Below are 144,179 nucleotides of genomic sequence, written 5' to 3' on the forward strand. Positions count from 1 at the left end.
TGCTCTGCGACTCCCAGGCCTTCAGGACTGTCTCTGCTGTCAAACACCTCACTGGCAAATGCACTGTGCCCCACTGAAGCCACTGCCTCCCCACCTGCTCCAAACTGCCCTGACCCCATTGCTCCATCAGCTGCCATGACAGGGCCTGAATGTCACCGTGGGCCCTCCCTCTCCTGGTGCCAGGTGCCCTTGGACTTTCTCCTGAACCCCTCCCAGATGTGCTTCTCCTGTCCGGCTCTCACCTGGAGACCAGACAGCAACTCCTCCCAAGCCTTCTTCCCCGGGACTGTGCCAAAGCCCCAACAGTGATTCCAGCACTTAGGAGCTGACAGAAAAATGCAGATTCCAGGAACCACCTGAACCTCAGGCCTGGAACTGTATCCGGACAAGCTCCAGGCAATGAGGATGAGGAATCAGGATGCGGCCTTTCCCCACTGTCTCAGCTCCAGGCACCTCCTCCATGGCACCTCCCCAGCCCCCTGGACCACCAGCTGTGTCCCCTTCATTGCTGCCCCATGTTCCCACCTGCCTGATGTTTAGTTGCATGCTTCTTGTCACCTCTCCTGGGGAGCCTGACAACCCCAAGACTGCTCAGTTTAGTGACACCTTCCTAGGGCGCAGCCCAGGCCTGTACCGCTCAGCAGCACATGCACAGGTGTGGAAGGATGTGCACCACATGCAGTGCCCCATGATTCCTGCATGCGGGTTGGCACAGTCTCAGACGTGTCTGAGATTTGGGACAGGTGGAAGGGACTTGTCCCATCAGGAAGATAAGCACTTTTTCCTCAAGGAGCCACTACAGAGTGGTAAGAGACAACATGCCTGGGATCTGCATAGGCCTGAGCCTGGTTCCTGCCTGCGAGAGGATCCTAAGGGACAGTGAGGAGGGAATCAGATGACAGCCCACCCTCACTCCTTACTCCGCCCTCACCTGTGCTAGCCTCAGACCAAGCTCATATCTCAACTAGTTCTCACAACCTGATGGAAAGATGCTGTAATTATTCGCATTTTACTGTCAAGCAGCAGGCTTAAGCAACTTGTCCATGCCACACAGGTAGAAGGCGGCAGAGCTGGGATCTGCATGCCTGTAGAGCCCACAGGGAGGATTCTGAACACAGACTTCCAAGATGGTCTTTGGGCCCAGCTCTCCCCATCCCCACTTAGGGACAGGCCGGCCCAGGATGGGGCAGAGGGGACCCTGGTGGCAACCTGGGCTGGCTCCACATCAGGAGGGTTTTAACTGGCACCTTCTACGGCAAAGAAAGCCTAGCCAGTGATCAGTTGTGGGCTGTCTCTTCCAAAAATGTGCTGATGCAGGGAGAGCAAGCAACGAGAGGAACTGTTTCTCTGACTTAACCCTGACCAAAAAAAAGGACACGGACGGGGATTTTAGACGTGACCACTCCCCTCCGGGGGCATGGGAACAAGAGGCCAGCAAGCTAGGCAGGGTCGCTGTGCACCAGCCTTCAGAAAAGTGGTTCCAAGAAGTCCAAAGATAGAGAAGGCTAACAGAGCCTGTGACAAGAGGTTCTAAGAGGAGGAGCTCAGTGACAGTCACGTTTCGGAAGCACTTGCTCATACCTTGCTAATCTTCAAGACAGGATGGAAACCTGCACATCAGTGTACCAATTCTGTGAAACACATTATATATGTCATAGAAAAAAAACACACTGGAAGGAAATGCATCAAAATATCATCAGTGGTTGCCTTTGGTTAACAGAACATTTCTACTTTTTCTTTAAAGGTTTCTGTGTTTTCAATTTTTTCTATTTCAGACATTTACAATTGGCAAATTTATATTTAAAAAAGACACACTTTGATGACAGAAAAATAAACGTCTGGACATTACAAATGCTCCTCTCTATCTAAAGAAAGAGGTGTCGATACAAGTGACATCTCCATGAGGTCAGATTCCAGAGTGCCTTAGGACAGCCAAGGGACTGTGGTCACAGAGATGTGACATGAGAGGCGAGAGCACAACCCAGGCTCTCACGTGTGACTGGTGGATTGACATGGCTTTACAGGAGAAGAATCTGGCAAAAGCCATCAAAATACCTACCCAAGCCCATCCTTTGATTCACAACTCACTACTGGAAATATACCTACTGAAACATCAAAGGGAGCGTTCACTGAGGCATGGTGTGTGGTAGCAAAGCATCCGAAGCACCTGAGTTTTCCTTAACAGGAGAATGATTGAATAACTGTGGCAAAGTTATTGTTGGCACAAGTTGTTGTTGTATGGCAAAGTTCTTCTTCCTTCCTACACAAAGGAATATCACAGAAGGCATAAAAAGGACACATTAGAGCTGCGTGGACCCACAGGCCTGGAGGGCACTCCATGATTGCGAAGGGGCAAAAGCAAGTCGCAGTGGAATCGCTTTTGTAACAACCAAGGCTCAGAGTCCCGACCAGCCAGCATGCATGTTGAAATGTGTGCAGGCGCATGGGGAGGTGGGAGGAACATGACTGTTTACCAGGATGGAGGATGGAAAAAAGATTGTCGCAGATTGGGAAAAGAGCTGCTATGTATCTACTTACTGAAACTGCACAATAGTCTATAAAATTGCTGCAAATAAGTAAAATTTAGAACACGTACAGAAACAAGGACTCAATGGCATGGATAAATTCAGAAACACTCGCTTTTTTAGAAGTTAGGAATGAAGGAAACTTTCATCTTGGACTTTTTTTAGTATACTTTTCTCAGGCATGCAAAAAAAAGATATCATTCAAAGTTTCAAGCAGCAGGGGAGGAGAGCCCTGTGTTTTATTAAAATTTTGAGCTCGGTTAGAGCCTGAGCTGTGGTCCACCTTGCCGAGGGTCGTGTCATCCCCGCCCCCACCCTGCCCCCACAACTCCCGGCCTTGCGGCCAATTCCTGCCAGCTTGGTGCAGTAGGAGGTGCTGTCATCTATTGTGCAGTTGGCCCCAGGGGACTCTGCGGGGAAGGGGCTGCGCCTGAGGGAGGGGCAGCTGGAGTCCAAGTGGCTGCAGGCCCTCCAGCCAGCAGGGCAGGGACCCAAGGCTGTGGCTTCCCCGCCCAGCGCTCCCTGTTCTAGGACCTTTGTCCCCTCTCAGAGGACCAGGTTTCTCCTGTTTCACCCAACCTTCTGCTGGCTGAGCTTCTGCAGGTTACTCTCCAGGGCTTTTGTGCTGAACCTGGGCCTCAGTAGCCACCCAGAGCTAGCATAAGGATCCGGATTTCCTCCCAGGCAGGGGAAGGGTGGGAATTCTTCCTTCTCTGCTAGGACCAGCCCCCTCAGGCTTGCTATGGTTGGATCAAATGTTGCAGTTCTCCAGCAGCAGCCTGACCTCAGCTCTCCAGGGAGTGGTGTAATTTCAGATCTAATCGCTCCCCAGGAATCTGCTGGGCTCTGTCTGTGCAGCTCCTGTAATTTTGTGGAGGGGCAGCAGGGCCTGACCTAACTGTGCCCTGTGGAGAAACACAGCCAGAGGGAGCACCAGAGGGAGCAGAGTGCACACACATTTATTCCCAAAAGTCCTGGTTACACATGATGTAACTTTTTACATACAATAGTTTCAACAGAGCTATTTTATGTATTTTTTTCTACCAGAAGGTAAAGAAAAAAATTTAATAAACTAATCATTTTTGCTATTTTTATACAAAGTGACGAGTCATGCACTTTTTTTGGTGAGTTTTTAAATCTTTTGATAAGTGCAAATACTAGATTCCTCTTTCTGGGTTTAAGGAAGGTGGCATGGGGCTGTCGCTGGGTAGCCTCTGGCTCCAGAGAGAGGGAAGGGGCTGGCTGCCCCTGGGACTCCTGCTGTGTCCCTTGGACAGGGGCTGATCCCCACTGGCACCACTGGGACAGAGATCCTCTCAAGGAGCCTGGGGTCCAGGTCCTGCCTCAGGGTCATTGAGACGCCTTGAGGGTCATTTCACAGACCCGCGGGGACTCGTGCTTGAGTCAGAACTCTCAGCAATGACCTTCGATGACTATGCTATGTCTGCAGTCCTGTGAGCCACCCCACAGTCTGGCTGGAGGAGGAAATTGAGAAATCAGGCACCCCAGGTTCAGAAATGCAGGAGCGGTTCCCTAGCAGCCACATGCGGCTAGAAACAGCCAGAACACATCTTGAAGGATAAGCCTTTGGTTTGGCCTTGAAGGGAACCATCACTCTGGTCTTTTCCCTCCCATGCCAGGGGGACATTTGAATGCCAGGTTCTAGGGGACTCACTGGATGGCAGTGTCAGGGGCACACCACCCGCCTGGGGTCTGTCCTTGCAGCTGCCCCAGGCCCTCCATGGAGTGGCACACCCTGGCCATGAGATGGCTCTCTGCTATCTCATCTGAGAGGGCCAAGAGGGAAGAGGAGAGAGACCCCTGAGTGGTCACCGTGGTGGTAGCCTGGGATTCTGGACTTGAGGGGCACGGTCCACAGCCTCTCCACCCTGAGCGATGCTCCCAGGCCCACGGACATTGCCCTGCCACCTCTTTGCTTGAACCAACCATGAGCCTTTGTGAGGCGCTGGCCCCCCAGAGCAAGGCGTGAGGGACAGCAGGGCCCTGAACCCCTCAACTACAGACACGGCTGTGGCTCCGAGCAGCAGGGCGCCTCCCTCTAGGTGGCCTCAGTGGAAACAGGTGGCAGGACTTGGCCTTCACAACATGGTTCAGATCGCTCAGATCTCTCCAAGCCGCACAATCTGTGACTCCAGCTTTACTATTATGGATCAGACTGCTGTAGTAAGGAAGGCCTACGTGATTTTTAACTGAGATACTTCTGTTATCTGCTAGGGGGAGGGGATGGAGGCAAACATGTCCCTTTGTCTCTTTCTGCAAGGACTTGAGTGACAGAACAGAGATGGGCTGCTTTGTGGCCAGGGCCACTGCACCGCCGCTAGGTTGGCAGAGCTCTTCAGGAAAAGGGTTTGGCTGCCCCCTTATCTCTGGCCCAGCGAGCACCAGACCACTCCTGTTACAGGCACCCAGAGGGCACTGGCCTGCCAGTCACTCTTCAACGGACAGTGGCCCTTCCCAGGAAGGAGTGGGAAGAAAGCCAGGCTGTCCTCTGGAGAGCCAAGTCCGTCATCCTTACTCAGAAGGCATAGGCAGAGCCATCAGCCTTGGGGGAAAAGGGAGCATCTATCCAACCCCACCCCACACAGGCTGGGGGCTCCAGGAGGGGTGGGGCTCCAGGCTGTCAGAAACAATGCCCCTGCTGGGGGCCAAAGTGCGCAGGCAGGCTGTGCTCCAGTGGCACGTGGATGGGGGTAAAGCCCTAGTTGACCTGCACGGTGGGCAGAGGGGGCATGTAGGGGCCACGGGGGGAAGGGCGGGTGCACAAAAGCGTAGTGGGGGACCTGAAGCTGGTGCAGGCTCTGTGGGACGGGCCTCAGCATGGCTTTGATCCTCCGGACTTTCTCTGGAAGCCTCTCCAAGGGGCCCAATGCATTTGAAGGTGTTCTCTGAAAAGGAGATAGGATTTAGCAGAGAAAACAGCTAAACCCAACTGTGCATGGATCTGGTTTCGGAGCAGGGCTGCACATCCTGACCCTGGCCCCACCGGCCGGAGCTGGGGGCCTGAGATCCTGGAGCACGAGGCGAGGCCAGGCACCTCTGACCTTCAGCATCACTCTTACCTGTGGCCACAGGGTGGGTGACCAGGCCACAATAGGCTGATTAAAGCACAAAATGCAGCACACGTGTACCTGCACACACACACACGCACACACACACACACACACCAGCTGTCACCAAGGACAAAACCACACTTCTGAACGTGTTAACACTCCACTGTGATCACCTTGGAAGGCAGTGTATTTATCCACCTCAGAATAGGTGGAGCTTGTGTGAGACTTACCTTTAGAGCCAGGGCCTGGATGGCCGTGCACAGAAGCTCCAGTTCATTCCCTGTAACCTCTGAAGGGTCAGGGTGGGCCTACCATCTTTTCAGTCTGGTTTGGCTTCTGTTTGCTTCCTAACTTCAAACACACCCCTTAAGACCTCCTCACCACCAAGGAGACGCTGAAACTGTATTTAAGCTTTTCCGGCATTGCCCACAGGGAGCTGGATGTGCAGGTGGAGTGTATCTGCAGCCACCTGAGGGACAGCACTCCCTGGGTCGTCCTTGGGTGGATGGAAAACCAGGATCCCCAGGGAGGGCCAGCAGTGGGGTCCCCTCCTCCCCTGAGCACATAAAGGGCCCAAGGCCTGGGCTCGGGGAGCACTTGCCTCTGTTCTTTCTTTTCTGTTCCTCTTTGGCCTCTTTCTGGATTTCCTCCATCAGCCTCTCATCTTCCTAGAAGAAAAGCAGCAAGACAATGAGCTTGCTCCCAACCAGCTCCACGTGGTGCTGAGGCCCTGCTGGGACAGAGGGGAAGCCGGCTTGCTGCTGGTCAGCACACCATCATTCTCGGTCCCCTGAGAGTCTTCCTCCTTCATCACTGGATGGTGTTCCCATGAGGAAGCCCATCTGAAAGGCTGGGACCCAGGAGGGGGGTCTGTGCATGGCAGGTGGCTGTTGGGGGGCTGGGCTGAGAGCCTGTGTTGCTCACTCAGCTGTAGGGGAAGCAGAGGGAGAACTTCCGCAGCTCGAGGTGGGGCTGGGGGAAGATTGATAAGCCAAGGGTTTTGGAAGGGGGTGAGTCTGGGGCAGGTAGGGCCTGAGGAGTTTCAGATCCTGCGTCTACAAGCTCTGAGCACAGCACCCCTTTATTGTAGAGTCCAGTGGAGTCTTGCTGACTCCCTTAACTGAGCTGAACAAATGTCCCCTCAGGCCTGGTGAGCCCTCAAGCTGGTCTTTAGCTCTTGGACAGCTGGTGGCCTGTGGAAGGAGCAGCATCCTGCCTGCACAACGGTAGCCTGGGTCAGGTCTCCAGTACAAGAGGAAGGGCACAGCAATTTAAGGACAAGCCCCTACAGACATTGCTGTCTCCCCTTCCCAAACTCAACACTTGGTAGGCCTGATATACTCACTGGCAATTCAAATTTGGATGATCTCAGCCTGGGAACAGGAGCCAAAGACGCACTCTGGGCACAGGCAGCTGTGTGGGCTTCACCAAGGAAGCTCTGGGGGCCGCTCTGGGCAAGCAGGGGGCCGGGTCTGTGCCACATGCAGCTCCCACATCTCCACCTGCCCCAGGCACCGTGGTGGGAGAAGTGGGCTGCTGCCCTAGGACAGACCACGCCAACCATGGCTGCCTTGTGTAATGTGCTGGAGTTTGACCGTCTCCTCAGCAGCCCTGCAAAGAGGCTTCCCAATTTATCTGGGGACTGCAAGGATTGCAGGGACACTCACTGTCTTGAAAAAACCCACCAAGATGGTGCACGTCTTTGATGGTGCACAGGGCTGCTGACCAGCTGCTGACCAGTGTGGCCGTGACGGTCCATAGGACTTAGAGTCCACCTGAAGGGCTTAGGCTCACTGAAGAGCAGAGTGGGATACTACAGCCACAATCTGACCGCACTGACTACATTGATTCAAACTCAGTGACAGGCAGGCGTGGTCTGTTTCCTGGGGCGTCCCAGGTGCTTCTCCAGGAGTTAGGAGCAGTCAGGCTGGGAAGAATTGTGGAGATGGCAGGAGGGCACGAGCAGGTTTCAGTGCTACAAGAAGCCTCCTGGAAACATGAATTTCCCCTGACGAGACATCAGAGCCAACCCATGTGGCCAGGGGTGTTCGGGGCTGGAACAATATCAGTGATAACTCTGGATTTTTCATACTCCTCTGAGGCTCTGACTGGCTGATGACACCCATGGAACTTGTACAATGTGGATGGAGGGCCACAGAGGGGAGCACATGAGCTGGAAAGAACATCCGGAAATCCTTGGACCAGAGGAGAGCGTGGCAGCCCCATTGTGGGGCCGAGCAATGGACAGTTTGCATATTTACTTAGCATGTTATTAATGTCACAGCCAAGATGGTAACTAATGACTTCACCACACAGTTATAAACCCTCAATGACTCTGGACTCATGGATTTCATCCCATCAGTGTGTATTGGACACCTACTCTGTGCTAGACACTGTTCTAAGTTTATTGGTTAAACTTTTGATCAACAATAAACCGAGAAGTCATACTGATGGAATGAGTAAATACCTATGTGATATATTCCCTTTATTCGATGGATAAAAATATTTTAGGACACAGTCCCTGTGTTACCGGTTACATCCCAGGTTTTTTACCCACCACACAACAGGGGCCAAATAAAAACCGGAACACCAGGCTTACGGCAAGGAAAGCGTTTTTATTTTGGGTGATGTCAGCCATGAAACAAGAGCTCTCAAATTTGTCCCATCTCCCCGAAAGTTGGGAGGCAAGGGGTTTTAAAGGTTATGAGGAACGTGGCTGCTTGTAGGGAGGGGGAGCCTGTGGCCTTGTTGGTTGGCGCTTTCCCATCAGCCTGCATTTGTCCTTGTGAGGCTGCTGGCAGAGAGGAGGGTGGTGAGATAAGGGAATCGTAGGTGGGTGTCCGCGGTGGATGGTGGATTCCGGCGCCAGGAAGCCAAAGAGTTGAGGCCTGAGAAGCTTTAGCTTCTTGATATCAGTTTCCCTGTAACAAACCTCAAGAACTGGTTATTAGCCAAAACATCAGTGTGAGCCCAGTCTGAGGCGACCTGGTCTTTTAACAATTTGTAACCTCTATCGGCCTTGTGAAGTTCAGGGATACAAAGGTTTAAAAAACCCATATTTACGTATGAATGTAACTTAGAGAAACAGGGATAGAGGGTGAGTGCTTTTGGTTTTAACCCCGTATACTCTGGGTCTAATGTAGGGGAAGTGATATCAGGACCGGTATCACGTGGAGACTGTGGGCTCCATGGGCAATGGTGGGAGGCCCTATTAAATTCGCCTACATTCTCCAGGCCTCAGATGTCAAATGACAGTCTGGACTCAATCATCTCAAGGCTTCTTTCCACCTCTGACATTTGGAAATTCTTATCAAACACCCAAGTCTTTTTCAGCCTCACCTGGCCAGGTATTCTGAGCAAGGCAAGGGGAAGAGGAAAGCAGACAAAGGTTAAGTTCCCATCAGAGAATCACACATCTGGGAGGAATCCTGGTGGGCATCATGTCCACCTCCCAGGTGATGCATACAAATTCTCTATAACAACCCCAAGACGTGGTCATCTAGCCTCTTTGCGAACACTCCAAATGAGGGACTTATTACTCTACCAAATGATCACTAAGCCAACCAACATAAAGGGCCCTAATAACTCAGTAGTGTTTGGTGGACACGGTCTGAAGTCTCCATGTGATTGTCAAGATAAATTCTACCAATTATCTAGAGTAGGAGGTGGCAAACCTCTTCATTTGAGTCCCAGTGGCAGGCCTAGGAAAAAAGATTTAAAAAAAAGGAAAGTGATCAAGAAAACTGGAAAGTGGGAGAGCAGTGGCTCTACATCCCTCACTGGCACCTGGGGCAAGTTCCTGAACATCTAAGTCTCAGCACTTCATCTGTAAAATGGGTTGCTGTAAGGACTGAAAGAGCTGACGTGTGTAAAGGACTCAGCACAAAGTAAGCACTCATTGTTAAAGCAGGAAAGTCATGAAAAATGGCAGGAATAAAGATTTTAGAAAGATGAGAAGTTTCAAGAAAAAGTGGTATTCATTGGGAGATATCCCCAACATTTCTCTCAGTGGTATGAGGGACAGGTTTCCTGACTCTGGTCATTTATTAATTATAACTATTAGCAGTATATCACCACCACCTCCACTGCCAGCACCACCACCTCCTCCATACCATCCATCACCACCACCACCTTCATATGTAGCTTGACATAGACAAAGGTGGTTTCAAATGGAAATACTTAGATACGTGAGTATATACAAGGGTCAGTATACACACCTATCTCTCTGTGCTTTTTCACCTGAGAGGGCCTAGAAGCAACAATACTCTAGTAGCAACAAGCAGACCAAGTGCCCAGATATTGGTTTCTAATACTGTTCTCCACCAGAAGAAGCCAGAGCTCCTTGGAGAAGTGGCCAATTTGAGGTCTGGGATAGGAAATACACAAGATGATCCTAGAGCATCTTGTAGAGAAAGTAAGTGCTAAAAGCAAACAAACATACAAAAAAGAATAATGGAGTATGTCAGAGGAGTTTAAACAGGAGCCAACTAAAAGAGCTCCCAATGTTCAAAGCTGGAACGATATGAGCAATAACATAAATAAAGCAGTATTAGATTTTATCCTAAAGCATAAAATAAATACCCAAGAGTCCATATTAATGTAAACAGATGATTGAGTAAACTGAAAAATAGGGGAGAAGGGAGAAATCTCCCATTCGGAAGAATTTCAAATCATTGATGTAAATACTTCACCCTTAACAGGACAGAGTATAACACCTCATTCCTTAAGTGTGGGCTGCACAAAGTGATTCTCCCACATAGCAGAGGATGGGAGGGTGAGGGAAAAGAGGAACTTGACAGTAGAGACCCAATGAGTACTACCTTAGGCCAGGTGATCAAGGTTGACATCAATATGGTGACTCCCGTAGGTAGTACCCTTGATAAGCAGTGCTGAGAATGACACTTTACGTCACTGTGGTCTTCCTCTAGAAAACTATAACTCAGTCTAATCATGAGAAAAACATCAGACAAATGCCAACAGAGGGACATTCTACAAAATATCTGACCAGTACTCTTCAAAACTGTCAAGGTCGTCCAAAACACAGAAAGTCTGTGAAACTGTCACAACCAAGAGGAGACTAAGGAGACATGAAGACTAAATGTCTTGTGGTGTCCTGGATGTAATCTTGGGACAGAAAAAGACTTTAGGAGAAAACAGAACATTTGAATAAAGTATGGACTTTAGTTTATAGTAATATATCGATATTGGTTCATTAATTGTGACTAATGTACCATACTAATGTTAGATGTTGATAACAGGGGAACCTGGATGTGGAGTATATGGGAATTCTAGCACTATCTTCAAAATAATTCTGTAGATCTAAAAGTGCTCTAAACTAAAAAGTATACTTAAAAAAATAAATGAATTGACACAAAAACTTCAGTTATGAGTGAAAAAAATGTTTACTGATATTTTGTTTTGTTTTCAAACATGATTTCTAGCTTAATTATACTGTGATTAAATAATTTACGCTAAATAATTTCAAGTTTAGTTTACACTTTGTTCAGAGTTCATATTTCATTATTTAAATCATCAGAAGTTTGTTGAAACTTCCTTATGGCCCAATATGTTTAATTTTTAGCAAATGTTCCATGTGGACTCGAAAACAATAAATATATTCTTAATTATTCAGTTAAAGTTTCATCTATTTTCTTTAGAAAAAGGTAGATAATTGTGATGCTCAAATTCTCTGTTTACAGATGTTTCTTCAAATCTTTTTGAGTTATGAAGACAGTTGCGTTAAAATCTCCCCAAGGATTATGGATGTTTCTATTTTTCTTTTTAGTTCTTTGCATTTTTGCTTTATTTTATGTGAGATAATATCATATATATTATGTATGATAAATTTAACGATATATGCAAATTATATACATATATATGTTTGCATTTAGATTTGGCATTTAGGGGGCTGGCCCAGTGGCTTAGCAGTTAAGTGCGCGCGCTCCGCTACTCACGGCTGGGGTTCGGATCCCAGGCGTGCACCGATGTACCGTTTCTCCGGCCATGCTGAGGCCGTGTCCCACATACAGCAACTAGAAGGATGTGCAATTATGACATGCAACTATCTACTGGGGCTTTGGGGAAAAAAAGGAGGAGGATTGGCAATGGGTGTTAGCTCAGAGCCGGTCTTCCTCAGCAAAAAGAGGAGGATTGGCATGGATGTTAGCTCAGAGCTGATCTTCCTCACCAACAAACAAACAAACAAACAAAAAATGAAAAATAGATTTGGCATTTAGACTTGTTACAGTTCTTGGTAGACCCATACTTTCTCTACTGTACAACATCCCTAAAGTCAGTCTTGGTCGGATATGAACGTAGCAACAGTTTTCTGTGGTTAGCGTTTGCATGGGCTATCTTTTTCTGTTTTTTTCTTAAAAGTTTTTACCTATAGGTACCTTGTATTTAAATGTGACTGTCTAAGAGCCTATAGTTGTTTAGTTTTAATCAATTTAACAACTTTTTTATTTAACTGAAGTAATTAATCTATTCATAATAATTGGGATACAATTGAGTTTGAATCTTTATTTTACCACTACTCTTTATTTGTACCAATTATTTTTCCTGCCTTCTCTTTCACTGATCAGTTTTTGTTATAACATTTGCTTTTCTATTATCATGGCACTTATACATTTTTTGCTGTTACGTTATTGATTATCCAAGAGGTCATAACATGCATCCTTGCTTTATTAATAAATGCAAGGTTTTATGACATTTCAACTCCATTTTTTCCCTTTCCTGACTTATATACTATTTTTGTCATGTATCTTAATTCTATATCCATTTTAATATCCAGAACATATTATTATTATTGCTTTTAGTCAATATTAATTTGTTTACCCCTATATTTAACTTTTCTATGATTTTTCATTCTTGCCTGCATCTCCAGGCTTCCATATAAGCTCTTTTGAAGACTGTCTCTAGAAGGTAGGCATGCCTACCTGATGGAAATAAGAACCTAGAGAGAGCCTTGAATCTTGTTTCCTTTCCATGAAGCAAATATTGTCACTGACTAGGTGCCTCCGAGAAACTAAGAGGTGGGTTTGGAAGCAATTAACTGTTTTTCCAAGTTGTTTCTTTTCCTTTTGTATGTTAAGGAGAGGTAACCACCAGCCATCCTGAAACTGACCAAGCCTCACCACAAGAGCTATGCCTGTGACCTTTGCCTTATTTTTAATGCAAAGATCTCTCCAGGAGGAGCTTAGGCCTCATTATGTGGAAGCATGTTCTCCAACTGAGCCTGTGCAAGCAAATAGCCTCCTCTCCCTTTTGAATATTCATTCCCCAACCAAGTAAAAGTTCCTGCTTTCCTTTGTTCAGGGACACCATGATTTTGGAAATGATTCCTCATGGCCTCCTATTTGCTGCAAATACACTTTACTTTGTGAGACAATTTCCACTGGTGTAGAGTTTTGTTTAACTCACCAGGAGGTGAGCCCACTTGGTTCAGTAACAAAGGGAGGATGTTGGGGGTAGTGGTTTAGGACTTCAAAAGGGAGGAAGGCAATTCACATGGTGATGGAAAAGGAAATGTTTGTAGACAACTGTTTACTGCGCCACCTATAGAGAATGTGGCCTGAGAGACAGAATTTCAATAAGATGGGCTTGTTGGTGCATTTCTTATCACACCCGCTTTACATTATACTATAGTTATCTCATGGTATTAGCTCCTTTCTGGAACAGGCCTTCTATCTTAAATTCTTTTAGGCAGTTGGGGGAAGGCCAAAGTTTCTTTCAGAGCCTTTTGTTCTTAAAAATAATCAAGGAAAAGAGACATATTTTGGGGTGGCCGATTCTGATCCCCTACACTTCCCAATTTAGTCAAACATACACATTTTTATAATGTCCATATAGTTAATAATGTAGGTAAAGATAAAAAGTGATCTGTCCCTAAGTATTTCATACAATTCAAAAAAATATATGTAGTGCTCCTAAGAAATCAGGTTAGATCTGAAATTCAGCTGAGAATATAAAAAGTAAATACTTTTCTGTGCCTTTTGATTGGACAAGAGAAGTAGCCCATCGTGAACAAATATGTCAGAGGACAAGGTGTGTTCATGTTAAGAACACCACCATCACCACACAGGAAAGACTGATTGTACTGAAGTGAAAGAAAAAATGTCTATGATGTACCTTAGGTAATTGTTAGTACATTGGAAAAAGGTAATTGTTGACAAAAAAAATGTCATTTTTATGTACAGATATTATACAGTAGTGACTGTGGCAGGTGTACAAAGTGGTAGAAGCCATTATTCCTCCACTGAATATGATTGTTACCACACAAAGGGCACGATCTGCTCACCGCTAGACAAAAGCCAATCGTCAAGAGGCAAGACGGTGGAAAAGAAAGGGCAGTTTATTACAGCTTGCTAGCAAGGGAGAAGATGGCCAACTAATGTCTCAAAGACCCATCTTAAGGTGGCACAAAATCTTACAGCAGTTATATTGGCCATTGGGTTACAGGTGAGCGGGTTGGGAATGTTGACCTTCTGGTGTTACAGACTGGGAGTGCCACACCAGATCTTTCAGTTTCATTGATGATGGCTATCAGCATAGACTCTCTGTTCAGGGGGTCATCACATTCTTAAGGAACTCAAAAGAATGAAGTTATCATCTTATCACAGCTGGGAGGTACATGTACAAGCAGGGGTCGTAAACTCTACAGAGCAGTTAGATCTCCTGGAGGGTGCATATCCAGCTGGGTTAGTTTGTCAGAGGTCATTCAATAGGGTTTCTTTTCTACAATGCCTTCCCTCATGTCAACCTTGTCTTGAGCTGGTATCATGATTATGCCAAATTTGTGCCTTGTTCAGCTCATAATCTTAATGGACAAAATTTCTGCTCCTATGAACTAAAATATGATAACCTTTAAAATATTTTACAAGGGATAAAATTGTTTTGTGAATTCAGTGAGCAAATGGGATATTTTCATGTCTGTTCTAAAAAGTACTTTAACATATAAGAATACTCAATGGTCATCAAGATCAAACGCAATCAGCCACTGTCCCATGCAAATTAATGACAAATACTAATATATGTGTGCACATTTATATAAAACAATATTAGTATACAATATATAACATAAAATAAAATACTATATATTAATATTTAATATTAAATTACATTAGGAAACACACCATGCTTAAATCAGAAGCATCTTGGTGCAAATAGATTACAAACTTTTTGTGCAGTTATTGTGATGGGATACTGTCAACCAAGTGGAAGTTGTTAAGAAAGCTCTCAACAAGAAATCCTGACTATATGTAATGATGCATGCTTATTAGAAGGCCTCTCCCCTTGCTTACAATCAAAGTGAAAATTAATGAGACTAGTATTGTTAAAAATAATAAATCCAGGCCACTACCAAATTTTTTATGAGAATGTGATAAGAAAATATCGTGAATCAGTTTTATAGGATCCAAACACAAGGGTGATTTTTAAAATACCAACCTTTACATGCTGCTTAAGACCGGTCATTTAAGATGAAATATATTAGAACTTAAAGCTTCAGAATATTAAAGAGCCAAGACAGCGGCTGCTTTTTGTAAATTAGATACATTCATTGTAAATAGATTCTATCCTATTTAAATGCAAAATCTGAAGGCATTTAGGTTAATTTTGTATATCTCCATTCAAAAGGTGAAATTAAGATATCTATAATCTTTTTTTATGATAAGCCTCTTTCTTATAAGAGTTGATATTTTCATCCATAGATTCTGTATTGTCCATCTCTTTACTTTTTATTGTTGTTTATTTTCTACATCAGAAAGTATATTCCTATGTCTTGTTAAAGGTTTACATTCCTCTAACATATTTCAAAGGTACTTTCTCACGTGTTGATTTTCCTCCAATCAGAGACTCAGGGACCCGGCTACCTTCAGTTTGTGGATTTGCCATCATCAACACGTGGCTTTGTGGGAGATCAAGATTTGGCCACCCTGAAATCTATCTCTTTACCTTGGTTGTTTTCTCTGAGGACATTTGACCTCCCCCACTAACTGCCTAAAGAATTTGACATGGTGGCTCCTTCCTGGAACAGATCTATCATGATGGCTGTAAAGGTAACGTAGGGTAAATGTTACAATAGGAAAGGCACCAACAAGCCCCTCTTATCAGAAGTTCTGTCTCTCTGGCCACATTCTCTGGATGACCCTGCGAAGAGTTGCCAGACAATCATTTACATTTATAAGGGAAATCTCCATTTGTAAAGGTGTCTCCCTCTCTGTTTGGAGAAGAGAGGGGGATGAGCTCATTTCTAGTGACTTATCAATGTGGAAGGTGAGGCCTTGAGCTACATAATAAACCTTACTCTAGTTTACTGTGCTTTAGTGGTAATCTCCTGTAACTGACTCCCCCCACCGCCAAAATCCTCCTTTGTCAGATATTTAAGACGAGAATTTCTGCTCTTGTGTGGAGAAATGCAGTGCCCCTGCTTTCTCCCATGTATACATGTTATTAAACTTGGTATTATTTTCTCCTGCTAACCTGTCTTGTTGATTATTTGGCCAGCCAGAAGAACCTTAAGGGAAAGGGCAGAGGGAGATTCTCCCCCTTCCCCCCTACAGCTTCAACTCTGGGTATGTTCCTGGGGTTTCTTCCACTCAGTTGTAGAGGGGAAATGTGTGGCACATCATGGGGCATGTTTTCATGGCCTGAGCCCATGCGTGGCAAATATCACACCCACCCCCATTTTCTTGCTGAGGACCACACTGCCGGTCACACTCTGAATAGCAAAGAGGCTGGGAAAGGAAATCTTATTGTGGTGCTAGTGGAAAAGGAGAGAATTTGGTGAACAAGACCTCTTTTGTTTTTTAAAGATGTGCACAAATGCTATTTTTAGAACAATTAATTTTCTGGCTTGCACACATTTTATTCAGTAAAAAATGTGACACAAAATCTGATTGCACAAATTAATCCCAGGGAACAAACTTATGAAAGAGAACAAGGACATCGCTCACTCAAGTTCACAGCACCACTGGCTCCTTGAAAAGCTGATTCACGGTGACTATCAAAAGGCGGTTGTTTTCTCAACTATAAGAAAACACACTACTAACAGTTGTAGAAGTGGGTGTGGACTGATGTGAACCCCATTGCTCGGTCACAATGAGACACTCTCACGCATCCAGGACGGTGGACGTCGCTATTCACTCAGCACACACAGAGCTGGCAGGGGAGCTCACTCCCCCCTGGGCTGTGAGCACTCTGCACTGCCCCGTGATTTATACGTTAGTGTCACATGGACACACAGGTTATATTCTCTAGTTTGAAATAAATTAATCCTTATAAAATGCATAAGTGGCTGAAAAATATTCCTGAGAAAAAAAATTAATCAGGTTAATTCCAAGATATGATACGGAGCAAAGATATCCTTAAGGATTGAAAAGAAAGCCAAACAAAACCGAAACCACAACAAAGGCTGATGGAGATGAGCTAAAAGTAGGAGAATTCATCACCAGACAACTTGCTATAAAATATTATGTGAAGGGAACTTCTTCAGGCTGAGGCAAAACAACAAAGAGAACAGCCCGCACCATCAGGAACAAGGAAGAGCATCAGAAACGGCCACCTCTGGATAAACGTGAGGGCCTATTTTTCTCCTCTTAAATTATTTAATATACATATGACTTTTGAAGGAGAAAAGTACACCACAGGCTCAGAGGGTGGCGTTCAAGTCATATAAAGGTGACATATATGACAACTACAACAGAGTGGAAGGTAGAAGAATCTATATGGCTATAAGGCTCCTACATTTTGTTTAACTGGTAAAATGTTAAGTCTAATTAAACTGCGAAACAATTTGTACACATAGTGTTATTCCCAGGACAACTAAAAATCATTACAAACTCATTCAAGAAAAATTGGACAACCCCAATAGTCCTATATGAAGAAATTTGAATAAGGCAGCAAAAACATTCCCCACACACAGGTTTTTGTGAGAACATAAGTTGTGATTTCTCTTGCTTTACTGCCTAGGAGTGGGCTTGTGGGGTCCTATGTTAAGCATGTCCCACCCCAGGTCCTCGCCAAGTCCTCTGCACAGGCACTCTTCCCTCCCTCCAGAATCCTCGTGTGAGCCCTTTCTTCCCTCACAGTTTCCAAAGCTGCATCCTGGCAACAGGCCACATGGTGCACACTCTGCCACCGGCGCAGCTGGCAGCTGAAGGAGAACCTCAGAGCCCAGCTCTCCATTGAAGTTCAGACCTCCCCCAAGTGCTCTATGGGCTGTTCCCTGGGCAGGCTGTGCCCCTCACACCACCCTGGGCACCGGGGGGCCAACACCTGCCAGGAAGGCAAGGCTACCTCCAGCCCGCTCACCGCACCCACTGACTTCCCTTGGCCAGCTGGGCTCACCCAGCTGTCCCTGCCCCTCGGTCAACTCCCAGGCCACCCGAGAGGTATCCAGTGACTTTGCACCAATGCTTTCTCATAGCATCTCCAAAAGGATATTTCATGATCCTGCAGACCCTTTGCTCCTTTCTGGGGGTCCTGATCTCCATCCGCAGGCCTGGCCATCAGAGGAAGGCCATGCTGTCTGCTCACACCTCTGAGATGTCCTGCAGCTCACCGTCTGCTGTGGGCAAAGTCACTCCCTGTCTGGTCCAGGAGCAGGGAGTCACCCTGATGCTGCCCACAACACCCAGGTGTGCCCAGGACACCTGCACAGAGAAGACTGTGTTGTAGGCCCTTGGAAAGAGTGGGAAAGAGATGGCCAAGCAGGAGGAAGACCGCCCAGTCACAGAGAGGCAGGACGATCAGGGAAGGGGCCCTGATGGCACTGGGGGTGCACAGCCTGCTTTCAGGCCCCTGGGGGTCCAGGGAGGCCTCTGTTACTCCATGCCCAGGCCCGGGTCTCTGCAGAGAAACCTCTACACCACGAGCTCAGAAGACAGATCCAACCAAAAATCCCAGACCTCACATGTGAACTCTAGCCCCAAAGGATATGCCATCACGAGCTCATACAGCTCCACCTGAGGGTTCCCGCCAGTTCAGAGGAGGAGGGGTCTGGCCACATCCCAAGCCCAGCGGCCCCAGAGGTCCTCAAAGAAAGTGAGTGAGGAGGGCCCTGGTCTCCCTCTGCAGCTTCAGTGCTTTCCCAGAGGAAGAGCCAGCATGGGAAGGATGCAGGGGCAACAACAGGGCAGAAACAAACTTGGAGGAACACCCCACCCAGACCTGACAGTTCCAGGCCCCAAAAACACAAGATTCCTCTGCTCCCACACAGACAAGGGGACCTTCTGAGGCTGCCAGCACCCCGCGTTGGGTTTCCAAGTCACCACTGAAGACCTAGATTCAGAGAAGGAAGCAGCGCTCTAGCACATCAACAGTGCATTGCGGAGTGAGACCGAGGCATTCTGGGACTGCGGTGCCATGCACCCTTCCTGTTCTGTCCCCCTGCCTGCTGAGAGACTGCTCCTCCACCAGCTGCCCCTCCAGCCCCCTGCATGAAGCCACAGCTGGAGAAATGCAGGAACATCCAGGACTCCCTGGGCCCTGTGGCCATCCTACACTTTGCTGGAGTGGCCTCCTCTGTGCATCCTTTGTCTCGAGGAAGCACAGTTCACCAGGCCCCCTCTTCTCCCTGTCAGAGCCCCTTCCAGGCATGTCTTCATACTCATTGCCCTCAGCCCCGTGCACCTTGCTGACCCCTGCTTCCTCCTCAGGATCAGGCAGGACTGACCTGTCTGCTAGGCCCCAAACCCCTCCACCCTTGCTCCCTCACCTGCACCAGGCATGGAGTGTGCAATCAGAAGCCCAGCTTCTCCCTGGCCTGTGCATGCAGCTGCTGCAGCATCCCCTCCTCCCTTCATGTTGAAGCCCATCTGGGGGGCCCCTCTGAATGGGGGGGAGGAGGCCATTTGCAACCCAAGGCCTCAGTCAGGGCTGATGCCAGTTCTGCCTTCACTGTAGCTCTCAGCACCTCCAGAATGGAGTCCCCCACACTCATGTGCATAGACTCTCCTGTCTTCACCCCACAGAGCACCCCTCCCATCACTGATCCTAGTGCCAGTCCCTCCCACCAGCCTACTGATCACTCCTGCTCTCAGTTCCAGCCCCTCGACGAGCACATCTGCAGGCTTGGCTCCCCAGCCAGCTTCTGACACTAAGGTCACCCTCATGGACACCACTCCACCTCCCCAACCTCTCCTTTCGGGGTCTCCCCTTGGCTCCAGTGGGAGCCTCTTCCCATCTGCCCAGGTGCTTCAGACACCCCCCAGTGACAGCATGGCCTCAGTTACAATCACCTGCCTGCACAGAGGTTCTGCAGCCCCACGCCAACTCTGAAACTTCTCGTTAACCCTGGAGCCACCGCCCAGCCCATATCTTGGGCCCCTGATGGATAGCAGCTCAGAGCGACCACCACTCACAGCTCTCCCCAGTATGGAAAACTGGCACCTCCAGCCCCGGCCTGGGCCCCAGCCTCTGCTCCAGGCCAGCCAGCCTTGGGCAGCACCACATGGGCAGGTTTTGGAGGTTCATCACCCACACCTTCCACCTTGGGCACCCATACCAGCACCTGGCCAGCCTTTGCTGCCACCCCAGTTGTATTCCCCTCTGGCACAGCCACTACCTCTAGCTTTGCAGCTGCCACCTACATGCCCAGTGCTGTGACCAATGGTGCGCTCAACATCAGGCAGCAACAATCAACATCTGGCAGCACTGATCGACATTTAACAGCACGAGCCCAGCCCCCTTCAGGTTGCAGGTTTTGGCAGCACCTAAGGGCTTTGGGAACAGAGAGGCCATCTCAGATCTGATCTGTTCCTTTGGGGCACTCAGCATTACAGCACAAACAAGTGGGGCCCCAGGCACCACAACTGCTATGGGGGAATCGTAGACCTGAACACCTGGGGTCCCCCTCACTAGAGCACCCCCATGGTGACCACAGGACCCAGCACTAAGGAGAACCCTAGGTTTGGAGGCACAACTGCCCCCTCCTTAAGTCACATCCCCCTGGGGGCCTGCCCAGGCAGAGGTTGGGGCAGGTGCTGGTATGGGTGCTTATTTCCAACTGAAGGCCCAGCACCACTGCCACAAAGGCTGCCTTTAGGGGTGTTTCCACCCTGGCCTCTACTCCTAGCAGCCCTGCCTCTGCAGCAGGCACAGCAAGGAGCAGCCTTGCCACTTGGGCCCCTTCTTCTGTCCCAGGCTTGGCTAACAGAAAACTGTTGGGCCATCAACCAGGTCATTTTCCTCCAGAACAGGATCCACTCGCTTGGGGTCTAAGAGGCAAATGCTGGCCTGAGATCACTGTTTCCTCCAGAAGTAGCCAGTGTCCACCTTCCTCCCAGGCTGGACCGTGTGTGCCATGTGAAATGCAGGTCTAGACCTGACCTCCGTGATCCTGGATCAAACTGGGCACCAGAGACACAGCATTCCATTCCCACTCCTGCCCTGCAGTTTTCCCCAAAGGTGGGTGGTTTGGGGCAGTTGTCCATCCCAGTGGTCAGAGTCCTCAGGACAGCAGAGAGAGGTGTGTAGCAGGTTTACCTCCAGTCCTGGAGCATGGAGGAAGCCCCCTGCTGCCTACAGTTGACCATTCCCCTCTCCCTGTTTTCCTCCCAGAACCCTCGTGTCTTCTCCATAACTTACAATAAAGCCTTCTTCTTCCTTTGCATAATTCTCCTGTGTCTGTGCTCTGGAGATCAAGTGTGCAAGAGTATTGACCTGTGTGAGTGGTGACATGGGAGGCCAGACCTAACTGTTTAAAGGTTCCTGTGGCCCAGCTAATGGGGTGTAGAGAGGACACAACTTGAGGGCTACAAGAAGTGACACCTGAATATTAAAGGAGTGTTTTGAGTTGAAGTGATGCAGCCCAGGATAAAATGGGCCCAAGGGAGGGATCGACAGGGAGACTCATCCTTGAGTTTAGAACTGCTGATCCCCCCAACCTCTCTGACCCGGAGCAGCTGGTCATCCCTAGTGGACACCAGGAGTCCACACTCTCCACATTTATTCTTTTCTAATGGAGCAATTTCTTTTTTGACTTTTTACTTTTAAAGTTCTAGGCAAGTCACCTACATACATATCTCATCTACCGAGTAGAGGCCTGAAATCAAAGCTTCTGGGCTGGGGCAAACAAGGAAAGCTTTAATTCTAGAATGCGACATATCCCTGAGCAATTTGTGATGCCTTGCTTTAAAAAAAGCAGAAGAACTCCCTAATACATCTCTTCCCTTTTCCAAAAATTGGGGTGAAAGAGAACTATTTGCAAAGGAAACAGGTTAAAAGTTCATAGTAATTATAAAAGACTAAAAGTTTGTGGTCCAATATGTATGGAGCTTAGAGATCATCACTCCTGTTGTCACAAAAAAAGGAAAAGCTGAACAAACTGAAAATCAACAATTCTTCTTAAATCCATCAGAGAATTGAGGTCACAGGGCAAACAGTCACCAAAAAACCAGAGAGACAGGTGAATACAAAGAATCACAGCTTAACGGAGCAGGCCTCTGCTGGAGCCAGGGTCTGGGCAGCAACACAAACTGTAATTGATGAAGCTCTGGAGGCTCAGTGTGGACAGGCTTGAGAGTTAAAAACTGAAGGAAGTCTTATGGGGGCCTCCACACTTTCATGAGTTTTACCTCCAGTAGTCCACCCCATTCCCAGGGTGAAGATCCAAGAAAACTCCTTCTTGCTTCTGGCAGGGAGAGCAGAAAAGCAACCATTTGAAACACACCCAGCACAGTCTGTTCTCCTTAAGAAAGTCTTCCCTCAAGGGAAACGGTTTTACCAGAGCAACCACCTTGGCTTCTACCAGAGCATCACTGGCCTGGGGAAAGGAAATACCCAAATTTAGTCCCCTCTAGCTTTCCATGTGTAGGAAGGCAAATACCCAACTCCAGCACCCTCGAGCATCCTCTCACCTAACAGAATAAAAGTCTGAGAAGCACTTGTAAAGGTCAAATCCAAGGGACAGCCTCACTAAAAGAATGAGATCCAATCATAGAACTGTACAACACTTCTCCTTCCCCCACACCTTACCACTGCATTAATATGGTTCTTGGATCAAAATGGGATTTCAATGGAAAGAACTTCAAGTCTCAGATCTTGCTGAAGAAGAAGTATCAAGGGAAACCCAAAGAGAACAGGGCAGACAAAATAAACAATAAAAAACCTTGCAAAAAACAAAGGACCCCAGAGGAAACCGAGCTTCTGACACCTGTCGCAAGCAGCAAACAGTAAACATGGTTTAACTCCTAGAACGTTAAAAACTCACATTAAAGGCCCATTTACCTCAGTTGCTTTTACCCAACATGTCTACCAGGCAGAGCTCCCCATATGGATTGTGTTGAGGGACAGTTCGTTTTGGCTGGGCCCCTTCTGTATATACAATTTGAGTCACCCCAGCTCAGCACATCAGCATTTTGGTATCTAATCTCATGCAATCCAGCAAAGAAATACCCTGCTGAGCCAGCAGTACTGGTCCACTGACTAGGCCACCTCAAGGAACTGGGGTTGGCCACAATGCCCTGGGGTGACATGATAGGTGCAAACCTTGGAACTCCTCTGGGTATTTGGTTGGGATGTGGGGGAATGGCTTGGCGTATGCCCTGAACAGGGGAAATGGGGTTGGAACCCCATTCTGACCAGGCACTGGAAGCCACGCCAAGACAGTGCTGGGAACCCTACTAAGATGATACTGCTGCCCTGATGGGTCCAATCATGGGAGAAACTTAGCCGTTGAAAGTGCATCAGGGCCCTCTGCAGCAGGATACCACTTGTCTGAGTTTAAGGGTGTTACCATTACCAGATATCCAACTCTATTATAAAACTCTTGTGATTCAAACAGTGAGTTATTGGTAGAACGATAGAGAAAGAGACCACTGGAGCACAAAAGGTAGCCCGGAAAACAAAACTACACATACACCTAGATTTGCAATATGACAGTGGCACTGCAGGTCAGAGTGAAAAACGGACCAACACAGCAAGTCCACGTAGTGTGCGTCTCTGAGATCCTCTTATGTAAGCACACTGGGGATCTTGAGAAAAAAGTCCACGAGTATTGTCGTCTCTGTGAGGGCAGGAAATCCTATCTATTTAGTTTAGTGATATATTACTGGTACACAGAACCATGCCTAGCACAGAAAATATTATGTAAATAGCTTCATTTTTGATTAGCAAAACCACAAAAATATATACCATCCCCAATAGCAGAACGGATAAATACATTTTTATATATACACACTGTAGAATACTTTGTATTGTTAAAAATAAATGAACTAGAGAAACAACCATAAAAATTTCAAAAGGCATAATATTAACCTATAAAGGGAAGTCACAGAAGAATACACCGTACAACATTTAATTTAAATAAGCGTAAAATAGAGATAGAATTAAATATGATACTCTTGAGTACTATAAACTAAAGCAAGGTAACAGTTAACATAAAATTCAAAATAGTGGTAAATAGAGAAAATGGAGATTGCAAAGTGAACAGTCATTTTGTATGACTCAAAGTGGGTACTGGGACCTTAGCACTGATTCTTTAAACTGTTTAAATACACACACAGGAGACTATAAAGATAAGTCTTTTTCTATTTCTTTATCTGGATGTGAGAACATGAGAGCCCTTTTTAATTTCTTTCTTTAAACCACACACACACATTTAAAACAAGAAGAAGAAAGACTCTTTAAGTTTCTGTCTGGGGCAAGTTGATGATCTGTTGGTTACTGTCGTGAAGACTAGTTTAAGAGGGGTTGGACACGATGAGAAACAGGGTGACACATCCAACGTTGTCTTTGAATCATGACCTATACTGGGTAGCAAATGTGAAAAAATAGATCATGGATTTTATTTCACTTTTCTTTAAACTTACCACGTAAGTTTTTCTGACACATACGAAGTGCTTAACGAATGTTCTTTGAACAAATTACTTACTGTGATAACATTTAAATGTTTAACTTTCATAACATCCCGTCCTTACAGAGCTGATGAATAGCGGACTTCACACCCAGGCATTTGGCACGATGCGGCTCCCTCTCCACCACTGTGTCATAATATGTGGCGAAAGGGTGGAAGGCTATGTAAACTCAGACGTGAATGCCTGCCACAATGACCAAAGCCACAGGGGAAGGGTTACAAGCGGTTTTTGTTCTCCCTTTCATGTCCCACGTGGCTTTTGACTTTAGCACAATAAGAATGCATTGATTTTATAAATTGGGTACTGCTGTTATTAAACAAGATGTAAAATATAGAAATGAGGAGAAAAGATTAAAAATCTCTAGAACATTTTATTTCAGTGTACACTCTTTTATTTTTTCTGACATTAATTTTTACAATTTATTTTTCATTTTGTTTGAATTAATTCAAAATTTAAAAACTTAACCGTTAAACACAGATAGTACTCACTCCCAGTCTTGTGCCCATCTTCCCATCGGCCGATCTTGACGTACGCTGGGTGAGACTTTGTTTTTACCTAACACATCCTGAATGTATATCATATCTGGACATAGCAGCATAGTACTCCATCAGGCGTATAGATCACAGATAAAATGTCACAATTTTTTTTACGTTATCCTTACTACTTCTAGAGTGGCAATAATTTTATCAGATTTTTAAAAACCTTCTAAGTGTTCTAGTAATCTTATGAAAAGACAGCTGTCACCTCATGACAGCCTTTCATGCAGGACCTCGAAGTTAACCAATTGATCCATGCGGGTCAAGGAACCAAATTTCTATTCTGAGGTTTTCCAACCCAGACCAAGTTTTAAGTTTCATTGGTTAGTTCAATGGGTGTTCAAGTTCATGACTTTCACACAGATTTAAAGCTTTAAACTTAATGTATTTTGGGGAAATGATATACACATTGACTTTCACACAACCAACGCTGCCAAACTCACTACTCCGTCATTATGACACATGGATCTTGCCTCTCAGTCTTACTGGATGTTTCTTTTCACCTAATTAGAATCTCTTGATAATTAATATGGTATCTGGATGTTTCTCTGCATGGACAAGAGGGATTGAACCCATGCGGTTGATCTGATTCTTAGAAACGTGGTTAATTTATCATTTTGGCATACATATTCAAACTTTTAAAAATTGCTTATTGTGATGATTGATGCTGTTGATTACACCTTCATATTTTTGTTAAGTCTATTAATACTGATTTGGTTAATCTGATACACACACACTGACGTGCATTATAAACCATCTGAGAGGCTTGCAGCATGAACACAGGGGAAGGGCTGATAGGGTCACCATAGGCCTCAGTTGGGACTAGAAGGCGGGTGGTGGGGTGAGGGGAGACCCTCCAGGTATGTGTCCTCAGGACCCCCAGACCTGTCGGAGGGGAAGAGCAGGAAGAAGTCGGGCCCAAGGGAGCCCCGCGGATCCCGGGAAGCTGAGTGAGGACAGGAGGAGCCCATGGCCGGGGAGACAGAAGGGGGCTGGGCGGACCGGACTGGCCTGAGCCCCCGCGCTGGGGATGTCCTGGGCCCCCTGGGGGCAGACAGAGGCCCCGGGCCCTGAGTCCGGCCTCGGGGCTCTGGCTCTTCATCTCGGCCCCGCCCGGCTCGGCCTCCATCACCTCCAACACCAGACTGTGACTCTGTTCCTCCACCCCGGGACGGCAGAGCGCGACTTTTCTTCCTTTGGCTCATTTCTTGTATCTCATTTTCCCTTTGTACTAGGAGCACCCCATCGCCCAATTGGACCTGAGGCTGAGTGTTGGGAACAGACAGCGGGTGAAAGATGCAGATCCGGACAGACTTGATTCAGCGCCCACTACACGCCAGCCGCTGTCAAATTTCCAGAACCCGCCGCCTCCTGTCCCCTGTGCATTTGTCGGGGACAAATTTGCCCCCCACCCCCGAAATGCCTAGTGGAAACGTCTGAAACCTTGAAAGAATTCATTATGATCTCAAAGCAACAAACGTTAATGATAATATCAAAGTTTGGAGGATTTCTCATATTTTGTCAATGTGTGCGTGCATTATGAATTTAAAGTCTATTCCTAAGTTACAGATTGAACTGTACTGTGAAGCCACAAAAGTGTATAGCACTTGTGTTCATCTAAAACTAAATATGTATCATTTTTAAACCAAGCAAATAGTGATATAGTGCTGTCATAGGAAAAATGAATATTAGAAATAACCTTAAAACCAACTTATCAATTTTATTTTCCCCAATCATTTTTTAGGGATAATCTATTTCATTTTAATAACAAGACTGTCAGTTTTGGGGAAATTAGAATTTCCTTCTATTTTTCATTTATTTTTAAAGTATTTAGAAGATGTTCATCTTCAAGAGTAATGATATTCTAGAAGGGACCTGGACATCCTCTAGCCGAGAACACTTTTGATGCTAGTAAATTTTGAATTATATTTTACTGATGAGTCACATCCTTAACTGAAGTTAATAAAAGATTTGTTACAATAAAGTAAAATGCTCATTATTAAATACTCTCTTCAAAAAAGATAAATTGTTTATTTTACTAATCTGGTATTTTTGTTTATGGAATATTTGAATTTTGATCTTAAAAAAATAAATGTCCTGAATTTAATCTTTTAAATAAACTGCTCCTATGTATTTTTTTTTTTTTTTTTTTTTTTGCTGAGGAAGATGCCACCTGTGCTAACATCTGCTGCCAGTCTTCCTCTTTTCGTATGGGAGCCACCACCACAGCATGGCCACTCACAGATGAGTGGTGTAGGTCAGTGCCTGGGAATTGGGCCCAATCCACCAAAGCAGAACATGCCAAACTCAACTACTGGGCCACTGGGCTGGCCCACTCTTATGTTTTAAAAAGATAAAATAAACCATCTGCCAAAACCATGTAACCACCTATGTATATTTTACTTTCTTATTAATATCCACAAATATTAAGCCTAAGCAACCACATTTACTTTTATTTGGTATGAAATTACTACTTGATACTCTTACTTTACCTTGGAACTTTTGGCGTATTATTCTGAGCTAAGGGACTTGCCCAAACATTTTTCACTGGAAATTACTACTACTACTTCCACTAATAACAAACTCCAATTGCTTGCTTCCATTCTCATAAACATACTGGAATTGGGGACAAAAGTAGATGTTCCAGACACATCTTGCTTTTTGCTAACTAAAAATATGACTCAGCACAACTTCATGGAGTCTTGATTCCACTTAGTGGGGGCTTCGTAAGAGAATAAATTCACAGTAGTGTTCATGAAAGTTACTGGTGGACTCAATGTTTTCAGTGGTGCCCGTAGACTACATTTAGGAAAAGAACAGGAAATTTTTTTTTTTTTTTTTTTTTGCTGAGGAAGATTCACCCTGAGCTAACATCTGTTGCCAATCTACCTCTTTTTGTATGTGAGCCACCACCACAGCGTGGCTGCCAATGAGTCGTGTAGGCCCACGCCCAGGAACCGAACCTGGGCCACCGAAGCGCAGCAGGTCACACTTAACCACTAGGCCACGGAGGCTGACCCTAGGAAAAATTTGTTTAAAGTCCTAACTTATACTAATTACTTAATTATTTGATTGATTACCACATTATAAAATATTTTACCTTTGAGGTTTCTGCTTTTCCTGAGATGGATGAACGTTTGATATACCACTGCTCCAGCAGTGGACAACTAAGTAAGACGGAACACTCACAGTACACAAACATGTAGCAGCCTGAATGAACTAAGACAGCTGGCAAGCCCTGTCAGTCCTATCTCCAAAAAATATATATGGAGAATCTATTCACTTCCTTCCATTTCCACTACCATCTATTTCCAGGTGACCATCATCTCTTACCCAGAAGAGCCCAGTAACCTCCAAACTGGGCTCCATAGAACCACTCACTGATCCCTTCTTCACAAATGTAAACAACCATTCCACTCCACTCTGCTTAAACCGCCCCCATGGCTTTTTTTGATGCTAAAATGAAATCCCAAATCCTCAGCTCCAATGTCCTGCATGACCTGGCCCCAGATTGCTGCCCCCTCCCCATGTCTCATGCCACTCTCCCACTCACTCACTACATTACAGTCCAGACACACCAACCTTTCAAGTTTTTCTCCCTCCAGGCTTTGAAACTGCTCTTCTCTCTACCTGGAAGGTAGAGGTGATCCACAAAATGAAAAACCACCTGCTACTCCATTCTGGAGTCTCATATATCTTTTTACCTTAACCAAGAAATAGTATATACATTGAGCATCCACTCCTCAAAACTAAAGGATGGTAGGTAAAAAAGAAAAATGAGGGAAGTTATGGAGACAGAACTATATCACAGAATCATAAGGAGCATGTATTTAGTATTGGCTGGGCAAGATGAGGAAGAAGACAACATGTCCCTACCCCTCCAGCCTCCTATTTTCACCCCTTGTGAGAGCCATGGACAGCAAGGAATTTCTCTCTGGACTAAAGTGCTAGCCAGTACATGACTGTGCTCCCTTATTTACAAACTTAGATGTTTTAGAGCTGTCATATTTAATGTCACTTTCCTGCTAATATCAAGAATTAGACTATTGGTATAATTGCAATGATTCTAGATGGAGCAGGAAAACTGAATTAGGCATGAATGGGTTTCTTCACAAGCATCCACCCTCCTTAGAAATGTTTCATGAAACTGAGTTACTTAACTCTAATTATTGGATCTTTATAAGTCTGACAGCTTTCAAAACAGTAGTTCTCTAGCTTCATATTCAAAAACAAAATCTGCATTATTTACTTTCTACAGCTGCTTTATTCTTCATTGAAGTCAAAAGAATGACCATGCAAGCAGGGAGCATGGAAACAAGAGGGCACACTCTTGGCCTGGCCTGCTCAATATCTGAGTTCCAACTGACTGTAATTGAAGCAAGTACCACCAGGATTCTGACTAAATTCTAAATTTTCAGTATATATTAGCATTTTCCATAGAAACAGAACCAGCTGGAGAAGATAAATGGATAGATAGATAGATAGGTAGATAGATAGGTAGATAGATAGATGAGAGAAAGAGAGCTTACACATGAGGGAGATTTATTATGAGGAATTGGCTCATGTGATTGTGGAATATAAGGAAACAACGGAATATAAGGAAAAATTAATATGCACCCACTGTAGATATTCAGTATTCATTCACTCATGTAGTAAGTATTCACTGAACACTTACCATATGCAAGACAAATGTGTCAGTGAATAAGACAAGACAATGCTGCACTCATCAAAATTCTATTAAAAAAGATATTTAAAAGGTATAATAGCTAACAGTTCTTTGCCACTGATTATGTCAGACCCTATGCTACATGTTTTATTCACATGCATTTCTCATTTACTCCTCACAAATCTCATATTTTAAAAATTACATGTGAAGGAAATGTGGTTTGCTGAATAATGGCTTCCCAAAGATGTCCGTATCCTAATCCACAGAATCTGTGAATATGTTAATTTACACGGTAAAATGGAATCTTAGGGATGTGACTCAATTAAGGATGGTAGATTCTGGGTTCCAGGTGGTCCCAATATAATCAGAAGAGTCCTTATAAGAGGGAGTTGGGGGATCAGAGTCATTGGTAGATGTGAAGGCAGACGCAGAGGTTGGAGTGATTTGAGAAGGGACAATGAGCCAAGAAATGCAGGCAAACTCTAGAGGATGAAAAAGGCAGGAAAACGACCCTTCCCTAGAGGTTCCAGAAGGAACACAGGCCTGCTGACACTCTTGACTTTAGGCCGGTGAAACTGATTTTAGACTTCTGATCTCTAGAACTGTAACATAATAAATTTGTGTTGTCATATAGACAACTGTGTCATATAGAGTATTTTCACTGCCCTAAAGATCCTCTGTGCTCCATCTATTCATCCTTCCTCCCTCCCCCAGCCTCTGGCAACTACTGATCTTTTACTGTTTCCATAGTTTAGCCATGTCGTGTAGTTGGAATCTTATGGTATGTAGCCTTTGCAGATTGGCTTCTTCTTAATATGCATTTAAGGATCCTCTATGTCTTTTTATGGCTTGATAGCTTACTTCATTTTAGCACTAAATAAGATTCTGTTGTCTGGGTCTAGCACAGTTTGTTCACTCACGCACTGAAGGACATCTTGCTTGCTTCCAAGCTTTAGAAATTATGAATAAAATCGCTATAAACATTCTTGTGTAGGTTTCTGTACGGACATAAGTTTTTAACTCCTTTGGGTAAATACCAAGGAGCACAATTGCTGAATCATATGGTAAGAGTATGTTTAGTTTTGTAAGAAACTGTCAAACTGTCTTCCAAAGTGGCTGTAACATTTTGCATTCCCACCAGCAAGGAATGAGGGTTCCTGTTGCTCCACATCCTCGCCATCATTTGGTGATGTCAGTGTTCTGGGTTTTGGCCATTTTGCTAGGTAATAGTGGTATCTCATTGTTGTTTTAATATAGGCACTTTTCATTGGGTTTAGGGTCCGCCTAGTGAATGCAGAATGATGTCCTCTCGAAGTCTTTAACTTAATTCCATCTGCAAAGACTGTTTTCCCAAATACAGTCACATTCACAGGTACCAGGGGTCAGGACTTGGACATAGCTTTTTGGGGGCTACAATTCAACCCACTACAGATGCTGTTATAAAGTGTCAGTAAAGATAGAATACAAGCTAATACAGACTTTTCAATAGTGGGAATGCAAAGAAAGTAATGTCTGAAAAATATTAGAAGTAGAATCACTAGTATTTGAGACAGGTGAAACTTGTCCATTTCCCCACACTTTGATGACAGGTTATAATAAAAACAAGTCTCAGACCAAATTCTACCATTTCTACAGACATTTATTAGACATGTATTTGTGAGCAAGCACAAAGCAGTTCATACTACACGATAAAGAACCCAGTTCTTTGTCCTCTTAAGTGTTCTAATGACCTTTGTGTAAAAGTCCACTTGAAGCTGACTCAAAAATATTCCAGGAGTGACGTCAGCATCATGGCGGAGTGAGCTTTCCCGTGAACTCTTCCCCTGACAAGATACAACAAAAGGAACAGTCACAGACCAACAACGGAATCCCAGACAGCGAAAAGCTAGAGCGGAAAGATCCATACTGCCGCACATCTGAGAGTGGAACGTGCTGGGCCCCCGGAGGAAGTGGGGAGAGGCAAGGAGAACTCCTCTCCCTCCCCATCAGATCAGCGATCCCGGTCCATGCAGCTCCCAGAGAAGGGGGAGGGGCGGCCCTCGGCGGGGAAACCGTAGCTCTTCGGGCTATCTCAGGCAGTGGGAAACTCCCGCACAGAGGACTCAGAAGAGCCACAGGGCTGCTATCAACATCTGAGCACCCCAGAGAGCGGATAAAGAGGGGCAAACGAGAAGCCTCCCACGTCAGGGACCCAGAGGGCAAAAGAGAGCTCCCTCCTCCCCGCAAACCGGACCCTGCAGCTCAACCGACCAGACCAGACCTAGCGATTCACGGCAGACCAGACCAAGAGATCTGCGACAGACCAGACCAAGTGATCCGCGGCAGACCTGATCAAACGACCGGACCCGTGGATCGCAGCGGGAAAAAAACAAAAAACAAAAAACAAAACTGCTGATCGCAGCAGAAAAACTGGGGCAGAGCACAGGGGGCTTAGACTACACAGCCCTTTACCACCAGACAGTGGTGGCAGGTGGAAATTACAACCAGAGATTTCCAGAATGAGGAAAAACAAAACCAACACAGGAACCACAATGCAAAAATATATGAAATCACCAGACCAGAAACAAAATGACAAGCACCCAGAAATCAACCCCGAAGACACAGAAATCCATAAACTAAATGACAGAGATTTCAAAATAGCTATCATAAAAACACTCAACTAAATACGAGACAACACAGACAAATAATTCAATGAGATTAGGAGTTTCTTCACAAAAGAGATTGAAATCATAAAGAAAAACCAATCAGTGCTGATGGAGATGAAGAACACAATGGAGGAGATAAAGGAGAATCTGGAATCTTTAAAGAACAGAGCTGACAATACGGAGGAAAGAATTAGCACTTTAGAGGATAGGAATACAGATATACTCCAGATGGAAGAGGAGAGAGAACTAAGACTAAAAAGAAATGAAGAAAGACTCCGAGAAATATCTGACTCTATTAGAAAATGTAACATAAGAATTACAGGTATTTCTGAGGGAGAAGAGAGGGAAAGAGGAACAGAGAGCCTATTCAAGGAAATAATAGCTGAGAATTTCCCAAATCTGGGGAAGGAGCAGGAAATACCAGTAAGCGAAGCCAACAGGACACCTATATATATTAACAGAAAAAGGCTTTCACCACGACACCTAGTGGTAAGGCTAGCCAGGGTCAACGACAAAGAAACCATATTAAGGGCAGCTAGACAAAAACAAAAAAATCACGTACAAAGGAACTCCCATCAGGCTCTCAGCGGATTTCTCAACAGAAACTTTACAGGCTAGAAGAGACTGGAATGATATATTCAAAATACTGAAAGACAAAAACTTTCAGCCAAGAATACTCTATCCAGCAAAAATATCCTTCAAATGTGATGGAGAAATAGTAACTCTCCCAGATAAAGAAAAGCTAAGGGAGTTCATGGCCACGAGACCCCCACTACAAGAAATACTCAACAAGGCCCTCAGGCCTGAAAAAAGAAGATAAAGGGAACACAAAGCTTGGAGGAAGGAGAAAAGTAGGTAGACAAACTCAGAAAAATAGTAGATCTTTACCGGAATAGGTTAACAACCACATGAATACTAAATTCAAAGATCAAAGGAAGAAACTCACCAATAATAAATTTAACCTCATCACTGTAAACACACAGCCACAACACAAGATAGAATAAGGTATAACAAGAACAACTTAGAAGGGGAAGAGGAAAGTGATTGAATTGACTTAGTATAAGGAAATAGGAGGCCATCAGATAATGGACTATCTCATACACAAGATTTTTTGCCCAAACCTCAAGGTAATCACTAAACAAATAATCAAAACAAAACCACATATGATAAACAAAGAGAAAACTAGAAGAGTCATAAGACAGAACAACCAAACTGAATTGGCAGTCCAAAACAAATGGGACAAGAAACAAAGGAAATGCAAAAGAACCAGAAAATAAGTGACAAAACAGCAACATTAAGCCCTCATATATTAATAATTACCCTAAATGTAAATGGATTGAACTCTCCAATCAAAAGATACAGAGTGGCAGGATGGATTAAAAAGCAAGACCCAACAATATGCTGCCTTCAGGAAACACATGTTAGCACTAAAGACAAGCACAGGCTCAGAGTGAAAGGATGGAAGACAATACTCCAAGCTAATGGCAAACAAAAGAAAGCAGGTGTTGCTATACTCATATCAGACAAAGTAGATTTCAAGATAAAACAGGTTAAGAAAGACAAAGAAGGGAAGTATATAATGATAAAAGGGACACTCCATCAAGAAGACATATCACTTATAAATATATATACACCCAACATAGGAGCACCAATGTACATAAAGCAACTATTAACAAACCTAAAAGGAGAAGTCAACAACAACACAATAATAGTAGGGGATCTTAACACCCCACTTACAACAATGGATAAATCATCCAGACAAAAAGTCAATAAAGAAATAGTAGACTTAAATGAAAAACTGGACGAGTTGGACCTAGTAGACATATACAGAGCACTCCATCCAAAAACAGCTGACTACACATTCTTCTCAAGCCCGCATGGAACATTCTCTAGGATAGACCATATGTTGGGAAACAAAGCAAGCCTCAATAAATTTAAGAAGATTGAAATCATAACAAGCATCTTTTCAGACCATAAGGCTATGAAACTGTAAATGAACCATGAAAAAAAAACTGGGAAAGTGACAAAAATGTGGAGAATAAACAACATGCTACTGAACAACCAATGGATCATTGATGAAATTAAAGGAGAAATCAAAAACTATCTGGAAACAAACGAAAATGATAATATGCCATATCAAACCATATGGGATGCAGCAAAAGCGGTCCTGAGAGGGAAACTCATAGCGATACAAGCCCACCTTAACAAACAAGAAAAAGCCCAAATAGGCAACCTTAAATTACACCTAACAGAACTAGAAAAAGAAGAACAAACAAAGCCCAAAGTCAGCAGAAGGAGAGAAATAATAAAAATCAGAGCAGAAATAAATGAAATTGAGACCAAAAAAACAGTAGAAAGGATTAATGAAACAAAGAGTTGGTTCTTCTAGAAGATAAACAAAATCGACAAACCCTTAGCCAGGCTTACTAAGAAAAAAAGAGAAAAGGCTCAAGTAAATAAAATTAGAAATGAAAGAGGAGAAATTACAACCGATACCATGGAAATACAGAGGATTATAAGAGAATACTATGAGAAATTATATGCCAACAAATTGGACAATCTAGAAGAAATGGATAAATTCTTAGACTTATACAACCTCCCAAAATTGAACCAAGAAGAAATGGAGAATCTGAATAGATCAATAACAAGTAAAGAGATTGAAATAGTAATCAAAACCCTCCCAAAAAATAAAAGTCCAGGACCAGATGGCTTCTCCAGTGAATTTTACCAAACATTCAAAGAAGATTTAATACCCATCCTTCTCAAACTATTCCAAAAAATAGAGGAAGATGGAACACTTCCTAAATCATTCTACGAGGCCAACATCACCCCGATACCAAAACCAGACAAAGACAATACAAAGAAAGAAAATTACAGACCAATATCGCTGATGAACATTGATGCAAAAATCCTCAACAAAATATTGGCAAATCGAATACAACAATACATTAAAAAGATCATACACCATGATCAAGTGGGATTTATACCAGGGACGCGGGGATGGTTCAACATCCGCAAATCAATCAACGTGATACATCACATCAACAAAACAAAGAATAAAAACCACATGATCGTCTCAATAGACGCAGAGAAGGCATTTGACAAGATACAACATCCATTTATGATAAAAACTCTCAATAAAATGGGAATATAAGGAAAGTACCTCAACATAATAAAGGCCATATATGACAAACCCACAGCTAACATCATACTCAACGGGGAAAGACTGAAAGCCATTCCTCTGAGAACAGGAACGAGGCAGGGCTGCCCACTCTCCCACTCCTGTTCAACATAGTACTGGAGGTTTTGGCCAGAGCAATTAGGCAAGAAAAAGGAATAAAAGGAATGCAAATAGGTAACAAAAAAGTGAAACTCTCACTATTTGCAGATGACATGATTGTATATATAGAAAACCCTAAAGAATCTGTTGGAAAACTATTAGAAACAATCAACAACTACAGCAAAGTTGCAGGGTACAAAATCAATCTACAAAAATCAGTTGCATTTCTGTATGCTAATAATGAACTAACAGAAAGAGAGCTCAAAAAGATAATACCATTTACAATTGCATCAAAAAGAATAAAATACCTAGGAATAAATCTTACCAAGGAGGTGAAGGACCTATACAATGAGAACTACAAGACATTATTGAAAGAAATCCATGATGACATAAAGAAATGGAAAGATATTCCATGCACGTGGATTGGAAGAATAAACATAGTTAAAATGTCTATATTACCTAAAGCAATCTACAGATTCAATGCAATCCCAATCAGAATCCCAATGACATTCTTCACGGAAATAGAAAAAAGAATACTAAAATTTATATGGGGCAACAAAAGACCCCGAATAGCTAAAGAAATCCTAAGAAAAAAGAACAAAGCAGGAGGCATCACAATCCCTGACTTCAAAACATACTACAAAGCAATAGTAATCAAAACAGCATGGTACTGGTACAAAAACAGACACACAGATCAATGGAACAGAATTGAAAGCCCAGAAATAAAACCACACATATACGGACAGCTAATTTTCGACAAAGGTGCTAAGAACATGCAATGGAGAAAGGAAAGTCTCTTCAATAAATGGTGTTGGGAAAACTGGACAGCCACATGCAAAAGAATGAAAGTGGACCATGTGCTATCGCCATTCACAAAAATTAACACAAAATGGATCAAAGACCTGAAGGTGAGACCTGAAACTATAAAACTCATAGAAGAAAATATAGGCAACACACTATTTGACATTGGTTTTAAAGGAATCTTTTCGGATGACATGCCTACCCAGACTAGGGAAACTAAAGAAAAAATAAACAAGTGGGACTTTATCAGATTAAAGAGCTTTTATAAGACTAATGAAACCAGAATCAAGATGAACAGACAACCAACCAGCTGGGAGAGAATATTTGCAAAACATACATCTGACAAGGGGTTGATCTCCATATATATAAAGAACTCACACAACTGAACAACAACAAAACAAACAACCTGATCAAAAAATGGGCAGAGGAAATGAAGAGACACTTCTCCAAGGAAGATATACAGATGGCCAATAGGCACATGAAAAGATGCTCAACATCACTAATCATCAGGGAAATGCAAATCAAAACAACACTGAGATACCACCTCACACCTGTTAGAATGGCTATAATCACCAAGACAAAAAACAACATATGTTGGAGAGGATGTGGAGAAACAGGAACCCTCATACACAGCTGGTGGGAATGCAAATTGGTGCAGCCTCTGTGGAAAACGGTATGGAGATCCCTCAAAGAATTAAAAATAGAGATGCCCTATGATCCAGCCATCCTACTACTGGGAATCTATCCAACGCACCTGAAATCAACAATCCAAAGAGGCTTATGCACCCCTATGTTCATTGCAGCATTATTCACCATAGCCAAGAAGTGGAAGCAACCTAAGTGTCCCTCGACTGACGAGTGGACTAGGAAAATGTGGTGTATATATACAACGGAATACTACTCAGCCATAAAAAAAGACAAAATCGTCCCATTTGTAACAACATGGATGGGCCTGGAGCATATTATGTTAAGTGAAATAAGCCAGAAAGAGAAAGACAAACACTGTATGATCTCACTCATATGTGGAATATAAACCAACACATGGACAGAGAAAACTGGACTGTGGTTACCAGGGGCAGTGGGGGTGGGGGGTGGGCGCAAGGGGTAAAGGGAGTCATATATATGGTGATGGACAAACAAAAATGTACAACCCAAAAATTTCACAATGTTAGAAACCATTAAAACATCAATAAAAAAAAAAATATTCCAGAGGCAGATTCTATTAACCTCATAGCTGGCGTCAGAAATCCAATAGACGGACACACGACCGTTTGAGGATCAAGCTTGAGGTACTAAGTTTGAGAAGCATTTCTGATATATTTCAGCTAATCATATATCTTGAACACCACTAATTATCCCAGTGATATCTGGTTAATGAGTATGATGAACAGGTCATTAATTTTACTAATGAAAATATATTTCTGGTATTTGCTTTGCTAGTTAGCAGGGCATCTGGGCTTGGTATCCACATCTGGTGAGACACAGAAGGCAGGAGCACTTGGTGAAACTGAGGCACAGAAAGAGTAAGTGATTCCCCTAAAGTCACATAGCTCGCGAGAGGCCTGGCTCATTATTCTGCATCCCACAATGATGAGCCCGTGCTCTTCCTCTTAATCTCTCTGGACTACTTGTATTGGTAAATACTCTAGAAGCAGCTTGACTCTACTGTTTTGAGGGTAGAACTGAAAAGAACAAGCTGTAATTGAAGACGTAGAAGAGATTAAAGAAAATCTGTGATACAAGACACCCATGTCAAACTTTTCCCCAGTCACTGTGATCTAACAAAAAGAACCTTCAGGGTTGTGTGTGGCCAAATAGTTTAAGGTCCATTCACAACAGCAGTTACTTTGAGTGAAATACTTGTTTGAAATAAAGTATAAGCAATTAGTTCCTAGTTTCGTAAGTGCTAATATAAAAGATTCTGTTTAGTACCCCCAAATAATACTAATTTTATTTTATTTTTCTTTGTTTTGTTTTTTGTGAGGAAGACTGGCCCTGAACTAACATCTGTTGCCAATCCTCTTTTTTTTTTGCTTGAGGAAGATTGGCCCTGAGCTAACATCTGTGCCAATCTTTCTCTGTTTTTTGTATATGGGTCACTGCCACAGCATGGCTGATGAGTGGTGTAGGTCTGTGCCCAGGATCCGAATCCAAGAACCCTGGGCCACTGAAGCAGAGCTCACTGAACTTAACCACTATGCCACCAGGTGGCCCCAATACTAATTTTAGATGGGGAGCCAATATTTGCTGCTATTGTATTTTTAAGGGACTTTACTTGCCAGCAATTTAAATATATTATTTGTGATCACAGTTCCTCCATGATCAAATTGTGGTCAAATTGTCCTCCGTAGGAGGAAGAAAGTTCAAAGAACTTTGAAAAATTAAAAAATAAAAAACTCTTATTTTTCCCCACTGGAAATCAATTAAACTCTTGGGATATTTTTTGTATAGCTCTAATTTTGCAATAGTGTGCCAGGAGAAAGGTGATCTCTAAAGCAAGTTTACACAGCTTTGGAGCAGATCAAGGTCTATCTATCTATCTATCTATCTATCTATCTATCTATCTATCTATCTTTCTATTTATATATCTTATCTAATTGAGTGAAACTTCAAATGTAATTACCTTCAAATTTATGGCTTGCTTTTATAGATCACAAAAAATACTTTGTTAAATGTCCCAGAAGGTAAATATCTTGAAATTGAGAAAATGGGACATTATTTATCAACTCTTTGTCAATCTAGGAAGGTAACATTGTGCTAGAATTTTCATTAGCTTCAAAGCCGACATATTATAGCATAGATATCTGTATTTCATCCAGAAGTAGCTGGGTGAAAATTCACAATGCAAATGTTATTTAGTGCCTATCTCCTTCTGGGTAATAAAGGAAAACCACTATCATCCTCTCAGTAATCAAAGAAAACTCCTGAGATTTCTCACTGCAGTTTTCTCTCTTTCAGTGAGACCTAATAGCTGGGGCAAGATCTACCCTCAATCTGTAGATTCCACACAGCCTGTGACTGAGACCACACCCGCCTGCAGACCTCAGCCACCAGCGAGAGCTTAGGGAGCTGGCACAACCTTGCATAGCCAACAAGGACATGGTGCCTCTTCTGGTTCCTGCAAGCTTTGGGGCTGTTCCTCCTCTGTGATCATTGGTAGTTAAGTTTTCCAGGATGCCGGGATTTTCCTCTTGCATTGCAGCAGCAAGCTCCCAGTAGCTGTCTTAATCCACCCTGTCTTTGTGCCAGCAGTTGGCACCAAAGTCCTTTGCATTTCTTTCCTTGTTTCTTCTACTATAAGAACCATGAACCAAGAAGGCTTCTGCCTGGATTTTCAGGCAGGGCTGAGCTATTTTTTCACATTTTTTCTCCAAAGCAATGAAGTCTTCCTCATCCATTCAACGTTTCTAAGCCCCAACCCCAACCCAGGCCTTATGTTCTGAAAATTCCATTTTGAAAGAGAGACAGTTGACTGATAGGAGACTTTAGCTACTCAAAATGTGCGATAGTTAGAAGAAAATGTTTACTAACCATTTAGCATGGTGGTTTACTAACATTTCATTTAGTATCACAACAATCCTCTGCAGTGTCCCCATTTCACAGTTGAGAACTCTGAGATCTGGGATAAGCAACTTGCCCAGGTTTCTACAGGTGGTATTTGGTAGAGTAGATAAAGCCCATTCAGTCTTCTATAGCATTTATTTATTTAACATACTCTCCGTCTCTCTCGCCCTTCCTCCCTCCCTCTCTCCCTCCTCTGGCCCCCCATCTCCTTTTCAAGATCAAAGTTCAAAATAATTAAAACAGTGGATAATTAGCTCATGAACAGACACAGGACTTATCTCCATTGTACTATCAGCACCTGATTGATATCTATTTGTTTATTATGTGCTGCCACAGTCAAGCTCCACAGGGTTAAGAAACATGTTTTATTCATTGTTGTCTATAGCACCTGGAAGAATGTCTGGCATGAAGGTAAGTATAAGGCTCCCTATACACATTTGTTGAATGAATGGACAAGCAGATGAATGGAATAGAAAGTCTAGAAATAGATCCAAATATATAAGGGAATGCAAAGGATAGAGGTGGCATTTTAAAACAGTAGAAAAGATGGATTGTTCAATTAATGGTGCTGGGAAGAATGGTGAGTCCGCTGGGGGAAAAATGTATCATTATGCTAAAATAAGTGTCAGAGAGATTAAAGATCTATACATAAAAAAATGAATCTATAAAAATTCTAATGTAAACCATTAGAGAAATTTTCTGTGGTTGCAGATTGGGGAACTCCTGTCTATTTCCATAAACCACTGCAGTTCTTTGCCAGTTAATAAAATGGCATTACACTCTGTTGTTGGAAATGTGTGTATGTTTATGTGCATATGTGTACCTAGAGTAAGGGGACGGGGTCAGCAAAGAAGTAAACACTTAAGGAGAAAAGGGTGATGATTTCTTGAACAGGAGAACAGATGCCTCTTTCTCTTAGATTGAAGGGAAGAATGGATGGTCATGCAGATAAATCTGAGAGGGGACATGGGAAGTTGAAGCAGTTCCCAGCAGACAGAGATAAGTGCAGGATGGCTCATTTTAAATAAATAAATAAATAATGCTCTTGAATTAAAAGTGTAATTCATGGCCCACATACTTTCAGTCCATAAGCTGCCACTCAACAATATTAGCTTGTAATTATAGATTAATTTGACTAAATATTTTCCCTTTGATTAAGATGCCTATCACCCAAGAAGTGTACCCTACAGAAACAATCCTCCCAATTTAGGAAGGGGCTGTAACAGATGCATTCTGTCCTGACATTCAGGTTTCTATGGAAATTATGTCAAACTTACCTATTTAAATAAAGCTTAAAATATTGTAAAATTGAGACCAGATCCAGTTACTATGGCAAAGGACTTATATTCTTGGAGAAATCTTACCATGAAGGTTTACCTTACCCTGCAGAGGAATAATTCCATATGACAGCAGCACACTGGCTCAGTAATCGTCCCTCTGACGTTTTCCAGGGTCCATGGGACAGCATCACACAGCCTTAGACTTCTTCTGTCCAAGACTGTAATGCACTAACCCTTCTATAAAACTTCTCTACTTGATTAGATCAGTTTTGCTTTGCAACAGAGGACATACTTGCTTCAAATGAGCTCTATATAAAATAAATATAAAGAACAGAGCAGCCCTAGAATATAAAGTTTATAATACTTTTTACATTTGAGCAATAATTTTTTGTTTAAAAATGTGTATGACTAATATTTTTATTATGGGTGTGGCCCAGAGGGAAGCAGTCTAGAAGCAGGTCAGTGTTTGAAGCTTGGGGTTTAAACAAATCCATTCTTAATCCTGACAGTTAGATTTTCTGTAAAAATTGTGTTGGCTTAAAAATACTCAAATTCCTTTTTTTTTTTTTTTTAAAGAAAATGTTTCAACACATAAAACAGCAACTCGTTTTGAAACTATTGTCCTCTATAAGGGAAAAATATATATACTTCAGACAAATTTAGAAAAATAAATTCCAGACTCAGTTTTCTCAATGTGTCATCAAGGTATTCTTCAAATCAGACATAAATAATAGCTCCTAATCACTCAGTTTTTATGCATTTATAAACAGGCAGACACCTAGTGACTGTTGTTAGAAGAGCCGGCATTTTCCTGAGTCCAGGAAGGGGCCATGTAGACTGTGATACTGACTCACAGCTATCAGAGCAGAAGCACTGAGCATCCTCATCCTCAGACCCCTCCCCTAGAACTAAGAGGCACGGCACACACAGACACCAGTTTTTAAACACACAAGATGGTGTAATATCCAATAAGTACTGCAAGAGTCAGAGGGGGAGAGCTATATATGTTTAGGACCTGTTTTTTCCTTCTCATACTCCAAAGGGTTAAAGATCTTTATTTCAACTGGAGAACTAGGGGTAATTTTTTTCTTCTTTGAACTTGAAGTTTTTTTGTTTTAAAAGCACCCTAAAATCACCAGAAAGAAAGGTGTACAGTGCTTTGGTGACAAGAGACTCACCTAATAGGCCCTGAGTGCATCTCGGTGAGGGGTGAGACCTCTCCAGGGACTGGGACATTGGCGGCGGCCATTGTTGTGGCCTGGTGTGGGCGTGCTGACACAGACACCATTGGAGTTCTCCCTGGGGCCTGCTAGCCCAGGTCTGCCCCACCCGCTAGAGCACCGATTTAATCCAGCTCAGCCAGGGCAGGCAGCCCACCCTAGAGACTGGCCCCACCCAACAACAAGCCCTCAGGCAACTTGTGGGCCTGCATAGATTGGTGACTGGATTCTCTGCAGCCTGGCAACTGAGCAGACTTGAGCGGGGCAGGGTGTGCACAAGGAGCGGGTGGAGAGTGTGGGGCGGTGGCAGAGTGTGTGGGGCTCCCGCCGTGGAGAGACTGGGTCCGCTTGGGGAGGTCGGGGCACTCACACAGGGCAGGACTGTGTTGACTGTGTGTGTGGACCTGTGGGTGGCAGGGCTTCTCAGCAGCAGAAGACTTGTGCTTCTCAAAGACCCACATAGGAGGTTTGCTCCACCTTCCAAAGCCTGAAACAATTGGGTGCTCCTGTGCCTGAGGCCAGCCCCACCCAGCTGCAATCCTCAGAGAGCTGACAAGAGACCTAACAGGCTAGAGGCTTATAGCAAATGTAAGGCCCTGAGCCTAACAACCTGCCACGCTGGGGGCCTACTCACTTAAAAGAAATACTGCAACACAAATGTGGTATTAGAACTTGCAGCCAACTGTGCTGGGGATCCCCACACCCGATAAGGAGACTGAAGGGCCCACAACAACTACAAGCAGCTGAGCATTACAACAGCTGGCCAGGAGCATAACTCAGCCTCCCTGGGCGCCTATAGGGAGAGCAAACAGGCCACAACAGAAGGACACACGTAGCCCACATAGGGGTCACCCCTGGAACATTGAGAACTGAGGGAAGCACACTGGAAGCCTCCTAAGCCATCACTTACATAAGGTCACCTATCCAAGAGCAGGAGACGTAGCTGACCTACCTAATACGTAGACACAAGCACAGGGAAAGAGGCAAAATGAAGAGGCAAAAGAATACATTCCAAGTAAGGGAACAGGACAAAACCCCAGAAAAGGAACTAAGTGAAACAGAAATGAGCAACCTACCCAACAGAGAGTTCAAACTAAGAGTGTTAAGGATGCTCACTGATCTGGGGAGAAGAATAGATGAACTCAGTGAGAATGTCAACAAAGAAATGGAAGATACAAAAAAGAACCAATCAGAAATGAAGAATACAATACTGGAAATGAAAAATTCATTAGAGGGACTCAAAAGCAGAGTAGAGGATACAGAAGAACGGATCTGTGAGCTGGATGAAAGACTAGAAGAAATTACCTGAGGTGAACAGGTAAAAGAGAAAAGAATTAAAAAGACTGAGGACAGTCTAAGGGACCTCTGGGACAACATCAAGTGCACTAACATCCATGTTATAGGTGTCCCGGAAGGAGAAGAGCGAGATAAGGGGTCAGAGAATCTATTTCAAGAAATAATAGATGAAAACTTCCCTAACCTAAGGAAGGAAACAGACATCCAGGTACAGGAAGCACAGAGAGCCCCAAACAAGATAAACCCAAAGAGGCCCACACCAAGACACATCATAATCAAAATGTCCAGAATTAAAGATAAAGAGAGAATCCTAAAAGCCGCAAGAGAATGTCAAGTTACGTACAAAGGAAACTCCATAAGGCTATCAGCTGACTTCTCTGCAGAAACCTTACAGGCTAGAAGAGAATGGCACGATATATTTAAAGTGCTAAAAGGAAAAAACTTACAGCCAAGAATACTCTACCCAGCAAGGTTATCATTCAAAATGGAAGGAGAGATCAAAATTTTCCCAGATAAGCAAAAATTAAAGGAGTTTGTCACCAAGAAACCAGTGCTACAAGAAATGTTAAAGGGATTGATTTAAGGGGAAAAGAAAAGACCACAAATAGGAAAAATTATCTATTTCCATGATTAGAACGTAATGGATACAAATGCACAACAAAGAGGTTAGATATGATATCAAAAACATGAGGGAGGAGGGGAGTTAAACAGTACAGCTTTCAGACAGAGGTCAAACTAAAGTGACCATCAATTCTGTATAGAAGAAGAAAGGAACAGAGAAGGACTACTAAAACACTGAGAAAAAAAAAAAAGTTAAAAAATGGCAGTAAGTACATACTTATCAATAGCTACTTTAAACGTCAATGGACTAAATGCTCCAATTAAAAGGCATAGGGTGGCTGATTGGATAAAAAAACAAGACCCATATATATGCTGCATACAAGAGACACACTTCAGACCTAAAGACACTCACAAACTGAAAGTGAAGGGATGGAAAAAGATACTCCACACAAATGGCAATGAAAAGAAAGCTGGGGTAGCAGTACTCATATCAGACAAAATAGACTTTAAAACAAAAACTGTAAAAAGAGACAAAGAAGGGCATTACATAATGATCAAGGGAACAATCCAACAAGAGGATATAACACTTGTAAATATCTATGCACCCAATGTAGGTGCACCTAAATATATAAAGCAATTATTAACAGACATAAAAACAGAAATAGACAGTAACACAATAATAGTAGGGGACTTTAACACTCCACTTACAGCAATGGATAGATCATCCAAACAGAAGATCAATAAGGAAACATTGGCCTTAAATGACACACTACAACAGATGGACCTAGTAGATATATACAGAGCATTCCATCCAAAAACCGAAGAATACACGTTCATTTCAAAGGCACATGGAACATTCTCCAGGATTGATCACATATTAGGCCACAAAACAAGTCTCCATAAATTTAAGAAGATTGAAATAATACCAAGCATCTATTCTGACCACAACGGTATGAAACTAGAAATCAACTATAGGAAGAAAATCAGAAAAGCCACAAATACGTGGAGATTAAACAAAATGCTACTGAACAACGACTGGGTTAACGAAGAAATCAAAGAAGAAATCAAAAAATACCTGGAGACAAATGAAAATGAAAATACGACATGCCAGAATTTATGGGATACAGCAAAAGCAGTTCTAAGAGGGAAGTTTATAGCAATACAGGCCTATCTCAACAAACAAGAAAAATCTCAAATAAACAATCTAACAATGCACCTGAAGGAACTGGAAAAAGAAGAACAAACAAAGCCCAAAATCAGTAGAAGAAGGGAAATAATAAAAATCAGAGCAGAAATAAATGAAATAGAGACCAAAAAAACAATAGAAAAAATTAATAAAACCAAGAGCTGGTTCTTTGAAAAGATCAACAAAATTGATAAACCTTTAGCTAGACTCACCAAGAAAAAAAGAGAGAAGGCACAAATAAGTAAAATCAGAAATGAAAGAGGAGAGGTTACAACAGACACCTCAGAAATACAAAAGATTATAAGAGAATACTATGAAAAGCTATATGCCAACCAATTCGACAATCTGGAAGAAATGGATAAATTCTTAGAATCATACAACCTTCCAAAACTGGATCAAGAAGAAGTAGAGAATTTGAATAGACCAATCACCAGTAAGGAGATCGAAACAGTAATCACAAACCTCCCCAAAAATAAAAGTCCTGGACCAGACGGCTTCCCTGGTGAATTCTACCAAACATTCAAAGAAGACTTAATACCTATCCTTCTCAAACTCTTCCAAAAAATTGAGGAGGGGGGGAAGCTCCCTAACTCATTCTACAAAGCTGACATTACCCTGATACCAAAACCAGACAAGGACAACACAAAAAAAGAAAATTACAGGCCAATATCACTGATGAACATGGATGCAAAAATCCTCAATAAAATACTAGCAAATCGCATACAACAATACGTTAAAAAGATTATACACCATGATCAAGTGGGATTTATTCCAGGGATGCAGGGATGGTTTAACATTCACAAATCAATCAACGTAATACACCACATTAATAAAATGAAGAATAAAAATCACATGATCATATCAATAGATGCAGAGAAAGCATTTGACAAGATACAGCATCCATTTATGATAAAAACTCTGAATAAAATGGGTATAGAAGGAAAGTACCTCAACATAATAAAGACCATATATGAGAAACCCACAGCTAATATCATCCTCAATGGTGAAAAACTGAAAGCCATCCCTCTAAGAACAGGAACCAGACAAGGATGCCCACTGTCACCACTCCTATTTAACATAGTACTGGAAGTCCTAGCCAGAGCAATCAGGCAAGAGAAAGAAATAAAAGGGATCCAAATTGGAAAGGAAGAAGTGAAACTGTCAGTATTTGCAGATGACATGATTTTATATATAGAAAACCCTAAAGAATCCACCAGAAAACTTTTAGAAGTAATAAACGAATATGGTAAAGTTGCAGGATACAAAATCAACATACAAAAATCAGTTGCATTTCTGTACACTAACAACGAAATAGCAGAAAGGGAAATTAAGAATACCATCCCATTTACAATTGCAACAAAAAGAATAAAATACCTAGGAATAAACTTAACCAAAGAGGTGAAAGATCTGTACACCGAAAACTATAAAACATTTCTGAAAGAAATTGAAGAAGACACAAAGAAATGGAAACATATTCCGTGCTCTTGGATTGGAAGAATTAACATAGTTAAGATGTCCATACTTCCTAAAGCCATCTATAGATTCAATGCAATCCCTATCAAAGTTCCAACAGCATTTTTCACAGAAATAGAACAAAGAATCCTAAAATTTATATCGAACAACAAAAAACCCCGAATAGCTAAAGGAATCCTGAGAAAAAAGAACAAAGCTGGTGGTATCACACTCCCTGATTTCAAAATATACTACAAAGCTATAGTAACCAAAATAGCATGGTACTGGCACAAAAACAGACACACAGATCAATGGAATAGAATCGAAAGCCCAGAAATAAACCCACACATCTATGGACAGCTAATCTTTGACAAAGGAGCCAAGAACATACAATGGGGAAAAGAAAGTCTCTTCAACAAATGGTGTTGGGAAAACTGGATAGCCGTATGCAAAAAAATGAAAGTAGACCCTTACCTTACACCATACACAAAAATTAACTCCAAATGGATTAAAGACTTGAATGTAAGACCTGAAACTATGAAACTTCTAGAAGAAAACATAGGCAGTTCGCTCTTTGACATCAGTCTTAGCAACATCTTCTCAAACACCACGTCTGACCGGGCAAGAGAAACAATAGAAAAAATAAACAAATGGGACTACATCAAACTAAAAAGCTTCTGCACAGCAAAGGAAACCATCAACAAAACGAAAAGACAACCTAACAATTGGGAGAAGATATTTGCAACCCATACTTCTGATAAGGGCTTAATCTCCAAAATATATAAAGAACTCATGCATCTTACCAACAAAAAAACTACCAACCCAATTAAAAAATGGGCAAAGGACCTGAACAGACATTTCTCCAAAGAAGATATACACATGGCCAACAGACACATGAAAAGATGTTCAAAATCATTAACTATCAGGGAAATGCAAATCAAAACTACAATGAGATATCACCTGATGCCCGTCAGAATGGCTATAATTAACAAGACAGGAAACAACATGTGTTGGAGAGGATGTGGAGAGAAGGGAACGCTCATACACTGCTGGCGAGAGTGCAAACTGGTGCAGCCACTATGGAAAACAGTATGGAGATTCCTCAAAAAATCAAGGATAGAACTACCATATGATCCAGCCATCCCACTGCTGGGTATTTATCCAAAGAACTTGAAAACACCAATTTGTAAAGGTACATGCACCCATGTGTTCATTGCAGCGTTATTCACAATAGCCAAGACTTGGAAGCAACCTAAGTGCCCATCAAGGGACTAATGGATAAAGAAGCTATGGTATATATACACAATGGAATACTACTTAGCCATAAGAAACGATGAAATCCAGGCATTTGTGACATCATGGATGGACATTGAGGGTATAATGCAAAGTGAAATAAGTCAGAGGGAGAAGGTCAAATACCGCATGATTTCCTTCATTAAGCAGTAGATAATAACAACAATAAACAAACACATAGGGACAGAGATTGGATTGGTGGTTACCAGAGGGGAAGGGGGGAGGGAGGAGGGTGAAAAGGATAATTTGGTCCATGTGTGTGGTGATGGGTTGTAATTAGTATTTTGGTGGTGAACATGATGTAATCTATGCAGAAATAGAAGTACAATGATGTACACCTGAAATTTTTACAATGTTATAAACCAATGTTACTGCAATAAACAAAAAATTAAAAAAAAAAAAAGTGTTTTTAGGAGTTGCTCTGCCTTTTTTGTACTCCAAAATATGGATATTTCCCAATGATGACAATAATAATTACCATTTAGAATGCTTATTACAGTCCTGTCATTGTTCTAACCACTAGATCCTCATTATCTGAAAAATCCTCCCAAGACCCAGTGATATAGGTACTGTTATTCTTCATTTACAGGTGAGTGAGTGGAGTTGCAGAGAATTTACGCTGTACCTACTAAGTCCGTGCTCCTAGTAGCTGGCCTGTTCCAAGCAGCCTGTGTACAAAGGGGCCTGCAGAAAATTCAGGCAAGCCAGAGCATTTTCCCAGCGGTCTGGCAGATTCCAGCTGAGCCCTTGGCACACCTTCCCTTGCTTCTGTTTTCATCATGAAATAATCTCCTAACTTCTTGGCTCCACTTTCCTGCTGTCTGACGTGTGACCCCGTGACACTGCGTATTCCTCGTCATAGCTAAATGAATTTTAAAGCTTCCAAGGAGTGGGACAACCCCTCTGTTCCTTCAAGGTCTGGAATCTTGTGTTCTCCTTTGAAGAATGAACACTCTACTCCCCCAAAGGTGAAGAAAGTCTAAAGACTAACATTCTCAGCAGTTGCTTCTACCAGACCAGAACATTTAGTCAAAATTATTACTCAGTTTTCGAGTGTGGACAAATGAAACTTCCACACTTTAGCTTGTTTTCATATTAGCTTTAAAAATACCAAGTGATGATTACCAACTGATTACATCGCTTAATGAACTGTTCATTAGTAAAGGGGGCTTTGCCATTCTCACTTTCTTTTTCTAAAATGGGAAGAACCAGCAGTTGAAAGAAATGAACAGTGTAGAGGCTTAAAGCTAACACTGGTAACACTTGCTCACCCAGGGGTCAGGCCACAACACAAGGATTATCTAAAGTGTCCAATGAAGATATTGGTCTAAATATTGAAAACTAGAAGGAGTAGCTTCTGCAAATCTTTTCCAAATGAATGACAGCTAACTAAATCAAATCGAAGTGTCAGGTTCTGTGGGTTTTATTTGTTACCCTGGCAACTTGGGAGGAACATGACCTCTCAGAAGAAATAAGGTAAAGAAAAACCATCATGGGCCGCCCTGGTGGCATAGCAGTTAAGTGCGTGCACTCCGCTTCGGCAGCCCAGGGTTCGCAGGTTCGGATCCCGGCACTGACTGATGCACTGCTTGTCAAGCCATGCTGTGGCGGCGGCCCATATAAAGTAGAGGAAGATGGGCATGGATGTTAGCCCAGGGCCAGTCTTCCTCAGCAAAAAGAGGAGGATTGGCAACGGATGTTAGCTCAGGACTAGCCTTCCTCACAAAAAAAAAAAAAAAGAAAACTGTCATGATGTTACTATGTACTGGGCTCCAACTGCTGCCAGACTGGATGCTTTACATATCTTGCCTTGCTTTAGCCTCACAACAATCATGTGAGGTAGATACTACTAATATCTCCATTTTACAAATAAGGAAACAGAGACGGGGGAGATGAAGTAACTCAGAGTGAGGTTTCCAACCTCAATCTTGGTCTGTCAAATGCTGTCACTTATGTTTTTTCCACTGTGCCATAAAAATAAAGTGGGAAGAGAAGCAGATCAAGTAGACCCCCACAGTGTCAGCTCCCTGCTTGGTACTGTTACCTCACTCCTACATTTATCACACTCTGTCTTATATTTTAAATCATCTTAGACAGTCTTATTTTCATAACTGTATTTCAAGCTCTTTGGAAGTAGGGAAACATTGTTCCCTCAACATTAGGAGGAACTCAGTAAGTATTTTTTGAATAAGAGAATGAATGAATAAGTAAATAAATTTCACTCTCTTAGGCTTTGGGGACTCTTTATCTCCTACTACCTCAAATCTAAATTCCTTGGTGTGATAGTCAATAATAATAATAATACAGGCCAACAATAAGTGAATAGTTATAATGCAGCAAACACCTGTGCCACATTCTCTATAAGCACCTGCACCTTAATCCTCACAATGACAATAGGCAACTGGTGAGGAGCAGAGTTGGGAGTCCAACATAGGTAGTCTTGTAACCGAGCAAGGGCTCCTTCCGCTTGCCACAACCCTGAAGCTTATCAATTGCAAGACAAGTTGGTGGTTGAGAAAGGGATTTACTCGATTAGCCAGCAAGTCGGAAGATGGTGGACTCATGTCCCAAAGGCCATCTTAAAGAAGCACAAAGTTTAAGCAGTTATATAGGGCTAATGGGCTATGAAGGAGGGGCTCTGGAATGTTGACTGTCTGGCATCGGTGCCACACCAGGTATTTCACCTGTCATTGATGATGGATACCAGCATAGATGTTCTTCTCCAAGAAGTCATCATATCCCTAAGGAACTCAAAAGAACATCTGTCACTACAGAGAGGTACATGTGTTAGCCAGGATTATAAAATATACAGAGTGTGCGTATTTCCTGGAGGGTAGCTATTTATCACCTAGGCTAAGTGCAAGTTAAAACATATACAGCCGGGTGGGTTGGTTAGAAGTTATTCTAAGTTACAATATGGCTTCCCTCATGTGAACTTTGCTTTAGGCTGGTATCAGTCTCATGCCTAAATCTGTGCAGTCAGCCCTACAACCTGGGTGCCTCCCAGATACTACCTATCTATTGAACCTGAAAGTCTACTTCTTTCCAATATACATCCTCCAGTTAGATTGGTTTTCTCATCATCCTTCCTTTCTTTCTATAAGCCTTTCCTAATTTTGTTCCCTGCTCCTCTAGTGTCCTGACCTTTCTTTCTGTTCTGTTAACTCCTGAAGCTCCAAGTTCAAGGTACAGGCACTGACAGGGGCACCCCTGACAACTCTGGCCCTAATCGACATTTCATTTAATGAAAGCAAGCCTGGTAGAACTCTCAGGTAAAGGATGTGACTTATTCCTGCCAGGGAGATATAAATGGAAAGGGTTCATGAAATACTGGACAATTTGCCTAAATTCTCTGGGTAGTTTGTTTAATCTTTCGTTTCATTTTAGCCCACATCACTCTGCATTCAGAAGCATATTTTTTATTTCACAAAAGGAAACATAGTAACTTTACAACTGAAAAACCTGGCGTTTTACTATTTCGTGTGACAAAGTAGGAAGTGCTACATGAAGCACTTCTGCTTATTGAGAAGTACAACAGCTGTCTCAAGGAGAAACACTTGTGTGATTATTTGAGCTGCAAGCTGAACTGTTTTTCATGGTGGACACCATGCTAACCAAATAAGGAAATTAAAGTTAAGGTGGTTCAAATTAACTTCACCAAGAATGGGACAAACTAACATCAGGGACATTCTGATGCAATGTACTGAGAGGGACATGGCTTTACTTATGTACCAATTTTGCCACAAGAAGACCTCAAAAAACCCAAACTAAGTTATTTCTACAAAATATCTGGCTTTTACTCTTCAAAATATTTGTAATGAATGGTAAAGTAAGAAGGAAGTGTCAGGTTAAAAGATACTAGAGAGACATGGTAACATAGTACCCTGCAAGGGACTTAAAAGTCCAGAAATAGCCAAAGCAAAACCAATGAATCACCAAAGTAGTAATCAGTAAAAGTTTATTGTGCACACACCAAAAAGACACTTTGAGAACCGGGAGCACTCAAACCAAAATATGGAAGGAAATGATGCCGAAACTCTTAATCTCAAGTTCGTGTGCCTGATGTGCAGTAAGCCAATCACTGAGACATTGGAGATGGATACAGGTTTATTCAAATTGGCCAAAATGAGAAGGTGAGAGGAAAGGTTCTCTCAAATCCACCTAACAAGAGAAGAAAGCAGGGGGTCTTTATAGAGCTAAGGGTTTTTGGGTGGAGGAGTTTCAGAGAAACAAAGGGGAAATCTGTGTTTCTTTCACTCCAGACAAGCCCTGGGGCAATCAGACTTCTGGTCTCAACAGGCAGCTGAGGGTTAGTTATCTGATGATCATAACTTCATTGAAGGCGTTCTTTCTCTTCTGCAGAACAAGCTCATAAATCCTTGTGACCCTTGAGTCACCTCTCAGGCTAAACAAGAAAACAGCAAATTAACAATATTAACTTCTTTTCATCTGTGTCTGTGTTGGGAACAAAGTTGAAGGGTAATCACGTTCATATTGAATATTTCCAGTAACCCTCAGGTACCCGGCTTCAGAAGCTCAGGTGTATATTGTTATAGAGCAGCTCATATACTAGCAAGGAGACAGTAACTCTTCTTCACAGTGATTGGTTATAATCACTGTGAGAATTTTCTTAAATGTTAGGGAATTGTAAGTGCTTACCTCATATCAACCTTGGGAATCAGTTCAAGTTTTGCTTGTGATTTCCAGAGGTATAAGCGGGAAATGACTCGAGTCAAATTAGTCTTGCAAAATACGTAAGTTAAGCTTTGTCTGTATGACAAAACTGGTTTGGACTGCTCAGGGAATTTTCAAGGCTAGTATCTGTTTTTGGTTTCAGTAGACTTCATTGTAACAAAAGGATATTATTGGGACACTTGTTGAAATTGGAATACAGACTGTAAATGACTTAAGAATATTATAACAGGGTTAAATTTCTACATTTGATAACTGTGCTAGAGTTAAGACAATCCTTTGTTCTTAGGAGATATACACTAGGGGTGAAGGGACATGATGTATTCAACTTATTCCCAAATGATTCAGGAAAAAATACGTATACATGGCAAATGCAGCAAAATGTTAACAACTGGGGAATCTGAGTAGAGGGCATATAGGAATTAGTTGTGCTATTTGCAACTTGTCTGCAAATTTTAACTTATTTCTGAATAAAAAGTTAAAACAATAATTTTGGTGAAATATTGATAAGGTGAAACCAAAGTGCTCAAATAAACTTAGAATTTTGAAAAAAAAAAACAAAAAGAAAAAGTTCATTGAGGAAAAGAAGAGATAAAGATGCAAAATAACAAGATTACATGTCAAAGGGGCAATCAAAGCTTATAATTCAAAGAGGTGTTGCAAGCATCCAAACCAACTGTTTAGCATTTTCACATTGGAAAAAGGCTTATACATGACCGAAGTGTGTAAAAAGCAGCAAAGTACATCATCAAACACATAGATAATATTTTCCTATCTCTATGCAAATAGAAATTATAATGAAACCCATCTCTACATAAATCACTAACCACTTCTTCTGAAATTAGGAATCTTGGGGTTTCTTACTTTATTGTATTTCCTAAGGACTTTGGCAGTAATTCTTAAAGTCTCTTAAGTGAGAAATCTTGCCTCTGTCATCTGCATGGGCTCCCCTGGCGATATTCAGAGACCAGAAGCATGGCACCCACAGCACTTGATTTAAGGATCACCACAAAGGCCTGTTTACCCCAATAGCACCCCCATAGTTCTGCCTCAACCTGCCATATTCACCTTGATGGGACATGAATTTTACTTGATGTTTTTCATATCTTCTTGATCTGAAATATCACTATTAGAGCCAATTCTTTGAATCAGAAAAATAATCTAATTTTTGCCAAATTGCCATTATTAAAAGTCACCATCACCTGAAAAGGCTTGTGAGTATGTGAGCGAAGGAGAATAAAATCAGCTAATGCAGAGTGTTGTATGAGGAGGTTCAGCAACAGTGTCCTGGCCCAGGTCCCGGCCATGGTTCGGGTAGATAGAGGTTGGGGTTGAAGAGCTCGCTGAGGCCAAGCTGAGGACAAGAGGGGGCTCCTTGTCACTAAGCTGGGCCTCCTGGTCAGGACATGAAGATAAAGTCCTTGGAGGAGGTCTATCTCTTCTCCCTATCAAAGAGTATGAGATCACCAACCTTTTTCTGGAGACAGCTCTCAAAGACAAGATTTTGAAGATTAGGCCCCTGCAAAAGCAACCCTGCACTGGCCAGTAGACAGAGTTCAAGGCATTTGTCACCATAAGGGACTACAATAGCCTTGCTGGTCTGGGTGTTAAGTGCTCTAAGGAGGTAGCCATCGCCATGCACAGGGCCATGGTCCTCGCCCACCTTTCCATAGACGCAGGGTGGTGAGGCCACTGGGGGATCAAGATCGGCAAGCCCTACACCATTCCTTGCAAGGTGACAGACACCTCTTGGTGTCTCTGTGCTGGTGTGCCTCATTAATGCCCACAGAGGCACTGGCATCATCTGGGCCCCTGGGCCCAAGGAGCTGCTGAGGATGCCCTGTATGGACAACTGCTACACCTAGGCCAGAGGCTGTGCTGCCATTCTGGGCAACTTCGCCAAGGCCACCTTTGATGCCCTCTCCCAGATCTACAGCTATCTCATCCCACCACCTCTAGAAACAGGCTGTGTTCACCAAGTCTCCCCATCAGGAATTCACTGACCTTCTAGTAAAGACCCACAGCAGAGTCTCTGTGCAGAGGATCCAGGCTCCAGCTGTGGCCACCACATATTGTTTTCATACAAGAAAAATAAAGTGAATGAAGACCGTTAAAAAAATATCAGTTGTGAGACGTGCTAACTATGCAGAATCTTGGATCACATGGTCAGATGTTCTGATTCAGCAAGTGTTGCTGCTGGCATGATTCTCAGAGCCTCTGAGGCCACGGAACTAGTGTTTTATCATCATCCTCAGTTTCAGTGGCTCAGCAAGACCACGCAGGGGAGGGTCTTTTATTGCCCCATACTAGCAGGTTACTTGATCAGCCAATTACCATCTTGAACAACCAAGATTTCAGTCCTATGAAGCTAGTAAATACCCTGGCTCAGACCAGGCAGGTCTGAGGTAGGTAAAGTAATGGTCCAGGTAGGTAAGACCTCCAGCCAGTGAGTCCAGAATCCTAGCAAGCCTGCATGGAGCCCTGTGCCCCCCTGCCCACTAATATTATTCACATGCCTCTGTTTGGAATTAAACCTTCTCTTTTTAAGCTTCTTTTTTATATTCTGTGTTGTTAGTTCTTGATTTCTGACACCAAATGTCTTTTTAACTTGCATCATTTCAGGCCCTCGATGGTGCTCAGGGCAGGCCACCCCAAGAAGCACCACTCTGGTATGCGGATTATTTCAAGCTGAAGACAATAAAGACTCAGAAAACTCAGGAACAACATTTGAATTTCCCCTCCCAAACTGCCTAAAGAATTTAAAACAAAAGATCTGTTTCAGGAAGGAGTTATTATCATGATGGCTATAATAATAATGTAAAACATATGTTACAATAGGAAAGGCACCAAGCCCCTTTTATCAAAAATTCTGTCTCTCCCTGGCCATATTCTCTATAGGTGGCCCTGAAAAGAGTTGTCAGACAAACATTTGCATTTCTATCTCCATGTTAATTGTATTCTTCCTCTCTGAAATCCCAAACCACTACCCACCCCCAACACCTTCCTCACCTTTAGCTACAATACTTAAGCAGCTTAGACAGAAGGACCAGCTGCTCATTTCTGAGTTTCTCCCATGTATACATGTTATTCAACTTGGTATTATTTTCTCCTGCTAATCTGTCTTGTTAATGATTTGGCCAGCCATGAGAACCTTAAAGGAAAGTGCAGAGAGGGATTCTCGCTCTTCCCTTAGACCCTTGATAACAGTCCTCCACTATTAGAATGCCTTCACATCCTGCAGAAATGCTCTCTGCAAACTCTGTAGAGTTCAAAAACCTTAAGCGATTTCCTTTTACCAAGAAACCAAATCCATAAATCTCAATATCTCAGACTTCATTCAATTGAAATGTAGATTATAAAACAGTATTTGATGAATGAGGAAAAAGGAAATGGCAAGACAAATTCAAACCAAATACTATTGGAGAACTGAAGGTTTTTATTTGCATACGGAATATATTTAATCTTTTTTCTAGGAAGTGGCCACTAATTTTTGCAAGGAAAGAATGATAATGGCACAATTCTTTGAAAATAATGTTTGTATAGTTGTCTATGTGAAATAAATCAATTTCCGATTTTACAAGATAAACTTCATGTAACTTTCTGTGGGTTTGCGTTTGGGTGCATTTTGAGGCCCATAGCTTGTTTCTCAAAGCGGCTCAGGTCCCTAAAAAGAACTGCTTAAACACGTAAGAACACTGCAGGGAAAAGTCCCAGTTCCGCTTGTAGAACCCTGCGGTGAGTAAGACTCCAGCGGCGACACCCCGCCACCCCGCGGCGGGGCGCTCGTCAGGGCGGCTGCGCGGCGTCCGAGCGGGACCGCGGGCGCAGGTCACGAACAGGCGCGAGCGCCCCGCGCTGCCCCGCCATGGCCGTGCGCGTGCTCCGCGCCTGCCTGCGCCCGCGGGCCGGCCCGTGGGGGTCCGCGCCCGCACGGTGAGTGTTTGCCGCGGCCGGCGCGGCACCGGGGTGGGCTGGCGGCCTCGGCCCGCGCGGGAGGCGGGGAGCCGCCGGGCGTGTGCGGCCTGTGGGGGCGGGCGCGCGGCGTCGCTGCGTCTCGACCCGGGGAGCTGCGGCGGCCGCCCGCGCGCGGGCCTGGACGGAGCGCTGGAGACGTGCCCGGAGAGGAGAGACCCGTCGGGCGAGGACGGCCGCTGGAGGTTTACTGCCAAATCCATTAATAGTTAAATGCAGCGGAAGTAGTGGAGAGAGCTGCTAAGTGGCTCAGTGACCGTTAAGTAGTGTTTGTGAGATCAAAAGCTTCAGATAGCGTCTGGCACGTAGAATCCGTTCACGGGATCAACTGGAAGCCCTGATGACTCACTGTTTCATGAGGGTAACAGGTCGGATCAGTTAGCTCGTTACAGCGCTGTGGTGCTCTTAAGACGCTTTGGGAGAGCAGAGACAGAATGCCTGCTGTTCCCGAGGAGGGTGGGCAGGCGTCACCCGTCACCGAGGAGGTGACTTGACTTTTGGGGTACATGCACTTTTCTAAGCTCTTCCCCAGAACTTCGTGAGACAGTGATCCTCAAATTTTTGGTATCAGGACTCCATTATGCTCTTCAAATTGGGGGATCCTAAAGATCTTTTGTTTATGTGGGTTATCTATCGACATTGGTATCAATAGATATCTACAAAACTGAGAAATTTTACAAATAGTTCATCGAAAAGTAACCATGATGTCGTTACATGTTAACATAAATAACGTTTTATGAAAAATAACTTGTTCCAAAAAAAAATTAAGTGTCATTGTTTTACATTTTTGCAGATCCTTTAATGTCTGGCTTAGTAGAAGACAGCCTGATTCTCTTACCTGCTTCTGCATTGTCTATTGTGATAAATTATTTTGGTTGGAAGATATAAAGAAAATCTACTCTCATGTAGAGAATATTAGAAAAAGGAGGACCTGGGGGTCTCTCTGAATAGGTCAGGAGCTATAGTTTTATTATAACAGCCTCTTAAACTTTAATGTGCAAATGAATCACTTAAGGATGTTGTTAAAATACAGATTCAGGTTCACTGGGTGTGGGGTGAGGGCCGAGACTCTGTTTATAACCAGCTTCCAGTGTTGCTGAAGGTGCTGGTGGAGACTCTGTCTCTTATAATGTAAACAACAGGAAATGTAGGGAAACAATAGCCAATTTATTCAGGACAGATTTCCTGGTCTTTATAGAGGAAAAGGGCCAGTTTATTCATTACAGGTTCCTTGGTCTTTAAAGAAAGAAATGGATGGGGGCTGGCCCCATGGCTTGGCGGTTAGGTGCGCACTCCGCTACTGGTGGCCCCGGTTCGGATCCTGGGCACACACTGACGCACCACTTCTCCGGCCATGCTGAGGCCGAGTCCCGCATACAGCAACCAGAAGGATGTGCAACTATCACATACAACCACCTACTGGGGCTTTGGGGAGAAAAGGAGGAGGATTGGCAATAGATGTTAGCTCAGAGCCCGTCTTCCTCAGCAAAAAGAGGAGGATTAGCATGGATGTTAGCTCAGGGCTGATCTTCCTCACACACACACACAAAAGTATTTGTTGACTGAGTGAATTAAGAAGCCATTAAAGATGATTTAGATGACAGAGTAGCAACCAGAAAAATGTTTCTGAAGACAAAAGGCAGACGAGGTATAAAAAAGGTATAATACTGTTCACAACTAAAGGTTACCACTTAAAAGACATCTCAGGTTGTATTAACAAATAAAACTCAACTAAAAGTTGCGTATAAAAAATAAACCTAAAGCAAAATGATACAAAATGTATATTAAGTGTATTAGTCAGCTCAGGCTGCCATAAGAAAATACCATGCACTGCGTGGCCTAAACAACAGAAGTTTATTTCTCATCATTCTAGAGGTTAGATAGTCCAAGATCAAGGTATGGCCAATTTGGTGCTTGCTGAGGGCTTGCGTCCTGGCTTGTAGATGATCGCCTTCTCCCTGCGTCCTCATGTGGGCTTTCTTTGGTGCTTGTGCAGAGGGAGAGATCTCTCTCTCTCTTATAAAGCTGCCCATCTTCTCAGATTTGGACCCCACCTTTATGACCTCACTTAATTGTAATTACCTCCTCAAAACCCTATCTCCAAATACAAGCACATTGGGAGTTAGAGCTTCAACATATGAATTTTGGGGGGACACAATTCAGTCCATAGCGTTAAGGAAAGATATATAAACTAGAACAAAATAATCCATTTCAGGGGAAAAAAAGATTGAAACAACCTAACTGCCAATAAACAAGACTATTCTTTTCTGCACAAAGACTGGAAAAAAAAAAAAAAGCAGGGTCCAACTAAGGAAGAGAGAAACCCAAACAGAATTTCATGCAAAATAGAAAAACATTTGTTGGTAATACATGAATATGTGATAAAAATTTTTTTGGATGTGAGCTTGAAAAGGTACAAAGTGGTGCACAGATTTGCAAAACTTTTTCGAGAGTACCCTGGGTTGGGGGTGGGGGGGGAATCTGAAGACCATTGTACTAAAGGACTACATGGCAGTCTCAGTTTAAGCTTCGTGTTGGAGGGCAGAGGGGTGAAGGGTCAGTTTCTGAAGATCTTGAATAATTCTGTACTACTCCTTACAGAGATTGGTGGGCATTCTGATTTTGATTTACAGCCAGATTAGCTCTGGAATGTAGCAATAACATCAACATAGTTTATATTCTATACACCGGCCATTTTAAATTGTATAATTCTAGATAAAATATTAATTTGGGGGAGTTTGCATTATCTTAAATCTTAAACTTTGTACATGACGTGAAAACTTACCAGTATTATTCGATTGTGATGTTTGAATTTTACGTAATTTAACCCACATCATGTGACAACACTCTTTTCCCTCAACTCAAATATGTGGTCTGTTCTAGGCATGATATCCTCTTTGGATGTGAAGTGTGAGTCAAAAAACAGTAAACTACTTCTTAGTCTTAGCCAGGTGAGGTAGATCCTGTCAAAAGGGGTGCTCAGATTTGAACAGGTTTGTCAAATTTCAGGCTCTTTCTACCTACCTCTAAAGTGTCTCTGGGGGAAAAAAATATCAGTGCTTTTCCATGTTGTTCAGTGACATTAATTTGGATAGGAAGAGTAACAATTCACTTAATTTTCTTAATGTATATATTTTTAAGATATTCTAATTCCGGAGGGGAGGAACGTCTAGAAACTCCTTCTGCTAAGAAATTAACGGATATAGGAATTAGAAGAATCTTCTCTTCAGAGCATGACATTTTCCGGGAAAGTGTAAGGAAGTTTTTTCAAGAAGAAGTGATTCCTTATCACACAGAGTAAGTGGCACATTTTCCTTTAAAGTACACTAGGGGTACCGTAAGGGCCATTTTCTAGAATGCTATGTGTTCTGCAGAAAAGATACTGTGTTTAGTGCTTTATAAATCTTTTTATTGCTCTTCAGTATAATACTGTAATATTATGGGACTCCTATGCTAGTTCAAAGCTTTATAAGTGAATTTTAAAATATACAATTCAAAAAAAAGAAGGAGGGGGTCCAACCCGGTGGTGTAGTGGTTAAGTTTTTGGGCTCCACTTCGGTGGCCCCGGGTTTGCAGGTTCGGATCCTGTGGACCTACGCACTGCTTATCAAGCCCTGCTGTGGCAGGCGTCCCACATATAAAAATAGAGGAAGCTGGGCATAGATGTTAGCTCAGCGCCAATCTTCCTCTTGTTACTGAGGAAGATTGGCAATGGAGGTTAGTTTCTGGGGATGCAGTGTACAGCATGGCGACTACGGTTAGTAATACTGTATTGATATTTGAACATTGCTAAGACAGTAGATCTTAGTCCTCATCACAAGAAAAAAAAATTTTGTAACTGTGTATGGGGAAGGATGTTAACTAGACTTGTGGTGCTCATTTCGCATTATATACAAATATTGAATCATTATGTTGCACACCTGAAGCTAATATAATTTTATGTGTCAATTATACCTCAATTAAAAAAATCAAAATTTGACAATTTGCAACTCAGTCTAAGAGTAGTATTTTTGAAAGCTCTGGTTAAGTAGCCACAAAATATTAGTCAATTTCATATTCTTTCTTTTTCTGCTTTATGAATGAATTGAAATACATAAAAGCTCAAAAGGCCAGCATAATGCAAATCTTGGTAGGCAATTGGCAACCTCAATGTATTTTTATTACTGGATGAGATGCTTATTGATTAACTAATTAATTACTAATTACATACTTATTGACCAAAAACCTGTCATTTCTATTAAAAAGGGTTTTGCTATGTTTCCAAAATTTACTCAGTGCCAATACTTTACTACAATTAGAATTGTTTTTAAAAATTATTTAAAAATAGCTTTCATTAAGTTTTTATTAATACTTTCTTGATAAGAATGACCAAAACTAGCTAAACTCTGATGCTGTATGTAACTAATCTTTGGTAAAAGCAGCTAGCTTCTTAAAGACAAAAGAAATGTAGTGTACTTCACTCTAGGAGAATCTTTTTTGTTTATTTCTTTACTGACTTTAAATTTTATTCCAGAAAAATTGTTGGTGAGGACTTGAAGTAAAAATGATAGAAGTTGACAAATTTGACGTTGATAATAAAATATTTCCAAAGCTACTTTAGGCAGTACACAAAACAAACCAAAGCAACACACCATAATCAAACTCTTTCTTTTAAAATTTTTTGAGGTATCTGTATTTATCTTTAATCAGTATCTTCAAATACCCCATATCTTACTAACTATATCCAAATACCACTTAAAAAATAAAACACAAATAAAAATTCTCAGATTCTTTAACTATTTCCAGCTAGCCATCTCTTTCCTCATTCTCATTTTTAAAGAAAAGCAGAGGTTGTACAAAACTACCCAAATATCTAATCTCTTCAGAAGTATCTACGCTGCAAGACACTTCTGCTCAGTCTGTGGTTTCTACTTAAACTGTGATAAGGTTGCCTATTCTTGTCAGCTTACATATATGCTCGTCCCATAAGTTCAGCACTGCTAAGGAAATATGCAGAGGGCACTTGCCTTTACAGGACAGGTTGGGCAAATCCCCATGACCACATGGCAGAACTACACTTGCACCCTAAGAGTACCAGCTGAGGGAAACTACACCCGTGAATATCAGTGGATGCAATTTGCAGGTTCAGTAAATAGTCAAGAGTAGGGGCGGGGAAAGAAAGTGGCAAATATGAGAAAGTAAGGAAGAGAACAGGAAGGAGGAGAAATGGTAAAAGAATCAGATGCAGATAGGAGGGTGTGGTAATTGTCAACAACAATTACCTTAAATTAAGGGAGCATTCCTGCACAAAATCATTCATAAATTCAAATTGTCACCATTTAAATAATATGAGAGAAAGTTTTTCTAATTTTAAATTGTTTGCTATTTGCAGATGGGAGAAAGCTGGAGAAGTGAGTAGGGAGCTTTGGGAAAAAGCTGGGAAACAAGGACTGCTCGGTGTCAACATTGCAGAGCATCATGGAGGCATCGGTGGGGACTTGTACTCGGCAGCTGTTGTTTGGGAGGAGCAGTAAGTATGGGGACATTTGGAGTTGAGTCTTGTTTGTAAGCACACTGCTCACTTTTCTGAAATGATGAGAAAAAGTTTTCTAATCTTCATATAAGATTGAAAATTCAGTGTAAAACATGAAATATTATACCACCCAAGTACTCTTGCACATTTTTTGAATGTGGGAAGATAGGACAATCCCTTTTTAAGTTGTTAAAATGGGTGCTGTTGAAAATTAAGGAGATAGCTTCATTTCTAATTGACCCATTTGGTTAATTTTCCTCTTTTAGAAAGATATTTGAAAGAGAACAGAAGAGTGGAAAAATATTACCGTCAAACATACTGAAAGTTTTATATATGAGAACAAATAAAGATTTGAACCAATTCATTAAAAAAACAGCAAAGAGGTTTTTTAGATGAAAAAAGTTCATCTTTACTACCAATCAAATGCAAATTAAATTAACCTGGAGGTATCATTTTGCGTATCTACAAATGATAATGAAAATGAAAAATCATAATACCCAGTGCTGACAAGGTTGCTGTGAAAATGACATACTCATATACTATTGGTGGCATTTAAATTAGAGCAGTAAATGCTTTGAGGATTAAAAATATGGATACATATAAAAAGTAAAAATATTTCTGCTCTTTGATCTAGGATGCCACTTTGGGGAATTTCTCTTAAGAAAATAATTTATTAGAAAAAATAGCAGCTATGTACAGTAATCATTGTCATGTTAGCTCATAATCCCCCAAATTTGGAAGCAATCTAAATGTCTGACAGTGGGAGAATGAATAAGTAAATTATAGTACCTAAGCAATTTGTAATATTTTGCAGCTATTTAAGAATATTATTGTGACAACTGTGATTGAAAAAATAGGATTTTTATCATGTATAATTTAAGGAGAAAACAGCTAAGTACAAAATCTACACCATGACTGCAGCTATATTAGAATATATCCTATGGCAAAGGTAATTTGCCAGGATGAAAATAGTTGCTGTGTTAGGGTGATATAGTTGTAGGTGATTCATATTTTTAAAAGTTTTGTCTTTTAATTCACTAAATAAGTGTTCATTGAGCTTTGTTAGAGTACTAGTACTATGTTAGAGCCATAAATGAAAAGAATAGTAAAAACAGAGAGAAAACCTTCAGGAACAACTTAGGTTTCAGGGAGAAACAGGTTGTTACCACACGATGTGAAAAGAGCTTTAATAGTTTGTTGTTTTTTAATTGAAAATCAAAGAAACTAAAAACAGAACAAAGCTATTTTGTGCTTTAAATTTTCTTCTTTTTTCTTTCTAAGAGCATATTCAAATTGTACAGGCCCAGGTTTTAGTCTTCATTCAAATATTGTCATGCCCTATATTGCAAACTATGGCTCAGAAGAACAGATTCAGCACTTCATCCCCCAGATGACAGCCGGGAAATGTATTGGTGCCATAGCAATGACAGAGCCGGGGGCCGGAAGGTAACTCAGTGTTCGACTGGTTTTGAAGTCTTGGAAGCAGTGCTCTAACAGCAAGTATTTTCTCAGTATTTGCTTTATACAAAACTCTGAGTGATATGCTAGGAAGAATACCAAGATGAAAATAGCGTAATTCACCACCTCAAGTAACTTCAAACTCCAGTAAGAAAATAAGGCCTTATCGTAGACAAATAACAGTAGAGCAGATTGTAACATCTGCTGTCTTTGCGATGTTAACAGTGTAACTGAAATAAAATGGTGGGATATGAGTTGAGTTTTGGGCATGGTGAATTTTAGATGTGGTGTGACATTCATATGGAAATGTCCAGCAGGCTGTTACAAGTGTGAGTGTGGAACTCTGGAGACAGACTGAGCGGCAATAGGTTTAAAAGCCATTCATATACAAGCAAGAATTGAAGCAATGAGAATGAATAAGATCATTTATTCAGTCATTTGGTGGTTGCTTAGTAAGTGCCTTCAGTGTACCAGGTATACAGTGGTGAACAAAACAGTTGTGGGCTCTACTTATTGAGGAGAATGACAAGACACAAAGGAATGTATTCCTAATTATAGATTATGATGGGTACTGTGAAGGAAACAAAGTGCTATGCTAGAGACTAATGGTGCATGTGTGTTTGGTGGGGGAAGGAAAAAGCAAATTTAGACAGGAGCACTAGGGAAGGCCTCTGAAGAGTGGTTATATTTAAACTGAGACCTGATGAATGAGAAGGAACCAGTTATGCAAGTATGAGGTGAAGGGAAAGGATGAAAAGGAGACCAAGGAGGAAACCTTGGGTATCGTGTGTCATTTGGAACTATACAGGGTGCAGCAACAGAGACAGAAGGACTGAGTTTGAAGGAAATCTCGACAAGTGCTCTGTCTTGAGCACGAGGGGAAGTGTGTTTGAAAAGGCGATAGGACAGTAGTGAGGAGTTCGTAATGTCAAGGCCACAGAGATGAGAATCAAGAAAAGGTCATGGCAGGCCACTGGGGATCTTTTGATTGGGACTTCAGTGGAGAGGAGGGGCAGAAGTCACTTTGGAAGACAGTGAGATGGGTATTGAGAATACAGACTGATCCTTTTCAGAGTTGGGTGCTGAAAGGCAGTGTAAAGAGGGGGCAGGAGTTGGACAGGCAAGCACAGTAAGGGAAATGGTTTAGGTAAAGAGAGCTGCACCCTACAGGCCAGTTGGGAACAGGCAGTGCAGAGGAAGAACTTGAAGGTGTAGCAGAAGCAGTAATTGAAAATCCAAGACTTGTTTCTGCAAAGATCAGGCCCTAATGTTTTAAATTTTCTTTTTTGACACTGCAATTTATTTTTAAATGTCTTAATATTCTATAGTGTCACTTGGCAATATGCTTAATTTGTATTTATCTTTCCCAGATATAAATCTGTAATTACAAGCCAATACTGATACTTAATTTTGCCAAAATAAAAGGCCTTTGTTTACTTCTTTTGCCTAAAAATGTGACCTAAAAGAAGTAGGAATTTAATCTTCTTCCTTTGCTTTTAAGAGAATTCTCTAAGATAACTGGCTGACTGCCTGATATTCTGATTGCATCGTGTCAGCTCTGTGATCAGCAGGTTCCAGTTCCAACCCACTGCATGTCAGCTCTCAGCTAGAGGCCACAGAATAAATGAGATCTTGATTTATCCCCAGCTTACACATACTCAGAGGCTTCATTGATTTTTGTTTATTTAAATTCTCTGTCCACATCTGTGGTTAGGTACATGTAATTAAGAAGGAAGCCGAGAATGAGGATGGAGAAAAGAGGCAGATTTTTTGGAATCTGCCTCTTTTGGAAGGTTGGTGAGAGTAGGGGAAGGATAGCAGATCAGTCTGATATTTAGAGAGACAAGACAAGGGGCTGTGTGGGTCAGAGATGGCGAGAGTGGAGAAAGCTGCTCATAAAGGAGAGGATTAGAGTGTTGAGGGATTATGGTAAGAAATGGAGAGAAAGCACGTGGGAGGGGAAGAATAAAGAAGATGGGACTTTCAGAGGTGCTGTGGCCCCTCTTGTGTTTTTGCTTTGATCTGGCCTTCGCAGAAAGAGGTTGAGCTCGCTGGAGCCAGGGCTTTGCTGGCCCTCCCCTGCCACACACACAGGAGACCCTGTTATGCACACTTATGCACGTTTGTATGATCCCAGAACATTTCATATGCTTTCATGCTGGTCTTCTTATTTGGCCATCCCAATAACCAGTAGGAAATATAGAGGTATTGTGAGCCCTATGTAAGGAGAAAACAGAAAATGAGAAATGAAATATTTTAACCGAGCTCATAGAGCAGATTGATGTTCTGACACCAGCTGTATGATCGTGGGCCCAATCTCTGAGCCTCAATGTCTGTATCAGTGAGATCAAGAAAATGACACTTATGGGGCCGGCCCTGTGGTGTAGTGGTTAAGTTCGCACGCTCCACTTCGGTGGTCCGGGGTTCATGGGTTTGGATCCTGCGCATGGACCGACACACTGCTCATCAAGCCATGTTGTGGTGTCCCATATAAAGTAGAGGAAGATGATCACGGATGTTAGCTCAGGACAAGTCTTCCTCAGCAAAAAGAGGAGGATTGGCAGATATTAGCCCGGGGCCGATCTTCCTCAAAAAAAAAAAGGAAAATGACACTTACTTAATGGGATTATTGTAAAGGTCTGAATTCTTGGCAATAATAAGTGATATATTTTATATATATATATATATTTTTTAATTTTATTTATTTATTTTTCCCCCAAAGCCCCAGTGGATAGTTGTATGTCATAGCTGCACATCTTTCTAGTTGCTGTACGTGGGACGCGGCCTCAGCATGGCCGGAGAAGTGGTGCGTCGGTGCGCGCCCGGGATCCGAACCCGGGCCGCCAGTAGCAGAGCGCACGCACTTAACCACTAAGCCACGGGGCCAGCCCATAAGTGATATGTTTTAAAACCATTTTTAATATTTCATATTTACCATTCAAAAGTTTTTTTAGAAATCCACAAACTGAGCTATGTCATTACCTTTATTACCTTTGATATGGCCCTCTATAGAAGAATTATTTTAATAAACTATGTACAGATTTTAGTAACTGATACTTCATTCTGATTTATGATGAAAATTATGATGTTAGACTACAACAGCATGCAGCTTTAAAATGTTTCCTATAAACATCCATCCTTTTGCTGAAAACCAGGCTACAAATTGATTTACAGATTTATGTCATTTAACTTGTCTTTCAAATAGGTGGCTTTGTTTCTAATGTCGGGTGTCCTCAAGACCGCCTCTCAGCGTCAGTGGTTTGTTAGGAGGAGTCCCAGGATTCAGCGTATAATCATCCTCACAGCTATAATTTATTACAGTAAAAGGGTACAAAACAAAATCAGTGAAAGGAGAAGCCTCATGAATTGAAATCCACAGAAAATCAGGAGCAGCCTCCAAGAATCCTTACCTGATGGAGCCACACAGGACTACTTAATTCCTTCAGAAACAAGTTGTGACAACACATGTGAAATTTTGCCCACTGGGGTAGCTCCTTAGGGACTCAGTGCCCAGGGTTTTATTGGAGGCTGGTCACACAGGCGCCTTCTGCTTAGTGTGTACGATAAATTAAGATTGCCAGAAGGAAAGCAGGTGTTCAGCATAAACCATGTTGTTGGCACAAACAGTTTAGGCACAGTAAGCCATTCTTACCAGTTCTGGGAATGGGGAGAACTCTTCTGAAATCCAAGTTCTCAGGTGCCAGCCAGGAGCCAACCTTGTAATCAGGCCTTTCCAAGGATAGCAGCCTGAAGCCTGCTATATTAACTCTTTTCTGCACACTTGGGTTTTTTTTTTTTTTTGAGGAAGATCGGCCCTGAGCTAACATCTGCCAATCCTCCTCTTTTTTGCTGAGGAAGACTGGCCCTGGGCTAACATCCATGCCCATCTTCCTCTACTTTATATGGGATGCCGCCACAGCATGGCTTGACAAGTGGTGCCTCGGTGTGCACCCGGGATCCGAACCAGCGAACCTCGGGCCGCTGCAGCAGAGCGCACGCACTTAACCGCTTGCACCACCGGGCCGGCCCCTGCACACTTGGCATTTTTAATAATGTAATTTAACTAATGTTTATTGAGTGGCTGTTATGTGCAAAGCATGTGCTAGGTGAGGGGCATATAAACATGATCTTGATATACACTGTGTCCTTAAAAGGCTCGAGTCTGATCAGTGGGGTGGGTGGGAAAGAGGAGGTCTTTTTATTAGTAACTGAAATTCAGGCAAATGCTCTAGGAGAGTGCGTTAGTTTCCTGTGGCTTCTGTAACAAATTGTGACAAACTGGGTGGCTTAAAACAGCAGAAATTTATTCTTTCACAGTTCTAAAGGCCAGAAGTCCAAAATCAGTATCAATGGGCCCAAATCAAGGGCCACACCCCCGCCAGAGGTCCTAGGGGAGAATCCATTCCTTGCCTTTCCCATCTCCTGGTGGCTGCCAGCGTCCCTTGCCGTGTGGTCTCATCACTCCAGTCTCTGCCTCTGTGGTCACCCTACTCCTGCTCTTCGGTCTGTGTAATCTCCCTCTGCCTCTCTCTCAAAAGGACGTTTGTGATTGCATTTAGGGCCCATCCAGATAATCCAGGATAATCTCCCTATCTCAAGATCTTTGTTTTTGTTTTTTTTTTAAAGATTTTATTTATTTATTTTTTCCCCCCAAAGCCCCCAGTAGATAGTTGTGTGTCATAGCTGCACATCCTTCTAGTTGCTGTATGTGGGACGCGGCCTCAGCATGGCCAGAGAAGCAGCGCGTCGGTGCGAGCCCGGGATCCGTACCCGGGTCGCCAGCAGTGGAGCGCGCTCACTTAACCACTAAGCCACGGGGCCGGCCCTCAAGATCTTTGAATTAATTACATCTGCAAGACCCTTCTTCCATATCAGGTCACACTGACCTGTTCCAGGGATTAGGACCTGCTCTCTTTTGAGGGTCATTATTCAGCCTGATACAGAAAGCCATAAACAAACTGCCATCGGATATATAATATAAAGACCATATATAAGAAGAAGAATCAGAAGAATTTCACAATAATACTTGATGTGGCCTATTTATACATGATGCTAATCGTTGTAGGATATTTATGAAAATTGGAAGCTGCTTAAGTGGTCAACAATAGGAGATTGTTTAAAAAAATCATGATAAATCCATATGATGAAATTCTATGCTGCCAATAAAAATTATCTTATAGAAAAACAGATATTATTAAGAGATCAAAATCATATGTATGGTTCCAACTTTAAAAAAATACATATATATATGTGTATCTGTTTCCATTGAAAAATACTGGAAGGCTGTCTTTTTAAAATGTTCATTCCAGGAGGTAAAATTATTTTTTAAATCCTTTTTCTCCTTTTCTGAAATATTTTCTGTATTTTTCATATATATATATATTTTTTTTGTGAGAAAGATTGGCCCTGAGCTAACATCTGCCAATCTTTCTCTTTTTGCTGAGGAAGACTGGCCCTGGGCTAACATCCATGCCCATCTTCCTCCACTTTATATGAGACGCTGCCACAGCATGGCTTTGACAAGCGCTGCCTCAGTGCGCGCCTGGGATCCGAACCGGCGAACCCCGGGCTGCAGCAGTGGAGCGCGTGCACTTAACCGCTTGCGCCACCGGGCCAGCCCCTGTATTTTTCATATTTTAATTATGAATATGTTTTATATTTAGAAAAATAATCTATTCTACTTTTAGAGCAGGCTTGTTAGAAGAAGTAGCATTTGAGACATAGTCTTTTAAATCTGAGCTTTTGCTCCCTAGAGATAGGGGAAAGGACCAAGGTGAATAGAGGCAGGCAAGCATATGGTGGCAAATGACCTCAGGGATATAGTGGGCCGTGAAGTGTTATCTGAGTCCAATTTGGGGGTCTTGAATATGGGCCTTGTTATGCTCTGTAAAATCTGGCTAATTTGTGTAATCTTAATCATATATCCATTTGTGTATGTAGTTTAGAATATAAAACATCAGACATGATTTTTCAGTGTATTTGTGTGAACATTCCTAATATTAGTTAAAGATCAATTTTTAGAATGGTGTAACTTGTTTGAATTATTACATTACATACGTGCTTAGATAACAATGTTTGCATAATTCAATTTTTACCAATTGATGAATTTTTTGTCCTTTTTTTCATTTACAGTGATTTGCAAGGAGTGATAACAAATGCCAAAAAGGATGGAAGTGACTGGATTCTCAATGGAAGCAAGGTGTGTAAAGAGGGGCTTCTGTAGCCCTTCCCTCCAGTCATGCTGTGGGTAACGGTGTCTCAAAGACTATTCATTATTGATTCTCTCAGATCTAGGGATTCACAAAGGAATTGAATTTACTTGAGTTTACACAGAGACTGAGTTGTTTTGGAGACAGTAAGAATTTTGCAACATTTCTGTTACGTGAGATCTGTTCCTCTTCCGTGTTCCATTTTGCATGTTCCCTCACTGATACGGAAAATGTTGTTTTAGCTTCCACACAGCCCTTATCAAACCAGAAAAGGTAAGGTAAGGCTCACATTGTCCAAATATGGGACAAACAATAGTTAATGGTTATTAAACTTGACGTTGATGAGAAATTGGGAAAGAGACTTTCTCGTATCAAGAAGAGTTTCAAAAGATCTTAGGCGAGAAATATATCTTAGAATTTGAGAGCCCTTCAGTCCTTCTGAGAGTCATGTCAATTGGAAAGCCCCTCCAATTAAGGTTACAGACAGGCTTAGGAATAAATATATCTCTTAGAATCTCATATCACTGATGGCAGAGGGTGTTGTTTTGTTTTTTTACCTAAAACTGTGTCTGGTATACACTCAGTAAATATTTGTTGTTGACTCAGTGTTAAGTGAGGAAAAGATCATAATTTTCTACACTAAGGTGGTCTTTCTGAAAATATATTTCAAGACCTGATAAAGGACTAATTTCTGTTTTCTTTTAAATTTTTAAAGAATTTCTAATTAGTTTTAGACTAATACCTTTGCACTTACAAAATCACAAGCTTGAATGCTGTGGCACTGTCAAATTGCTATACAGTTTTCTAAACACTTTCAATTTCTGTGCTTATGCTGTCAAGGACTAATAACAGTTGTGGACTGACAGCAGTCTGGAAAACACATTTTGAGCAGCCCGGTTCTAAAGACCATTCCATAATCTAGTTTCATAGTTGTACAGAAAAACGATATCTGGTATCAAATAAATTTGGAAAATGTGCACAACTTCTCCCTCTTTGATATGCTGATAATGCCTCGTGTACCTATAAAATTGGATACAGTATGATTTATGCCTTAGGAAATTCTCTTTTTATAGACTATGTTGAGTCACTGGTGTTTTTCAAATATACTTTAAGAAATATTTGTCTAAATTATTCACCCTAAGGATTATAATAAACAAGTGCTAACTGATATATAATCAGTTAACTCTGCACACAGAGGGCTTGTTTTGACAGAAGAGTAGGAAATTTGGTCAAAAGTGAAAGGGAACCATATTCTTCTATGACTCCAGCTTTCTCAGCAGGCCCGATCTGCTCAGTTACAGTTGTCAACTTAAAAGCAAATTCACCTGTTATTTCATCCTCAAAATGAGTTTATTTGGGAATAGCCAAAAGAATTGCAGTTCAGAATGTGCATGCTGTGGTGAACCATAGGCAAATCCAGCAAAGAAGGGAGCTACTTTTATAGAGAAAAGGAGTACTGAGGGGCTGTTTTAAACAAAAGTCCATTGGGGGAATGTAGCAGTTCAGGGTGGCAATGGCTTCTCACTGGCTGGGCTGTTGCTGGGAGGGGAGAGAAACCTTCCTTCAATAGTAAAGTAGTTTTACTTCCTCTTGAAGATGCAAGCACCTGTGTCTTCCTGTTTGCTGTAATTGATGATGTGTGATAGGGCATGAGAGCTCTTCCTACAGGTCTTCCCAAGTCCAATTTAGTTAAGACTTCTTTTATTAATTTCCACACAGTCTTCTATGGGAACCACCCAGGAAAGTACCACTGACTGTATTTCAAAAACTCTATTAGGAATGACGAAAAATTTAAAGGAATAAATAAGTAAATGTAGTACATCAATAAGATGACCCAATATGCACCCTTTAAAGCATTGACATAAACTTTTTAATGGTATAGGAAAATAATTATATTAAATGAAAAGATCATATTAACATTTAAGTGAAAAATGCATATAAAATGTAAAATATAGAATAACTTCAACTATATTAAAAAAAAAAGACCAGAAAGGAAGTTCACAATGATATTTGTATGATGGACTCATGTAATATTGTTTTTTCCTTTTTCTTTATAACAATATGCTATCTATATAACAGCTACAATCAGCTTATGTTACAGGTATTCAGTGCTAAAAAAAAAACGTTGGCCCTCAGTAGAGATAATCTCAGCCCTATAAAAGTTTTGACTGTTATAATTAGCAAATACATTGAGAAAGTCCTCTTAGAAAGAGAATTCCCTTATAAATACTCACATTAGGTCAGGCTATTGTGGAAATGGTTCAGAATCTATTAACCTTCTTCTGTAATCATGTCCAAGAAGAACTGTTGGGAGAACTCCATTCAGCTTTACCAAATGGAGATCAGAGTGTTAAAGTGAACAGGTTTTGTCCTATAGACTGCTCCTCCCTTCCTTTCCATTCCATCGTTTATTATCTATACTTAATATGTGTCCAAGACCATGGATTTAGAGCATATAGGTACTAATTTCTGGATGCTGTGTGAGTGAAAACAAACAAAAAAGCACCATTTCTGGAATTCAACTGTGACAGCTACACAAATAGTCATTATTATCTTAGAAAGGTAGGAAATTGGGAGACCTGGAGGGTTTTTGAGCAAGGGAGTGGTGTAATGGAGCAACACTGTAGAAAAATATTTTTACCATGATGTATAGAATTTTTTTGAGGGATATATTTTTCTCATTTATTCAACAAAAATCCCTGAGGCCTCCTATATGTCAAACACTATTCTAAGCACTGAGGATAGATGTGTGACTAGGAAATGGTCCCTGCCTTCAAGGAGCTCCTAGTACAGAAAGATGTTGAGGATCTTTTATTATTGCATCACTTATAACCATGCGACCACCACTGCCTTCATTTGCTGTCATATAGACAACACTAACATCATTGGCCCATTTCCCATTATTTGTAAGTATCAGCACTGTGGATTTTAGAGCATAAATCTTCTTATAAAGGGCAGGGATGTTAGGTGATGAGCGTAACCAACACCATTTTATACCTCTACTATTTCAAAGGGATAGAGACGAAAATAGATCATTTGAATACAGTTTGATAAGTACTAAGATGATGGTAAATTCAGGTGCTATGGGAGCACTTAACCCAGCCTGGGGAATTTGGGAAGACTCTTTGGAAGAGGTGATGTCTAAACTTAGTCCAGGATGAGTAGGATTCATTCTAGCAGAGTTGGGAAAGGGCCTCCCAAGTAGAGGAAACAAGATTTCCGAAGACCCATAGGTAGGGAAGACCTTGGAATATGGGGGACAGCAAGTAATTCAGTAGAGCTGACCTGAGGAAAGGGAATGAGGGAAAAGTTGGGCAAGAGATAGCAGGACTAGTAAGCTAGTGCCAGTTTGTGATGAGTTTTATATGCCCTGCTAAGTTTTACAATTTATCCCAAAGCCTATGAGGAGCTAGTCAAAGATTTTAAAATGTGAAAGTGGTGTGATCAGATTGCATTTTAGAAAGATCTTTCTGACATCATGGTGGATAATAGAGCTACAGAGAGATCCCTTGTAGGAACTTAAGCAAGAAATGATGAGGGCCCTAAAGAAGATACAGCAATGGAAGTGAAAGGAAGTGAGTAGACTGAAAAAGTGTTGAAATGGATTAGAGAGAACTAGATGTCAAATTGAATATGAAGCAGGATGATAACATGATTTATTGGTGCCGTTCATTGAGATAGGGAAAATAGGTTGATAGTCAGGATTAGATAGGAGTAGAGGTGGGAAGAAATATGTTCTGCCCATGAGTATCAGGTGGAACTCACCAGAAGCAGGTCAGTATACAGGTCTGGAACATAGCAAGAAATTTGACTTAAAGATTTGGAGTCATTGGCGTATAGATGGCAACTAAAGCCATGGAAGTGGTTGAGACAACCCAGGAAAGAGTCAGAACGAGAAGATAATTATTAATATTTGCTCCGAGTATATTTGTTTTCTGAATAAATATCACGTGACAATCTAATATCTCTAATTTGTTTGTTCTTTTATCCCTCCTGTATCGGTATCTTCCTTATTTAGGCTATTTGGAAAGTAATAGGCCACCCATCATGAAAATCAAAACTATGCCTTTTCAAAAACTGTTAAGTCTGAAAGTAGAAAGACTTTGATAGTATAGTGCTATTAGAGCAGATTCCTTTTTCTCATCTACAGCTTCTTTCTAAAATAGTTTATCATTTTTATAGTTTTATCATTTTATACAGTTTATATCATTTGTTTTAATTTGAAAAGAACATAATCTCTGTTAGTTATTATTATTGTTTACAGTATGAATAGTGAAAAGAAAACATAGGCTTCCTTTTTGAAGCATTGGGTATTTCCCCATGCTCTGTAATAAGCTCATGTGTGGATAATGAACACTGCAAATACTTGGACAGAGGACAGAGAGCGTACGAAGCATGTCTTGTCGGGTTTTTTCTTGAATACACTCCCCCAGCCGTGACCTGCACATGGACCTGAGTTGTTGTGGAGCGTTACAGAATACTTGGGGTTTTGCAGGTATTCATCACTAATGGGTGGCTAAGTGACATTGTGATCGTAGTGGCAGTCACAAATCGTGAAGCTTGCTCTCCTGCCCATGGCATTAGCCTTTTTCTGGTGGAAAATGGAATGAAAGGATTTATCAAGGGACGAAAGCTACATAAAATGGGACTAAAAGCCCAGGTAAGTCATAAATCATATTCAGGTAATGAGGTAATAATTTATAAATAATATAAACTCAGGTAATAATTTATAATATAAATTATTATTTATAGATAATTGAGTTTTCATGATTATGCCTTATATATAGAACTACATATAGTAGTGTCATACCTTCCTATGCTGAATTCCTAAAATGTGTTTTTCAGAAATGATAATGGAGATTTAATCCAGCATTTATGCAACTGTGTCTCTGGTGGTCAGCAATGGAAGTGAATTTTGAATATCTACTTTAGAAATGGCAAAATGAACTGCATGATGATAGGCCTTCTATTTATGAAATTGATTAAAGAAAATTATGAAATAAAAACAAAATATTTTTTCTATTATTTGGTAATTATTATTTTTTTATTACCAAAAGGAAAAACATGTTTTACTTAATATGCATTAGAAATTCTTAGTCCTCAGTACCTACAGAACTGGACAATATTGGAACTAGAATGGCAGTGTATTGCAGTGGGAAAGCCACAAGTTTTGGAATCAGATGGCCCTAGGTTTGACTCCCTAGTTTACCACTTCCTAATTGTGTTCATTAACCACTCCAACTTGGCTCCCAGTTTGTTTGGTTTTTGTTTTTATTTTGTTTTTTTTTTTCCTTAAATGGAAATAATTACCTCCTTGGGTTACTGGGAGATTTAAATGAGATAATTCTGTACTTAATCATATGGTCTCTTAGGATACTGCAGAATTATTCTTTGAAGATGTACGGTTGCCAGCTAGTGCTCTACTTGGAGAAGAGAATAAAGGCTTCTATTACCTCATGCAGGAGCTTCCACAGGTCAGAAGTATTAAAGATTTTATCTTTTGATTAGATAATGGACTTGCAATAGAATAATTCAGAACTATATAAATCCATGCATACAAAACTTGTGATATAGCCAGTCATTTGAGTATAACTTAAGGTCTTAAAAATAATATGAGTTTTGTAGGCTAGATAAGTAAATAACTGAACTCAGGGATATCCAATCAAAGCTTATAAGTGAGTAGGGAAAATAGATATTTCAGTTCTGTGATTCTTTCTTGGAATGATTTAGCTTCTTAACTATAAGTCAAGGATTCATAGCTCTTTGTAAGGAAATATCAGCCAAAACATTTGGCAGGTTTTTTTTCAACTATGCTTGGGGATCAAAGGGGAAAGCTGTTAAGTTCAGACTGAAAAGTTTTGGCCATATAGGGTTAGCCCTCACATCTGTGTTTTTGGTGTGGTTGCTGAGTGATCACTGAGCCTTACGTGCCCACATGAGGGAGTGCACCTGCCCAGTGACTCCACAGCATAGGCTAAACATGAAACTGGGGACAAGGGCTAGGAACGCTGGCATGGACATAGAATATGAAGATCACCAGCAAGATGGAATTAAACTCACTATGGATACTTTTGCACTAACAGGCAGAATTTAACCTGTGTAGTTTAAGATGTTGATTTCCAGAGATATATTAGGAAATGTGATGTGCAGAGATCAATAACTTCAGAATTTCTTTTTTCCTGGATGTGTAAAGAGAAGAAAGAAAGAAATAAATTACACATATATCTATAAATAGTAAAAACACTCATTCATAAAAAACGATTTGCTTTAGAGAGTTATTACAGATATGTTAAAATATTCTTATAGACCTCAATGAAAGCCTTTTCTTATAAAGAGTTAAGAAATAAATTAATCTGTGGTTTTATAAAAATGATTTGTATAATTTATTATTATTGAAATCAAGTGAAAATCACTATCATAATTAGAATAATATTCAAGACCTAATTTTTGGGTTATAGGAAAGGCTATTGATTGCTGAGTTGGGAATTTCAGCCAGTGAATTCATGTTTGAAGAAACGAGGAACTATGTTAAACAAAGAAAAGCTTTTGGGAAAACAGTTGCACATATACAGGTAAGCTTGTCGTCATGGTTTGGTATTAGATGCTATCAGTTTACTCATCTGAAATGGGTCTAGGCTAAACATAAATATGGAGTAATTTTCATATAGGTGGTGTCAGAATCCATGGGAGTGGATGAGGTCACTGAGGGAGAGACGGTAGAGAGTAAGACAAGAAGAGGTCCTAGGATAGAGTTCTGAGGAAGGTTACAAGATTTAAAGGTGGAATAGGAAACGAAGAGCTTACAAAGACAACTGAGAATGGACAGCCAGAAAAGAAAAAGCAAATCAGGTAAGTGTTGTCACAGAAGCCAAGAGAAAGAGGATTTCAAGTAGGAGGCAGTCAGGCCAAGTGCTGCTTAGAAGCAAGATAAGATGAAGGTCAAAGAGTGCTTATTGGACATAATGATATGTAGTTTATTTCATAAGAACCCTTGATGGACGGGTGTGGCTGTGGTGCCAGGCCAGAGTGAGTAGAGGAAATGGAAACGAGCAAGTAAAGATACTGATGACAGGCAACTCTTTCCTGAGTTTGCCTCTGAATGGTACTTGAGAGAAAGGATGGTAACTGGGGGGCAAGGAGAGGACGGGGGAGGCCAGGGGGGCAATATTTGGGGGTCAAGTGAGATATTTGGAGATGGTTAATTTTTTGTTATTATTATTAGGATGAGAATGCTGGAGCATATTTTAGTACCTAGAGAAAGGATTTAGTAAAGAGGGAAAGATTGTAGATATGGAGAGGGTGATTAACTGTGTATGATCTTTGGGTACGTGTGAGGGTGTGGGTGCCCAAGCACCTGGAAAGATAGACCTTGCCACCCCGACAGGAGAGGTCCTTCCTCCTTTGTAGCAGGAAGAAAAGAGGAAAGGATGGGCATGGGGTCAGCTCTCTTGATAGAAAATTGCAAGCTCTCTTCTGAAGACTTTCATTTCCTTAAATAACAATAGGGAAAGTCGGTTCTTGAAAGAAATATAAGTGAAGAGGGCATGTAGTTGTCTGAGAGAGAGGAAGGTTTGAAATACCCTTTCAGAGTGAGAGACTAACTAACCAGAGAAACACAAAAGCCTGCTGCAGCATTGAGGGCTCAGATGAGGTTATTGACCATGAATTTACAGTGGTACCTTCTGCTTTTTTGTGTATCAGTCTTACTAGAAGGGTTTAGCTGCCCAGGTTCAAGCACAGAGAAGGTCAATGATTGTGTTTAATTAAGGTTGGGTTTTACCACGAAGTTTAAGGTATTTGCAGAAGAACTCAATATGTAGTGGCCATAATCACTAACTATGCCAATCAATTTTAGACCCTCTAGTTTATTCTTAAATGAAGGAACAGTTTATAAACAATGCAGTCCTCAAATTGGTGAAACATTTTACCAGCAAAAAACCTGGAGTTGGAAATCTACTTGAAAAGTGTTAAGGGTTCTAGGTACTTTCGCCATAAGCAGCTTTACTGTAGACATCTTTGCTGCAAGCATTGTCACTGCAAACATTTTTGCTGTGTAATTAATTGCCTGTAAGACAATTTTGCTGTAAAAGGTAAAATGATGAAAAATAGAAGGACATTAAAAAGGAAATAATGAAAAAGGAATAACAAAATTAAGACGACTTTACTGTGAAATATAAAATATATGAATACACTTAAAATGTGTGTAGATTCATGGCAATACCACACAAATAACTGATTTTATTTTGTGGGTTGTACCTAAGCATTTTCTTTAAAGTCTTCATTCATAGTATCATACTTTTTTTTTTTTTTTTTGCTTGTTGATTTGGCATCCATTGCACTTTTTCTTTTTTGCTTTAATTTCTTCCTTCATTAAGAGAGTTATCAGTTTACAAATACTAGGATGTATATTTGTAACTGAGCTCTGTATTGTGTTGTGAAAGCCTTCTACACTGTTCTTGGCATATTGTCACGTGTCCATTGATAGACATTCCAAAGTTCTATGGGAGATGTGAAGCTGAGATTTGTATAATGTTGACCTTAAACAAAGAGATAGCCGGTTATTTCTCCAGCACAAATGGGTTTATTTGGGATCAGCAAAGAATTGCAATTCAGGGACTGCAACCATAGTGAGCCACGTGCAAGTCTCCCAGCAGCAAGGGAGGAGAAACTATAGAGGGAAGAGGAAGTTGGGAGGGCTGTTGTAAATGAAGAGTCCATTGGAGGAAGGGAGAGTTCAATGTGTAGTGGCTGCTGTTTATTAATTTGACATTCTCCCCTTTTGATCAAGATCTTTCTCTGAAAGCATCGCTGATCAAGAGTCAGCTTTTTCTGGTTTCAGCAGCTTTTTGTCCCTCGATGCCGGGAACGACTTTTCCTCGGTATCGTATCGCAGGGAAAGTGCACAGATTAGAAACCTATTGAGGCTGCACTTGAGTAATGAGAGGTAGAAGGGAGAACTCTCAGGCTTTTTTCTAAAGTCCGTGTGTTATCAAGATCATAGGCATCGGAGATCATCTAAAGCATTAAGTCATCATCAAAGATTAGGCAGACAAACTTCCAACAGACCTGGTCTAGATATCTTGGGAAAACTGTCTCATCAGATGTTGTCTGCTTCAATCCAGGAAATCTTTACTTTCAGGTCACCAGATGATGTGCAGGTCCAGTCAGGGTTTGGTGCTTTCTTTAGGTGTGTCACATGAATCCAAGAGTCTATTCCCTGGAGTTTTGTGGCACTAGGGTTAGTTACCAGTACCTGATAGGGGCCTTTCCAGGTTGAAGAGAGTCCTTCTGGAGGTGTCTTTTCCAATAGATGAAATCTCCAGGTTGCAAGGGTGATGCTTAAGGTCTTTGTCTCCCTGGAGAACACTACAAAAAGATTGCTCTACCAAAACATGGTTATTTTTAATAGAAGCAATTAGGCCTTTGCAATACTGGAGTATATCTCCTTTAACAGCTGTGGGTCAAAAGAGGCAGGAACTAAGTGCATTGGGTGTCTTGTGACTATTTCAAAGGGTGAGAGTTTATGAGTTGTAAAGGGAGTGGATCTGAAATTTAGATGGACCAACAGCAATGCTTTTGGCAGAGGTGTCTGGAGGTGTCTGGAGGGTCTCTACAAATTTCACCAATTGTCTTTTTTTTTTTTTTTTTGGTGAGGAAGATCAGCCCTGAGCTAACATCCATGCCAATCTTCCTCTTTTTGCTGAGGAAGACTGGCCCTGGGCAAACATCTGTGCCCATTTTCCTTCACTTTGTATGGGACGCCCTCACAGCATGGCCTGATAAGCGGTGTATTGGTGTGTGCCTGGGATCCGAACCTGGGCCGCCAGCAGTGGAGCGTGCGCACCTAACCGCTATGCCACGGGGCCGGCCCCCAGTTGAGTTTTAATAATGCCATTAGTGCAATCAGCTAAACGAGAAGATTGAGGGTGGTAAGCACAGTGAAAGTGTTGTAAAACCGACCAAACAGTGCAGACATGTCGAAGTACCTGACCAGTCAAATGGGTTCCTCGATCACTATGAAGCTTGAGAGGAGTTCCCCAGGTAGTGATAATCTTTTCCAAAAGGACTTTAGCCACAGAAGAGGCAGTAGCCTGTCAGCAAGGAAAGGCTTCAGTCCAGGGAGAAAACATACAGACCATGACTAAAACATATTTATATCCATGAGATGGGGGAAGTTGTATGAAATCCATTTGCCAAACCTTGAATGGTCCATTAGGCAGTTAAAAATGTCCAAGAGCAGTACAAACAGGCTCCTCTGGATTATATTTGGGACAAGTGGGACAAACAAAATAGGCACTTTTGCAGCTTTGTTAACATTTCCCCACCCATATTGATTCATCAGTATTGAATCATTTTGTCAGTAGACCAATGGTTTAATGCATGTACAGTGGTTAGGAGTGAGAATTATAGAGTCTCTGGTAGGACCAGGTTGTTATTTGGTCCGAGCCAGACCTCTTTTTACCAAACCAGCAATTGTTGAGTTTCTGATCTTGTTTTCCCTTTTCTGATGCCAATTGTTTGGCTTGTCTAGCTAGTTTTTCTAACTTATAATTTGGGGAAATATCCCTTTGGATGATAACAGAAGCTTGGCTGCTGTTGGTTCCTTTAAAGGGCTGCATTTCTTGCAGAAATGTCAGCAAGGTGATTTCCTTTAGCTTCCAGAGAGTAAAGTTTAGAATGCCCCGAGATCTTAATAACAGCTAAAGCAGCAGGTAAAAGTATAGCATCTAATAATTCCAGAACACAGGGGCCATTTTTAATTTTATTTCCGCTGGAAGTGAGGAAGCTATGTTGCTTCCACAACATTCCAAAATCATGAGCTACTTACTCCAAAAGCATATCTACTATCAGTGTAAATATTGACAGTTTTGCCCCTGGCTGAAGTACAAGCCCATGTAAGAGCTTATAATTCAGCCTTTTGGGCCAAAGTAGCCATAGGTAAAGGTGCTGCCTCAGCAATATCAAAAGGAGTGGCTAATAGCATACCCAGCACAGTATTTGCCATCGTCACCCTTTAAATAAGAACTATCAGTAAACCACGAGAAGTTGGCATTACCCACAGGAGTTTTCTGCAGATCATCACAAGGAGTCAGTGTTAAGCAGTCGTGAGGGACTTTGTCAGGAATAGAGAAGAGAAGAGTAGCAGGGTTAAGGTTATTACAATGTAAAAGTGTTGAGGAGCAGTTAACCAAAGGATTTCATAGGAGATGGGGTGGCTGGCTGAAATATGTGAGGAGAACTCAGGAGGGCTTCTACTGCATGAGATACAAAGATGGTTACAGGGGATCCCACAATGATTTTCTTGGTGGCCTTCACCAAAAGTGGTGTAGCAGTAATGGCTCTAAGGCAAGAGGGGGTATCCTCATGCCAGAAGGTCCAGTTGCTGGCTATAATGCCCTATGGGTTGATAGTGGTCCCTGTGTTTTGGGATAAGTACCCCAAGGGCATTCCCTTCCTTTTCATATACCAAGAGGAAAAAGGGTGGCTGGCCTTGTGGTGCAGTGGTTAAGTGTGCATGCTCCGCTTCGGCGGACTGGGGTTCGCAGATTTGGATCCCAGGCACACACCGTCGCACCGCTTGTCAAGCCATGCTGTGGCGGTGTCTCATATGAACTAGAGGAAGATAGGGACGGATGTTAGCCCAGGGCCAGTCTTCCATGGCAAAAAAAAAAAAAAAACACTAAAAGAGGAAAAAGGGAGTCTGATAATTGGGATGCCTGAGGGCAGGTGGGTTCATCACACTCTCCTTTAAAGCCTTAAAGGCTGTGTCGTCTGATTCTTCCCATAAAATTGGGTCTGAGTTGTTGTTCTTTAGTAAAACATACAGACATTGGCTGTAAGAGAGAAAATTGGAATCCAATTTTAGCAATAACCAACTAGCTCAAGAAAACCTTGTAATTGGCGCTTAGTTTTAGGTTTTGGGAAGCTCAGGACACCATGAAGCCTATCTGGATCTAGTGTAGCCCTTGTTCTGCTGTCAGATGCCCTAAATGTCGAACCTGGGTTTGGGTAAACTGCAGTTTCTCCTTGGTGACCTTATGTCCCTTTAAGTCTAAAAGCTTTAGCAAGTGGATGCTGTCTTCTTGTGAGGCGACTTGGGAGGGAGAGCAAAGAAGCAAATCATTCACATATTGCAAAACAGTAGAACCCCTAGGAAACTATATCATCCAGATCAGCCTTCAGGATTTGTGGAAAGTAAGGGCTTGTGGTAAAAATGTGAGGCATTACTGTCCAGATGAATTATTTTCCTTCCCAAGTGAAGGCAAAAAGGTACTGACTACCTTCATCAACTGGAATACTAAAGAATGCACTGCATAAGTCAATTACCATAAAGAATTTGCTTCTAGTGGGAATGGATGTTAGTAGCATATGCAGGTTAGAACAACAGGGTGTCGAGGGATAACGATGTTGTTTATTGCTCAGAGGTCCTGGATGAATCTCCATCCTCTCCAAACTGCCATTGGGTTTTCTCACAGATAAAATAAGAGTATTACAGGGCCGACCCCGTGGCTTAGTGGTTAAGTGAGCGCGCTCCACTGCTGGCGACCCGGGTTCGGATCCCGGGCTCGCACCGACGCGCTGCTTCTCCGGCCATGCTGAGGCCGCGTCCCACATACAGCAACTGGAAGGATGTGCAACTATGACACACAACTATCTACTGGGGCTTTGGGGGGAAAAATAAATAAATAAAATCTTTAAAAAAAAAAAAAAAGATTAAAAGATTAAAATAAGAGTATTACAGGGAGTAGTATAAGAGATAATGAGGCCTTGAGCCTTGTAATCTTCTATTATGGGCTTTGTACCTTGAAAGGCTTCTTTACTAGTAGGGTATTAATTAATTTTGGGGAGAGGTTTTGAGGGATCTATTTGAATCTTGATGGAAAGTGCACTATGAATTTTACCAGTATCAATTGGAGATTTTTCCCATAACGAGGGTGGTACCTGATTCAATAGGAAAAAATGATTAGTGTTTCCAGAATTAGCTCTAGTACTGTCAGAGATGGAGAAAATAAAAGATGTCAAAGGGTCATTTAATTTACCTGGTTGGCTGTTTAGACGACTACTTTCAAATTCTAATGTTATTTCCTCCTTTCAGGAGAAAGAAATCCCTATATGATACTATTAACCTTAAACAAATAGCCAGTTATTTCTCCAGCAAAAATGGGTTTATTTGGGATCAGCAAAGAATTGCAATTCGGGATGTGCATGCTATGGCAAACCATAGGCAAATCTGGAGAGAAAAAGAAAGGGGCTTGCTTTTATAGAGCAAAAGGGGAGTAGGGAGGGGCTAGACCAACTAGAACTTTGGTTTTATTCTAAACTTTGGCTGGAACTTTGGTTTTTGTTCTAAACCAAAGTCCACTGGAGGAGAGTAATGGTTCAGGGTGGCAATGGCTTCTCAGTGGCTGGGCTGTTGCCAGGAGGAGAGAGAAATCTTCCTTCAGTGGTAAAGTAGTTGTACTTCCTGCCAGAGATGCAAGCCACCTGTCTCTTCCTTTTAGAGTAATTGACGATGTATGATAGGGCATGAGAATTCCCCCTACAGGCTTTCCCAACTCCAATTTAATTGAGGTTTCTTTTATTAATTTCCACATTTTCTCCTTTTGATCAAGATCTTTCTTTAAAAGCATCACTGATCAACAGTCAGGTTCTCTGCACATGGTGGTCTTGTTCCTCAGTGCCAGGAAGGACCTTGCTTGGTTATTGTGTTCCATGTTGGAGGGAAAGTACATAGTGGTTGGAAACCATTTAGGCCACATTTGAATAACAAGGAAGGTTAGGAGTAAGAACTCTTAGGAGTTTCTTCAAGTCTATAGTAGTCCAAGGTCATAAGCATCGGAAATCATTTCAAATTGTTGAACTAACATCACCTTATTAGAGACATCATCTTTATAAAGGATCAACAGACAATATGTACAGAATTTTACAAGTATATGGAGTAAAATTAAAAGCAATATTATAAGCCCAGTTTGCAGGGTTGTTCTAAATTAGGAGCGCAGACCTGAAGGTAACCAGCTGACCAAATCAAAAGACGGTGGATTATTAGGTGAAGCTTGTTGTAGCCAATGTGCTTGCTCTCTAATCTTATGTAATTGGGTTTCTACTTCCCCAGAGGCCTTTATCCATGTGCGACAGGAGGTGTTTTCCACTGCATGGACACCTCCTTACTCAGCAAGTAGATAATCAGGGGCTATACAGTTATTCAAAACTACCTTGACCAGTGAGTTAAGTGAATTTTGTTGAGCTGAAATTGCTTTGGCTGTGGAGTCGGCCAACTCATCTAATGTCAGGGGGAGATTCCTGATCATTTGTTCATTGGCACTCACTCCAATCCGCGGGAAGAAAGCTTTTCCCACGGAGGCAAACCTGGGATCACGCACACCTCCTGGCAGTTCTTGTTTAAAGTGGTTATAGAGATTTAATGGGACAGACCAGTGAGAGGCCTCTATTGGTTATGTAGAGAGAGTAGGACAGGGAATACAGCAAAGGCACCCTGTCCTTGTATTCTCCAGTTGTCAGTGCAATGAGTTGCCTAAGCAAAAAGGCCATTACCAAAACTTCCACATGAGAAAGTATAACCAGGGGGTGTACATAAGGCTCCCACATAAGTGGGATTATCTGTGGACTCATTCATTGGCATAGAAGCAGTAACATATTCTAACCAAGGCTCAGACATTATGTTGTTACATCCTGAGAGATTGCCTAAATATATGGATATGTCAAGAAATTTATAGATGGCCCAAGTCTCATTAGTGGCCCCACTGAGTTTTTCATATAAATATTCAAAATATCTTCTCTTCCCCTCCCAAGGCTGGGTTAAATTGAAACAAGGTGCAGGTTTAGGCAGGCTTAGCACCCTGACTATAAAACAGGCCTGTGGAACAATTTAAACAGACAATGGCATTTAGATCCAGTGAAATTCCTAAGGGGTCATTACTGTCTTGGCCAGACTGAGGTTTCTGATGGCAAATCCAGCAATCAGCGAGGTTTCCCCTTTTGGCAGAGAATTGGGAAATGTGGACAAGAGCGTTGTTCTTCCAAGAAAGAGGGATAAAATAAAGTAAGAAGTAACAGTGAGAAAAGGGCATACAGGCCTGGTCCAGACATCCTGGGAAAGCTATCTGCTTCAGATGCCAGCTGCTTCTCTTCCTAATCAGTTTGATTTGGAGGTCTCTGGTGTTTGTTCAGGACCAGATGTCAGGTGGAGCCTTCTTTAGCTACGAGGTGTGTACCCAAGGCTGGAGTCCCTGAAGTTTGGCTGCCCTCCAGGTAACGAGGAGGACTTGGTATAGTCCCTTCCGAGGATATTTCAAGGGTAGTAAAATATTGGGAATGTTAGTTTGGAATGTTGTAGCCAGACATTTAAGGAAACTAGAAGAATTTAGGATCTCGTCCAGCTTACAGGTACATAACAAAACCTTAAAGACAATTAATGAGACTAGGAAGGGGCTGTGCTAAAAAAAGTCCATTGGAGGAACGTAACAATTTAGAGTGGCGATGGCTTCTCATTGGCTGAGCTGCTGCCCTTCTTATTGGCTGGGCTGCTGCCAGGAGGGGAGATAAAACTTCTTCAGTAGTAAAATAGTTGCACTTCTTGCCAGAGGTGCAAGCATAGTCTTTTCCTGTTTGGAGTAATTGACAGTGTATAATAGGGCATGAGAGCTCCCCCTACAGGTCTTCCCAACTCCATTTTAGTTGAGGTTTCTTTCATTAATTTCCACATTTCCCCCTTTTTGAACAGGATGGGTGATTTATCAAGAATCTTCAACAAACAGAAACAGAAAGCAAGTTTTCTCCTTGGAGTTTTGAAGTATATTTGTCTATTACCAAAGCTGAGGGTAATTGCTATTTAAAAATTTCCTTCTAGTTGTTTATTTGCTTCAGTTAACTTAGAAATAGTAATTGGAGGTTTAGCATTTGAATCCTCAGAGGGTCCAATTTTAAAGGGGCAGGTTTTCATAGAGGGGAAAAGAGGAAAGTCATACCGGGGGTGGACCTGAGCACAAGATGGCTGCAGGGGTGGAGTGTGAGACAAGATGGCAGCTAGGGGTGAAGCCTGAGACAAAGGAGTCTGGGAAGACAAACAAGATGGTGCCTGAGACAACAGAGGAGGAGGAGGGGAACATGAGGCTGCAGAAGCCACTTTGTTTTTCAGTTTTTTAGTTATTTCAGTTAGTTTAGACACAGTATCTTGTAGTGAGGCATTTTAGAGTTTTGTGTGTGTTCAGAAGCCTCCAGGTACCAATTAAAATAAATATACCACTCATTTTGCTTAATTTTAGAGCCATGGTCTTCCAGTTTGGTTTTAAGAGAAATGAGTTTGAGGAGATGAAAAATTCTGCATAATGGCCATTGTAGTTCTAGAATGCTTTTGGTCAGTTTGGCGCACTTAGTTAAAAAAAGCACATGCAGGGGGCCCATAGTTTTTAAACATAAAATTGGCCAGGGTCCCTATGGTGGGGGTGGGGGGGCTGCCCTCAAAATATTTAGATGACTGAGATCCCATTTCTTAGAGGTTTTTCTCTAGAGCACAGGAATAATTCTCAAACTGCTTGAACAGCTCAAACAGCCTGTAGTCTTAATACCAGCCAGTCCAATAGAGCAGTCCAATTTCATTAAGATGGACTGAAAGTCAAATCAATGCAATTCCAAGGGGCAATGTAGTTCCAAAGAACAGTCCAGTTCCCAAGGGAATTGGACCAACGAATGATCAGTGCTGTTCCAAGGGACAGTCTGCTCTCAAGGAAGTCAGGCCGGAGGCTGGACCAGCTCAGTTCCAATGAACAGTCCAAAAGTTGCACCAAAGGCTAACCAGTTCCAAGTGTGGGAACAATCTGGTTCCAGAAGGAATCGGGCTAAGGCCAGCACAGTTCAGAAGAACAGCCTGATTTGAAGAATCAGGCCGAAGTGTCACCTGACTACTTGCAGACAAAGAAGGCCTTAACCAGAAAAGGACAAAGTCTTGAAACAGATCTCAAGTAAAGCCTGGAGAGCCTCAGAGGCAAAGAGGGCAGAAGCTCGGATCCAGGAGAACCACTTACCCTCAGACTCCAGAGTAGAGGAGAAAAGTAGTGAGCTCCACGGGCTCTTTTGTGGGTACTGCACCTGTTTGCTCACCAGCCTCGGAGTCATCAGGGGGGTCTTTCCTGTATCCCCTATGAGCTGCCAAAAATGTTGACCTTAAACAAGTAGACAGCCAGTTATTTCTCCAGCAAAATTGGGTTTATTCAGGATCAGCAAAGAATTAGAATTCTGGGTCTGCGGGCCGGCCCCGTGGCTTAGTGGTTAAGTGCGCGCCCTCCGCTGCTGGCGGCCCCGGTTCGGATCCCGGGCGCGCATCAACGCACCGCTTCTCCCGCCATGCTGAGGCCGTGTCCCACATACAGCAACCAGAAGGATGTGCAACTATGACATACAACTATCTACTGGGGCTTTGGGGGAAAAAAATTAAAAAAAAAAAAAAGTTCTGGGTCTGCAACCATGGTGAGAATGTGCAAGTGCCCTAGCAGCAAGGGAAGAGGAAGTTGGGAGGGCTATTGTAAACAGAGTCCATTGGAGGAATTGAGAGTTCACTGTGTAGCGGCTTTTCATGGGTTGAGTTGTGACAGTGTCTCATTGGCTGAGCTTCTTGCCAGTCAGGAAGAGGAAGTCTTTCTTGCTGTTGTGCTCTGCAATCACTCTAGGGCATGAGAGCTCCCACTTTTGGCCTCCCATATCTAATTTAATGACATTTCTGTTTATTAATTTGACAGTAGTATAAAAATGGGACTACTGTGTTGTCGATGCAAAATAACCAATAACCATTCTATAGATAAGAGAAATGAGGTGAGTTTACTTGAGCCAGAGTGAGGATTATAACCCAAGAAGGTCTTAGAAAGCGTCCCAGAGAAGCATGGTTTTCAGTACAGACTTATATCTTTTTAGAACAAAGAACATACATTAAACACCCAGGATGCATTTTTATCAAAATTTCAAAGAGGTGTTAAATTGTAAATTAGCAGGTCAACATGACTGTGATGTCAGGAAGGGGCTGGGCGTTACCCATAGGGCGTTACAGTAGGGCGTAGGAGGTGAAGTATGCATTCTTATCTTAAGAGAGTGTATTCTTTACTTTAATGGTTGAGCAGATGTACAATGTATGTTTGATAGGCCATAAGTCAGACTTTTGGTTCAAGCTAAATCAGTTTTGAACCCGAGTAGTTACCCCATATACCTCAATATGTGAGAATCTCCTCTCAATGCCAATAGTCACCCATCGAGAAATAATGATGTACACGATTTATTCTTTTTTGTTTCACTGAGCAAATATATATTGATTGCCTTCTAAAGGTTGTGTGCTCAAATGTGGTGTGATAGGTCTAACTCTGGAAATACACACTACAGGCTCATAGCAATATGAAGGGAGTGATATCACTGTGACTTTCCCAACTGTACTCAAAGTGGAGTTAGTGTCATTTGCTTCTCAAATCCACCCACCACCACTTTCACATCAAAACTATTAAAATGTTCATGCCTTTAGCCCCATATTCTGGATACTTTAGAAAGTAAAGCAAATAGACATATTTTCCATCCCCTTGGAAATCTACACTTGTGTTTATGGACTTTCATATTAAATTGCAACAAAGATGACTAATATTACCCAGATTGCCTGTATAGCTCAGACTGTTAAATGTGATTTCACATTTAACCATGAAGAAAATAGAAAATTGGTTTCTATTTTAAAATAGAAAATAGTGTTTTCCCATCAGAGAAAAAGGTTCTTTCAAAATATTTGTTCATTTAATAATATATATGTACGTGTGTATGTATTTTGATAGCAAAAAGAGAAGCAGTTTTAATCCTTTTCAAAGTGTGTCATTTTATTGTTGTCTTCTTTCAAAGAAGACAAAGGTAGTTTACTAAAATTTCACTAGGGGTGGACCGGCCCCGTGGCTTAGTGGTTAAGTGCGCATGCTCCGCTACTGCGGCCCAGGTTCAGATCCCGGGTGCGCACCAACGCACTGCTTCTCCAGCCATTCTGAGGCCGTGTCCCACATACAGCAACTAGAAGGATGTGCAACTATGACGTACAACTATCTACTGGGGGGCTTTCGGGAAAAATAGGAGGAGGACTGGCTATGGATGTTAGCTCAGAGCCAATCTTCCTCAGCAAAAAGAGGAGGATTAGCATGGAGGTTAGCTCAGGGCGGATCTTCCTCAAAAAAAAAAAAAGAAAAAAAATTTCAGTAGGGGGCAGTAGCATTCTGCTTCCACAGGTATATTATTGATATGAGTAGTATTATGTTTTCCAAGTGTAATATGTTCTTAATATATGTTCATATGTTATATAAATATATGTTCATATATGTAATATGTTCATATACATATAAAAGTATATATCCTCTGAGATTTCTGAGATATTTCTTCTGATCTTCTTGTTTTATCTAAATAAGTATCTTTGAATAATATTTTCGTATTCAATCTAGGTATGTATTCAGAGGCGATGAGTGACCAGTACTTGCCTAACTCTCCTGTTCTAGAGCTGGGTACACAGTGGTTCCAGTTATTAAATTGGAATAAATGACCTTTAAATGTCATATTATACTTGGCCAAATGTCATTTTATGACCGTATAACTATTCAGTTTCCTTTCTATTTGTTATCTTTGAATTTTTAACATGTGGGGCCTTTCTGACTGTTTGGATGAGCTTCACAAAATTTATTTTTTTTTAGAATGGAGACCTACCATACTTAAGTAGCAATATTTACAGGCTTTTCCTTTCTTTTCATCTGTACCCTCCATAGTTGACGTCAAGTCTTATGATTTGCCATGGAATCGACAATAAAATAGTAAAATTCAGATATTAAATAATGATAATGTCTGTCATTTATTGACACTTTTTGTGTGACAGGCACTGTGCTAAATGGATTGTCTCATTTTTTTTCTTAGCAACTCTATATAGTAAGTATTATATTTATCCTCATTTTACGGATAAGGGTATTGAGGCATAGAGAGGTTAAGTAACTTGCCCAAGATTACAAAAATATTCTAACTCTGGAACCTACGCTCTTAACCCGTAGGCTAGTTTTACCACCCAGAAATTTAAAGTAGATAGACCTTCCTTTCCTACCCCTTTCTTCACCTATGGACAATGAAGTGAAAATTCAATGTTCTTTTCTAATGCAAGCTTGAGTTACTTCCTGTGTGGTATGTGCTCTTGATGCTAAGGGCGCAAAGTATTAGGAAAGGAATAGGAGAGGTGAAAAATAGCACTTCTTCATTACTTTCCCCCAGAAAGGGAATATCCACTTAAGACCTTGAGTGTGGGGTTAATTAACTATAAAATTAGGTAGCAAATGTAAGTTGTTATATTTTATCTTTGAGTCATAATATACTGGAGCATAACTATTGGTGTTGTGTAAATGGAATACTGGGCTTGACAACCACTCCAAAGCATATTCCAGTTCCATAATTCGATGACTCTAAGAATTTTGTCATTCAGAACTCTGAAAGAGACTGTATCTGATCCACTTAGTAATCTCAGGGGATTTTTTTGTTTAATGCTAGCTGCTGTATTATCTATTAGCAACTATTAATAAATGTTTAAAAATACTGCTATGAACATGTTCATGATTCACAAAAAGCACCTTGCTAGTAACGTGTGGTACAATTATTAGTTACCATTCATTAGAGAATAATTTCTGAAGGCATGGTGCAGTGTCTGCAGTGAAGAGCACACCCAACTCAATGCCAAGGATATGTAAGCATTTAATCTCTTTATTCCCAGAGAGTAAATTATGTTCTCTTGGAGACATTAATTCCTTCAAACCTGTGGACTTCACTGAATGCACTGAAGCAAGAATTCTAAGTGAGCCCATCTTGGTCTGAACTTGAACTTCAGCTTCTAGAAGCTCCCAGCATTCCCATAGAAACAGCTCTCATATGAGAGAATTGGGCTTAAAGATCTTGATCCTCTCACACTGTAGACAGTGTGTAAACTCACATGTGCCATCACAGGGAGAGGGGACAAAAGCATCTTGAGACTTGTCAGATTCCCCCTTGTTTCCAGATGAAGTGTCATGGTGGTGTTAAACTAAACCAGGAGCAGGTGTAGAGCTCAGCTTCAGGGATTTTCATGGAATCTGTACTCATCTGTTTCCAATGTATAAAAGAGTATTTACCCACTTTTTCATGTCTTGTTCCATCTTTAGATGTTCTGTGAGTAAACTTGGATTCGTGGGGTGGGAGTGGGAACTCTATGCTGATTAAAGAGTAAAGATTTGGTCTAATTAGATAGGAATGAATAGAGAGGGACATAGAAAAAGGAAGGGAAAGAATGAGGGGGAAAGAAAGTTGGTTTTTTTTTGAAGAAGAAGAAGATTGGCCCTGAGCTAACATCTTGCCAGTCTTCTTTTTTCCTTTTTTCTCCCCAGAGCCCCAGTAGATAGTTGTATATCATAGTTGTAGAGTTATAGCTCTTCTGTGTGGGAAGCTGCCTCAGCGTGGCTTGATGAGCGGTGCGTCAGTCTGCACCCAGGATCCCAACTGGAGAACTCTGGGCCACCGAAGCAGGGCATGCGAATTTAACTGCTACACCACCACACTGGCCCCAAGAAAGTTTTGATGTAACCCAGCATGTTCTGAATTATAGGCCAGGATACAGAGGTGGAAGAAGTGTGGCACCAGCCTTCCCACTGCTTGGTGTGGAATCATTAGATGCCAGTCACCTTGTCTGTTTCTAGAACATGAAGGGGTAAAGCCAAGGGAGAGGCAGCCAGCTGGATTTTTCATGAGCACAGTAGTTGTGTTGATACACCTATGAGGAGTCTGTCCCTCAGAGCTCCTGCTCCACTGGATGCTCCCTAGTCTTGCCTGGTCCTGGGTCTTATTAGACCCCTTTTCTGCTCTTTTCCAGACATGGATATTACCCGTACTGTCCCCACCACAATGATGCTGAAAGGTTTGCTTTTGTGGTTTGAGAATTGCTGTAACCAGTGGTAGAGGCAGGGCCAGTGTCCTCTGAGAACCGGGTCCCTAAAGCCTTCCTTGGAGAACTCAGTCATGGCTTTGGCCTGCATAGATGGGGTGCATTTAATTTCTACTTTGAGTTTCACTGTGCCACCGTTTGTCACTAACTTCCATGCCTTTGATTAGCCACAGTGAAGGTCTCACTCATAAGTTACCCAGAAGAATTATCAAAACTCTGTTTCTATCTGAATTTCCAGAAGGAAGATAGAGCCAACTGACCATAGTTGGGCCTTGAACCTGCAAGGGGGTGTATTTTTGGAGGTTACTCAAGGTGGAAAGCCAGTATTTCAAATCCAAGCCAGTTTCCTGAAGGAGGTTTAAGATTTGGTACCAAAGTGACCAGATACAAATTCAAAATTCAAGGTGTGAGAGCCAAGAGTCAGGAATGCAGGAAAATTTGATTGAAGTGAGAGCAGTTGAGAACAGTTGAGGATGGACTAGACAGAATGATTTCCAAGAACACTGTTGATTGTCTGTGGCCAGTAGAAGGAGGTATATGGATATGTTAACATTGACAGCTCCAGACCATTCAGTTCAAATTAGAGACTGTGCTAGACCAGCTGTTGAGAGGATGAGAGGGAGGGTGGGGAGAGGTGGAAGAGATTGGGGGAACTGGACTTTGATCTTTTGAGTGCTGTGATTCAGTTGTTCTTCTGTTGCATTCTACAGATCTAGATTTAATACTTTGCAATATAAAATAATAATGACTAATAAACAAAAGTAAAATTTTTGATGTTGTCCTTCCAGTTTGTTACTTTATTACTTTACTCCATATCAAAGAAGCAGAATAGAGAAATGTGTATACTTAATTTCATTAATAGAGAAAAATTCTTCGTGGATTTAGATTCGGGAGGAAAATCAGTGTTTTCAACAGCTGTACCCAAAGGACTGTACCACAAGATGGTGCTCACCCATTAAAGTCATCCTGTTTTTCAAGAAGTTTCCCTAAATAGTTTTAATTTTTAAATCTAAAACGTGAGATGTTATTTACATATTTACCTATTTTTGCATCTTTTCTTTTAGTATAAGTTTCCTTAACAATGAAATATAGTGGGTTTTAAATTTAAGCTGTCTAGTTAACGTATGCCTCTTTTTTTGAGGGAGAACTCCCAGAAATTCCACTTTTGTTTTGCTCTAGAGATCTTTTATTATACAATTTTTGATATGCCAGGTGACTCAAAATATGCTCATTCTTTTCTTTCATTTCCTTTAAACTTAAGACAGTGCAGCATAAGCTAGCAGAATTAAAAACACACATTTGTGTAACCAGAGCTTTTGTGGACAGCTGTCTCCAGCTGCATGAAGCGAAACGTCTGGACTCGGCCACTGCTTCCATGGCGAAATATTGGTATGTGTCCGGCAGTAATTACAGTGTGATGTTTGCACAGTCTGTTATGGAATTCTTCCAACTTTAGACTCAGACTTGAGGGTCTCAGAGGAAGAAGGCTACATAAATGAAAACTGGCAATAAGAACCAGCTTTTAAAAAAATGCTGAAAGTTCCTATTAAGCCTATTTATGATGTGCTAAAAATTACTTAAGTTAATATTTAACTTTTAGCTTGCCATTGAAAATAAAATATTAAGAGACTGAAGTAGGATGATTAATTAGTTCATTCAGGTAATAGTTTAATTTCAGATTATCTGAAGAATGGCAGTATAGTGAGACCAAAAAAGAAGAGTAAAACTTCGAGACCTGAGATAGAGTCCCAATTCTTTCACTAAATCACTGTAATTAATTTTAATTCTCTCTGGGTCAACATTTTCATATCTGTGAAATGAGTGGATCAGACAGGATTTTTCTATGTAGGGTGTTTTCCAGAGCTAAGAAAAATTTCTGAAGAATTTCTGTCCAAATTTTCACATACTCTATTAAGTGAAAGGAAAAAATGTGCTATTAATATTAAAAAGACTTTCATTTGTATTAAAGATGATTAGCAATGTTGTTAAATATAAATTAATTGAAAAAAGGCCCCTATAAGGCTTTTGTGAAGTTTAAGATGCAAGAAAATAGTTTAAATCAGGTTCCGGAAGTGGGTTTGGTTTCCTCTGTTTTAAAAACAAACATTCTCACATCTCATTAGCCCAAAAATAACCTAGAAAAATTCCTGTCATCATTAACTTGTGTTCAGTTCAGTCAGAAGTAGAATGGGGAAATATGCAGAATAGTGCCTTATGTAATGATTCCAAAATAAGAAAATTCCCAGGTTTATATTGATGTGACATCACTAAGAACTGACACTTTTGGGGGAGGCATGTTACATTTACCTTTATAGCAGGTTCTTTGACTAGTTGGAAAAAGTGTGAAAAAAAATTTTAGATGTTTTTGGAAAAAGAAATATCTGGATAGCTATTGACTTCATTATTCTTTGAAAACACAGGTTTATAGACATATTGGTATGTCACGTTGAAGTAGAGGAAGCAACTAGTTATGGCCCAGTAAATATTTCACTAAAATACTTAGCAAACACAAAAAATTATAGAATTACAAATATTGCTGTCACCAAGTCTTGTGTGTTAATCATTATATTATTACTGTATTCTTAGGAATGTCCTCACCTGTCCTCTGGCTTGAGTTAAAAATGATTTTCAATAGGAAAATGTGTTTATCTTTTTTTTTTTAATTTTTTGTTTATTGGAGTAACATTGGTTTATAACATTGTATAAATTTCAGGTGTACATCATTATACTTCTATTTCTGCATAGATTACATCATGTTCACCACCCAAATACTAATTACAACCCATCACCACACACATGTGCCTGATTATCCCATTTGCCTTCCTCCCTCCCCCCTTGCCCTCTGGTAACCACCAATCCAGTCTCTGTCTCTATGTGTTTGTTTATTGTTGTTATTTTCTACTACTTAATGAGGGAAATCATGCGGTATTTGACCTTCTCCCTCTGACTTATTTCACTTTGCATAATACCCTCAGTGTCCATCCACGTTGTCACAAATGGCTGGATTTCATCGTTTCTTATGACTGAGTAGTATTCCATTGTGTATATATACCACATCTTCTTTATCCATTCATCCCTTGATGGGATTGCCTCCAAGTCTTGGCTATTGTGAATAACGCTGGAATGAACACAGGGGTGCCTGTATCTTTACGCATTGGTGTTTTCAAGTTCTTTGGATACATACCCAGCAGTGGAATAGCTGGATCATATGCTAGTTCTATCCTTGATTTTTTGAGGAATCTCCATACTATTTTCCATAGTGGCTGCACCAGTTTGCACTCCCACCAGCAGTGTATGAGAGTTCCCTTCTCTCCACATCCTCTCCAACACTTGTTGTTTCCTGTCTTGTTAATTATAACCATTCTGACAGGCGTGAGGTGATATCTCATTGTAGTTTTGATTTGCATTTCCCTGATAGTTAATGATGTTGAACATCTTTTCATGTGCCTGTGGGCCATTTGTATATCTTCTTTGGAGAAATGTCTGTTCAGGTCTTTTGCCCATTTTTTAATTGGGTTGTTAGTTTTTTTGTTCTTGAGATGCATCAGTTCTTTATATATTTTGGAGGTTAACCCCTTATGAGATGTATGGTTTGCAAATATCTTCTCCCAATTGTTAGGTTGTCTTTTCATTTTGTTGATGGTTTCCTTTGCTGTGCAGAAGCTTTTTAGTTTGATGTAGTCCCATTTGTTTATTTTTCCTATTGTTTCTCTTTCCTGGTCAGACATGGTGCTTGAAAATATGTTGCTAAGACCAATGTCGAAGAGCGTACTGCCTATGTTTTCTTCTAGAAGTTTCATAGTTTCAGGTCTTACATTCAAGTTTTTAATCCATTTTGAGTTAATTTTCGTGTATGGTATAAGGTAAGGGTCTACTTTCATTTTTGCAAGTGGCTATCCAGTTTTCCCAACACCATTTGTTGAAGAGACTTTCTTTTCTCCATTGTATGTTCTTGGCTCCTTTGTTGAAGATTAGCTGTCCATAGATGTGTGGGTTTATTTCTGGGCTTTTGATTCTATTCCATTGATCTGTGTGTCTGTGTTTGTGCCAGTACCATGCTGTTTTGGTTACTATAGCTTTCTAGTATATTTTGAAATCAGGGAGTGTGATACCACCAGCTTTGTTCTTTTTTCTCAGGATTCCTTTGACTATTCTGGGTCTTTTGTTGTACCATATAAATTTTAGGATTCTTTGTTCTATTTCTGTGAAAAATGTTGTTGGAACTTTGATAGGAATTGCATTGAATCTATAGGTTTCTTTAGGAAGTATGGACATCTTAACTATGTTGATTCCTCCAATCCAAGAGCATGGAATATCTTTCCATTTCTTTGTATCTTCTTCAATTTCTTTCAGCAATGTTTTATAGTTTTCAGTGTACAGATCGTTCACCTCTTTGGTTAAGTTTATTCCTAGGTATTTTATTCTTTTTGTTGCAATTGTAAATGGAATTATATTCTTAATTTCTCTTTCTGCTACTTTGTTGTTAGTGTATAGAAATGCAACTGATTTTTGTATGTTGATTTTGTATCCTGCAACTTTACCGTATTCATTTATTACTTCTAAAAGTTTTTTGGTGGATTCTTTAGGGTTTTATATAAAATCATGTCATCTGCAAATAGAGTTTCACTTCTTCCTTTCCAGTTTAGATCCCTTTTATTTCTTTTTCTTGCCTGATTGCTCTGGCTAGGACTTCCAGTACTATGTTAAATAGGAGTAGTGAGACTGGGCATCCTTGTCTGGTCCCTGTTCTTAGAGGGCTAGCTTTCAGTTTTTCACCATTGAGGATGATGTTAGCTGTGAGTTTGTCATATATGTCCTTTATTATGTTGAGGTACTTTCCTTGTATACCCATTTTATTCAGAGTTTTTATCATAAATGGCTGGTGTATCTTGTCAAATGCTTTCTCTGCATCTATTGAGATGATCATGTGATTTTTATTCTTCATTTGATTAATGTGGTGTATTATGTTGATTGATTTACAAATGTTGAACCATCCCTGCATACCTGAAATAAATCCCACTTGGTCATGGTGTATAATCTTTTTAATGTATTGTTGTATGCGATTGCTAGTATTTTGTTGAGGATTTTTGCATCGATGTTCATCAGTGATATTGGCCTGTAATTTTCTTTTTTTATGCTGTCCTTGTCTGGTTTTGGTATCAGGGTAATGTTGGCTTCATAGAATGAGTTAGGGAGCTTCCCCTCCTCTTCAATTTTTTGGAAGAGTTTGAGAAGGATAGGTATTAAGTCTTCTTTGAATGTTTGGTAGAATTCACCAGGGAAGCCGTCTGGTCCTGGACTTTTATTCTTGGAGAGGTTTGTGATAACTATGTCGATCTCCTTACTGGTGATTGGTCTATTCAAATTCTCTATTTCTTCTTGATCCAGTTTTGGAAGGTTGTATGATTCTAAGAATTTATCCATTTCTTCCACATTGTCGAATTTGTTGGCATATAGCTTTCATAGTATTCTCTTATAATCCTTTGTATTTCTGAGGTGTCTGTTGTAATTTCTCCTCTTTCATTTCTGATTTTACTTATTTGATGCTTCTCTCTTTTTTTCTTGGTGAGTCCAGCTAAAGGTTTGTCAATTTTGTTGATCTTTTCAAAGAACCAGCTCTTGGTTTTATTAATTTTTTCTATTGTTTTTTTAGTGTCTATTTCATTTATTTCTGCTCTGATTTTTATTATTTCCTTTTTCTACTGATTTTGGGCTTTGTTTTTTCTTCTTTTTCCAGTTCCTTTAGGTGCATTGTTAGATTGTTTATTTGAGATTTTTCTTGTTTGTTGAGATAGACCTGTATTGCTATAAAATTCCCTCTTAGAACCGCTTTTGCTGTATCCCATAAATTCTGGCATGTCATATTTTCATTTTCACTTGTCTCCAGGTATCTTTTGATTTCTTTGTTGACCCAATCATTGTTCAGTAGCATTTTGTTTAATCTCCACGTATTTGTGGCTTTTCTGATTTTCTTCCTAGAGTTGATTTCTAGTTTTGTACCATTGTGGTCAGAAAAGATACTTGGTATTATTTCAATCTTCTTAAATTTATGGAGACTTGTTTTGTGGCATAATATGTGATCAGTCCGGGAGAATGTTCCATGTGCATTTGAAAAGAACGTGTATTCTTCAGTTTTTGGATGGAATGCTCTGTATATATCTACTAGGTCCATCTGTTCTAGTGTGTCATTTAAGGCCAGTGTTTCCCTATTGATCTTCTGTTTGGATGATCTATCCGTTGGTGTAAGTGGAGTGTTAAAGTTCCCTACTATTATTGTGTTACTGTCTATTTCTCTTTTTATGTCTGTTAATAATTGCTTTATATATTTAGGTGCTCCTACGTTGGGTGTGTAGATATTTACAAGTGTTATATCCTCTTGTTGGATTGTTCCCTTGATCATTATGTAATGCCCTTCTTTGTTTGTTTTTACAGTTTTTGTTTTAAAGTCTATTTTGTCTGATATGAGTACTGCTACCCCAGCTTTCTTTTCATTGCCATTTGCGTGGAGTGTCCTTTTCCATCCCTTCACTTTCAGTTTGTGAGTGTCTTTAGGTCTGAAGCGTGTCTCTTGTATGCAGCATCTATATGGGTCTTGTTTTTTAATCCAATCAGCCACCCTATGCATTTTAATTGGAGCATTTAGTCCATTGACGTTTAAAGTAGCTATTGATAAGTATGTACTTACTGCCATTTTTTAACTTTTTTTTTTCTCAGTGTTTTAGTAGTCCTCTATACAGAATTGATGGACTCTTTAATTTGAACTCTGTCTGAAAGCTCTACTCTTTAACTCCCCTCCTGCCTAATTTTATGTTTTTGATATCATATCTAACCTCTTTTTTGTGCATTTGTATCCATTACCCTCTTATGGAAATAGATAATTTTTCCTATTTGTGGTCTTCTCTTTTCGCCTTAAATCAGTCCCTTTAACATTTCCTGTAGCACTGGTTTCTTGGTGACAAACTCCTTTAATTTTTGCTTCTCTGGGAAACTTTTTATCTCTCCTTCCATTTTGAATGATAACCTTGCCGGGTAGAGTATTCTTGGCTGTAAGTTTTTTCCTTTTAGCACTTTAAATATATCGTGCCACTCTCTTCTAGCCTGTAAGGTTTCTGCTGAGAAGTCAGCTGATAGCCTTATCGGGTTTCCTCTTTCTCTTGCAGCCTTTAGTATTCTCTATTTATCTTTAATTCTGGACATTTTGATTATGATGTATCTTGGTATGGGCCTCTTTGCGTTTATCTTGTTTGGTGCTCTCTGTTCCTGGATGTCTGCTTCCTTCCTTAGGTTAGGGAAGTTTTCATCTGTTGTTAAATCAAATAGATTCTCTGCCCCTTTGTCTCACTCTTCTCTTTCTGGGACACTTATAACACAGATGTTAGTGCACTTGATGTTGTCCCAGAGGTCCCTTAGACTGTGCTCACTCTTTTTAATTCTTTTTCCGTTACCTCGTTAGCTTGGGTAATTTCTTCTAGTCTTTCATCCAGCTCGCAGATCCGTCCTTCTGTATCCTCTACTCTGCTTTTGAGTCCTTCTAGTGAATTTTTCATTTCCAGTATTGTAGTATGCATTTCCGATTGGTTCTTTTTTAGATCTTCCAGTTCTTTGTTGACATTCTCACTGAGTTCATTTATTCCTCTCCCCACATCAGTGAGCATCCTTATCACTCTTTGTTTGAACTCTCTGTTGGGTAGGTTGCTCATTTCTGTTTCACTTAGTTCCTTTTCTGGGGTTTTGTCCTGTTCTCTTGCTTGGAATGTATTCCTTTTCCTTCTCATTTTGCTTCTTTCCCTGTGCTTGTGTCTGTGTATTACGTAGGGCAGCTATGTCTCCTGCTCTTGGAGAGGTGACCTTATATAAGTGATGCCTTAGGAGGCCTGCAGTGTCCTTCCCTCATTTCTCGATGTTCCAGAAGTGACCCCTGTGTGGGCTATGTGTGTCCTTCTGTTGTGGCATGTTTGCTCTCCCTGTAGGCACCCAGGGAGGCTGAGTTATGCTCCTTGGCAGCTGTTGTAGTGCTCAGCTGCTTGTAGTTGTTGTGGGCCCTTCAGTCTCTTTATTGGGTGTGGGGAGCCCCAGCACACTTGGCTGCAAGGTCTAATAGCACATTTGTGTTGCAGTATTTCTTTTAAGTGAGTAGGCCCTCAGCGTGGCAGGTTGTTAGGCTCAGGGGCTTACATTTGCTATAATCCTGCAGCCTTTAGGTCTCTTGTCAGCTCTCTGAGGATTGTAGCTGGGTGGGGCTGGCCTCAGACACGGGAGTACCCAATTGTTTCATGCTTTGGAAGGTGGGGCAAACCCCCTATGTGGGTCTTTGAGAAGCACAAGTCTTCTGCAGCTGACAAGCCCTGCCGCCCACAGGTCCGCGCACACAGTCAACACAGTCCTGCCCCGTGCGCGCGCCCCGACCTCCTGAAGTGAACTCAGTCTCTTCACAGCGGTAGCCCCACACACTCCACCACTGCCCCACACTCTCCACCCGCTCCTTGTGCACACACTACCCCACTGAAGTGGGCTCAGTCGCCAGGCTGCAGAGAATCCAGTCACCAATCTATGCAGGCCCACAAGTTGCCTGAGGGCTTGTTGTTGGGTGGGGCTAGTGCCTAGGGTGGGCTGCCTGCCCTTGCTGAGCTGCATTAAATCCGTGCTCTAGTGGGTGGGGCAGACCTCGCCTAGCAGGCCCCAGGGAGAACTCCAATGGTGTCTGTGTCAGCAGGCCCACACCAGGCCACAACAATGGCTGCCACCAATGTCCCAGTCCCTGGAGAGGTCTCACCTCTCACTGTGATGCACTCAGAGCCTATGAGGTGACTCTCTTTTCACCAAAGCACTGTGCAGTTTTCTTTCTGGTGATTTTTAGGTTGCTTTCTGAAACGAGTGAGTTTGTGCGTGGGCCCTTCAAGAGCCGGTTTTAATTTCTTTGTGAACCAGCTTTTCTGGGGGTACTCCCCAATGTTTTAGTAGCAGGCAAAGTCAGATATTATGCCACTCATCTCGATTGTGCTTGGTCCACAAAATGCCCACAGTGGGGGCGCTCCCGGCTCAGGCCCTGCTCCTCCAGGGACGGACCTTTGGGCTGCTCCCGGGCGGCCGTGAAGCTGGTGGCTTGTGAAGGTGGCGTTTTTTCTCTCCAGAAGGGAGTTTCTGCCTCTTCCACCTCAATTAGGATTGTCCTTTGTTGCAGGAACTCCTCTTATCCAGTTTTCAGTTCTCTCTCAGTGGTAATTTTTCCACGAGTAGTTGTAAATTGGCTGTGTCTGCGGGAGGAGGTGAGTTCAGAGTCTGCTTATGCCGCCATCTTGACTTCTCTCCATGTCTCTTCTTTTTGCTTTATGTTTCCCACTGTTGAAAAATAAATTGAAAAGAATTTTGTACTAACTTATATTTTTATATTAAGATGAAAAAAATCCTTACCGATTATCTTATGGATTTTAATGATAATTAAGATTGTTGTGATGAGATCAGAAAAGAATATTTCTCAACTACTGCATATTAATGCACATAAACTTCAGGAATAATAATTCCCAAATAATCTTTAATAAGTTTCCTCTATGATGGCATGTACTTTAATAGTAGTCTGCCCTTGCCCTGTTAGGTTTTCACTTTTACTTTCAGTTTATTTCTGAAAACGTTAAAAAAATTTTTTTTCACAGTTACTGAAATTCAGAATTGCAACCTTCAGGTAGCAAGTGACATCTTTGGAGGAAAAGAAGACATATTACAAAGGCAAAAGAAAATAGGTGGCTGTAAAATTATACAGTTAACTTAGATCATATAGAGAATCTAAATAAATTAGACCAAATTCAAGTTTTTACTATATCCTTTTCAGGCCTGAAGTAGCCAAAATCTCATAATCTAAGCTTTCTGTGTTTTGTTTCCAGTCTTAAAAACCCAGCCAGAAATATAGTTGACAAAGAAAGTATTCATTGTGGGAAAATTGTCCTGAGATTTATTTTGTATGTAATTTATATCCGTCTTCTCTGGTTGACTAATATGCCTAATTTTAATTGATAAATGTGTGCATTTAAACACTCATAAATCATTTGTTTCCTGATTATGAAGCACCTCATGGAAGTCCATTTCAAATGTACCTTTTCTGCTTTTTATTTTGGTCGTCTAGGGCGTCTGAGTTACAAAACAGCGTAGCTTATGACTGTGTACAGCTCCACGGAGGCTGGGGATACATGTGGGAGTTCCCAATCGCAAAGTGAGTATGGCTTTTATGTTACACTCTCCTGGCTGATGGGAAGAAAAAGAAAATTTCCTTCCTGTACTTTGTACATTGTACATATATTCTATATATGTACAATGGGAATATAGAGGGAAAGGAGGTGCAAAATCTTTATATTTTTCAATTGACTGCAGAGTGTGTTCAAGCAGATTTCCATGGCTTTATGTTATTGGCTCACCACTAGGATTTTGTTATTATTAAAGAAAGTGAAGAGGCCAATACACTAAAGCTTGATGGTTGGCTTCATTTGAATCATTATATAGAAGGACTAACATTAATTTTTTTATAGTTGAATAATATTTTATTTTATTAATTAACCATAATTATTCAGGTTATTTCTCAATTTTTACTATGACAGCAATGCTACAGCAAACACCTTTATACATTTATCAGATACGTGTTTTTGATTACAACAGGACAGATTCCCAAAAGAAGTATTGCTAGTTCGAAAGTATGCATATTTTAAATATTAATACATTTCCAGACTATTTCCTTCAGTTTGTAGCAACTCATACTCAAATGAACAAAGCCTGAGGATGCCTTCTCCTCCTAAGCTATGAGTGTTATTGCCTTTTAAACTCTGTGCTAATCTAATGGGTAAAAATAGGTTATTATTCTTCCTTTAATGTGCGTTAACTATTATTTTATTTTGTTTTACTGTGGTAAGAACACTTAACATGAGATCTACGCTCTTCACAAATTTTTGAGTGTACCATACAGTATTGTGAACTATAGGTACAATGTTGTATGCGGATCTCTAGAGCTTATTCATTTTCCTTAATTGAAACTCTATGCCCATTGATTAGTAACCCACTTTTTCCAATCCCCTTAGCCACTGGCAACCATTTCTGTTTGATTCTATGAATTCGACTATTTTAGATACCTTATATAGATGGAATCATGTAGTATTTGTCTTTCTGTGACTGACTTATTTAACTTAGCAACATGTCCTCAAAGTTCATCCAGGTTGTCACAGATTACAGAATTTCCTCCTGTTTTAAGGTTGGATGGAATTCCATTGTATGTATATACTACATTTTCTTTACCCATTCATCTGTCCATGGACATTTATGTTCTTTCCACATCTTGGCTACTGTGATTAATACTGCAATGAACATGTGACTGCTAATATCACTTGGAGGTCCTGATTTCAATTCTTTTGAATAGATACCTAGAATTGTATGGTAGTTCTGTTTAATTTTTTAGGAACCTCCACGCTGTTTTGCATAGTGGCTGCACCAATTTACATTCCCTCCAACAGTGTGCGAGCATTCCAATTTCTCTACATCCTCACCAACACTTGTCTTTTGTTTTTTTGTTAATAACCATCCTGACAGGTGTGAGGTGATATCTCATTGAGATTTTGATTTGCATTTCCCTGATGATTAGTGACATGGAGCGTTTTTTCATGTACCTGTTGGTCATTTATATGTCTTCTTTGGAAATATCACTTTTTAAAACTAAAGAAAAAAATGACACTACAGAAAAATTAACCTCCATATGAAAAGGATCTAAGTTGTCATATCTTAAATATTTGATTATTTATTTTCCTCTAAAAGACAAATCAAAAGTATTAATTTTTTCCAACTAGAATTTTTATTTCCTTCAAATTAAAAGAAATTAAATTTCACTTTTTCATTGTAGCACGTATGAATATTCCTGTCATTAGTTCCCAGCAATCCCAGTTTGTCGATAGGTAGCATCCTCTTCCGTATTTCTTCCTCCATCTCCATAATTTCTTCTTTCCTTCCTCCAATAGTCTTTTGCCTCGATAATATCCCCATGGCATTTCTCCTCATCACTCTAGAAAATATATTTTTCCTCTTATTTAGCAATATTTTAAGTTTATAAAATTTTCCCAAGGAAGTTTTTGCTATATAGAGAGAACTTCAATTTAGTTCTGAATCTGAGACTGAGAATGCTATGGGCTTCTAAAAACTTTCTAATTTTAATCTAAATACAGAGTATCCAAAGGGAAAGATTATCAAACTAGTATTCAAACTGACTTTCAAATTTGTCATTTTGGCAAGCATAGTGAAAACATTTGATAGACTTATAGTTTTTAATGAGGAAAGTAAACATTTTATTAAAGTTACATTAAGAACAGGAGCTCCAGCATAGATATAATTTACTAATTTTCTCTAACCATTAGGCAGCTCAGCAAGCTTAAATCACAGCGTGTATATAATATATAACCTTTTATAAAAACTCAGCAACAGTGAGAGCTTTTCCCTTCTTTGGGAATGCAGGCATGAAGTAGCTAAATGCTTTCTTTTTTAATCCATCCTTGGACTTGGATTTTGGTATATCCTTTTCAGAACTACTTCAAATAGGTCTTAATCAGAAGCAGATTTATTTTTTTATCTTTGTATAGTCATGAAACCAGAAGTAAACACTGAGTTATGCTAGCAGAAATTAAATTATCACTGGAATTTTTCCTGTGCATTTTCATGTTTTATTCATAATATTAATTCATCTTATTCACAATATTCACAACGCTAAGAAAGTAAAATAATAATGGATGTTTATGTTTTCCTACTTAACTGTGCTGTTGCAACTTCAGCTGGGAATGTAGACATGTCGTGGTTCAGTGTTTGTCTAGTTTAGTTTGGGTTATAAGAAAGGCATCCCAGGTGAAGAGGAGTCAGCCGTCTACAGGGCCCACGATCAGAGTGGAGCATCAGTCTTGGTCTCTTTTCTCAGAGGCAGTTACTTCAGGTGAGTAGCAAGCAAAAATTGTAGCTTGATGGCTTGTTTGAAATCCCTGGTTTCAATTTGAGAGACTTCTATTTCCTTTCAGAAATAATAATCCCCTGTTGCCCAGCTTGTTAGTTCAAAGATTGTATGAACTTTTAAACTAGACTACTATTTCTCTCCCCAAAGACATGGGGAAGGAACTTTTTATAAGATGATAAGAGAGAGTAGTAGATAATATCAAAAAGCTAATCCGACACATTAGGTACTATGTGGATGCAGTGTGCTGACTTTGATTTGATAGAAAAAAGTCATTGTAATTGTGTTCCTTAGATCCTCAGATTAAGCTATATTATTTGTGTGTGTGTGTGTGTTGCTGAGTCTTGCTTTCACAGATAAAAGAGGTACTTTTTTGTTTTGTTTCATTTTATTTTGGGGTTTTTTTTGTTTGTTTGTTTTTAAATAACTGGTCTTGAGCATGTGAGTTTGTTTCAGTCTTACTCATTAGGCTTGGGGCCTATGAGAAGTGAGGCTTATGCTTTGCCATTTTTCAGGACTTCTCTGCTGTGCTGGGAAGAGCAGAGATACAGAGCTTCATCACTGTGTGGCTAAACATTCCTTCTGCTGCCTTTCTCTGTTACTTTTAGTTGATGACTGAAATTAATTAGTAACCTATAAAAGGTCTACTGATCTCTGTCATTATCTACTCCATTGGAACTTCTTTAAAGTGAAAAAAAAAAGCCCAGCCTAGTCCATCACTGAGATTGCTGAAGTAGGCTGGAATGTCGGGTAGGTGCAGTAAATGTGGGGGCTGGATTTCGTGGGCAACAATGGAATCTGTTCAAAAGAAGAATTATATTTGAAACACAAATGTCTCTGGATTTCAAGTTTCATCAGAGAGTAGGTATTGAGACTCTAAAATTCCTTCATAATATAGTAAATCAAATCAGTAAATACTTACTGAGTGCTAACCATTTGCACGGTACCATGAGGAATATGGAGAAGAATAACCGGAATTGGTCATGTTCCTAAAGAGCTGGCACGTTTAATTTGTCTCAGAAATTAAATTAAAAAATAAACAGGGGCCTGCCCGGTGGCACAGCGGTTAAGTGCACGTGCTCCGCTTCAGTGGCCAAGGGTTGGCAGGTTTGGATCCTGGGCGCACACCGACGCACTGCTTGTCAAGCTATGCTGTGGCAGCATCCCATATAAAGCGGAGGAAGATGGGCACGGATGTTAGCCCAGGGCCAATCTTCCTCAGCAAAAATAAAAAGAGGAGGATTAGCATCGGATGTTAGCTCAGGGCTGATCTTCCTCACAAAAAAAAACCCAAAAACACACAAACAGATTTTATGCTTAAAAAAAATGCCTTTGTATTTGTCTGCTAGGAAAGTCCAAAGTTTTGATAACAAGTCCTGCGCACCTGGGCTAGGGACAAGATTGTGATATAATAAGAAAGATACTTGCCAAAGTGCCAGTCACATAACAGGGACCATTAAATAGCAGCCGTTAATTAGTAAGGTATTAACTTCTCTGCCTCTCAGTTCCTTTACCTGCAAAATGATGATAATATTTATCCTCCCTGATCCCTGAGAGGGTACATTGAGATGAGAAAAGGTAAAAACAACTATACAGTGTCATGGTTACTGTCATCACTACCAAAGGTGAATTTCTGATAACATTTTTTTGTTTATTTGTGGCAATGGACTCACCTACTTAGTATTTTAACCTCATACGTTACTGGAGTGATTATTAACCATTTCCAAAAAATAAGTTACTTGTTAACTTTTTGGGAAGTAATATTTTCTGAAGCATCAATTTATACCCTGATGGCGGCAGTGGTGGTGGGAATCTAAAGAGATGTTAGAAAATACATACTTTCTTTTTTCTTTTGTTTTCTATAAAACCAATGGATTTAAACTTTTTGGGAAACATTAACGATAACAAGAAATTAAGATGTTCCATCCATTTCTAAATCTAAAACAGCGTCTTTAAGAATGCTATTGTATGTGCTGAATTTTACAAAATTAAAGCAAATGAAACATATTTATAAAAGTTATTTTGAATTTGTAATCTCTAGAGCAAACTAAAAGAAAGCTATGCAGATGATCAATATCTTAATAGAATTTTATGATTATTCCAATCTAGGATGAATGCCATACTGAAAAAAAGTAACTTATGAAGAACTTTTATTGTTTGAATTTCATTCAATGAATACTTTAATAGTTACCTGATGAGACAAAACTTATAATTTCTAATATCTTTTATTTATTCATTCGATCATCTTCTGATTTATCCAGAGCTTATGTGGATGCCCGAGTTCAGCCGATCTATGGCGGTACCAATGAAATAATGAAGGAGCTGATTGCAAGAGAGATTGTTGGTGACAAGTAGACATCTGCCCACATCCTGGAATCTGATACAACTAATCTGGTTTTAAATCTACTTGAGATAAAATGCAACCTGGAAAGGGAGGAAACACTGAACTTTTTTTTTTTTTTTTTTGTGAGGAAGATCAGCCCTGAGCTAACATCTGATGCCAATCCTCCTCTTTTTTTGCTAAGGAAGATTGGCCCTGGGCTAATATCCATGCGCATCTTCTTCCACCTTATATGTGGGACGCCGCCACAGCATGGCTTGACAAGCGGTGCATCGGTGCACGCCTGGGATCCAAACCTGCAAACCTGGGCTGCCGCAGTGGAGCATGTGCACTTAACCACTGTGCCACCAGGCCAGCCCCACTAATCATGTTTTTATGTGCTTTATCTCTATGGAGGAAGAAATCAAATACAAACAGAAGATTAACACAGTGGGAGGAGAAATCTTTGAATCCAAAGATTCTAAATTCTCCAATATAAGGTTTAACATTTAATTTTTTATATAGGTAAAAGGCAAAGATTTTCTAACTGTAGAAGCCTTAATTTCTCATTTATCCCTAAAATTCTAAAAAAGCATAATTGCTTAAATCTTTAAAATTGAGGCAGAAGTAATTTTGTTATTATACTATAAAAACATTAATAATACTTACAGCACATTGACTGTGAAAGGGAAAAATAAATATAATTTAGAATGCAAAATAATTTCAGCTATCTTTTGCTCTAAATTCCCCAGAAACAGTGGTTTCTACCACTGTACTGTAAGCCTATGTTTGTAAGCAATGGAAACCTTTGTTTAAACAAAAGCTTATGCAGAGAGTCCCTGTGAAATGCTGATGAAGAGCTGCTCTAGCTGAAGCAGAAAGCCTTCTTACCTACAGCCTTGGAACCACTAGGACTCGGCTAAGCATGTGCCTACCCTGACTAGAGAAAGCGGTTGGTTTTCTGAGATACCGACACCTGGGCTGTCAAGAGATTTCCATCCCAGTTTAATTTACAGGAGAACACAGAATAATCCATCATTCTTTAGTTCCAAGATATTGGTATATTTTATAGGTATCAAAACAGTGCCTTTTATTTTGGAACAGTGTACTTTTTAAAATTATCGAACATATTCTGTCTTCCCTAAGCCAGGCTGTTCAATATGATGGCAAATGAAACTGGCAGGGTCCCTGCTAATAAGTGAATAAACAAAAAAGTTGTAATAAAGAAGCAAATAAATAATTTCAGATCATGATAAGTGTAATAAAAGAAATAAAGTAAGCGTTTAAAAAAGGAAGGTGAGGAGATGACATTTGATACGAGACTTAAAAGTAATTATTAAGAAATAAACCGTTAATTTAATTTGTAAACTGCAGGCATCATTTCAGGACTTGTTTTTCTTTGCATATATAGTGGTGAGACAGTGAATAAAGTAGTTTTTAAATGGAAACAAATAGATGTGTTCTTATTCAACTTAGAAAACCTAAGCATTTTATTTGTTGTTGTTGGTATTAAACATTGTTTTTAATGTAACTGTTACAACTGGATAGAGCAGAAGGAAGAGAAAATACTTTGATACCATTCTGTCCTAGAATTAACACACCTTTGATTTGCTCTTGGGTAGAAGTTTGTGTGATTGCCAGCTTGAGTTCTTGCTCATATATACTAAATACCATGCAAAATGGGTTAAAGTTAATTTTTATTAGATATTACTGTATTTGCTGCTTTCACCTTCCTCCTACTACCAGGAAGCAATATAGGATTAGACAGACCACTTCCCCTGCCCCAGCCTCTTTCCCTTACCCCCAATCTTAACAGAAACTAGATTTTAGGAATACAACATCTGTAGTGTAAAAAGTAAATTAGCGTAGTAGAAAAAGCCTTCTACGTAGAGATGAACAGACCTGGGTTTAAATGATGACTCTACTATTTAGGAGCCATTGGAACTTCGGCAAGTTATTTAACTTCTTAGGATTCCTACAGGTGCAAATGACAAGAGAAACCCAATTCACACCATCCTAAGCAAAAGTACTAGCTTTAAAGGATTGTGGAGTAGCTCATACAGTCTAAAGAACTGTAGGAACTAGAGTCTCAAGGGCCAGATTCTGGAGCTTAAAACTGCCAGCACTTACACTATATCCACTTATTTTTACTTATCTTTGCAAATTGGCCTAATGAACACTGCAGAGAAGTTTCATTACAGGGCCTGTAAATATGACCTTGGGCTGCTCCAGGCCCGTGTCCTTCAGCACAGTGTCATTATAAGGTAGGGGGAAAGTGCCCTGTGATTGACAGTCCCCTCAGGAACACTCGGCCTGGGGAAGCGGTTCCTGAACAGAGAGTGGAGTTATCAAAAGAGAGGGACGAGAAAGTCTACTGGGCGGACCTGAGTCACCCGCACATGCGTTGGCAGAGCTGCTGCAGTCCGTAGAGCTGGAAAGAAGCCCCAGTAATCTTCATATATCAAAAAGTGAAAGGCTTTCTGAGGTAGGATGTTTTCTTGGAATGGTCTCTGGAATGTTTTCTGTCTCTTCTAAGCTGGTTGTTTTCTTTGTCTTGCCAATTTCAGTCTGGTTTTGCACCCCCAGAAGAAGCATGTGTTGTATCATAGGCTTAAAGCTGAAAGCAAAAAAGGGAATTCAGAATGTGTTTCTTAATCTCCCATTTGGTTTTCATTTTTTAAATAGCTGATCTTTGTGTTTTGTTTGTGTGGCTTTGATTGTCCCCTAGGGAGGGGGTTTGTCATCTGTATCTCATGCAGTGCCAAGTGCTTGAGAAATGATAAATAATAATAATGCTGAAAAAACAGACTGGACCAACACAGCGAGAAAGCCACACTGTGTAAATAACTAATGAGAATCAAAAAGCCTGAGTAATTTTGGGTTTTGGCTGAGATTTTTAGAATCATAGTTATTGCTTTAAAATTACTTTTGGCATTTCTTTCTTTCTTTCTTTCTTTTTAATTTTTTGTTTATTGCAGTAACATTGGTTTATAACATTGTATAAATTTCAGGTGTACATCATTATACTTCTATTTCTGCATAGATTACATCATGTTCACCACCCAAATACTAATTACAACCCATCACCACATACATGTGCCGAATTATCCCTTTCGCCCTCCTCCCTCCCCCCTTCCCCTCTGGTAACCACCAATCCAATCTCTGTCTCTCTGTGTTTGTTTATTGTTGTTATTATCTACTACTTAATGAAGGAGATCATACGGTATTTGACCTTCTCTCTCTGACTTATTTCACTTTGCATAATACCCTCAGTGTCCATCCATATTGTCACAAGTGGCTGGATTTCATCGTTTCTTATGGCTGAGTAGTATTCCATTGTGTATATATACCACATCTTCTTTATCCATTCGTCCCTTGATGGGGTTGCTTCCAAGTCTTGGCTATTGTGGATAATGCTGCAATGAACACAGGAGTGCATGTATCTTTATGCATTGATGTTTTCAAGTTCTTTGGATAAATACCCAGCAGTGGAATAGCTGGATCATATGGTAGTTCTATCCTTGATTTTTTGAGGAATCTCCATACTATTTTCCATAGTGGCTGCACCAGTTTGCACTCCCACCAGCAGTGTATGAGAGTTCCCTTCTCTCCACATCCTCTCCAACACATGTTGTTTCCTGTCATGTTAATTATAGCCATTCTGATGGGCGTGAGGTGATATCTCATTGTAGTTTTGATTTGCATTTCCCTGATAGTTAATGATGTTGAACATCTTTTCACGTGCCTGTGGGCCATCTGTATATCTTCTTCGAAGAAATGGGTGTTCAGGTCTTTTGCCCATTTTTTAATTGGATTGTTAGTTTTTTTGTTGGTAAGATGCATGAGTTCTTTATATATATTGGAGATTAACCCCTTATGAGATGTATGGTTTGCAAGTATCTTCTCCCAATTGTTAGGTTGTCTTTTCATTTTGTTGATGGTTTCCTTTGCTGTGCAGAAGCTTTTTAGTTTGATGGAGTCCCATTTGTTTATTTTTTCTATTGTTTCTCTTGCCCTGTCAGACACAGTGCTTGAAAATACGTTGCTATGACCGATGTCGAAGAGCGTACTGCCTATGTTTTCTTCTAGAAGTTTCATAGTTTCAGGTCTTACATTCAAGTCTTTAATCCATTTTGAGTTAATTTTTGTGTATGGTGTAAGGTAAGGGTCTACTTTCATTTTTTTGCATATGGCTATCCAGTTTTCTAAACACCATTTGTTGAAGAGACTTGCTTTTCTCCATTGTATGTTCTTGGCTCCTTTGTCAAAGACTAGCTGTCCATAGATGCGTGGGTTTATTTCTGGGCTTTCGATTCTATTCCATTGATCTGTGTGTCTGTTTTTGTGCCAGTACCATGCTGTTTTGGTTACTATAGCTTTGTAGTATATTTTGAAATCAGGGAGTATGATACCTCCAGCTTTGTTCTTTTTTTTCAGGATTCCTTTAGCTATTTGGGGTCTTTTGTTGTTCCATATAAACTTTAGGATTCTTTGTTCTATTTCTGTGAAAAATGTTGTTGGAACTTTGATAGGAATTGCATTGAATCTATAGATTGCTTTAGGAAGTATGGACATCTTAACTATGTTAATTCTTCAAACCCAAGAGCACGGAATATCTTTCCATTTCTTTGTGTCTTCTTCAATTTTTTTCAGCAGTGTTTTATAGTTTTCAGTGTACAGATCGTTCACCTCTTTGGTTAAGTTTATTCCTAGGTATTTTATTCTTTTTGTTGCAATTGTATATGGGATTATATTCTTAATTTCTCTTTCTCCTACTTCGCTGTTAGTGTATAGAAATGCAACTGATTTTTGTATGTTGATTTTGTATCCTCCAACTTTACCGTATTCATTTATTACTTCTAAAAGTTTTTTGGTGGATTCTTTAGGGTTTTCTGTATATAAAATCATGTCATCTGCAAATACTGACAGTTTCACTTCTTCCTTTCCAATTTGGATCCCTTTTATTTCTTTTTCTTGCCTGATTGCTCTGGCTAGGTTTTCCAGTCCTATGTTAAATAGGAGTGGTGACAGTGGGCATCCTTCTCTGGTTCCTGTTCTTAGAGAGATAGCTTTCAGTTTTTCACCATGAGGATGATATTAGCTGTGGGTTTGTCATATAAGGCCTTTATTATGTTGAGGTACTTTCCTTCTATACCCATTTTATTCAGAGTTTTTATCATAAATGGCTGGTGTATCTTGTCAAATGCTTTCTCTGCATCTATTGAGATGATCATGTGATTTTTATTCTTCATTTGATTAATGTGGTGTATTACGTTGATTGATTTGCGAATGTTGAACCATCCCTGCATATCTGGAATAAATCCCACTTGATCATGGTGTATAATCTTTTTAACGTATTGTTGTATGCGAGTTGCTAGTATTTTGTTGAGGATTTTTGCATCGATGTTCATCAGTGATATTGGCCTGTAATTTTCTTTTTTTATGCTGTCCTTGTCTGGTTTTGGTATCAGGGTAGTGTCGGCTTCGTAGAATGAGTTAGGGAGCTTCCCCCCCTCCTCAATTTTTGGAAGAGTTTGAGAAGGATAGGTATTAAGTCTTCTTTGAATGTTTGGTAGAATTCACCAGGGAAGCCGTCTGGTCCTGGACTTTTATTCTTGGAGAGGTTTGTGATAACTATTTCGATCTCCTTACTGGTGATTGGTCTATTCAAATTCTCTATTTCTTCTTGATCCAGTTTTGGAAGGTTGTATGATTCTAAGAATTTATCCATTTCTTCCAACTTGTCGAATTGGTTGGCATATAACTTTTCATAGTATTCTCTTATAATCTTTTGTATTTCTGAGGTGTCTGTTGTAATTTCTCCTCTTTCATTTCTGATTTTACTTATTTGATGCTTCTCTCTTTTTTTCTTGGTGAGTCTAGCTAAAGGTTTGTCAATTTTGTTGATCTTTTCAAAGAACCAGCTCTTGGTTTTATTAATTTTTTCTATTGTCCTTTTAGTCTCTATTTCATGTATTTCTGCTCTGATTTTTATTATTTTCATTCTTCTACTGATTTTGGGCTTTGTTTGTTCTTCTTTTTCCAGTTCCTTTAGGTGCATTGTTAGATTGTTTATTTTAGATATTTCTTGTTTGTTGAGGCAGGCCTGTATTGGTGTAAAATTCCCTCTTAGAACCGCTTTTGCTGTATCCCATAAATTCTGGCATGTCGTATTTTCATTTTCATTTGTCTCCCGCTATTTTTTGATTTCTTCTTTGATTTCTTCATTGACCCCCTAGTTTTTCAGTAGCATTTTGTTTAATCTCCACGTATTTGTGGCTTTTCTGATTTTCTTCCTAGAGTTGATTTCCAGTTTCATACCGTTGTGGTCAGAAAACATGCTTGGTATTATTTCAATCTTCTTAAATTTATGGAGACTTGTTTTGTGGCGTAATATGTGATCAATCCTGGAGAATGTTCCGTGTGCATTTGAAAAGAACGTGTATTCTTCGGTTTTTGGATGGAATGCTCTGTATATATCTACTAGGTCCATCTGTTCTAGTGTGTCATTTAAGGCCAATGTTTCCTTATTGATCTTCTGTTTGGATGATCTATCCATTGCTGTAAGTGGAGTGTTATTAAAGTCTCCTACTATTATTGTGTTACTGTCTATTTCTGTTTTTATGTCTGTTAATAATTGCTTTATATATTTAGGTGCACCTACATTGGGTGCGTAGATATTTACAAGTGTTATATCCTCTTGTTGGATTGTTTCCTTGATCATTATGTAATGCCCTTGTCTCTTTTTACAGTTTTTGTTTAAAGTCTATTTTGTCTGATATGAGTATTGCTACCCCAGCTTTCTTTTCATTGCCATTTGCATGGAGTATTTTTTCCATCCCTTCACTTTCAGCTTGCGAGTGTCTTTAGGTCTGAAGTGTGTCTCTTGTATGCAGCATATATATGGATCTTGGTGATTTATCCAATCAACCACCCTATGCCTCTTAATCGGGTCATTTAGTCCATTGACGTTTAAAGTAGCTATTGATAAGTATGTACTTACTGCCATTTTTTAACCTTTTTTCTCAGTGTTTTAGTAGTCCTTCTCTGTTCCTTTCTCCTTCTATACGGAATTGATGGTCTCTTTAGTTTGACCTCTGAAAGCTGTACCCTTTAACTCCCCTCCTTCCTCATTTTATGTTTTTGATATCATATCTAACCTCTTTTTTTGTGCATTTGTATCCATTGCCCTCTTATCATGGAAATAGATAATTTTTCCTATTTGTGGTCTTCTCTTTTCCCCTTAAATCAGTCCCTTTAGCATTTCTTGTAGCACTGGTTTCTTGGTTACAAACTCCTTTAATTTTTGCTTGTCTGGGAAATTTTTGATCTCTCCTTCCATTTTGAATGATAATCTTGCTGGGTAGAGTATTCTTGACTGTAAGATTTTTCCTTTTAGCACTTTAAATATATGGTGCCACTCTCTTCTAGCCTGTAAGGTTTCTGCTGAGAAGTCAGCTGATAGCCTTATGGGGTTTCCTTTGTATGTAACTTGTCTTTCTCTGGCAGTCTTTAGGATTCTCTCTTTATCTTTAATTCTGGACATTTTGATTATGATGTGTCTTGGTGTGGGCCTCTTTGGGTTTATCTTGTTTGGTGCTCTCTGTGCTTCCTGTACCTGGATGTCTGCTTCTTTCCTTAGGTTAGGGAAGTTTTCATCTATTATTTCTTGAAATAGAATCTCTGCCCCTTGGTCTCGCTTTTCTCCTTCCGGGACACCTATAACACGGATATTAGTGTGCTTGATGTTGTCCTGGAGGTCCCTTAGACTGTTCTCACTCTTTTTAATTCTTTTTTCTTTTACCTGTTCAGCTTGGGTAATTTCTTCTAGTCTTTGTCTAGCTCGCAGATCTGTTCATCTGTATCCTCTGCTCTGCTTTTGAGTCGCTATAGCGAATTTTTCTTTTCCAGTATCGTATTCTTCATTTCTGACTGGTTCTTTTTTATATCTTCCATTTCTTTGTTGACATTCTCACTGAGTTCATCTATTCTTCTCCCCAGATCAGTGAGCATCCTTAACACTCTGTTTGAACTCTCTGTTGGGTAGGTTGCTCATTTCTGTTTCACTTAGTTCCTTTCCTGGGGTTTTGTCCTGTTCCCTTACTTGGAATGTATTCCTTTGTCTCCTCATTTTGCCTCTTTCCTTGTGCTTGTGTCTACATATTAGGTAGGTCGGCTACGTCTTCTGCTCTTGGATATGTGACCTTATACAAGTGATGCCTTAGGAGGCCTGCAGTATGCTTCCCTCAGTTCTCAATGTTCCAGAAGTGACCTCTATGTTGGCTACGTGTGTCCTTCTGTTGTGGCCTGTTTGCTATCCCTGTATGCGCCCAGGTAGGCCAAGTTATGCTCCTGGTCAGCTGTTGTAATGCTCAGCTGCTTGTAGTTGTTGTGGGCCCTTCAGTCTCTATCAGGTGTGGGGAGCCCCAGCACAGTTGGCTGCCAGTTCTAATAGCACATTTGTGTTGCAGTATTTCTTTTGAGTGAGTAGGCCCCCAGCGTGGCAGGTTGTTAGGCTCAGGGGCTTACATTTGCTGTAAGCCTCTAGCTTTTAGGTCTCTTGTCAGCTCTCTGAGGATTGTAGCTGGGTGGGGCTGGCCTCAGACACGGGAACACCCAATTGTTTCATGCTTTGGAAGGTGGGGCAAACCCCCTGTGTGGGTCTTTGAGAAGCACAAGTCTTCTGCAGCTGACAAGCCCTGCCGCCCACAAGTCCGCACACACAGTCAACACAGTCCTGCCCCGTGTGCGTGCCCCGACCTCCTGAAGTGGACCCAGTTTCTCCACGGCATGAGCCCCACACACTCCACCACTGCCCCACACTCTCCACCTGCTCCTTGTGCCCGCCCTGCCCCACTGAAGTCGGCCCAGTTGCCAGGCTGCAGAGAATCCAGTCACCAATCTATGCAGGCCCACAAGTTGCCTGAGGGCTTGTTGTTGGGTGGGGCAAGTCTCTAGTGTGGGCTGCCCGCCCTGGCTGAGCTAGATTAAATCGGTACTCTAGTGGGTGGGGCAGACCTGGGCTAGCAGGCCCCAGGGAGAACTCCAATGGCGTCTGTGTCAGCAGCCCCACACCAGGCCACAACAATGGCCGCTGCCAATGTCCCAATCCCTGGAGAGGTCTCACCTCTCACCGAGATGCACTCACGGCCTATCAGGTAAGTCTCTCTTTACCAAAGCACTATGCACCTTTCTTTCCGGTGATTTTAGGATGCTATCTGAAACGGGTGAGTTTGCATGCGGGCCCTTTAAGAACCGGTTTTAATTACTTTGTGAACCAGGTTTTCTGGGGTTACTCCCCAAGGTTTTAGTAGCAGGCAAAGTCAGATATTGTGCCACTGGTCTCGATTGTGCTGGGTCCACCAAATGGCATTTCTTTCTTTGATAGTATCATTGAAAATGACAATAGGTAACAGAAGCTCTTTTGATTTGCTATTTAAAACCTGACTGCAAATCTTTATAATCTAATAATTTTAGTAGTTTATTAAAGGTATAAGATATAAGGTATAGTCAAGGTATAAGATTTCTGGGAGATTTTTATTTTTCATTTGTCAGTATTATTTTTGGCACACACAGCATTTATTTATTTGGAGTCATTGGAAAGATTTGACATTGAGATGGAAACCAACGGTAGGCCTATCGTGTCTACTGCTTTATAATAAATGTTGGAAAGAATTTCTACTCTGTTTTTGAAATCTTATTTTCCATTTTTAAAAAAAAAGTACAGAAAACTTCAAAAACAGTGATGATAATATAATGAACCTCTAGTTTCAACATTGGCCAGTGCATCTCCCCCCTTTTTTTCTCAGTTATTTTAAAGCAAATGCCAGACTTAATTTTATTTCACATACACATATATATTGCAGAATAGGTATTTAACTGATGAAGATTTTTTTACATAACCACAAGGACATAATCAAAATTTAAAAACTTTAACACTTAGTCCCAAATTAACATTAAATTTGTCTTGGTTGTATCAAGAATGCCTTTTGTAGTTGGTTTGTTCAAATCAGGATCCAAACAAGGTCCACAAATTGCATTTTTTTGTATTGTCTCCTAAGTCTCTCTTTTTTAAAATAACAATCCTCCCTTCTCTCTTTTCTCCTTCTCTCTTTCTTTTTAAATTTCATTTTTTAAATTACCATACAGCAGATTTGCCTGTTTTTGGTATACATTTATAGAGTAAAATTGCGTTTCGTTCTTTGAATTTTAGCATGTATATAAATTCATGCAAGCACCATCACAATCAGGATACAGTATAGTTCCATTACCCCAAAAGACTGCCTCACACCGTTTATACTCACACCGTCTCTGCAGTTCTAACCACTGGCAACCACTGATCTGTTCTCTTATTATCATTTTGAGACTGTCATATATATGGAATCATACAGTATGTAACATTTTGAGAATGGCTTCTTTCTCTTAGCAAAAATGCATTTAAGATTGACTCATGTCGTGTGAATAGGTCATTCCTTTTTTAGCACTAATTAGTATTCCACTATACAGATGTACCACAGTTTGTTTATGCATTCACCTGCTTAAGGATGTTTTGGTTGCTGAGATTAAATACCCAGGAGAGGAATTGTTGGGTCATGAAGGTAAATGTATGTTTTACTTTATAAGAAACTGTCAAGCTGTTTTTGCAGAATGTCTGTACCATTTTGCCTTCCCACAAGGACTATAAGAGTTCCAGTTGCTCTGCATCTCCTCTAGCACTTGTATTTTTTATTTCAGCCATCTAATAGGTATGTGGTGGTATCTCATTGTGGTTTTAATTTGCATTTCCCTAATGTCTTATGATGTTGAACAGCTTTTCATGTGCTCAAATAACTTCCACATATCTTCTTTGTTGAATCGTCTTTTCAGGTCTTTTGCCCATTTTTAAGTTGGGTTGCTTGTTTTCTTAGTTTCAAGCTTTGAGAGTTCTTTATATATCCCAATACTGTCAAGCACAAGGCAAAGCCAGGCTAACAGATTCAGCCAGTAAAAAAACAATGAGCCCTTTTTGGACTCATTTTATTGCTTACATAGAGAGTGAAAAGACAAGTAGCCAAAGGTGCTAGCTGTCTGTGGCCTTTGTACAGGATGACACTGAAACAAAAGAGGCCAAATGACTGCCGCAAGAATGATGGGACACTGCTGCTGAGGAGTCCCGTTCCATAGTGCTGCTAATCAGCTTTGTAGCTGCAGGTGTGCCATGAGGGTGGCGAGGCAGAGAGCCTCAGACCCCATCAGAACCCTGAAATGATAGGAAACTGTCTCATGACAGCCCCCTGCATAGACAGGGAAGTGAGTGAGAAATGGCTTGGGGGCAGCACCTCACAAATCTCCCATGCTCTCCTGTTCCAGGGGGGTCCCAGGCTCTCTGTCAGGAGTCAGCTACCATCAAGCCTGGCCTGTTTGGAAATGTGCAAGGTATTCAGACTCTGGCTGTTTCCCTATAGATACAAGTCGTTTGTTGGATATGTGATTTGTAAATATTTTCTCCCTATCTGTAGCTACTTTTTTCATTCTCTTAACAGTGGGTTTCATAGAGCAAGTTTTTAATTTTGATGAATTCCAGTTTATAAATTCTTTTCTTTTATGGATCACACATTTGATATCATATCTAAGAACTCTACTCAAACTCAAGTCATAAAGTTATTCTGTGTTTTCTTTTAAGAATTTTATATTTTTGTTTTATGTTGTTCACTTAGATCTATATTCCATTTAGTAATTTTTATGAGGTGTGACATTGTTATATGCACTTTTTTGCGTATAGATGTCTAATTCTTCCAATACCAGTTGTTGAAGAGTATCTTTTTTTTCCATTGAATTGCCTTTGCACTTTTGTCAAAAATCAATTGACCATATTTGGGTGGGTCTATTTCTGGAATCTGTTTCATTCACCTATGTATCTTCCCCTTTGTCGTAGTTATAGTAGCTTTATAGAAAGTCTTAAAATCAGATAATGGGTTTCCTCTAACTTTTGATTCTTGTTTTCCAAAATTGTTTTGGAAATTCTAATTTTTTTCCTTTCCATACGAATATTTGAATCAACTTGTCTATATCTATGAAAAAATCCTGCTGGAGTTTTGATTGGAATTGCAGTAAACCTATAAATCACTTTGGAGGGAATTGCCATTTTTACTATGTTGAATTTTCCAATCCATGAATGAGAATATCTCAGTTTGGGAGAGACGTCAGCATCATGGCGGAGTGAGCTTTCCCGTGAACTCTTCCCCCGACAAGATACAACAAAAGGAACAGTCACAGACCAACAACGGAATCCCAGTGAAAAGCTAGAGCGGAAAGATCCACGCTGCCGCACATCTGAGAGCGGAACGTGCTGGGCCCCCGGAGGAAGTGGGGAGAGGTAAGGAGAACTCCTCTCCCTCCCCATCAGATCAGCGATCCCGGTCCACGCAGCTCCCAGAGAGGGGGGAGGGGCGGCCCTCGGCGGAGAAACCATAGCTCTTCGGACTCTCTCAGCCAGTGGGCAACTCCCGCACAGAGGACTCAGAGGAGCCACAGGGCTACCATCAACATCTGAGCACCCCAGAGAGCAGATAAAGAGGGGCAAACGAGAAGCCTCCCACGTCAGGGACCCAGAGGGCAAAAGAGAGAGCTCCCCCCTCCCCGCAAACTTGACCCTGCAGCTCAACCGACCAGACCAGACCTAGCGATCCACGGAAGACCAGACCAAGAGATCTGCGACAGACCAGACCAAGTGATCCGCGGCAGACCTGATCAAACGACTGGACCCGTGGAGCACAGCGGAAAAAAAAAAACAACTGCAGATCGCAGCAGAAAAACCGGGGCAGAGCACAGGGGGCTTAAGACTACACAGCCCTTTACCACCAGACAGTGGCGGCAGGTGGAAATTGCAACCAGAGATTTCCAGGATGAGGAAAAACAAAACCTACACAGGAACCACAATGCAAAAATATATGAAATCACCAGACCAGAAACAAAATCACACGCACCCGGAAATCAACCCTGAAGACACAGAAATCCATAAAGTAAATCACAGAGATTTCAAAATAGCTATCATAAAAACACTCAACGAAATACGAGACAACACAGACAAACAATTCAATGAGATTAGGAGTTTCTTCACAAAAGAGATTGAAATGATAAAGAAAAACCAATCAGTGCTGATGGAGATGAAGAACACAATGGAGGAGATAAAGGAGAACCTGGAATCTTTAAAGAAGAGAGCTGACAATATGGAGGAAAGAATTAGCACTTTAGAGGATAGGAATACAGATATACTCCAGATGGAAGAGGAGAGAGAACTAAGACTAAAAAGAAATGAAGAAAGACTCCGAGAAATATCTGACTCTATTAGAAAATGTAACATAAGAATTATAGGTATTCCTGAGGGAGAAGAGAGGGAAAGAGGAACAGAGAGCCTATTCAAGGAAATAATAGCTGAGAATTTCCCAAATCTGGGGAAGGAGCAGGAAATACCAGTAAGCGAAGCCAACAGGACACCTATATATATTAACAGACAAAGGCCTTCACCACGACACCTAGTGGTAAGGCTAGCCAGGGTCAACGACAAAGAAACCATATTAAGGGCAGCTAGGCAAAAACAAAAAATAACGTACAAAGGAACTCCCATCAGGCTCTCAGCGGATTTCTCAACAGAAACTTTACAGGCTAGAAGAGACTGGAATGATATATTCAAAATACTGAAAGACAAAAACTTTCAGCCAAGAATACTCTATCCAGCAAAAATATCCTTCAAATATGATGGAGAAATAGTAACTCTCCCAGATAAAGAAAAGCTAAGGGAGTTCATGGCCACGAGACCCCCACTACAAGAAATACTCAACAAGGCCCTCAGGCCTGAAAAAAGAAGATAAAGGGAACACAAAGCTTGGAGCAAGGAGAAAAGTAGGTAGACAAACTCAGAAAAATAGTAGATCTTTACCAGAATAGGTTAGCAACCACTTAAATACTAAACTCAAAGATCAAAGGAAGAAACTCACCAATAATAAATTTAACCTCATCACTGTAAACACACAGCCACAGCACAAGATAGAATAAGGTATAACAAGAAAAACTTAGAAGGGAAAGAGGAAAGTGATTTAATTGACTTAGTATAAGGAAATAGGAGGCCATCAGATAATGGACTATCTCATACACAAGATTTTTTGCCCAAACCTCAAGGTAACCACTAAACAAATAATCAAAACAAAACCGCATATGATAAACAAAGAGAAAACTAGAAGAGTCATAAGACAGAACAACCAAACTGAATTGGCAGTCCAAAACAAATGGGACAAGAAACAAAGGAAATGCAAAAGAACCAGAAAATAAGTGAGAAAACAGCAACATTAAGCCCTCATATATCAATAATTACCCTAAATGTAAATGGATTGAACTCTCCAATCAAAAGATACAGAGTGGCAGGATGGATTAAAAAGCAAGACCCAACAATATGCTGCCTCGGGAAACACATCTCAGCTCTAAAGACAAGCACAGGCTCAGAGTGAAAGGATGGAAGACAATACTCCAAGCTAATGGCAAACAAAAGAAAGCAAGTGTTGCCATATTCATGTCAGAGAAATTAAACTTCAAGATAAAACAGGTTAAGAGAGACAAAGAAGGGAAATATGTAATGACAAAAGGGACACTACCAAGAAGACATATCACTTATAAATATATAGGCACCCAACATTGGAGCACCAATGTACCTAAAGCAACTATTAACAAACCTAAAAGGAGACATTAACAACAACACAATAGTAGTAGGGGATCTTAATACCCCACTTACATCAATGGATAGATCATCCAGACAAAACTTCAATAAAGAAATAGTATACTTAAATGAAAAACTGGACGAGATGGACCTAGTAGACATATACAGAGCACTCCATCCAAAAACAGCTGACTACACATTCTTCTCAAGCATGCATGGAACATTCTCAAGGATAGACCATATGTTGGGAAACAAAGCAAGCCTCAATAAATTTAAGAAGATTGAAATCATAGCAAGCATCTTTTCAGACCATAATGCTATGAAACTGGAAATCAACCACCAAAAAAAAAAAAAAAAACTGGGAAAGTGACAAAAACGTGGATATTAAACAACATGCTACTGAACAACCAATGGATCATTGATGCAATTAAAGGAGAAATCAAAAACTATCTGGAAACAAACGAAAATGAAAATATGTCATACCAAACCATATAGGATGCAGAAAAAGAGGTCCTGAGAGAGAAACTCATAAGAGTTACAAGCTCACCTTAGCAAACAAGAAAAAGCCCAAAGAAGCAACCTCAAATTACACCTAACAGAACTAGAAAAAGAAGAACAAACAGAGCCCAAAGTCAGCAGAAGGAGAGAAATAATAAAATCAGAGCACAAATAAATGAAATTGAGACCAAAAAAACAGTAGAAAGGATTAATGAAACAAAGAGTTCATTCTTTGAGAAGATAAACAAAATTGACAAACCCTTAGCTAGACTTACTAAGAAAAAAAGAGAAAAATCTCATGTAAATAAAATTATAAATTAAAGAGGAGAAATTACAATGGATACCATGGAAATACAGAGGATTATAAGAGAATACTATGAGAAATTATATGCCAACAAATTGGACAATCTAGAAGAAATGGATAAATTCTTAGACTCATACAACTTCCCAAAACTGAACCAAGAAGAAATGGAGAATCTGAATAGACCAATCACAAGTAAAGAGATTGAAATAGTAATCAAAAACCTCCCAAAAAATAAAAGTCCAGGACCAGATGGCTTCTCCAGTGAATTTTAACAAATTTTCAAAGAAGATTTAATACCCATCCTTCTCAAACTATTCCAAAAAATAGAGGAAGATGGAACACTTCCTAAATCATTCTACAAGACCAACATCACCCTGATACCAAAGCCAGACAAAGACAAGACAAAGAAGCAAAATTACAGGCCCATATCGCTGATGAACATAGATGCAAAAATCTTCAACAAAATATTGGCAAACCAAATATAGCAATACATTAAAAAGATCATACACCATGATCAAGTGGGATTTATACCAGGGATGCAGGGATGGTTCAACATCCGCAAATCAGTCAACGTGATACACCACATCAACAAGACAAAGAAAAAAACCATATGGTCATCTCAATAGATGTAGAGAAGGCATTTGACAAGATGCAACATCCATTTATGATAAAACCTCTCAACAAGATGGGAATAGAAGGAAAGTACCTCAACATAATAAAGGCTATTTATGACAAACCCACAGCCAACATCATACTCAACGGAGAAAGACTGAAAGCCATTCCTCTGAGAACAGGAACCAGGCAGGGCTGCCCACTCTCACCACTCCTATTCAACATAGTACTGGAGGTTTTGGCCAGAGCAATTAGGCAAGAAAAAGGAATAACAGGAATCCATATAGGTAATGCAGAAGTGAAACTCTCACTATTTTCAGATGACATGATTTTTTTTGCGTGTGAGGAAGATCAGCCCTGAGCTAACATCCATGCTAATCCTCTTTTTGCTGAGGAAGACCAGCTCTGAGCTAATGTCTATTGCCAATCCTCCTCCTTTTTTTTCCCCAAAGCCCCAGTAGATAGTTGTATGTCATAGTTGCATTGCACATCGTTCTAGTTGCTGTATGTGGGACACGGCCTCAGCATGGCCGGAGAAGCGGTGCGTCAGTGCACGCCCAGGATCCAAACCCGGGCCGCCAGTAGTGGATCGCGTGCACTTAACTGCTAAGCCACGGGTCCAGCCCCTGGATGACATGATTTTATATATAGAAAACCCTAAAGAATCCACTGGAAAATTATTAGAAATAATCAACAACTACAGCAAAGTAGCAGGGTACAAAATCAATCTACAAAAATCAGTTGCATTTCTGTATGCTAATGACGAACTAATAGAGAGCTCAAAAAGATAATACCATTTACAATTGCATCAAAGAGAATAAAATACCTAGGAATAAATCTTACCAAGGAGGTGAAAGACCTATACAATGAAAACTACAAGACATTATTGAAAGAAATTGATGATGACATAAAGAAATGGAAAAACATCCCATCCACATGGATCGGAAAAATAAACATAGTTAAAATGTCTATATTACCTAAAGCAATCTACAGATTCAATGCAATCCCAATCAGAATCCCAATGACATTCTTCACAGAAATAGAAAAAAGAATACTAAAATTCATATGGGGCAACAAAAGACCCCGAATAGCTAAAGCAATCCTAAGAAAAAAGGACAAAGCAGGAGGCATCACAATCCTTGACTTCAAAACATACTACAAAGCAATAGTAATCAAAACAGCATGGTACTGGTACAAAAACAGATACACAGATCAATGGAACAGAATTGAAATCCCAGAAATAAAACCACGCATATACAGACAGCTAATTTTCGACAAAGGAGCTAAGAACATACAATGGAGAAAGGAAAGTCTCTTCAATAAATGGTGTTGGGAAAACTGGACAGCCACATGCAAAATAATGAAAGTGAACAATCTGCTATCCCTATTCACAAAAATTAACTCAAAATGGATCAAAGATCTGAAGGTGAGACCTGAAACTATAAAACTCATAGAAGAAAATATAGGCAACACACTATTTGACATTGGTCATAAAGGAATCTTTTCAGATGACATGCCTACTCAGACTAGGGAAACTGAAGAAAAAATAAACAAGTGGGACTTTATCAGATTAAAGAGCTTCTACATGACAAAAGAAACCAGAATCAGATGAACAGACAACCCACCAGCTGGGAGAGAATATTTGCAAAACATACATCTGACAAGGTGTTGATCTCCATAATATATAAAGAACTCATACAACTGAACAACAAAAAAACAAACAACCCGATCAAGAAAATGGGCAGAGGAAATGAACAGACAATTCTCCAAAGAAGATATGCAAGTGGCCAATAGGCACATGAAAAGATGTTCAACATCACTAATCATCAGAGAAATGCAAACCAAAGCAACACTAAGATATCACCTCACACCCGTTAGAATGGCTATAATCACCAAGACAAAAAACAACAAATGTTGGAGAGGATGTGGAGAAACAGGAACCCTCATACACAGCTGGTGGGAATGCAAACTGGCACAGCATCTATGGAAAACGGTATGGAGATTCCTCAAAGAATTAAAAATAGAGATGCCCTATGATCCAGCTATCCCACTATTGGGAATCTTTCCAAAGAACCTGAAATCAACAATCCAAAGAGGCTTATGCACCCCTATGTTCATTGCAGCATTATTAACTATAGCCAAGAAGTGGAAGCAACATAAGTGTCCCTCAACTGACAATTGGATCAAGAAGATGTGGTATATATATACAATAGAATACTACTTAGCCATAAAAAAAGACAAAGTCGTCCCATTTGCAACAACATGGATGGGCCTGGAGGGTATTATTTTAAGTGAAATGAGCCAGAAAGAGAAAGACAAATACTGTGTGATCTCACTCATATGTGGAATATAAACCAACACATGGACAGAGAAAACTATATTGTGGTTACCAGGGGCAATGGGGGTGGGGGGTGGGCACAAAGGGGTGAAGGGAGACATATATATGGTAATGGACAAACAAAAATGTACAACCCAAAATTTCACAATGTTAAAAACTATGAAAACATAAAAAAAAAATCAACTTTTACTTTTATTGATCTTTCATACTGTCTTTCATTTTTTCCCACTCTCCTCTTGGTGACTTCCATCCTTCTGCTAACTTTGGGTTTCATTTTTTCTTTTTCTATTGCTGTGTGTTGTAAGTCAGGTTGTTTCTTTGACATCTTTTTTCCTTTATAATGTACAAGTTTATCACTATAAACTTTCCTCTTAGTACTACTTTTGCTGCATCCTATAAGTTTTGGTGTTTTTATTTTTGTATGTCTTGAGCTATTTTTTAATTTCCCTTTTGATTTCTTCTTTGATCTAGTGGCTGTTTAAGAATTTGTTGTTGAACTTTCATGTATTATGAATATTCCAGTTTTCTTTCTGTTATTGACTTCTAGTTTCATGCCATTATGTTTGGAAAAGATACTTGGTATGATTTCAGTCTTCTTAATTTTGTTAAGACTTGTTTTGTGACCTAACACATGATCTGTTCTGAAAAATAGTCCATGTGCCCTTGAAAACAGAGTGCATTTTGTTGCTCTTCAGTAAAATGATCTGTGTATGTCTGATAGGTCCTTTAATGTTTTCATGTCTGCTGTTTCCTGATTTTCTGTCTGGATATTCTATCCATTGTTAAAAGTGGGGTACTGAAGTCTCCTACTATTTGCAAGTTATATAACTGAGAAGGCTCTAGTATTGAGACTATGCAAAGATCTCTTAGAACTCAATTATAAAAAACAAAGAAGTCAATGAAAATGGGTAACCAGCTGCAATAGACATGTCTCCAGGAGAAACACAGAAGGCCAATAAGCACTAGATAGATGCTTAATATCATAAATTATTAGGAAAATGCAAATTCAAAGCATAGTGTGATACTATTTCACACTCAAAATGAAGGCTATACTCAACATAATGGAAAATAACAAGTGTTGGTAAAGATGTGGAGAAGGGGAAACCCACACACATTACTTGTTGGAAAGTAAAATGATGCAACCACTGCAGAAAACAGTTTGGCATTTTTTAAAGTCTTAAACCTAGAATTACCATTGACCAGGAGAGTCACGTGGTAGATATGTCCAAAAGAGCATTGGAAACATATGTTCAAAGAAAAACTTGCCCACGGACATTCAAAGCAACATTATTCACAGTGGGCCAAAAGTGGAACAAAACCAAATTTCTATCCAGTTATGACTGCATAAACCAAATGTGGCCTATTAATAATATAGGATATTGTAGAGCCATAGAAAGGAATAAGGTACTGCTACATGCTCAGCCATGGATGAACCTTGAAACGTGTGTGCTCACTGAAGCCATCCACAAAGGCCGCAGATAGCATGATGTCATTTGAATGAACCACCCAGCATAGGAAAATCCATAGCGGGGAGAAAACAGATGAGTTGTTTCTATGGGCTTGGGTTAGGAGAAAATAGAGTGTGAATGAGTATGGGTTTGTTTGGGGGTGTTGAAAATGTTCTGGAATTAGATAGTGGTGATAACCACATGACATAATCATTGTACTAAAAGCCACTGAACTGTATACTTTAAAGTGCTTACAATGGTGTATTCTGTGTTAAGCAGATTCTCCTCCATGAAAATTTTGAATTTTTTTAAAGTAATCAGGGTATTGATTAATTTCAATTTAGTTAATTTTAAGTTGGTTGGAAAATTTAATAAGGGTAATTAATGGATTTATTGGGGGTAGGGAACGTTGTAGCCAAGAGAGTAAACATCCTACGAGGGCTATAGTAACAAATCCTATAATTGTACAAGCAACAGTCTAAAATCCAGTCCATTTCTCTTGTTCCCAACTTGGGCAGACTAGCTGTGAAAGTAGGTCAGTGATCTCGGGGGCCTTGGGTGTCTGTTCAAAGATTTGGGTAATATTATGCAATATTTTAACATCTTGGGCCATCTGGTGGAGGTAGGTTTGAAATTGTGAGTTGATGTACATTCAGCAAGTGATTCTAGGAAAGGTGCAAACCCTTCCTTCCTTGGCAGGTATAGACAGTCTAGGGCCAGGCCATTTTCTAAAACCATTTAGGCAAGAGACTCACGAGACTGTTGCACAAGAGCTAGGATAGGGTCTTACGGAGTTGTTGTCCATGTTGGGTTAAGGTTTTTGATACTTGGTTGCCTCAGTTACCTGATTTTATGTGGGTAGGGCCACCGCATCTGTGCCTAGTCCAGTCAGTCAGTCCTAGTAGAACTGAAAACCCAGCGCTAAAGGACTAACAGTGTCTCTATGAGTTGGTGGTAGCTAGTCAGGGCAGGAAACTCAGGGGACCTGCAACCTGAGGGAAGCAGGCTGAGAGAGAGACAATGATGCATTGCAGAATATAGCCTGGAGAAAGCTGCTCAGAGGGCTGGGGAAGAGAGACGCTCACTGGCTGAGAGCCTTGTGACATCAGCCCACAGTGAAACCCAAAAGTGGATGCTCCTGGTGTAAAATATTCGTTAGGGGTCCTGAAGGTAAAACCAGTCATTTGCACCCATTCACTGGTTACCTATGGTATATGATTTCGGGGGTATGGTTAAAGTGTTTGTGAGCCAAGAGTTGTTTGGGCCTGGGCACAAAATCACCAAGGTGGCCACAAAGGCTACCCCAAAATGACCCCTCAAGGAGCAGTTGGGGCAGAAAGTGGGTGGAGCATTTTGAAGGAAGCCTGGGGCAAAGATGGTGTTATTCGATGGAGTTGGCTACAACTGAGTCTCTCCGCAGGATAAGCCCTTCAGCTGGGGTACAATAGGTGATGGGAGGCCAAGTGACAGACCCTGCGACTCCTGATTCCCAGTGAACGGGCAGGCCTTTCAGCCCATTGGACATAAATGGTAGTGGTGTTTGTGAAGCATCTTGATGGCAGTGTGGAAAGTATAGGGGACGTGTGGTGGGAGACGTCATGATAGTGTCAGGAGGAGCTGTGTGTGAGATTATGGTGTTGAGGGGGCGGGACTGGAGGCAGGTGCAGTGGGTGTGTGACCAACAGTCGTCAGTGATGGGACAGCTGGGGTGTAACCGGACAAAGCAGGGACCAGCAGAAGTCATGCGTTTAAAACAAGACACCAGGCCCAAATGGAGCCACTTAGGCTAAGCCCCATGTCAACAAGCTGAGACTTAGACTTTCGGTCCTCCCAGGAATGGAAACTTAAACCAGTCAATCAGGTATCACCTGATGCGCAGCAGGTAGGTCATCTTCCTGATAGAGCCCTGCCATCCCCTAAAGGAAGGTAACCTTGCAGTAACCAACCCGCTTTTTTGTCTAGTGTAACTTCCTTGTTCCTGCTCCCTTCTGCCTGTAAAAGTCTTTCATTTTGTACAGCTCCTTGGAGCTCCTTTCTTTCTACTAGACGGGATGCCACCTGATTCATGAACTGTTGAATAAAGCCAGTAAGATGTTTAAAATTTACTCAGTTTTATTTTGTTTTGTACCAGTTTGGTGGCAACAGTGGGATCCAAAGGAGACATCTGATGGCTTCAGGGATAAGAAACACAGGCATTGGTACTCGCAAAACCTTTGAGTTCTTCTTTTTTGTTGTTTCCGAGGGCTGTGGGTAAGTTTCTCTCGGATCTGAGATCCACTGTTTTTGCATTGAGCTCCTGGTCTAACTGGTTTTCCAGTCCAGGGTCAATGGGTCAGTCTGGACTGACAGGATGCTCTAAGAGCCCTTGGTTAGTCAGCAGTGCCAGGCAAAGACTTAGTGGGTCAGCTTGAGCTGCCAGATGGTTCTACCAGGAACCCGAGTCCCTAGCCCTTGGTTAGTCCACAGTCCCCATTTGTTGGGGTCTGCTGGTTGAGTCTGCAGTCCCCATGTGTTAGGGTCTGCTGCTTCAGTCCATGGCTCTTTCTAATGGAGAGGAGTGGAAGAAACGTGTGCTCCATGCACACCCAGTCCTTGAAAACTTCCCACATGCATTTTACATGCATTTTGCCCTCTGTTGACTGTCGATGGTTCTAAGGAAATGGTGAAGGTCCAGTGAGGAGGAATTGTGGGTTTCTGCATGACTACCTTGAGGAGTGCTGCCCCCTCAACCTGAACAGCCACCCAGTGCTACTAGAAATGAAAGACATCCCATCACTGTGGATTGGAAGACTCCTTATTGTGACGGTGTCAACATTATCCAAAGAGATCAACAAATGCAGTGCAGTCCTTATCAAAATCCCAAGGATGTTTTGTGCTGAAATAGAAAAAAACCCATCCTAAGAATCTTATGGAATCTCCAGTAAGCCCAGATACCCAAAACAATCTTGAAAGGAGGTACCAAGTTGGAGGACTGATTCTTCCTGATTGAAAACTTACTACAAATCTACAATATCAAAACAGCATTGTCATGGCATAAAGACAGACATATTGGCCAATGGAAACAGAATTGAGAGCCCAGAAATTAACCCTCACCCATGTCATCAAATGATGTTTGACAAGGGTGCCAAGATTACTCAATGGGGAAAAGTCTTTTCAACAAGTTGCACTGGAAAAAGTGGATATCTACATGCAAAATAATCAACTTGGACCCTTACCTAACACTGTGTACGAAACTTGATTGCCAGTGAATCAAATACCTAAATGTAAGAGCTAACGCTATAATACCCTTAGAAGAAAACATAAGACAAAACTTGACAAAATAGGATTTGGTAATGATTTCAGGGATATGACACCCAAGCAGCAGCCAATAAAATAAGAAAATACATGTGCTGGTCTTCATGAATATTAAAAAGTTTTGTGCCTCAAAAGACATTATCAACAGAGTAAAAGCACGGCCCACATGTTGGGAGACCATATTTGCAAACCATGTATCTGTGAAGGCCTTAATATCCAGAATAGATAGAGAACTCCTAAACTCAACAACAAAAAACAAACAACCTGAATCAAAATTGAACAAAGTACATGAGTAGACATTTCCTCAGAGAAGATCTGCAAATGACCAATAAGCATATGAAAAGATGCTCATCATCAGTAATCATTAGGGAAACGCAAATCAGAAATGCAGTGAGAGACCACCTCACATTCATTAGGATGGAATCTACCAAAAAAAAAAAAAAGAAGAAGAAAAAGACTAGAACCAGTGTTGGCCAAGATGTGGAGAAGTTGGAACCCTTGTGCACTGTGGTGGGAATACATAATATATAGTTGCTGTAGAAATCAATATAACAATTTCTAAAAAAAATTAAAAATATAATTACATAGGACCCAGCAATTCCACTTCTGGGTATATACCCCCACAAAGAGTTGAAACCATGTTCCCAAAGACATATTTCAACACCCATGTTCATAGCATCATTATTCATAATAGCTAAAACATGGAAGCCACCCAAGTATTGGAATCAAGGAAGGGCTAGCTGCCCAATGCACCCCTTAATCCAAACGGGATACCCACTCTTGTAGAAGGGAAAAAGCTTTATTACGAGGTTGGCCAGCAAGGAGACAGGAGACAAAGGTTAAATCTTTCTTCTGGATGGGCTGTTGAAAAGGGTTTTTTAAGGGCGAAGCAGCAGGTGCAGGAAGGTTGGGGGCAGTCCTCGGCATTTTGTGCAAGTGCAGATTTTCATGTTCTGTCATACATCCCACGTTCAAAAGACGGTGTTCTTAACATGACTGGCAGGGGAGTTCTTGGTCCCCCAGGTCATCCTCCAGTCACTTGTGCAGTTGCGGTTTGAGTCTTGCCAGCTGTCTTGTAGTCTCACTGGCTCAAAGCAGTTGAAACTTGCTCAAGGAGGACAAAGGGAGTTTCCGAAAAACAACTCATGGCCCAAGATTAGATCCTTAGTAAATATCATATGGGACATGGCTTAAGAAAGTAGTCTCCAGGGGACTGTTGATAAAAATCTGGTCGGGGCCCCAATTTATTTTGGGCTTGGTTTTGGGCCTGTCTATGATATCTGTCCAGGGATGTATGGATGAGCAAAATGTGGAATATACATACAATAGGATATTATTCATCCTTAAAAAAGGAAGGAAATTCTAAGATACAGCACACCATGGATGAACCTTCAGGATATTACTCTAAATGAAATAAGCCAGTCACAAAAATACAACTTGAGTGATTTCCCTTCTATGAGGTTCCTGAAATCACCAGATTCAGAGAGACAGAAAGTAGAATGGTGTTTGCCAGAGGGTGGGAGGAGGGGGAGTGGGGGATTATTCACGAATGGATACAGAGTTTCAGTTTTTCAAGATGAGAAGAGTTCTGAAGATGGATCATGGTGATGATTGCACAGCAGTATTAATGTTTTCAATACACTTCAATACACATTAAAACATACTTAATGTATCTATGGGGCCTGATGACTTGTCCTGGCCGAGCACATGCTTGTGCTGTTGCACATCTTACCCCTCACTGTACAGTTGGGAAACTGGCCCAGAAAGAGGCAGATACTGTCCCAGACCACAGGAGGTGGTCAGAGTCCTGAAGACTAGAGAGAGCTCCAGCTTCCTTGGCCAAGACTCTGCCCCTTCCCTCAGGTTTCCTTTGGCAATGAGAGGCGTTAAGATCCTAGGGGGTTGCTGCCTACCCCTCTCCATATGGGGTCATTTTTCTCTCCTCATCATCGCATGTGCACAGGCACACTCCCTCACACTGACTTCTCATGTGGGGACCACGGAGATGCAGTGAAGAAAGAGCTGACACCAGGGAAGTGACAAGAGGCAGGAGGGAGAGAGGTTAGAGGCAGCTCTCCCACGGGGCAGTAGCATCTGTTCTCCTAGATACGTGCCCAGGGGCCCAGAGATGGGCAGAGGAATCTCTAAGGTTCCTAGGTGTCTACCTGTTCCAGACCCATCCCTGGCCCAGCCTGGGGAGCACAGGACTGGGGTCCTGTAGTCCACCTCTGTGGGCACCCAGAACTGTGATGAGCCCAGCCTCCCCTTGTGTAGGCATTGGGAACAGGAGAGAAGACCTCAGTGAGGGTCCTCCTGTATAAAGTGGAGTGCATCCAGCTGGTGACTCCAAGTCTTCCATGTGCTTGCAACGTGTCTGTTGTACTGGGTTCTCTGTCGATGACCTACTGTGTTCTGAAACCCTGAGAAAATGCTTTCCAGCCCCTGGAGATCCTTTAGAACTGAGGAGGCTTGGGAGCTTGGGTAGATGAGAACTGAGGATAAGGAAGAAGATGGCAGAGCACTGGACACCAAGTCCAGAGTCCAAGGAGAATACTAATCCTTGTTGGACCCTTGGGGTCCTCATCTGGAGGTAGGGGGAATCATTGTCATGGCTGAGGGTAGGATGCCTTGGGAGTGAAAAGGACACCAGGTGGGGAACAGCAAGAGGGGGGGAAAGGTAGGCTCCCGAGATTCCTCCCACTCCCTCGAAGCCGACAAGTCCTGCTCCTTTAACCCTGGGACCCTGGAGAGCCTCTGCCTTGAGGACACCTGAAGAAAAGTTCCTTTCTGTTTGGTGGAATTCCTGCCTGGGCTGCAGTGCTAGTGCAGGCCACCAGGGGGCGGGCAGCCTCTTGTGTCAGTGGTGGCCAGTGAGTTTTTGTTTTTATTTTTTTTTTCAGTTGTATTGAGATATACTTGATATACAACACTGTGTAAGATAACACTGCTGTGTGGTATATTTGAAAGTTACTAAGAGAGTAGATCTTAAAACTTCTCTTCATCAGGATAAAAAATTTTATTTCTGTTTGGTGATTCATGTTAACTAAACTTATTTTGGTAACCATTACATAATATATATATATATATATATATCAAGTCATTCTGCTGTAAACCTGGAATTTACTCGGTGTCCACTGAACTTTACTTGAGCTCCTGCAGCAGCCAAGAGTCAAGCAGAGGTCTTTCTGGCTGACCCTCTGTCTCAGAAACAACTTGTACCTCCTATTACTAGTGTTCATCTACACAATCAAAGTTGGTCAGAAGCAGGGGGAGGGGTCTTCCCATGTTCTCATTCAGCAGCTGTGCACTGAGCACTCACCCTGTGCCAGGTGCCCTGGTGGGCCAAAGTGCAGGATGAAAATGACCAAGTGGTCCCTGCCTGCCAGGAGCTCACACTCTAGAGGGGAAATGGACAAAAGCAAAGGCATGAGAAAGAAAAGAGCAAGTGCTGTAGAGAAACACAGCAGGGGGCTGTGAGGGAGGGCTAGGGGGTGGGTCACTAGATAGGAGGGTCTGAAAGGCCTCACTGGGTTGACATTTGCTGGGAGCAGAATGACAAGAGGGAGCCAGCCCTGCACGAGTCTGGGAGCAGTGTGTCAGGGAGATGGCACCACTAGCTCTGAGTCTCACAGGCAGAAATGAGTTTGGCCAGAGGAGGTTAGAAAGGTGGCCAGTGTGGCTGGAGGGAGGCTGGGAGGAGAGAACAGGAGCTGGGGTGGAAGGTAGGGGCAGGGCCTGGTGGGCTGTGTCAGTTACCTTTCCCTCTCTGACTTCATTGCCCCTAACCTTGCATTTCAAAACTACAAATGTGACTATCTTGCAATATGTGTGGATTAGTAATCAGGCACGTTTTAGCTGGGTGCCTCTGCCTCAGTGAGTTTAACAGGTTGGGGCTGTGGCCTCAACTGAGGCTCGACTAGGGGAGGACTGGCCCCCAAGGTCACTCTCAGCCTTCAGGATTCAGTTTGGACTGAGAGCCTGAGTTCCTTTCTGTCTGTTGGCCTGGGCACTCCCGTGCATCTCTCCTCTCTAGGCCTCCACATGGGCAGCCCCAATGCACTGGTATTTGATTCCTCAATTACAGGGATTTGACAGAGTGGGAGAGTGAGAGAGATGGCACATGAGAGAGGGAGTAAGAGGAAGTGGGAGACTTTTTTAGTTAAAATTTAGACAAGATATCCCATCACTTTGGCTGTTATTATGTTCAGAAGCCAATTACTAACCACTTAGTGGTTCCACTGGGATGGCTATGCCATGGGTGGGGCTTACTGGGTACCACTGTGGAGGCTGCCCACCTCATAGGCCAAGATGAGGCACTTGGGTCTCATTCTCCATAAAACAGGAAACAATTGAATGGTTTTATGCCACAGGATGGCAATATCTGAATTCCATTAGTTGCAACCCCCTCATGATGCTGACCTGAAAATGAGGCAAAGTCGGAAGTGACTGTCCCAATATCACATTTCTAGAACCCAGGCCTGTTTTGAGTGTTGTTCTGTACTACATCCCACCCCTCCTTGTTATTCTTCCATCTCTAAGTTTGTGCGTTAGGTACATGTGACACCAGCCCACAGGGGTAATAGATATTATCTCATATACACCGGGTGACGTCCTTAGGAAGTAGATTCTAGCCTGATCCCCATGGTGCAGGTTTGGAGACTGGGGAGGGCCTGAGAGGCACAGGGACTTTCCCAGGATGCAGAACTGGTAAGAAAAGGGAGGTCTGCATTCATCTCTGTCTCCTCAAAGCTAGGAGCCTAGTTAGGTTTCCAAGGAGCTGTGGCTAGGGCTTTATGGGCTCATTATGTACAGTTCAGGAGATGACATGGAGTCATAGACCTCAACAGATCTTAGAACTCTGGTAACCAGGCACCCACAGCCCACCATCGAGCTCATTTGATTGGAGACAGTCAACAGGGAAAGATGTTTTGTTGTTGTATCCCAACTTTTGGAGGATCTGGGCTCAAAAAAGCCCAGAAAGAGAATCTTTTTGGTAGTTGCCGACGTTCGCTCAGCCCTCACCCCCAATGCCTCTGGGCATCTGGCAGGAGGCAGTGAAAGGTAACACAGGGCAGCCCCGGAAAGGCTAGTGCAGGCCAGGACACAACTGTGATCCCACCTGATCAGCCCCCCCCACCCGTTGCCCCTCTTTGTGTGTGTGTGCATGTGTCTGTGTGGAGGGAGGAAGGCAGGGCATGAGGGGTGGGTGATTCCTAGGCAGGAGCTGGTTGTTAGGTGTCGGAAGCCTGGTGAGTCTGTCATGTTTATACCCCAGGTCATGGCTGGCAGCATGAGAAGGTGAGCTCCTCTACTCGTATGTTACTAAGCCCTAGATGTTTCATCTCCTTCCCTTCCTGACCAGAGTTCTTTGCAGGGATGCTCCTCTGTGCCTGAACAGAGGAACAGACTTTCTCTTTGGGGTTGGCCCCAGTGGCAGTGTGCAGGCAGCCCCTGATTCCTTCTGGCCTAGCTCCTGGGCAGTCTTTGCAGAATTCCACTCAGGATGTCGTCGAGTAGCTGCCCAATGCTTTCAACTCCACCAACTCACTAGACAAGGGGCAGGTGCATGAGGCCACAAACACCATCCAGTGCTGCTCTGAGATGAGAGCAGGAGCAGAGGGCCTCCACAGTCAGGACCTTGAGGTGACGGGGTTGGACCACAACTAGGGCGGGACCAGACTGGGGCTGTCGCTTTTTCAAACTTAAAGGGGATGTACTTGCATGTCACCTTGCCTGGTTCAGAGATGAGCTGCCATGACCCTCTTTCCCTTGTCTGGTGTGAACTTCTGGAGGCCACTGAGGCAGAGCCAGAGGGTAAGGGGGACTGCAGCCTGGGTATTCCTGGAAGGGAAGTGGGATCTTTCCTGTCTTTAGAAGGACACATGGAAAGTCAGCTATGTGGGGGAACCTTTCTCTTTATCCCGCTCCAGCGCCAGCTGCAGAGCTCCAGCCAGCGGCAGAAGCAGAGCAGTGGGTAGTGGTGGAGGTAGAGCTGGCTCCAGCTCCATTGACACCACCCCCTCTAGCGCTGGAGCCAGTGTCCCCTCCACCAGCAGTGTTGGAGCTGGAGCAAGGGCCAACATTGACTGCAGCAGGAGTGGGAGCTGCTGAGCTGGAGTCACCTGGATCATCATTTCTAGTGAGAAGTCCATCTCCACCTGTGGCCAATAAGGAGCGTGAGAAGAAGCCTAACCTCACAGCCTTCCCTCCTAAGCTGGTGGTGGAGCAGTTGACCATGACGCATGCGGTGAGCAGCTTGGCTCTCAGGGTGGGGTGGGGCAGGCCTTCCCTCAGCCATCGTTGCCCCAGACCTGACCCGGACTCCTATGATCTGGGCCCAAATCCCGGCTCCACTGCTTACCAACCGTACAACCTGGGCAACTTTCTGAACCCCCAAGCCTTTGCTGTCCACCTGCAGACGATAGTGTTGGACACTAACAGGACATGCTGCACAGAGTGGCTGTACTGACTCCATGAGGTAGAAGAGATGGAAAGCTGGGTGGAGCCTGGCCCATCAGTGTGTGTTGGGGGGTCACTGTGTGCAGCCAGGTCCCTGGTGGCCCAATCGGCTGCTCAGGAGGCTCAACAGCCTCCGGACTTATTAGACACCTGATGTGTACTTCACTACTAGGGAGACAGACAAGGCCCGTGGTTGTAGCTGCCATGGGGGAATGTGCATCAGAATGGGGAGTGGAACCAGAGGGGGTTCAGGGTGGTGGAAGATGTCCCCCTGGGATGAGCCGAATTGAGCCACCATCTGGAGTTTGGAGTAAGCCAGGACGGGCTGGATGCAAATGCCCCTCTCTCTTCCCTGGCAGTATTGGGTCCTGGGTCATCCTGTGCTGGGTGCCCGCAGTGACAGAGAAGAAAAGCCAGGGACTCGCACAAGGCTCAGGCCATGTCCTGATCTTCCTGAGCTCCAGCTCTAAACTGTGACCCCTGTGTGGGACTTTGGGGGCTGTGGACACAGAGCTGGGGTGTGGCAATGTTGAGTGACACTCCCCCTGTTCCCCAGGAGCTCTTCCGGAAGGTGGTGCCCTCTCAGTGCCTGGGCTCCACCTGGGGCAAGAGGAACAAGCCCGGCAATGAGCAGCTGGCACCCACTCTCCAGGCCACCATCGACCACTTCAGAAGGGTGGTCAGCCTCATCATCACCACCTGCCTCGGGGACCCGAGCATGACGGCCCAGGACAGGGTGAGGGTGGTAGAGCGCTGGATCCAGGTGGCCCAGGTGTGCTGTGGGAGGCCCAGTGGAGCCCCTCTCTGAAGACTTGGGAACTGCCTCCAACTTTATCAGCTCCCAGGATTGAAGTGTGTGATCTAAGCCCCTGCAAGTCCCTAGGCCCTTCCTGCCAGGGGCCCGCTGACCTTGACTCCAGGTCCCAGTGGGAGGATGCTCACTTCCTACCTGGCTCCTTCCCTGGGTTGAGCTAAAATCCTGCTCCCTGTGAGTGTTACTCTTTGGGTCCTAAATGTGCCCTTCTGGGACTCTCTGAGCATCTGTCTCATCCAAGAGAGGAGATTTAAATAGAAGGGGACTGAAGCTAGAGCAAGCAGGGCTCTAGCGCCCCACCTCACAGCTCATTCTCTTCCCTTCCCCAGGAGTGCGAGATCCTGAAGAACTTCTCCTCGCCACGCACTGTCATCTCTGCTCTGCAGAAAACCTCCCTAAGCCACCTGATGAACACATGGGGGAAGTTTCCTGGTGGGTAGGCCTCTCTCCATAGGAAGACCAGTGTGGATGGGGGAGCTCCCGTATGTCTGCCATTGGCCCCTCAGTCAGGTGGGAACTCCTGGGAGGCAGCAAATGCTGGGGACAGGGCCTGGGCCTCTGCGGGGGGTTTCTAAGCCTCCCGGGGTCCTTAGTGCACCAGTTCTGCTTCACGACTCAGTTTCCCTAAATGTCAGGTACTGGGTTGAGCCACATTGGAGATTTTCAAGTGTTTATAGCAACAGAACTCTACGCCCAGCTGAAACTCAAAGCAGTCAAAACAGAGATGCTCTTTGTAGAGCTGGGGAGTGGAGACCCCAGTGACCAACAGGAGAGCCACCTCCCAGTACCACGAGAGCTTAGCACTCAGAGGATCCCAGTGAGAACACTCCTCCAGGCAATTTGAATCTCTCAGGTTGTCAAAGAAAAGGGATTTGCACTCAGTCCCCTCACATTATTCCTAAATTTATTCCTCCTTCTTTCCCCTCCCCTCAGGGAGAGCTCTGAAAAACATAAGGAGCTCTATAGCCAAGACAATTCCTTGAACAGAGAACTGATGACCAATGTAGAGTGGAGGCTGGGGGTCTGGAAAGAGAGGAAGGGCCAGGGGGGGAGGGGGACTGGGCAGGCTGTGCTTTTGACAGTTTCTCACTTGAACTTTCTCTGAAACGTTCCCGTCTATCTAGTCTAGATTAACAAGCAGAGGGATCTGTTTGGCCCATGGGCAGGTGGGGTGCTGCTTGTGGGCGGGAGGCCATTGTCATGGGACACAGTGGTGTTGGCTGGGCTGTTCCAGGAGGAGTTGCTGAGCTGGCGCCATCAGGTCTCTGGCTTCCATGCACGTCCATCCTGCTGGATGTAGCTTCTTCCAGGCTGTTGGGTGGTTGGGGTGGGTTTAGCCCTCAGCATAAACCTGTCCTCAGGAATCCAGGGCACTGCTGCTCCTTCTCTCTTCACCATGTCTCCAAGGGGGGGGGGCACCTGCCTGCCCCAGGGACGTGCACGTCAGAGGATTCCCACGTCCCAGGTGGATAAATAGACTGCTCATCCTTGTGTCTGAATGGCTGGACCAGAGACAGATGTGTGTGCATTCTGGCACTCCCCACTGGACCCCTAGAGGCGTCACCCGAGTCAACCACACAAGTCTCACCTGAGTGCCCGATTGGCAATGACACATGCCCCAGGTGGCTTATGACAAGCGTCTAGGCAACTGATGGATTCTTAGTGGATCCTGCTGAAAGGAGGTTAGGAGCTTCATGTAAATGAGGAAGCAAAGCGTCCTGTCACCCCCTTCCCTGTTGATCAGAGGTGGCACCATGTGACTCCAGTTCCTGAGTAGATAAAGAAAGAGTTCAGTGCAGGGGAATGTCCTGAGGGGTTGCTTGTCTGTCCCAGCCTGGGGGCCAGACACTCTAGGGGACTGGGGTAGACAGGAGCCACTCAACTGGACTCCCAAGACACCCCATCCTCTCCATCCATGGCTTGGCCCAGGACCACGCTTTGATAGCACAGGGGACAGGACTATTGTCAGTGGTGGTGCTGAGTTTAGGTGAGGATGTTGGAACAGGGCCTCTGGCTGGGAGGGGAAAGTGGCCTCTCCTCTGTGGGCCCCTGAGCAACTCACTGCCCCTGTTTGGGCCTCTTGTCTCCTCATCAGGGAAATGGAGGGATGGTGATTGTGTGGTGCAGGCCTCACAGGGGGGTGATGAGGTAAGAGGGAGGAAAGGAATGTGGGAGATTTCTGCCTGCTCCACCTGGAGGGGTGAGGGGGAGAACAATGATGACAGTCATGTGACACTGAGTCCTCAGGAGAACCTGTGAGGTAGCTGGAGTTCTCACACCTTCCAGATGAGGAAACAGGCTCGGGGAGGCCAGGCCACAAGCCCATGCTCACACCCAGAGAAAGAGTTGGAACTGGGCTTGTTCTGGAATCACAACACCTTGGAGGATGGAGTGGCATTGGTACCAGTTGACTCGAATCAGATGTCCAGGGTCGGAGGCCAGTAGTGTTGGAGAGAAATGAAATGAGGGGAGTATGGCCCGCTGACACTGTCCTCGACTCTGGCAGGAGGGGCCCTCCACGTTTGCCCCCCCAGAGAGCAACCCCCAGAGAGTGCAGCAGCAGCAGCAGCAGCAACAGGTGAGTGTGCCTGTGGGGGAGGGGCTCTGCCCTCCCAGCTGGAGGCCTCAAATCAAGAGAGGAGGGCCGTTCCTCTTGGTCCCACAGTGCCCAAATCCCCCAGTAGAAGTGACCAGGAGGAGGGCCTGGAAGAGCTGGTGCAGGATGGGTTTGTTGTGGGGAGGGCCAGGGACTGCACACCCTGTGATTTGCCCGAAGCCGGCCTTGGGAGGTGAGGAGGAGGAGTGTGGTGTTCTTGGGGTGTGAAGGGAGGAGGAATCGAGGGGAGGCTGCTAAGGGTCCTAGGCTGCTCCCTGTGGGAACCCTGGGGTGGGCCAGGACGCTGAGGGTGAGGACTTTTCAAGGCAAGGTGTGCAGGCGGTCGACTTGAGAGCAAGGGCTCATCCCATCCACACCCGATGTCACAGAGTGTCGTCCCCTATCTTGGCACTTTCCTTGGTGACCTGCTGATGCTGCACCTGGCAATAGTTGATTATTTCTAGGTGGGTGAACCTGAGGACCAGGCAGGGAGGACTGGGATCCTGAGCCTTGCGATGCAGGATCCCCCAAACTGAGCTCTGAGCTCTCAGCACTTGGCACATCTCTCATGAGAGCCTTGCAGCCACCCCTGGGAGCTGGGGCATCAGGCCCATCTTAGGGATGAGTGAACAGAGGCTCCGCCTGAGACACCCTATCAGGTTCCCCAGGCTCGGGAAGCTCAGAGCTGCCTGATGGCACAGCTGCGTGAGGTTTTATCTGAGCTGGACTCAGCCTCTCCCTCCCATGCTGCCCATGGGGGAGAGAGAAGTTGGGTCCCCCTATGTCAGGCAGTCCCCTCTGCCTGAGGCCTCAGCCTCCAAGTCTGTCATCAGAGAGGGTTGTGCTGCCAGGTCCCTCAGCCTCACCCCCATGTCCTCCTTCTCTGGAGCCCAGAGCCTGGTCTAGGTCCAAGTCCTGTTTTCTCTGCATGCCCCGCCCCCTCTGGGGACCTGGCAGTAGTGCAACATGAGAAGGGGTGGCCATAGGGGGCTAGTCAGGCTAGGGGGCTCTGTCTGATGGACTCTGGCTGTCTGCCTTCCCCGGGGAATGAGATCAACCTTGAGAAAAGGACTGAGCAGCTGTGGCACTCCCTGCAGGGGAGGGGAAGGAGGTGGAAATCAGAGACCCTCTGGGCAAGACAGTCCCTGGCTCCACCCCCTGTATCTTACATTGACTGGAAGAGTTTGATAACAGAGAAGTGGGAGACCCATCCAATTGGCGGGTGGGTTGAGGGGAGGATGGCATCAAGGAAAACTTCCTGGAGGAGGGGCTGATTATTCCCATTCTGAGAACAGGTAGATCCTGGATGGAACTGGAGGGAAGGATGGTTCCCAGGACTGGTCCCCTGCCCCACTCTTCACCCCCCACAATGCCCCTGCAGCATCCCCCACCCAGGCCCTGTCTGCATCCTCTCCTTCCCTCTGGTTCCAGGAGCACTGAGTCATGAGGGAGATCCTGCTGCTCCAGGTCGCTGCAAAGAATTACAACCAAAGCCCGAGGAGCAATTTGGGGCCTGGTTCCAGGACATGGAGCTGCTCAACGAGAATGATAAGTGAGGCCGGGCAGGAGTTGGGTGAGGGCAGGGGTGGACTCTCCCTGTTGGCCAGTCCAGAGAGCCTGTCTCCATGGCCGCTGGTCAGCCCCAGGCCTTATTGCATGGCGACCTCTGGGACACCCAGACTGCAGTTGCTGGGAAGGCAGTGGGGAGACACCTGAGGTGTGGCTCCTGGTAGGCTCACAGGTGCCACTCTATCCTGTAGCTACAGCCTGTCCTGCCAGCTGGAGCCCCAGACTTAGTTGGCCTGCAGAATATTCAAGGCCAAGAAGAACCGGTCATCATCAAGGTCAGGGGTGAGTGAGTGTCTGGGCCGGGGTGACTGACTCCTAGGGGTTCAGTAAGGCTTCGGGCTAAGCGTGGCCTTGGGGAGTTGGACATCTGGCACTGGGATCCCAGCTCCACTACTGAGCAGTCCTGTGACTGGGATGACTGTCTTCAGCTTCCTGAGACTCCGTTTCCTCCTCTGTGAAAAAGGTGATACTAAATGATCACTCTCGTGGCAGGGACAAATGGGGTACTGGTGGCTGACAGCACTAAGCACAGAGTCTGGAGCACCCAGTGCAGTGGGGACAGGGTGGGGAGCCATGACTCTGAGGGAGGCCCCCCCAAGATAACCCAACTCTTCTACTCAGCCCCCAGGCCCCAACACCGAGCTCCGTACCGGTGGCCGATCACAGCCCCATCCTCAGCAGCGGGGACACAGCTGGGATGCTTGCGATGCACCGAGCCAGCTCCTCCCACCTGATGGGAAGGGGAGCATTGTAAGCTGATTCCTGGGGTCCCCTGAAGCCCAAGAGAGAGGGGACGACCCCACCCCAGCTCCCTGACATCTCTACCCCAGCACCTACTCACCCATTGGGGAGGGACAGTAGTTATTTGTTGTAAATAATAAAAGCCATATTTGAATATCATATTAAAGTCCTGTTCCCTTTACAGCCTGGGAGTTGTGGTGTGGTTCTCTTGCTTTCTGTAGGTATGTAAGTGAGACACAGAATCGCACATTTCTTCTTGAATCAAGAACTCTTCTGAGTCATCAGCTTATTGTATGTAGGAGAAGGGAGAAGGGCCAGCCCCTTCCCTGGCTAGTGGGGCCACTCCCAAGTCCCCCTAACTCAGAGGACAAGTTCATTTCAGTATCATTCAGCTGCTCCAGGAGCACACACAACCCCCCGCCCGTTCTCTTGGGATTTAAAGGTTGAAGGTACTTTCACAGGCAGAGCAACAACCACTGAAATGTGGGTGTCTTTAAAACAGCACTACCCAGGGCCGGCCCTGTGGCTTAGCGGTTAAGTGCGTGAGCTCCGCTGCTGGCGGCCTGGGTTCGGATCCCGGGTGCGCACCAATGCACCGCTTCTCCAGCCATGCTGAGGCCACGTCCCACATACAGCAACTAGAAGGCTGTGCAACTATGACATACAACTATCTACTGGGGCTTTGGGGGGAAAAAAATAAAATAAATTAAAAAAATTAAAAAAAAAAAAACGAAAAACAGCACGACCCAGGACCATGTGGTGCCACAGGCATGGGCTGCCTTTCTACATTCTGAGGAACAGGGGATGTTTTCTCCTCTTGTTGAGGTTTCTTTTGACCAAATTTTCGGATCTTATAGTTTTCAGGTTCAATCTCGGGGATTGCATCAGCTCTAAGTGGGGAAAACAATGTAAAAACATCAAAACGTGCATGTGGAGAGGACAAGGCCTGAGGAAGGTCATTTGCAAATGCACTAAAGGCAGGAAGGACTTTCCCTCCTGAGGCCCCTCTAGGGCCTCTGTGTTCACCCCTGACCTAGATTTGAATCCTGCTAAGATCCTTGTCCAAGACTCTGAATTCCTTTTCCTACTTGTTTTGTATCCAAAGGGAAAGATTTGTGATGCAGCTTTCAGGCTACCACTGGGCCTCATTCCATAAACATGACAGCTCTCTGTGAACTAGGATTTTCAGCACCCCTGCCTGCAATTCGCTTTATGCAATTCACTTTAGGGCAGAAATTCCCTAGAAGGCCCCCAGCCTCTCTCTCAGGTTCATCCTGGCTCCTCCTCCCTGGCTTAGTCCCATGGAACCCCGGGTGAGCTCTGCTATGAAAGGATAAGAGACCATAATCCTGGCCAGTGAGTGACCCCACACTCTCCCTTGCTGTCCAGGGTGACTTCTGAGCCCATGTTATTCTGAGGTCCGTGGTCTTGGACAATACTCCAGTTTACACACTCAGTGTTGGTGTTACCAACTCGTCCAAATGGGGCAATTG

At 42.0% G+C, this 144,179-nt stretch overlaps 1 protein-coding gene across 1 annotated transcript; it reads left to right on the forward strand.

Moving 5' to 3' along the window:
* The first annotated feature begins 55,342 nt into the window (after positions 1–55,342).
* LOC131415607 (long-chain specific acyl-CoA dehydrogenase, mitochondrial) lies at positions 55,343–107,455 on the forward strand. Its single transcript, XM_058557434.1, has 12 exons — positions 55,343–55,351; positions 56,652–57,082; positions 60,039–60,194; positions 62,269–62,406; positions 63,691–63,855; positions 70,000–70,066; positions 74,572–74,736; positions 75,449–75,550; positions 76,535–76,648; positions 93,305–93,432; positions 102,161–102,247; positions 107,266–107,455. Exons 1-12 carry the CDS (start codon positions 55,343–55,345, stop codon positions 107,357–107,359), a joined length of 1,656 nt encoding a protein of 551 aa, XP_058413417.1. The 3' UTR covers positions 107,360–107,455.
* Positions 107,456–144,179: the final 36,724 nt, after the last annotated feature.

The sequence above is a fragment of the Diceros bicornis genome, chromosome 17 (genome assembly GCF_020826845.1).
Source record: "Diceros bicornis minor isolate mBicDic1 chromosome 17, mDicBic1.mat.cur, whole genome shotgun sequence".
Taxonomy (NCBI): Eukaryota; Metazoa; Chordata; class Mammalia; order Perissodactyla; family Rhinocerotidae; genus Diceros; species Diceros bicornis.

Excerpts from the sequence above, each read along its gene's own strand:
- LOC131415607 (XM_058557434.1), top strand. Across the intron at positions 62,407-63,690 it reads GCTGTTGTTTGGGAGGAGCA|AGCATATTCAAATTGTACAG; the intron begins GTAAGTATGGGG and ends TTTCTTTCTAAG. Across the intron at positions 76,649-93,304 it reads AAACAGTTGCACATATACAG|ACAGTGCAGCATAAGCTAGC; the intron begins GTAAGCTTGTCG and ends TTTAAACTTAAG.